We start from the raw sequence: 144,179 nt of genomic DNA on the forward strand, positions 1-144,179 counted from the left end.
TGTAACCGTGATCAAACAACTTTAAGCGAGAGTCGTTTGACGCTCTGTGAAATCTTCATAGAAAGAACAAGCTCGATTGTACCTCAAAAGTTGTGAAATTTAAACACCAAAGGTAAAGTGTGGTGAAATGGGTTTAAACGTTGCGTTCAAGATTATTGCTCTTAAACGACTATGCTTGTCGTAAGAGGCGACTAACGGGATTGGGTGGTCAGGCTCGCTGACTTGGTTGATGCATTTCATCGTATCCCATTTGCTTGGATCGATACTCCAGACTCGATTATTTACAGACCGCCGTCATATAGTTGGAATATTGCTGAGTGCGGCTTTAAACAACAAACAAACTAACAAAATATTATATCGTGCGTGCGTGCGTGCGTGCGTGCGTGCGCATAGGTCTGCTTGTATTCATCCACATATTGCATCTACATTACCAGTTACAGTTTCCCCAGGGTGTGAGTTTCAGATAGACAATGGGCAATGTTTCTTGTCTAGGATTTATTTAAAGAATAGACATCATGTTTCAAAGGTGACCTATATGCTGTTCTCTGTTCACTATAGCTTCATTGTCTGATGAAGACAAAGCATCGGTGAGGTCTTCCCTAATTTAGTAGCACTTCAAACAATAAGTAGGTTAAAGTCGGAAGTATTGAATTCGTATGACGGTTGAGACCGCACCTGATCCATTGTGCATGTTATATATTTCAGTCAATACTATGTACTTCTTTAAATTTAAAGTTTAAATTCTTTGTCCATCACCGTCACTGTTCAAGAAGTTGTACTTCAATACAGAAGTTACTGACGTATATAACAATAAAATAACTCACAAAAAGTAATTACATTGATGGCCGCTCTTTGTCATTTATGTTGATAAATAGAATACACCTCGACCTTTGTCCCATGGTGCATTCATGTTGTGAAGCTGGCCTCTTCTTGGTGTGAGGTAGACCTGTATCAGATAGGAAGCGTTTATACATAGGATGCCATGGTAAGGATTCGTATGTCTGTTCAGCCCGCATCTGATACATAGTGTGTGAGGAAGCATGTCATGTTTCAGGCAATACCATGTATTTATCAAGTCAAATTCTTTGTCCATCATGGTTACTGATATTGACTGAAGTTGCTGCTTTATTAAATAATAAAATAACTCATCAAAAGAAGTAATACATAGGTACTACAATGGTGTCCACTCTACGTTATTTGTGTGGATGTATACAATGCAGCGCAGCTCAATCTTCATCCAAATTGCATTCATGCTGTTGTCGCAGGTTAAGTTTTACTAATATGTTAATTATGTCACCAACTTGTTTCCATATCTAATATTGGCTTGAACAGGCCACCTTAACTGTGGTCTGTCAGGTACATCCTGGGCCCTGGCACATGCAGTCCCTGCAAATGATGTAGAGGCAGGTCACATGACTGTCCTCTATATAGACTGCATGTGTTAGGAACCCAGCACACACCATGCCGGACCACCAAGCCATATAGCATGTCATTTTGTTATACTTGCAGGTATGTTGAATGGGTTGTGTGAATGCTCTTTTAATCTTTTTTTTTATTGAAATAGGTTCATTCTTGTGTGAATTATATTAGTCCAGATAACTGATTAATTATTGAAATGAATATCAATAATATAGTAGATGACTGTTTAATTATTGAAATGAATATCAATAATATAGGAGATGACTGTTTAATTATTGAAATGAATATCAATAATATAGTAGTTGATAACAACTACATGGTCAGCATGTGTTAGGAACTCAAGACACGCCATGCCGGACCACCAAGCCATATAGCATGTCATTTTGTTATAATTGCAGGACTCATCATCAATAAAACATCAGCCCAGAACGAGAACTTTGTTGTTCCTGTGACACCGTGAAGCTAGACCTCAAGGTAGACCTGAGAGGCTTGCCGTCCTGCGGAAATATATCTGACGAACGTTTTTAGGAAACCTCTGATTACGTTGATATTCATAAATTCAGTCACCTATGCTATCTCACTGACAGCTTTCCTGACGGTGACACGTTTTCTTACCTGTAACATTCATACCAATTTTTGTTAGGTGGCCTTTGGAACTTCCGGTTTTTTTTGTCCCGAATGTGCCTTCACCAGACAGCAATGTCATTGTACAAGCAAATGAACCACCGAATCCCTGTCTCAAAGACTAACCATTATCCTTAACACAATCAAAGAAGGATTGTCTTTATATTCACAGAAAGTATTTAAGACAAGTGGAATTAATACCATGTGGATTCTCAAAAAGGATCTGCTTGACTTTTTGCAATCTCAGAAAAGAACTATGTTCCATTCTGTCAAATCTTTTGATTTTTCAACTTTGTACTCCACATGTCCACATGACAAACTCGTGGAAAATCTTCATTCCTTGATCCCTGGGTTTTTTGTTACCACAGATACCTGTCTAAATTTAGAGGTTCATGACAATTTGTGAAAAATAAAAGCAATTGCGGTCCCCTTCCTGCTCACCTGTTTCTTGGTGCATATGAATCGAAATTTCTAATCGTATTGGTTAAGTGAAAACAAGGTTATTTGGCCAAGAAGTTAATCTTAAGCCTTAAGTATATCGATGATCTGATATTGTTCAATAACAACCAAATAGCCAATTCCCTTCCTCTTAATTATCCACCTGAACTAGAAACAAAAGATACCGGTGAGACCGCCGCATCTGTTTAAATTTAGATCTATCCATCAAGATTCAGAGTGACGAAACACTCTCCACAAGATAAGAGGAATGAAATCAACTTTTCAATGGTCAACTTTCCCTTCACGTCGAGTAATATTCCTGCAGCTCTAACTTTTGGTGTTTACATTTCACAACTTTTGAGATGCAATCGAGCATGCACTTTCTAATAAGATTTCAAAGATCATCATGCGACCCTTGTTCAGGAGTTGGTTGATCACGGTTGCTACATTCAAGGCCTCAGTAAAGCTTTCAAAACGTTTAATGGTAGACATGTGAAGGACGTTTCCAAGTGTGACGCATTAGTGACAAACATGATGTCCGATGCAATTCCCTATTTTGACTTGTGCCATATGTTCCCGTGTTTTCTCAGGTGAACGGTTGACTTGCCATTGCATGTGTTTGTGACGTGTGCCACCGGTGGGGCAGGATACGCTCACCTTTTCGAGAACATCTGATATCATCACTATTTGATAGCAATTCATAAACACATGCTCATGATATAGTCGGAAAAGTACAATCGACTGTGCTCTATGCAGAGATGTCTTTTCGATATGGAAAGGGATTTGTCGCTTTATTTCCGTAACCAGCGGACACCTCATGATTTAACTGGACTCCTGTTTGAGTGAGTGAGTTAATATTTAAAGTAACATCGGCAATATTTCAGCCATATCGTGACTAACTCCTGTTTGAAATGGCGTTACACGAAACTCACTCACTGTTGCCAAATGTTTCAAACCTCAGTGGTTTCCTAATGAGTGATTGTTTCTGTAAACAAGCATCGCTTCAAATCTTTTGGCGTTACGTAATAGAGAAGTTCACTGTGAAGAGACGGAAAGGATAATGACCTCAGCCGTTACTAACTCTGGCAGGCGACTAGGCTTGTAAGATGCGACTAACGGGATCGGGTGGTCAGACTCACTGACTTGGTTGATGCATGTCTTCGATCCCAATAGCGTGGATCGATGCTCATGATGTCATTCACTGGATTGTCTGGTCCAGATTTGATTATTTACAGACAGACGTCATAAAGCTGGAATATTGCTGAGTGCGGCGTTAAACAATCAATCGAATTTTAGATGAGCGTCAATAAGGACATTTTTATTTATTTTTTATTCCATTTCCATGCAAATGTTAGCAAATATATAGAGTGGGCAAGTACTTTTACAATCAAGGTAGAGGACATAATTAAAAAACAGACCGCCGTCATATAGCTGGAATATTGCTGAGTGCGGCTTTAAACAACGAACAAACAAACAAACCAACTCTGGCATTGTATTCATCAGTTGTTTCTAACGTAACTTAAGTGAATGATATTCGTATTTCATGTTAATTGTTTTGGGAAAACGTTATACAAGAAAGAGATTATTACCCCCTCGCGATGCCGTATTATAAATATCATATATAGGGTATAGAAATTCAGTCTCCTTATACTTGTATATAATTGTAACGATATGGGAAACTCACACGGATAATAAACTATTAGCTGAATTATAAAGCTGATTATAAATATCATATATAGGGTATAGAAATTCAGTATCCTTATACTTGTATATAATTGTAACTATATGGGAAACTCACACGGATAATAAACTGAAAACAATGTATTGAAGTAACAAAAACTCTACAGGGACACTCTAGGATGTATCTTCTACCTAGGATATTGTGTTCTTCGTCGGGATAGGCTTATAGTTAGGTGTACAATGCGTTGGCGTGTCACCACTGACAATGTGTCCCCAGTCCTATACGATGAAACCTCACAGCTGAAAAAGGTATAACGTCGTATGGGATTACCTCAGTCGCTGCGTGGTTCAGTGTGTCTCCACACGCCACAACCATGCTGTGTACATGAGTAAGTGAGTGAGTTGAGTTTAACGCCGCTTTTAACATTATTCCAGTTATATCACGGCGTGTCAGCTTAATGTGGGAGGAAAGCACGAAGTGATACAGGTCTCAGACGTTTACCACTTCGGTGAAACCCACGAGCACGGGTATGGTGCTGACAAACCTAGAAACATGATCGGGGCGAACCCGGATTCGAACCCACAATCATAGGTTTTTGGCATGTCCAAGGGACGCAACTCTGCACAGCGAATCGCGGCGCCTTAGACGACTGGGCCACCCGTGTCCCCTGCTGCAGCTGTGAACTCATAATGACGACGTCGTGTGTGTTCCTGACTCATAAACACGAGTGCAATCCTTACTTTCCATAAGAGTTAATTTCTAGAAACAACCCTTTCGTAAAGTCACACCAAGAATAGGTCTCACGACACAATTTGTTTCAAGTGATTGGTTGCAAAGAGCTTATGAATGAAGGCCGGAAGGAATGCTGTGTTGTAGGATTATTGTGTGATGTACCTAGTAGGCCGAGGATATACATGTAGATCCCTTGTACAGTCCGGGTTACTTGGCTCATTAATAGTTCCGGTATCGTATTGGATTTTGTCTAATACATGGTTATCACTATGAACTGTATGCCATTTAGAAAGTGGTCAAACATGTCATAATTTGGGATAGTACTTTCTTAGTAAAGTACAGATACGACGTTAAATCACCTCTACCTTGATTTAAATGTACTTGCCCACTCTATATATTTGTTAACATGTGCATGGAAATGGGGAACAAAATTGAAAACATCATCTTAAATTCGAACCCATTGGTAGATGTGTCGACTAGGGCGCATGAATGCACACATGTCTTCAAACAAGGAATATAGGTTCTATTGATAAAAAAACCATTAGTGATGTAATTATTAGATTATAAGTATATAATAACGTTATTTTTCCTGTCTTTGAAAGGCATTTAGAAGTGATACACAACAGGAAGATAATATATGGATGTCACTTCTTTATTATGAGGAACACAACGTTACGGAGTATATGCTTCATGTAATGAAGGAGTAACATATACTCCTAAACGTTGTGTTCCTCATATTAAAGAAGTTGACATCCATATATTCTCTTCCTTTTGTTATTTTTCCTATTGAAACTGGGGGCACGGGTGGCCTAGTCGTCTAAGGCGCCGCGATTCACTGTGCAGAGTTGCGTCCCTTGGGCACGCCAGAAACCTATGATTGTGGGTTCGAATCCCGGTTCGCCCCGATTATGTTTCTAGGTTTGTCAGCACCATACCCGTGCTCGTGGGTTTCACCGAAGTGGTAAACGTCTGAGACCTGCATCACTTCGTGCTTTCCTCCCACATTAAGCTGACACGCCGCGATATAACTGGAATATTGTTAAAAGCGGCGTACAACTCACTCACTCACTCACTCACTCACTCCTATTGAAACTATCTTACGATCAAAACATCCTTTGAGATAAATAGTGTAACAGTTCGCCTGGTGTATCCCCAGAACGATTCAAGGGCAACAAAACTAGCATACAAACCCGTCAGTGACAACCTAAAATGAGCGAACACAAAAGAATGAACGTACTATATTTACACAGCACACTGTGATAAACGAGCGCATTGGACCATAGGACCTCGTATCGAGTGACACAAGCGATGCATTAACCTACATACACAGTTCTGGGACAAGGGCATATGCCACACTGTAACGATCCCCGTGCACTGAAGACCATTACTGCAAGTTTGACTTTATTGGACGTTGGAAAACTTATCCAACACAGTAGATATGTTATTGTATTTTATTCTACATATCAGTTGTGCAGAGTTGCGTCCCTTAGGAGTGCAGAGACCTATGCCCATAGGTTTGTCAGTTTCTAGGTTTATCCGATCTTGGGTTTCACCAAGGTGGTAAAACCTGCATCATTGTGATACTGCTCAGAGCGGCGCTAGAAACCAACCCAAGAATGTCTGTTTGATCATATATATACCATTTATATCTGGATGCAAACTAGGTGCAGAAAGATAATTCAGTTGTGATAGATGATCACAGTACAAATGCAAGATCCCTTTACGACTAGCGTACACTTTCTCCTTACTCGTGTTTGCGGCTGAGGTTAGAGTCGTGAAAACGGATAGGTGCACCCTTAAAACTCGCTGTGATTATATAGAATTTGTATAACCAAATCTTGGTAGCAGCAATACCATCCTCGGTTCCCATAACATAGAGCCTTTACGTTGACATTGATTGTACTCATTGTACTCAATTGGATTATGCCATAGATCGTGTCAGCCTATTCAAACTCAACAGTATAATTCCAAAAAAGTTATAAATGGCAAGTAATAAATGAAATACTAAACTCGCTCCCGTGTAAAACCAATTTTATGAAACTCGAGAATAGTTGTGGTATTTGACAAGCGAAAGCGAGTCAGATACCAGAACTATTCACTCGTTTCATAAAATTGGTATTACACGGGAGCTCGTTTAGTATTCTATATCTACTCGATGTGAATGGTAAAACTGTTCTCATTCAAGTACCTATATACATGTACAAGAGAATGTTTATACCACCTTTAGAGTAGTGCCTCACCTCAATTAATATTTAATAATAATATCAATACGACAAGCAAATGTGAAACGTTTTGTACCTCATTAGCATTCCGTGAAGCACACAGGTCAAATATTGCTCAGCTTAAACAGTAATGCCAAATCACGGTTTACCTCACTGACCTTATTCCCTCAGGCGCGCCTTGTGGGGTTCCCGGGTAAGCATTGGTCCCCATTGGAACCTATGCTTGTCGAAAGAGCCAACTTAATGGATCGGGTGGTCAGGGTGGGGGACTTGCCTGATTCCTTGTCATTGTACCCCGAATACGTGAGTCATTGCTCACAATATCAGTCACTGTATCTTCTGGCCCAGACCGCTGTCATACAACTTGAATATTGTTGAGTGCGGCGTTAAACAATCAACAACTTAACAGTGAGGCCCGCAACATATGTACTCATAATCTCATCCGTTCCTAATCAGGCGTCTGTCATCTGCATGTATTGTTCCCTCAGCAGGAACCACAGGATGCCATTAACTTTGTAGGATTATTCTGTCATATCAAGTAACTTACTTAACCAGTGCGGGTTATCCGCCGAGGATGATTCCATTGGGCGTGAAAGGAAACATACTGGTGTGAAATAATGTGAATGGATAACTGAAAATAGGTGTACCTGTTGACACCGGGTGTTTGCGAAAAGGGTTAGCATGTCGTATCTTGTGGCTGGTAATGTAAACATTAAGCACGTGTGAGTTGACAGAAGCAATAATTAACATATTTACTTTCAACGTTTTACAATTTTGTCATCAATACAACTTCACAACACATATTTAGATATCATCAATTTATTCGATAATAATGGCAACGACATTCAGATATCATCGAATTAAAAAGTCATTTCAATGTCATAGGGATAGGATAAATTTGCTAAATGATCAACGCTTTGGTTTCTTTAGGTTTACATGAATAGAATATTTGACTGATCCTGTCAAATAACTTGTTTGTCTCATCTGCTTTGCCAGGCCACTCGAACCAAGTACCCCTCCACATAGACTAGCTAAGGTGAGTGAGTGAGTGAGTGTGTATGGTTTTACGCCGCTTTTAGCAATATTTCCAGCAATATCACGGCAGGGGACACCAGTAATGTAGTCTAGCTATAAGGACGATATAGAGTTACATGTGGTACACAGGAAGAGATCAATGTGATTCGCGTGAAAATCAATACACGTGAAACATATGAACACAAAGGCTTCATGGCACAGAAATCTAAAATGATTGTCAGAGTGATAATGCTGAATAGCAAAGAAATCTAAAATGATTGTCAGAGTGATAACGTTGGATAGCAAAGAAATCTAAAATGACTGCCAGTGTGATAATGTTGTACAGCAAAGAAATCTAAAATGATTGCCAGTGTGATAATGTTGTACAGCAAAGAAATCTAAAATGAATGCCTGTGTGATTATGTTGTATAGCAAAGAAATCTAAAATGACTGCCAGTGTAATAATGTTGAATAGCAAAGAAATCTAAAATGACTGCCAGTGTGATAATGTTGTACAGCAAAGAAATCTAAAATGACTGCCTGTGTGATTATGTTGTACAGCAAAGAAATCTAAAATGACTGCCAGTGTAATAATGTTGTACAGCAAAGAAATCTAAAATGACAGTCAGAGTGATAATGTTGGATAGCAAAGAAATCTAAAATGATTGCCAGTGTGATAATGTTGTACAGCAAAGAAATCTAAAATGACTGCCTGTGTGATTATGTTGTATAGCAAAGAAATCTAAAATGACTGCCAGTGTAATAATGTTGAATAGCAAAGAAATCTAAAATGACTGCCAGTGTGATTATGTTGTATGGCAAAGAAATCTAAAATGACTGCCAGTGTAATAATGTTGAATAGCAAAGAAATCTAAAATGACTGCCAGTGTGATAATGTTGGATAGCAAAGAAATCTAAAATGACAGTCAGAGTGATAATGTTGGATAGCAAAGAAATATAAAATGACAGTCAGAGTGATAATGTTGGATAGCAAAGAAATCTAAAATGACTGCCAGTGTAATAATGTTGAATAGCAAAGAAATATAAAATGACAGTCAGCGTGATAATGTTGGATAGCAAAGAAATCTAAAATGACTGCCAGTGTAATAATGTTGGATAGCAAAGAAATCTAAAATGACAGTCAGAGTGATAATGTTGGATAGCAAAGAAATATAAATTGACCGCCTGTGCAGTAATGTCCGCAGCTTATATCATCCCCAAAGGTTACTTCCTCTATATAGCATATAGTTGAAGTCTTCACCTGTTGCTTCAATGAATAAGAATGATAAATCCTCAAAAAGGAGGGTTGTAACAAGGCGTTGCGGGCGATAATTAGTTTAACTATTCGAAAAACTGTCTACTTCTGCTTTGCCCAAAGCAATCTTCTCATCACCTGTCAGGAACAGTTGATTAACCTCCTCCAATCGTAGCCCTCGTGTTTCCGGCATGAATATAAAGATGAAAATTGCAGCAAGCAAAGTGCATCCCGCATACAGCCAGAAGATACCTACAAACCAGAAATGTTACCAGAAACAATTTGACAGAACCAGAGTAATGAACGATTGAAAAAACGATCGCCAGTATCATGCCTTTTAATGAATGCAAGCTTAGCTCCTGTGTATACTGACGATGATAGTGGACATTTGCAAATTACTAAAGACATAAGGTTAGAATTTAGTTCGGTATATTAAGTTAAAATAGACATTTGAGATATAGAGAATCTCACCCGAGAGTCTTTTGATATGAAATATATCAACACAAGTTGATAAAAGTGGAAAAATGCCGAGGCTTTTTGCCACTTTTATCAACGAGTGTTGATATATTTCATATCACAAAACACGAGGGTGAGATTTTATTTATCATCCAACATCATTCTTCCAACTTTTTCAGTTTGTAGACAGTAATTAGCAGTGTCTTCAGTGAAAAAGATACTGCTAACAGCTTCAGTAGCAGAGCAATTAGTGATGCCATTTGATTGTGACGTCATGGTAACCAGTGACGTCACAATGGTCTGCAAAGCATGTAATTTCATTGCAGCGATATCTACAGTTATCTACAGTTATCTGTAGATATCGCTTGATCCCATCCGAGCGATATCTCATGTGGGAGCCAGTTTTAGATGATAAACATACAAGTATACAAACACAAACTGTCGTGCAAGAGAAGAACCAGTCCAGGCTATCCGCCCAAAGAGATTCCATTTGGCGTAAAGGACAAAACAGCTGTGAAAATTATAAGAACGAACCACTGAAAATCAGTGATGATGCAAGGAGCTCGCGAAAAGGGCATGCATGGCTTGCCCTACCTATAGCACCCGTGGTATTTATGTTTGTTTTGTTTGTTGTTTAACGCCGCACTCAGAAATTCAAACTACATGACGTCGGTCTGTAAATTATCGAGTCTGGATCAGACAATCCAGTGATTGACATCATGAGCATCGATCTACGCAATTGGGATACGGCGACATGCATCACCAAGTCAGCGAGCCTGACCACCCGATCCCGTTAGTCGCCTCTTACGACGAGTATGGTTTGCAGAAGATCAACTCTAACATGGAACCTTCACGGGACGGCAATATATGTATATGTACACAATTATAACAAAATCTGTATGTATAGATACCATCGAGAAATTTCAATTGAATAATCCCAACAGAGTAAATCACAATTTTTCGTTTGAGGAGAGAGAACCACAGCGGGAATTGATAATGATCATATGATATAATACGTAGAAGAAATATTATATTCCAAAGTGGAAAACTCGATGGATGAAACTGCAGCTAAGTATATTCGTGAAACATGGTGAGATATCTGTGAAACATGGTGAGATATCTGTGAAACATGGTGAGATATCTGTTAAACATGGTGTGATATCTGTGAAACTGGTGTGATATCTGTGAAACATGGTGATATATCTGTTAAACATGGTGTGATATCTGTGAAACATGGTGAGATATCTGTGAAACATGGTGTGATATCTGTGAAACATGGTGAAATATCTGTGAAAAATGGTGTGATATATGTGAAACATGGTGAGATATCTGTGAAACATGGAGTGATATATGTGAAACATGGTGAAATATCTGTGAAACATTATGAGATATCTGTGAAACATGGTGAGATATCTTTGAAACATGGTGTGATATCTGTGAAACATGGTGAGATATCTGTGAAACATGGTGAGATATCTGTGAAATATGGTGTGATATCTGTGAAACATGATGAGATATCTGTGAAACATGGTGATATATCTGTGAAACATGGTGTGATATATGTGAAACATGGTGAGATATCTGTGAAACATGGTGAGATATATGTGAAACATGGTGTGATATCTGTGAAACATGGTGAGATATATGTGAAACATGGTGAAATATCTGGACGACTGTTTTCTTGTTTGGTACCCAACAGTGGAAAAAATAAGCAATTTTCGGAAGATTCTTGATTCGATCCATCGATTTAATTTACCATGGAATGTGAACATAATGAGAATCATATCTGAACGTGAAAGGTATAAAACAAGGAGACCAATTGAAAAAGGATATTCATTACAAGCCAACGCGCCAATACCTACAATTCAATACATGTCATCCGCGGCACACTGAAATTACTATTTCATACTCGATGGCGAGAAGACTGTGTACTATTGTTTCGGATGTGAACACACGAAACCTAAGATAGGAAGAATTAAAGACCAATATACAACTACAGGGATATCCATGGGGAGTGGATGAAGACGCTGTAAGTAAAGCAATGAAAATCCCACGTGAAAGACTAATGAAAACAAAAAAAATCCTTTGTGTGTACCTACAATCCTAATAACTGAAGGGGCGGTCGGGTAGCCTAGTGGTTAAAGCGCTCGCTCGTCACGCTGAACACCCGGGTTCGATTCCCGACATGGGTACAATGTGTGACGCCCATTTCTGGTGTCCCCGCCGTGATATTGCTGGAATATTGCTAAAAGCGGCGTAAAACCATACTCACTCACTAATAACTGTAATTATATTCCCCTTATAAAAGCCAATCTTCCAGACAGCAAATTCGAGATACAGATGAACGTTGTATAAATGTAAGCAAACACATTGATGAATGCGTGTGTGACCATTTGACAGTTTTTTTTCTGTTTTAGAGATTGTTTAACATTTACGAATGGAAAAAGGAAGATGATCATCAGAGAGAGAGGGTAGACATTTGTGACTCAACCAACACTTAGACCAAGTCATGTGTTACCTGACTGGTTTACCTTGTCCTGTCCCATCGCTAGCCCCAATCGCATATACATACGTCATGAAGACATAGTTAACCAGATCTGTATTTTATCGCTGCAGTTCCTGTGGTGTCGTTATTGCAAATGTAATATGTTGCAGGTTGAATTTGAAACTAATCTGTTTTGTATTAATCATGATTTATGTCACTTACATTTCACCATAACTCATAATCATCTAATAACGGCTTGAACAGTCCACCTTAATTTGGGTCTACCAGGTACATCCTGGGCCCTGACCTCTACAGTCCTGGCTGTAGAGGAAGACCACATGACTGTCCTCAAATAAAACGTACATGTACACACACGCACGTCTAATTTGTTATTTTCATAGGTATCTTGAGTGAGAGTTGGGTGAATGCTGAATTGTGATATAATTGCAAGTTTTAATTGTTTTATCTGAACATGCAAAAGTTTTATTTTCAAGTATGAATTATATAATAGATAATTCTATGTATTACTTCTTTTGATATTAAAAGAGCCACATGCCATAGGAAACATGTCAAAGTTAGTCTTGTGCATTTACAATTGCCTGATATGTCATTAAGTGCCATTTCCAAACTTACATGTTGAAATTGACATGTTGTTAATTACTGGTTTAAATAACTACATGGTCTGTGTGATGAGACACACCATGCCGGACCGTCTGGCTGCCACATATAACATCTAATTTGTAATATTCATAGGTCTTTGCGGTGGCACGGGTGGCCCAGTCGTCTAAGGCGCCGCGATTCGCTGTGCAGAGTTGCGTCCCTTGGGCACGCCAGAAACCTATGATCGTGGGTTCGAATCCCGGTTCGCCCCGATTATGTTTCTAGGTTTGTCAGCACCATACCCGTGCTCGTGGGTTTCACCGAAGTGGTAAACGTCCTCCCACTTTAAGCTGACACGCTGCGATTTACCTGGAATACTATTAAAAGCGGCGATAAACCCAACTCACTCACTCACGCATAGGCTTTTACAGCCCAGTGATGATAAGTTTTGTTGTTCCTGCGAACCTGACAATCCCTGACAATACCAACACCAGTATTAAATTATGCCAAGACTGTCTGCCAAGATTCTGCGACAACATTCAGTGGCCATGGACAATGGCGAAACGGTTGGTACCAGGACTGTCAGAAATTCTAGCCTTGAACTCTGTATCTCTATCTACCAAGAATTAGAAAATCGTACCAGATACCCAAAAAAGTCTTTAAAGTATTCTGGAAAAGCCTTTTGGGATCACTTACCATGGGCAGTGATGGCTTCAGCAAGTGACAAGAAAGTCATGGTCACTACTATCTGGGATATCCAGAGAACTGAAGTAGCTATTGAACTGCATGTGCCGCGTGCCCAGAGAGGAAATACTTCAGATATAAAAACAAAGATCACGCCAACACCTGAAATATAAACGAAATACATAATGTAGATATTACAGATAAAAATCTTTATTTGTAAAGTTTTGAATGAATACACACATTTAATCGATATTGAATTAATTTAAATTAGGTCCAGCTGCATTGAAACACTTTGTTGGACAATAAGTGAATGAGTGAGTGAGTATGGTTTTACGCCGCTTCTAGCAATATTCCAGCAATATCACGGCGCGGGAACCCAGAAATTGGCTTCACACATTGTATCTATGTCGGGAATCGAACCCGGGTGTTCGGCGTGACGAGCGAACGCTTTAACCACAAGGCTACCCGACTATCCCTGTTGGACAATAAGCTGATGTAGATACGTTATATGCAAAATTTCGCATCTGATGTCATTATATCCGGTTAAATGGAATTGTACACCTAAAATTACAAAAACATGTGAATGTCTTAGAAATTTATTTTTTTTTACTATCATCTGACCAATCACATGTCATTACCAAGTCACTACAAATAATATCTTGGAGGAGACACATTTTGGTAATGTAATACTGAATGTCCATTTTCTCACCGCTACTAAATACAGCCAAGTATAGGGAGGACCCAATCACTGGAATCCATTTATAGTCACTGGGACAAGCTTGCGTCACCAGGGTAAAGTCTGAACTGTTAAAAGAGCTGGCGGAAGAACATCTCCCTGTTGTAGCACTGCCGTTTACCGACACGGGTACACACGTGGCTCTTGAGAGAACGTCGTAGCAGAAGCCGCATTGTGAAGACTCGATGCATTGCTCACATGTTCTGAATTGATAAGTGATACGGAATTGTAGCTCACCTGGTTTCACGATATTGAAATTACTTCAAAAGCCACAAATACAACTAATTAATTTCCGTTATATATGCTTGAATATATATAATGATACTATGTATCCATCGTTATAATGATTAATCATCTATTAATTCGAATACATATAAACATGTACCATGACATACAGTTACATACAGTTATCATCCATTGTGAGATCTATTGTGTTCGGACCAACCAGCTCATAATAAGGAGATAAACCTGTGTTTTGATGTTGGTTTGGAACTCTTTCATATCTTAGGTGCCAGTCTGTGATGAGGCCTTTCATTCCATTCTCAAGTGGTATCACCCGTAAAGGGGTGAAGGGTAGTTAAAGTGTCACAACTAACAAACATCAGGTTCAGAAAAAACAAATAATGTTTTGTTTATTCACTTTATTCATCACGCAGGAATACCTGATAATTTCAAAGATGTCACGAAAAAGTTCAAACATCTTTGCACACCCGAATAATGGACCGATCTCATGACCTTGGCCTATTCTCGGAAGTAAGTGTTTACCGTTACATTGCACACCCGAATAATGGACCGATCTCATGACCTTGGCCTATTCTCGGAAGTAAGTGTTTACCGTTACATTGCACACGCCAATAATGGACCGATCTCATGACCTTGGCCTATTCTCGGAAGTAAGTGTTTACCGTTACATTGGACACTCGAATAATGGACCGATCTCATGACCTTGGCCTATTCTCGGAAGTAAGTGTTTACCGTTACATTGGACACTCGAATAATGGACCGATCTCAATACCTTGGCCTATTCTCGGAAAGTAAGTGTTTACCGTTACATTGGACACTCGAATAATGGACCGATCTCATGACCTTGGCCTATTCTCGGAAGTAAGTGTTTACCGTTACATTGGACACCCGAATAATGGACCGATCTCATGACCTTGGCCTATTCTCGGAAGTAAGTGTTTACCGTTACATTGCACACCCGAATAATGGACCGATCTCATGACCTTGGCCTAATCTCAGAAGTAAGTGTTTACCGTTACATTGCAACTGGAAATTTGAAAAGATGCAGCCGAAGCATGCTTGGCGGTTTGTGCAAGATTAACTTGATAGTATAACTAAAGCTGACAGTCGTGGACACCTGATTACTGTCACCTTGCATAAAGGAAGAGTAGAGGCGCTTTTGTTCTGAGGAGTCGGTGTTGTACGAATTTAGAGAATGTTGATTTTTGTGCCCTGTGGACTTTGCGATTTCACGCCTTCTACGACAGAAGGGTCACTGTGATGGCTCTTGCACAGTGATTGGTGTCAAATACGATTCTGAGGATATTGTTTTGGTCATTTGTGAAAGCGTGATGTGATCTAGTGTCTTCAAAGTGTACCAAATCGATCCGGATTCACCGTCATGTTTGCGAAGTGTTGAAAGAAAGTTGGATTAGGTTGGATGTAATTTCGAATAATATTTCTGAAATGATGCAACGGAGCATGAGGGTGTACCAGTGGTATAAATGCGTGCTTTCGCCTGATCCCGCACCTCCTCTGGGTGTAGCCTGTGGGTGTTTCATTGTAATGTTTTCCACACCGTCATCTCCTGTTTCAACGGTAAACGAAGGCAGAGATAATTATTTTTGAATTTCACAACCTCGCCGACCAAACCCTAATGTCATGTCAAACCATACTTAACGTTGAAATTGGCCTACTGAATCTACAGACCGACATTCCCTAATTTTGGACATATTCCCATGAGAAATGGTCTCATGATGGGATGTAGTGTGAAGGCCAAATTGTTTTATTTCTCTCAACATGGCGAGAAACACATTTGGGGCTTTACGGAAGACTTGCTAAATAGTTGATTTTCCTTTTAAACGTCGGCGCCCGAATGTTCCGATGTTTCGCCGCTCTCAGACCAACAAATGATCATTTAAATAGAACTGGTCATCTGCAGTACGGACTTCCGCGTAAGTGTGCCTTAGACGTGCATTCAGTTCGTCAACTGGAAGTGATTCAAAGTCTGTGGATTTTCCGTTTTCGCTCAAACATTCTGATTGGGAAGGAATTAATAAGTATCCGGTAGGAGTTGTGATAATATAGTCCTCAGGCGCCGGCCACAAAGCGATCTTAGCGCTACGACTATCGTAAGCCAGTGTTAAAGTATGGGAGTTACGATCACCTCAGCGCTACGACTATCGTAAGCCAGTGTTAAAGTATGGGAGTTACGATCACCTCAGCGCTACGACTATCGTAAGCCAGTGTTAAAGTATGGGAGTTACGATCACCTCAGCGCTAAGATGGCTTTGTGGAACGGGGCCCAGACCGTTAATTGTGCAGATGAATAATTAATTAGATCTATTCATTTGGAGCTTTATTTAGTTTAATTAATGAATTTTAATGACTTTTCTATGCCATGGAAAGGCCTAGAATTTCCTATTTATATTTACTTGTTGATATGTTATCGATATAAGTAGGTATACATTGTTATATATTTCCTTACGTTTAAAGATCGTAACACCCCAATGTGCAGTCCTGGGTGTGTTTTGGCCTCCCTTCCAAGGAAATAGAATCTAGGCTTCCCTCGTCAATTGTTGCAAAGCGGCTTGCCGTTGACGACTTAGTTAGTTGGATGATGGTATCTGTGGGAAATATGTTTCAACTAATTTTCAATCGCAAACAAATTAATGTACTCAAAAGATTACTTTAGTTCATGCAGCGCAATTAACAATGGGACCGTGACTGAATCATTTTTTTCTGAATGAAATGATATTTTTAGGAAAATATTATGTAGGTCCTAAATCGGAAATTGTAAAATAATTTTACAGCTATTATAGTTATGTTGTGCTACCGAGGATTTCAAAACATTACTTTTTTTCCTAAATGTATGGGTTTGTTTGAATTATTATTATTATTATATGTTTATGTGGACTGAGGTGTTTGATGTCGATGTAGGCCTATCATCCGTTAACAGGTCATGATCAGTAGCCATATCCTCAACGAAATCTGATAATAAATTCAATTGAATTTATTTTACAATCAATGGCTTCATCTATATTGCCATGAGATGTAATTAACGTAACAATTTAGTTCTTGCTCATTCTTTAGCAAAGCAGACGATTTTTTATATCCAGCCTTGTTCGACTGAATTTATTTTTCTCTGATTGAGGAGCAATTTGTTTCTAGAATCACCTGATTATGTGATTTGCGCAAGTGATCCGTTGAGTTCATTCATAACTAAATCCATCGTCGAAAAAAGATGTGAAATGTCCGACAACAAATGCGCCGTAATCCATCGTCGTATCGGTAGTTTGTTTGGTGTCCGCCATGTTAATGTGCAAACGTAAATAACCGCATAATACTAGTATATGTATAACAGTGCAGCCGACAATGAGAGACCTGTACAATGTGACTATATTCCTCTGATTGACTTCAGTTAGCCATTGAGAATCAAGTATTTCCTCAAGTCATGGTATAATCTTCATGATATATATATTATGCCCTCTGAACATTGTTTTTCCAACGATTGGGCTCAGAATATTTTTTATCTATGTGCAAAAAAATACTTTCAAAACTCGTGTCGTCACCTATTAATCTCTGGTTGCACTGTTCATATTTTTAATCACTTGAAACAAAAGACAAATTACCTTAAATTACACATGGAAGCTGTTGTAGCGTTATTGATGGTACTCTGAATGTCATCACTAACGACGGGGGAATGAGTCGAGGAGAGGAAGAAGCCAAGTCCGAGAATGACCAAGGAAATTAACAGACCTGTTGACAATGAAAGTCATAAACACCGAAATAGGAGACACATTATTCAAATAGGAGACACATTATTCAAATAGGAGACATATTATTCAAGGACCCGTGAAGATGCAGGGTAGACTAGGTCTTCAGCAACCCATGCTTGCCGTAAGAAGCGACTATGCTTGTCGTAAGAGGCGACTAACGGGATCGGGTGGTCAGGCTCGCTGACTTGGTTGAAGCATGTCATCGATCCCAATTGCGTGGGTCGATGCTCATAATATCAATCACTGGATTGTCTGGTCCAGGCTCGATTATTTACAGACCGCCGTCGTATAGCTGTATTATTGCTGAGTGCGGCGTAAACAATAAACCAACCAAACCAACATTATTCAAGACACATTAACTGATTCAAGATGAAACTGGATATTGCCTTTTTGGCACACAAGAATGGAAATGTAAAATCACGTATAAGTGACGTCACCGCTGTCATTTGACTTTATTTCACATGACTACTATTATATGCAATTTGGATAATGTCACCACAAAACAGATGAGACTTAAGCAGAAATAATCAACAGTCATGAAGATACCGAGAGCCAACATGGACCTACGACGAAGCTACATACATGTTCAATGGAACGTGAACATCATTTACCTATCTGTGAGGTGAGGTGAAATTGGGTTTTACGTCGCGTCCAAGATTATTGCACTTATATAGCGACGTGCATGCACGTGTGTGTGTGTGTGGCTGCTTGTACTAGTCCGGACTGATGCCGATTTATAGTGCTAGCTCACTGAGATACCATGCCGCAGTTTAACATGAAACCCACTCAGACACAGTATACTGACTCCGAGCCGACCAGTCCTTGTTTTAGCCCCTCAATGCCGAGCGCCGAGGGTAACAACAAGTACCATCTTTTAACGTCTTTTGGTATCGAACCCCGGACCTTCCGCTCTCCGGGCGGACCCTCTACCACTAGACCACGGAGGCGGTTACCTATCTGTGAGCCAAGAAACAGAAGTTTGCGTCCCATCCTCTCCACCAAGCACGTGCTGATGAAGGCTGTTGCAGCCTGCAGTGCAGTTGGTATTGCTGTCATCCATATTGCATCTGTGACTGCGAACCCCCCTCTTTTGAGTATAGTTCCCGTGTAGTACCTACAAAAATGGAATTTGCTAGCGAATCGACCTTCCCAAAGACATCTCATTCTTACTTCTTTCTTTGTAAATTCTTATATCTTATGAAAACACACGAATGGCTGCATATTTATTAAAGAAAGAGACAGTGTTTTATTCAATGCAACATTTTGGTCACTTAAATTAAAATCCAAATAGAGTATGTGAGTCCACTTACATAACGGGAGCCGCCCCTGTCACCTGTGTTATCATCGCCAAGACCATGGACAGGAACAGAGCTCTTCGGACTGGAGGCGTTGTTAGTATCCTCCCAATCAAAGAGGAACCATGTTCTGTGTGGAAGTAGTGTTAGACCAACTCAGACCATGACAAACATCAGAAAAGTTGGCGAGCGCTAACAATACACGGATCGACTGTGCTCAACCTCCAACTCATTCGTGACCAACTCGTGTTATTCCGGGACAAGCCGAATAGCGACTCGTGCCCCTCTCATGGCCATTTTTGCGACCGGGTTCCGTCTTAGCGCAAACGGGCATACCTAAAACAATTGTCAACTCGTTGCGTAATGGTTCACATATATTTCCCCATATATTATATATATTTCAGATGCAATTTAAAGCACATCGGGACATGTGGAATTATACAGTATGATTGACCACATTTAACTGTGTCTTGGGTATATTTTTAGATTTAACACATGTGCCGCAATGCCACTGTCAACCTCAGCTGACAAACCTGCCGACTCCGGCTTGTCCGGCCTTTAACCCTGCCCATATTCAAATCCGGATCTGATCCGGGAAAAACCATCAACTGTCACTAACAGCCTGATTACTGGAATACGCCAATAAAATACATATGCTTTCACTATGGAACATGTTTTGCAGGATAGAATGATATAAATAACTATATAACGATATTTCAAACCTTTATCATGTTTCAGTCGTTTCCCTTCCGCAACAGTTCTTCTTATGTCGTTGAGTTCTATTTGGATTTCATCCGGGTTATTTCTCAGTCGCTTGAGGACAGAAACAGCTTCTTCCTCTCTTCCTCTGTCCATATACCACCGAGGAGTCTCCGGGAGGAAGAGACTTCCAACAAAAAGCACAACGCCAAGAGCACAGGGACATGCAAACATCCACCTGGTAGAATAATAAATGAAGTACTGAAATATTTCAAAACAATTGATAAGAGCGACCAAACCTTGAGCATATCAATACTCACCTCCATCCTGCTTCCCCTAGTCCACTGAGAGCGCCTGCCCCGACTGATGACAGAAACACCCCAATTGAAATCAGGACCTGTGTGAGACTACCCAGACGCCCTCTGATGTCCACGGGGGCACATTCCGATATGTACATTGGCACGACGAGGGATATAGTTCCTGTAAAATACCATTAGGAAGCATGTAAGTATTTCGAACGTCACAGAAATATTCGTCGACAGCATGCAACAGAATCCACAACGCTGACTTGAGATTCTATAGATTCTTTTAGGTTGTTACAGAATCGTTCGGTTGAGATAAAATGTTTGTTTGTTGTTTATCGCTGCACTCAGAAATATTCCAGCTATATGACGGCGGTCTGTAAATAATCGAATCTGGAACAGACAATCCACTGATTGACATAATGAACATCGATCAACGCAATTGTTTGTTGTGTAATGCCGCACTCAGCAATATTCCAGCTATATGACGACGGTCTGTAAATAATCGAGTCTGGACCAGACAATCCAGTGATTGACATCATGAGCATCGATCCACGCAGTTGGGATCGATGACATGCATCAACCACGTCAGCGAGCCTGACCACCCGATACCGTTATTCGCCTCTTACGACAAGCATTGTCGGCTTTTACGGCAAGCATGGGTTGCTGAAGACCTATTCTACCCCGGATCGTCAGGGGTCAAGATAAAATGTGATTGCTAATGTGAGCTGGTGGAACTTAAAGTTGTCAAACCTGATGCGATGTGAAAGAAAAGATATATAACAAAGATTTGCACAAATAGGTCCCAGTTATTTTCATCGAATGTAAGCTTGTAAATTGAATGACAGTTAAGATCTACCAGGCAAGTCTCATCAAAACACCACCCGGAGCCGATCACATAATAGTTCCTGTACAGCATTCACATACTGTGGTGAGATGTTAAAACACTTTGCAAGTGTGCAACTGTGCAAATGACCACTATATCTGATTTCTTAGTGTAATGAGAGTGAGTTGGGTTTATCGCCGCTTTTAACAGTATTCCAGTTACATCACGGCGTGTCAGCTTAATGTGGGAGGAAAGCCCGAATTGATGCAGGTCTCAGGCGTTCACCACTTCGGTGAAACTCACAAGCGCGGGTATAGTGCTGACAAACCTAGAAACATAATCTAGGCGAACCGGGATTCGAACCCACAATCATAGGTTTCTGACGTGCCCAAGGGACGCAACTCTACACAGCGAATCGCGGCGCCTTAGACGACTGGGCCACCCATGCCGCCCACCCCCAGTAAAATGATTCAAGCACATGGTAGCATTCCCTCATCGGATTCCTTCGTTAGAAATGTGAGGTTCTCAAGGTGATGTGTCAGACATGTGCAACTAGGAACGTTTTCCACAGTCCATCCTGACTGAACAGCACACCCGGTAAGATATTAATGTTCCCCTCTGATATTTCGAATGATATATTCGCCACTTTTTCCGACATGCCTTCATGTTGTTGACGGAAGTGAGAAAGATAGTATACACATTCACGTTGATAATGCTTGCATTTAACATTCAGTAACTGGTTACCTGCTCCCATTCCAGCCAATAAACGTCCAACAAGAACCACCTCTTTCGTTGGTGCTGCTGCTGATACGATGGCGCCAATACAAGTCAACGTATTTGATCCAATGATCATCCTCTTCCTTCCCAAAAGCTGGACCAGGTAGCCAGCAGGAAGAAGTGCTAATGCACATCCTACTGTGCCGAATGTGGCCATGAGCTGCTGCCACAATGTATCGAGTTGAAACGTGTCAACAAGGAGAAGCATGGCCCCCGAGATGATACCGAGAGTATAGCCTAGAAGAAGAGCCAGAACAGATGCAAATATTGTTGAGATGTAGACCAGCCATGGATGGCCATCTGTTGACTTCTGTTTGCCCTCAATGGCCATTGTGTCTTTCCTGATGTCCTATGAAACCTAAAAGAAAGACAAGCGAGTTATGGTAAAGAAATATTGGTTTGGTACACAAATTTAACTCCAGACAATAGAGACGGTGGGAAAGCCTAGTGGTTAAAATGTTCGCTCGTCGCTTTAAAAGGCCCGGGTTCGATTCCCAACATGGGGTTAATGTGAGAAGCCCATTTCGCCCAACCTACTACAAGAATTACGATGTAACACGAACAAATATTGAAAGAAAGTAATTGAATGAATGCTATTTAATAAAAATAACAACAGTCAGGCTGTTCGCTTATTGCCGGTGATGTGTAATTTCGGGGTGGGGTGGGGTGGGCTGTAATTTCGTTTATCTGCCATTTCGTTGAATGCAGTTATAAGCATTTGTACTTTTTTACGCAACCACGTGCCCGCCGTGTGTTGACAGTGTGTCATGCCTTGCATTGCTTGTACGACGATGCAAATGCCAAACTGCTAGTAAATAAATACAATAAGAATAAAGTGTACGTGTTTCTTACCTTAAACCAAGAAGGAGAAAGATGTAGGTTCCCAGGGTCTTATTCAAGCAAGTGTGCCTGAAATTGAACACCCAGGAGTTATATACCCTCAACTCTGTTCGTATAGCATTAACAATATCTCTGATATATGGTATCCGCCATATGCTGATAATGTTGACTGCACGAAGTAGGTTGTAAGGAAATATTCTCAGTATTGCTTGACCACAGGGGCTTGTAACGCATAAATTAGCAGCTACAAGATCTATGGTCACAGCCAGTGTCAGTAGTGTAAACTCTCAAGCCAATACATTTTAGAGGTAGCTTCCGTTGTAAATGTGCTGCTCGCCTCCAGATAGAAAAATTCGTCACGAAAATCTACATTGACCAAACTTGATGTTACGTGTATCCGCCATTACTAAGCAGATGACACATACAGTAATTGGGCAATTAGTGTTTGTCAAAAATACGTTATTCTCTTGTTGTGTACATCATAATTAAAATACATTAAGCAACAAAACCATTTCCATAGCAAATAGAAATTTCTCAAGAAAGCAGAGTCGATCGTACCGTTCCGACTATATCATGAGCATGTGTTTATGAATCACTATAAAATAATGATGATACTGGGTGTTCGCTCAAAAGTGAGCGTACCTGACCCACCGGTGGCACCAGTCACAAACACATGCGAAGGCAAGTCAATTGTTCACCTGAAAAAAAGCACGGAACCATATGGCACAAGTCAAAATAGGGAATTGCATCTGACATCATTTTTGTCACTGACGCGTCAGATTTGGAAATGTCCTCTACATGTCTGCCATTAACGTTTTTGAAAGCTTTACTGAGGCCTTGAATTTTGTAACCTTGATACCTTGTAACAACTTCTGAGCAAGAGTCGTATGACGCTCTTTGACATCTTCGTAGAAAGTATTTCAAAAGTTGTGAAATGTACACACTAAAGGCTGGAATATTGCTCGACATGAAGGGAAAGTTGACGATTGGAAAGTTGAAGTGATGCCTCTTGTCATACAGTCCTCTCGAGAGTGTTTTGTTACTCTGAATCTTTATGCATAGATCAATATATGAAACAGATGAGGCGGTCTCACTGGTCTTCTTTATTTCTAGTTCAGGAGGGTAAATCAGAGGAAGGGAACTGGCTATTTGATTGTTATTGAACGACATCAGACCATCGATATACCTGAAGCTTAAGTTAAACTTCTTGGCCAAATTACCTTGTTTTGACTTTGCCAATCCGAGCCGAAATTCCGATTCATATGTATAAAGAAACAGATCCGCAAGAAGGGGAGCACAATTGGTGCCCATGGCACATAAACTTCAGATGGCATTTACTTTTTTTGATAAATTGTCCCGATCCTCTGACTATTGATACGTAACTGTATCTGTGGTCACAACATTTTTTAACAAAGGCCCTATGGATCAGGGAATGAAGTTATTCCTTGGGTTTGTCATGTGTGATGGTGATGTAAAAAAGTCAAAACATCAAATGGTTTCACAGAGTGGAGCCTTGATCTTTTTTGAGATTTCAAAATGTCAAGTAAACCGTATACGATCGAATCAGTACTTGTGACATAGAAAATATAAAAAAAACATATTAATTAACATGAGTGGTATATAAAAAATTTCATTAAAATGTTAATCTACAAAAACAGCAGTTGACAACATAATGTTCTCTAGAACATTTGTGGTGGTGTTGAAGCGAGAGTATATTGTGTACAGTTTGTTTTCAACAACCAATACAGTTCGTTAATATTAATCATTCTGTAAAAGTTAATGTTCAGTTTGCAAAAATTTTCAATGATCTTTTAACAATAATTTACACTGCCATATAACAATGATCCTCTGTTGGAGTCTTGGGGATGGGTTCATCTCACCTCTGTACCATATATCAGGAGCTTTGTCTATAGCACTCGGTTGTCTGAACCACCGTGTTGTCTATACCACTGGGTTGTCTATACCACGGGGTTGCCTATACCACTGGGTTGTCTATACTACGGGGTTGTCTATACCGCTGTGTTGTCTATACCACTGGGTTGTCTATACCACTGTGTTGTCTTTTCCACTATGTTGTCTTTTCCACTATGTTGTCTATACCGCTATGTTGTCTATACCACTGGGTTGTCTGAACCACTGTATTGTCTGTACCACTGTGTTGTCAAAACCACTATGTTGTCTTTTCCACTATGTTGCCTATACCACTGTGTCGTCTATACCACTATGCTGTCTATACCACTGTGCTGTCTGTACCAATGTGTTGTCTGTGCCACTGTGTTGTCTGTACCATTGTGTTGTCTGTACAACTGTGTTGTCTATACCACTGGGTTGTCTATACCACTGTGTTGTCTATACCACTGTGTTGTCTGTTTCCACTGTGTTGTCTATACCATTGCGTTGTCTGTACCATTGCGTTGTCTGTACCACTGTGTTGTCTGTACCACTGTGTTGTCTGTACCACTGTGTTGTCTATACCACTGTGTTGTCTGTACCACTGTGTTGTCTATACCACTGCGTTGTCTATACCACTGTGTTGTCTATACCACTGTGTACAATCAAGGTAGAGAGGTTTGTGTAGAGAGTTGTTTCTAGACTACACTGTGTACAATCAAGGTAGAGAGGTTTGTGTAGAGAGTTGTTTCTACACTACACTGTGTATAATCAAGGTAGAGAGGTTTGTGTAGAGAGTTGTTTCTACACTACACTGTGTACAATCAAGGTAGAGAGGTTTGTGTAGAGAGTTGTTTCGACACTACACTGTGTACAATCAAGGCAGAGAGGTTTGTGTAGAGAGTTGTTTCTAGACTACACTGTGTACAATCAAGGTAGAGAGGTTTGTGTAGAGTGTTGTTTCTAGACTACACTGTGTACAATCAAGGTAGAGAGGTTTGTGTAGAGAGTTGTTTCGACACTACACTGTGTACAATCAAGGCAGAGAGGTTTGTGTAGAGAGTTGTTTCTACACTACACTGTGTACAATCAAGGTAGAGAGGTTTGTGTAGAGAGTTGTTTCTAGACTACACTGTGTACAATCAAGGTAGAGAGGTTTGTGTAGAGAGTTGTTTCTAGACTACACTGTGTACAATCAAGGTAGAGAGGTTTGTGTAGAGAGTTGTTTCTACACTACACTGTGTACAATCAAGGTAGAGAGGTTTGTGTAGAGAGTTGTTTCTACACTACACTGTGTACAATCAAGGTAGAGAGGTTTGTGTAGCGAGTTGTTTCTACACTACACTGTGTACAATCAAGGTAGAGAGGTTTGTGAAGAGAGTTGTTTCTACACTACACTGTGTACAATCAAGGTAGAGAGGTTTGTGTAGAGAGTTGTTTCTAGACTACACTGTGTACAATCAAGGTAGAGAGGTTTGTGTAGAGAGTTGTTTCTAGACTACACTGTGTACAATCAAGGTAGAGAGGTTTGTGTAGAGAGTTGTTTCTAGACTACACTGTGTACAATCAAGGTAGAGAGGTTTCTGTAGAGAGTTGTTTCTACACTACACTGTGTACAATCAAGGTAGAGAGGTTTGTGTAGAGAGTTGTTTCTACACTACACTGTGTACAATCAAGGTAGAGAGGTTTGTGTAGCGAGTTGTTTCTACACTACACTGTGTACAATCAAGGTAGAGAGGTTTGTGTAGAGAGTTGTTTCTACACTACACTGTGTACAATCAAGGTAGAGAGGTTTGTGTAGAGAGTTGTTTCTAGACTACACTGTGTACAATCAAGGTAGAGAGGTTTGTGTAGAGAGTTGTTTCTAGACAACATTGTGTACAATCAAGGTAGTGGGGTTTGTGTAGAGAGTTGTTTCTAGACTACACTGTGTACAATCAAGGTAGAGAGGTTTGTGTAGAGAGTTGTTTCTAGACTACACTGTGTACAATCAAGGTAGAGAAGTTTGTGTAGAGAGTTGTTTCTAGACTACACTGTGTACAATCAAGGTAGAGAGGTTTGTGTAGAGAGTTGTTTCTAGACTACACTGTGTACAATCAAGGTAGAGAGGTTTGTGTAGCGAGTTGTTTCTACACTACACTGTGTACAATCAAGGTAGAAAGGTTTGTGTAGAGAGTTGTTTCTACACTACACTGTGTACAATCAAGGTAGAGAGGTTTGTGTAGAGAGTTTTTTCGAGACTACACTGTGTACAATCAAGGTAGAGAGGTTTGTGTAGAGAGTTGTTTCTACACTACACTGTGTACAATCAAGGTAGAAAGGTTTGTGTAGAGAGTTGTTTCTACACTACACTGTGTACAATCAAGGTAGAGAGGTTTGTGTAGAGAGTTTTTTCGAGACTACACTGTGTACAATCAAGGTAGAGGGGTTTCTGTAGAGAGTTGTTTCTACACTACACTGTGTACAATCAAGGTAGAGAGGTTGTTTTAGAGAGTTGTTTCTACACTACACTGTGTACAATCAAGGTATAGAGGTTTGTGTAGAGAGTTGTTTCTACACAACACTGTGTACAATCAAGGTAGAGAGGTTTGTGTAGAGAGTTGTTTCTACACTACACTGTGTACAATCAAGGTAGAGAGGTTTGTGTAGCGGGTTGTTTCTACACTACACTGTGTACAATCAAGGGATAGAGGTTTGTGTAGAGAGTTGTTTCTACACAACACTGTGTACAATCAAGGTAGAGAGGTTTGTGTAGAGAGTTGTTTTTAGACTAAACATTCGACTATCTATACCCTTTACTGCTTTCTGTAGAACAGAAGCTACGGAACTGACCGCTTATAAAATAGCAGCAGAGATACCATCATCATTATTCCAAATCTCAAAATTCCCAAATTCTATATAAGCAACCCCTAAAGCCCCCTCTTGGGTTGCACACACCACTTTCGCCCCTTTCGGAAACACATTAAATGGCCTGGCCGGGCCCGTGTGCGAAATACGCATCAGTCGGAAAGCGCACGTTAAATCTCCAAAGTAAGTAAGTAAGTAACCATCATCAACTTGGCTGTCATCCCTCATCGGACGTCCCCGTCTTGCCATCCATGGCAGTAGGCTAGCTTTCACTGTTTACGTCTTGTGATTTCTTCTTTTCACCACTTTCATGACTTTCACTGCTCAGATTCCGGATGTGTCTTATACTTTCACCGTATGGGAATGGATCCCGGATCTTCCATTGTACCAACGGACGTTACCTGCAAGGCCACCCGTACCCTGCTTATCGCTGTACTGTGTTCATTTTGACACTGCCACCTGTAGGTGCGTCGCTCTGCCTTTGTTTGGAAAGACAGCACACGTTTGCATTAACAGCCCAAAGTTCATTCAACATTGAGGTCGTTTCACTTGTACATCTCAGCGACATGGTCATTGGAGCGGATACAAACATACATTTAAGTGCCTACAGAGGTCTTCAGAGACAACAAGGTAGTCGAAATAGGATTCTCTATTGTTGAGAATAAGCTGTAATCATCTTTTGTCTGTCAGTCTGTCTGTCAGTCAGTCTCTCTCCATGTCTCTCCGTCTGTCTCTCTCTCTATGCCATCTCTCTCTTTCTCTATCTCTCCCTCTGTCTCCTCCCCTCTCTCCTGTCTCTCTCTGATCTCTCTCTCTCTCTCCCTCTGTCAGTCTCTCTCCGTGTCTCTATCTCACCATCTCTCTCTATCAATCTCTCTCCAATGTCTCCCCTTTCTCTCTCCCTCTGTCTGTCTCTATATACGTATCTATCTATCTCTCTATCAATCTCTCTCTCCCAATATTTGCATAAAGAATTAAACTTTAGTTCTTCAGGGACAAGGTTATCGAAATAGGATCCTGTATTGTTTAAAATAAGATGTATTCATCTTCTGTCTGTCTGTCAATCTCTCTGTCTCTGCCTATCTGTCTCTCCCCACCTCTCTCTCTCATATATCTCTCCCTCTCTCTCCCTCTCCATCGCTCTCTCCCTCCCTATCTCTCTCCCTGTCTCTTCCTCTCCCTCCCTCTCTCTCTCCCTGTCTCTCCCTCCCTCCCTCTCTCTCTCCCTGTCTCTCCCTCTCCCCTCCCTCTCTCTCACTCCCCCCTCCCTCCCCCCTCTCTCTCTCCGTGTCTCTCCCTCTCCGTGTCTCTCTCCCTCCCTCTCTCTCCCTCTCCCTCTCCCTCTCCCCCCCCCCCCCCCCCTCTCTCAGTGTCTCTCTATATATATTAGCACAAAGAATTAAACTACCTTAAACGACAAGCTAATTGAAGTAGGATCTTGTGTAGTTTACAATAAACTGTAATAAATAGCATGGTTATAAAGGACCATTTAGATAATAAACGATTATATGGAGGTGCTAACCGTATGGTTATATCCTAGTAAAAAAGTAACGATAAGAGAATTGGACGCAAATAGTATTTTTATGGATATATATGCATACATAATCGCATGAGGAGTTATCAATCATGTGCTGAGGTGAGGAGAAATGGGGTTTAACGTCGCTTCGAAGATTATTGCACTCGTATAGCGACGTGCATGCACGTGTGTGTGTGTGTGGCTGTTTGTACTTGTACTTGTACTTGTATTTGTATTTGTAGTGCTAGCCCACTATGACACCATGCTGCAGTTTAACATAAATACCCCACTCAGACACAGACACTGAGCCGACCAGTCCTTGTTTTAGCCTCAGTCCTTAGTGGCGAGCGCCAGACAGGGTAGCAACAAGTGCTATTTTTAAACGTCTTTTGGAATCACAGGCCCGGGGATCGAACCCCGAACCTTTCACTCTCCGGGCGGACGCTCTATCACCAGACCACGGAGGCGATCTGTCAATCATGTATACCCAATGGATCACAGTACATTAAATGATCAAAATCAGTACTCACTTCTCACATGAACATCCCGCCACCGTTCTGACACAATGTTAGTGCGGGCGGACTTGGGTCGGCAACCACTTCTTGTATTGTGCAGGGCAGACAAGGTCACGTGATCAATGCAACACGTCTTCTTTCAAGTTTAAGTTGCTTACTTTTTATGAGGTTAAATGTATCATGCTTTCAAATTGTGAGGGGTCGGATGAATGAACTCTCTATGTTGAAAATTACATAGGTGTACCCGTGTGTGTCCCATCTCCTGGCCTGGTTTAATAATATCCATTTATTCGCTCGCTTCATATACATCATCCCGCTATATTAAGAAATTCCTTTTTCATGAAAAAATCCCAGTAGTATTTTAAAGGAAGTATATTTTAAGAATTAAGGTATCTTTATTTCATCTTTTAAGCAACATTTGCACTATTTATATTGCAGAGTAACGATGAGTTCACAAGCATGTTTGGAAAATGTTTCATAAATTCTAATTATTTTCAACTCTTGAAGTCATTTTTTTTCATTTTTTATTTTTCACGCTCCTTCAGACGGTGAACATAGAGATGAGAGTGTGGGTACCAATGCCTTTTGTTTCTTTCTTGTTTAACGCCAAACTCAGCATTACTCAAGCTATATGACAGCAGTCTGTAAATAATCGAGTCTGGGCCAGACAATCCAGTTACTGATATCATGAGCATCGATCTACGCTATTGGGATACGATGACATGCATCAACCAAGTCAGCGAGTCTGACCACCTGATCCCGTAAGTCACCTTTTACGAGAAGGATAGTCGCCTCTTACGGCAAGCATGGGTTGCTGAAGACCTATTCTACCCTGGATCTTCACGGGGCGTGTGTGTGGCAGTGGGGTGGACAAACGTATCTCACAATACAGGTTTGAATTGGTTTGTTTCAATATCGATAAAGTGTGTCGTATCTGTGTTTTGGGGTTAACTGAACCCTACGACAGTTGTGGGGCACGGGTGGCCCAGTCGTCAAAGGCGCCGCGATTCGTTGTGCAGAGTTGCGTCCCTTAGGCACGCCAGAAACCTATGATTGTGGGTTCGAATCCCGGTTTGCCCCGATTATGTTTCTAGGTTTGTCAGCACCATACCCGTGCTCGTGGGTTTCACCAAAGTGGTAAACGTCTGGATCACTTCGGGCTTTCCTCCCACATTAAGCTGACACGCCGTGATATAACTGGAAGACTGTTAAAAGCGGCGTTAAACCCAACTCACCCACTCCGCCCCGTTGTGGGCAAGGGGAGACATGCCTCCACCACTTGCCTGGTCAGCCAACGGTCAAGGAAGTCACGGAGGAACTGGTCTATCGACTCTTGCTCCGTTCTATCGCTCTCAGCATTCATGTAATGGCCCTTGCATTCACCAGGAGTAAACACAAGACATGGGTTATACTCACATACGTTTTAATCGCTCCAGTCCACCAAAGAGAACTTCTACATAACACAGTCTAGACTCGTCACAGACTGGACAAACAGTGATATCGATCTGCCTCAGTCACTGCCAAAACTGCGCATTTCCAACTAGTGCCTAACATTTACCTTTCTTTATCACATGTAACAACGCCTCAATTTTATTACATAAATGTTAGATCAGACCATGAACGCACGTGTGCAGTAATCGAAAAAATACCGAAGCCCACGTGCCAGATTGACCATCTCTCTATAAATGTGCAACTCAACTTCCTGATTCTACAAATGAAAAGTATCTTACCTCATTCATTATTCATTAACTAATCGACGATAATGTGGAAACAATCCTACGATAAATATCAAAATGTTCGGAAACATTCTGATGATAAATGTAAAATGTCCTTTCTCTTTTAATTCCTTCATAGCTAAAAGTTCTGTCACGCACTTTAAATATACTACTCAAAAGAACTTAAGCATCACCCAATTCTTTTCTATTACTATAGTTAATCTCTCATGCCATTACAGATTAACTATAGAAATTTGAAAAAATCTGCTGGTCCTTAACGTCTTTTGATTAGTATACATAATGCAACTACATCATTGCAGTTATCAACGTTTTGATTTGTTACAATTTTGTTACCATTTTCTGACATTTTTTAGACGCATTTTAATCTTATAACAGTGGTTAAATTTATTATGCTTTCACATTGTGAGGGGTCGGATGAATGGGCGGACTTGGGTCCACTACTTGTATTGCGCAGGACAGACAAGGTCACGTGATCAATTCTTTCAAGTTTAAGTTGCTTACTTTTTATGTGGTTAAATTTATCATGCTTTCAAATTGTGAGGGGTCGAATGAATGAACTCTCTATGTTGAAAATTACATAGGTGCACCCGTGTGCGTCCAACCTCCCGCCGGCCTGGTTTAATAATATCCATTTATTCGCTCGCTTCATATACATCATTGCTATGTTAACAAATTCCTTTTTCATAAAAACTTGTTGTATATTAAAGGAAGTATATTTTAAGAAGTAGAGAAACTTTATTTAATCTTTTAAGCAACATTTGCACTACGCATATTGCAGAGTAACGATGAGTTTACAAGCATGTTTGGAAAATGTTTCATAAATTCATAATTATTTGTAAACTCTTGAAGTTATTTTTTTTTTCCTTTTTCATTTTTTCACATTCCTTCGGACGGTGAACATAGAGATGAGAGTACCAATGCCTTTTTTGTTGGTTGTTTTACGCCGTACTCAGCATTATTCCAGCTATATGATGGCGGTCTGTAAATAATCGAGGCTGGACCAGACAATCCAGTAACTGATATCATAAGCATCGATCCACGCTACTGGGATACGGTGACATGCATCAACCAAGTCAGCGAGCCTGACCACCCGATCCCGTTAGTCGCCTTTTACGACAATCATAGCCGCCTTTAACGGCAAGCATGGGTTGCTGAAGACCTATTCTACCCCGGATCTTCACGGGGCGTGTGTGTGCTCACTGCCACACGCACGCACGCACGCACGCACACACACACACATGTCGCCCATCAGCGGCACATGTTCATGAATAACGCACCTTGCCTGACAATAATGCTGATGGGGCCTACCTTGAGCATCCCCGCTTACGTATGAAGCGAATACAGTTGCGTTCTCCACAATAAATATATATCGATCTTTACCAATGTATTTGACTTATTACAACATGTATGTAACATATATAAACCATCAGAGAATAAACAGTCTCGATTATCCCACAAAACAGATTATTTTGGCAAAATAGCAGTGAAAAATATATAATATGAAACATCACACGGATATCATTCACATTAATTGCATTTAACTGTTTTAAATATTTTAACCACCTGGATGAAGAGTTCATCTACAAGAACACATCATTATGTCAATATGAAAGAGCGAGTACAAACAAACGTGTGTATTTTACATTTCCCTTAATTTCTGACGTGCAGTGACATTACCTTGTCATGGGATCAGACACCAGTGTCAGGTAGTCTAGGGCAGGTGGCTTCTAACAAACATAAATTCATTTTTACTATTTTGCCAACATCTCAGAATGGGTATTTTTGTGATGAAGCTTGCTGAGTATCCATCCCAGGTGACCGGAAGAAATGTTACAGAAAAAAAAGTTACAGAAGAAGGTTACAGAAAAAGTAGAAGGTTGGGTAGAAAAGTAACTTACAGAAGAAAAGCTACACACTCAAATTAATTAAGGCATGTTATTGGACACACTATAAGTTGTCAACCGATATAGGTGTACACAGGCTTACGCGCAGGGTACATGACACCATAGGCCCCGAGGGATCGGTTCAAAACGAATTTATCTCACCGACATTCATTCATGCAGGGGGCGGTCGGGTAGCCTGGTGGTTAAAGCGTTCGCTCGTCATGCCGAAGACCGGGTTCGATTCCCGACATGGATACAATGTGTGAAGCCCATTTCTGGTGTCCCCCGCCGTGATATTGCTGGAATATTGCTAAAAGCGGCGTAAAACCATACTCACTCACACTCACTCATTTCAGCTCGGCGATACTTATGCGTGATAAGACAATTACCTAAGGTGTGTTCCGATTGATTACTCAGCGGGCTACATGAGCGGGCTATATCAGCGGGCTTCATGGAAAATAATCGCTTAACCAATCAGAACCAAGTATTTTAATGTAAGATAAACTGGTTTACATACGTATCACAATTCACAATATTTAATTCAAAGTTCAATTTTGCTTGTTGAGACTGATATTCCATCGAACTCCTTGTGAAAACCGCGCTCTCCTCTCCTACCGTTGACGGTATTATTGAAAAGTGTTCGGGCCTGGCCTGTCTTTGTCACATGTCGTAACAGATGATTTTAATTGGTTGAGAACAATATCAGACCATGACCTCGTGTTTGTGTCGTGATCAGCAAATTACCGGAACCTACCAACCGATTAAAGGAGTACTTTGATTAATCGTCGGCAACACCACCGAATCTATCCTGTCACTGTCAACGCAACCATGATTGCCGTAAAAGGCGACTATGCTTGTCGTAAAAGGCGACTATGCTTGTCGTAAAAATCGACTCTGCTTGTCGTAAAAGGCGACTATGCTTGTCGTAAAAGGCGGCTAACGGGATCGGGTGGTCAGGCTCGCTGACTTGGTTGATGCACGGTCATCGATCCCAGTTGCGTGGATCGATGCTCATGATGTCAATCAGTGGATTGTCTGGTCCAGACTCGATTATTTACAGACCGCCATCATATAGCTGGAATATTGCTGAGTGCGGCGTTAAACAACAAACCAACAACAACAACACTGTCATCGCCCTATTGATTTCCTGCTTGTTTGCACCAACACTTCGGCTTTCTGTCTCCATCGTTTTCAAAGCTATAACCATCAATTTAAAGGTTGACTTTGTTATAATCTTCTAAGGTTTTGGGGATGCATTTTTACCTTATAACATCCTCCGCCTGTGGACAAGAGCTGTCCACAGCTCGGACTGAGTTAGCACTAGGCCAGGTCCGATATGCTAATATACAGTCACAATAAACACAATAGAAGTAATACAGGATCAATCATTCCATATCTTAAATTGGAACCAATTTCAAAATTGTATGAATAGCCGAAATACAGCTAATATGCTAACAGTCAAAATGTACTTACATGCAAAAGAATAAGAGAAATTATCCTATGTTACTTCGTATAAAAAGAAAGCATAATCATCACGATGTATTATTCAAATACAATGTGTAATTAATGAGTAGTGATTCATAAATGTCAAATGTCACTGCACATGGCAAAACTATGGCACCGTAATATTGCTTGCCGTAAAAGGCGACTATGCTTGTCGTAAAAGGCGACTAACGGGATCGGGTGGTCAGGCTCGCTGACTTGGTTGATGCATATCATCGCCCCCAATTGCGTGGATCGATGCTCAGGATGTCAATCACTGGATTGTCTGGTCCAGACTTGATTATTGACAGACCGCCGTCATATAGCTGGAATATTGCTGAGTGCGGCGTGAAACAAACAACAAACCAAGCAGATCATGGGTTGCGGGGTGCAAAACAATGACACGATTACCTTTACCTGATGGCTCAATGGGTGTTTTTGTCCATCTGGCGATAGCCACATGTAGTCAGTGGAATGATTCATCAAGGTAAATTACCTGATCGCCCTGACGCTTCTCGATGCGACCCTTGAAATTTAGTATTATTGTTTTTGGTTTCGGACTATGAAAATTGGACAGTGTTTTTCGTGTTCACCATAACATGTTTGAAAATCCCCTGTAGAAAAGTCAATAAACTGATCTTTCGCCTCCGAAACAGCAAGATAATTCGGAAAGTTCATACCTGAGTGACATGCGTACTTGATTGATTAAGTGGTAAGCCAAAAGAATTAATTCGATATACGTCAAGGAGAGTAGAATGAGTCTGGATAGGAACAATAAGCGAAATTAAAATTGAATCTGAAGTCCGAGAACAGTGAACAGTGCGTTCCCGATAATAATAACCTAGATCCGTTTGTGCAACGTAAAACAACGGGTATTCTGCATTGAGGCGTTTTTTAATCATTTGTAAAGCTTTCTTTACTTTCGAAACTGGGAGTAAAGACGGACTCAGTCGTTGGTTAACTATCTGATGAATGGCCAAATGTATTTGATCAATTTCTTGTCGAATTGTAGTTAGGAACGTAAGGCGATCTAACAAAATTGTCAACGTATTAAAAATAAATCTCTCCACATCTTGTATTTGTTCAGTGTTTTGTTTAAAATCGTTATGGTTTGTTTAAAAAATGGGGAGAGCGGATGAAATGCGTTTATTTGTTTTAGTCATAAATGACGACATCTGACGAACTTGCACTTGAAAAGCAAGTGTCGCGATATTTTGACCTATTGCCCATTCCATATAAATCAGGCAATTTATATTGAAATATAACCCATTTATTTTCAGAAATGGCGATTCGTGACATATATACAAAGACAACTCCCCATGGAAGTCGGAGTTCCGTATACACGGAATTAACCTCATTCTGGATGCTAACAAGCGCTTTGAGAATGAATAAGACCCATACTGGTCGGAGGAGGCCTCTGGATTCTAGAATTCAAAGAAATAAATACATAAACATAAAAATTAACTTGAAATAAAATACATATCATTCATGTTTCATAAGAAAGGTTTCCATGTCTTGTGAAACCTAGTAACTGTCTGACTGTATTCATCTCGAATCTTCACCTCGCTAATAGTAACCGACTGTATCTTTGAAGTATGATAACAATTGTCACAAATAAATAATGTAATCTCACACTCAAAACCGTGCGAGTAAGCAACATCCAACACTAGTGAACTTCTGTTACAGTATCAACATATATCATCACAACATTATTCATTGTCTCGTCATGGTATTTCGATTCTCATCATTCTATTTCATATCACTGCATTTGTAACCATATCGTATAACCATGCGACCCGTAGCCGTCATTTCTCGTATGTTGTAACTCATTTGTATTCTCGTATATACACACAAAGCGAACTTGCTTCATAGTGGCCTGCGAAATACATGTGCAGCCTGAACCCATGAACATGAATTGTATTCTTCAATGACAACCAACACATAACTGTAAACAATCCGAGTATTCAGAGTATTCAAAACACAACGTTTGACAATAACGACACACATTCTCAACATATATGCACGTTTGTATTTTCCTATAACCTTGTGACAATTGAATCATCTTAACACCGTAGTAAATGATCTATAGCATGTATCGATATGAGCCGGGCTCCATGCATGTCGCATCATGTAATTCTAAACCTGAAATAAGTCACATGCAAAAATCAATATTAGGCGTCCCCAGTAACAAATCTGCAGTGCGGTTAATGTTACAATTAACCTGAAACACTATTCGAAATAATAAAGTAAACTACGCTTATAACGAACTCAAAGGGACAACTAATTTTAGTTCGTTATAACCGTAGTTCGTTATAAGCATATACACAGCATAACTACAGCAAATAGTCGGGACCAAAACGTAAGTTCGTTATATCCGTCAGATCGTTATAAGCGTGATCGTTTTAACCGTAGTCTACTGTATTGAGTTTGCTAACGCTTGCGCTTCTTTTTTTAATGACTTCTGTATCATGTAATCACGAATCAATCTTTGAGGGATATTAGATTCGGGTTCCCATGTAGCCTCTTGTAAAGTGAAATTTTCCCAGTGAATCTTGTACTATTTCTCTCCATTGTCTATTTTATTGGCTAGGATTTGTTTTACTGTAAAAAAAAGGTGGTCCTCCTGTAAATCTAAAGTTGGATTCTGTGCCTGCGTTGGGGTTAATATCTATGAAGCCTGGGTTGTCATGTCCGTCCGTATCAGATTTATTAAATTGAGACGAAGTAATTTTGATTGTCCGTAGCAACAAGTACGAATATATTAATTAGCCTCTTTTGGGTTGACAAACCGTTTAAGCCAGTTAGCGTGGACAAAAAAACCAAGTACCATGTGATCATTCGAACAACAAAGTGAGACAATTCACTTGAATCGTCATATTGCCTTTATGCTATCGAATAATCTTTATGGGGTCTGGCATTACACTAAGAGGGCGACTAACTGTATTGTCCATCATACAACTCTGATGCTATATCTGGTGCAATCAAAATCGATATCTTGTTATCTTCGTCAGCTGACATGGCGAGATTATTGCCTGCAAGGGTCTTATCAGTAACAAGTTTTTGCCCGATCGATACTGAACTGTGCAGCAACTTATTGTTTTTGATTGGGGAGCAATTGTAATATTTGACAGCGAGAGAACAGGAACTTGTTCCTGCTCTGTGGTCACTGTTTGTTGACCACCAACAGATAGTAACAAAATACCATTTACCCAAATAGGAACATCTGTTGAACCAGTTTGAACAAAGTATAACATTGGAAATTCATGACAGCGCTTTGCTGTATCAGGAATTCTACGCCATAAATCTGAGACGCTACATCGGCAACGACTTGGAAACGTTGTTCTATATACATGTCGCCAATAAATGGGTGGTAAAACAGCTGACTTTTGCAAAATGATATCTTTCCACAGACCTGAGAAAACTTCTAACTCTCCCGAATCCCCAATTGTAGAAACTAATTGATCTCCCAAAATAATATGAATCCTATGCTTCTGGTAATATTTTTAAGTGACTTGCCAGTCAAAAGATTTAGTCTGCTTTTCACATGGAGAATTGGAAACCGGTTGGTCACGTGACTACAAATAACTATGGTCAAAAGTTTGCTCAGAGATTTCCTTATTTTGAAATCAAAATTGATAGAACGTGATAGGGAAAACTGGTTTCCCTACTTTGGACTTTGGAATGACACTGGCCATACTACAGGTAACAAGCTTAGAACGTTTAGATTGTTTAAAATTACACTGAATGTTTCATTTTATGTACGTCATATGCTGGATAGATCACGACGAAGCGCTTTAGCTGCTAAACTTCACTGTGGAACTTTACCCTAAGAACTAGAAAGAGGCCGTTATACCCGCCCGAAAACCCCTGTTTCTGAACGCGTCTGTAAATTAGGTAATGGCCAAACTGTTGAAGAAGAAGTTCACCTTTTGGTAACGTGTGATTGTTATCGAGATCTAAGACTTTGCATTGGCAGAAAGTATCCCTAAATTATTAAACGTTCGTTTATTACCATGTCTCCGGCAGACCAAACCGTATTCTTAATGCAGTGCGACGATCTGGTTAAACCTATTGCTGCATCAATCTTCCCAATGTTTCATAGAGGAAAATATAATATAAAAAAATAAATTGGGTAGTTGTATAAGTGTTATAATTCCTATCATTTTACTGTTTTTTTGCTGGGTGTATGGAGGTGCTGCGAGCTGTGATGAGAGACTGGCCTGTATGCTTGTTTCGTATTGTCGGGTTTAATTGTATGTATTGTTGTATTGTTTAGCATCTTCCCGAGGCAAGGGAGTAAACTGACTATAAAAGTCCAGTTTCCACCCTTGCCGAACTAGGCTGGAATTCTTTGGCTTGATCGTAGCACCACCAGTGGCTGTTACGAGTTATGTCCCTTCTATGCCTCTCCTACAGACCAATCAGATTCCAACTCTCGTGTCACTTGCATTTTCTTCAAACAAAATGGTGTGTCGAGTCAAGACGATCTGATCGACCATCAAGATCTATACTGTGATAAAACGGGTCTGACATCGCGAGGTGCATCAAATCACGTGAGCACCTTGATTAAAAACATGAAACGATTTGGAGAATATCTGTTGACAACGAGTTGGCGGTGCACATGCTTTGCAAATCCTGCAATCGACCGAACTCTGCATGACAGTTTACGAACCGGATTTTGATTTCGGTGCGCGATTTTGATTGGACTATGCATAGACTCGTTAGTCCAGCCAAAATCTCACTCCATAATACCAGCCTAGTTCGGCAAGGGTTGAAACTGGACTTTTATAGGCAGTTAACTCTCTTGCCTCGGGAAGATGATTGTTTAGTTGGGAGTGTGTATATGTGACAGTGGATGTTACTTTGTGATTGTCCTTGTACGTGGTTGATGCTTCTTTTTGTGGAAGTGGAAAAGGGTGTGGTTGTGATTGAGGGCGTGGCTGATAATGCGAGTTGGTATGGATGCGGGAATGGGTTCAGGTGAGGGTATGTTTGGGGAATAGGGTGTGGGTGAGGGTACTGTGTTGCGGCGTGGGTGAGGGTTCGGATGTGATTGAGCGCTTCTCAATGAGGGTTTGGATGTGTTTGAATGAGCTGGTGTGTTTGAGTGGTTTGAGTAAGCTGCTGAAGGACTGGATGTGGGACTGGATGTGGTTGTGTGTATATAGGATGCTTGTACGGGGGATATTATGAATGTTATTTTTATAATTATTATTAAATGCGGTGTGAAAACACATAAAATATTCTTTTAGTGTCTCGTAAGCCATTTTGGCCGGCCGCTGAGTTTTTTACATTCTTGCCTTGTCATATGTATACAGCGGGTGACACTATAATAAATTCTTCTTCGTCTTCTATAAAGTAGTTTACGCATACATGAGCGCTGATTATCCAGCACACGTTTTACTGCAATGAGCGTTCGTTTATTCTTCAATAAGGGGGAGTGGGCACTAACTAGACCGTGGCTGCGTCACACTTAAGTGAATGTGAGGGAGGGTTTTCAATGCACTGGGCGATTGCACAATAGGACTGTAGTCACATTAATGAGACACCGATTGTAGCATAGGGTTCGCGGGTCTCATATTACGTTACGGTTCAGTCACAGGGCGGTGTTCAACTGATCTTTCACAAATTCGCTGGTGGGACATCGTGCGAAACCAGTCATGCAGGTGTCCTGCTTAATCCTTGCAAAACTGTAGGTCCTTTCCTAAGCAAAGGGTTAACGATTCGGGGTCCACCAAATTTAGATGCGTTATTACCTCGCCTGCATAAGTGTACACCACAGTTTATTTTCGTTACCTTATATTACATTTTGTTTGTTTGTTTGTTGTTTAACGCCGCACTCAGCAATATTCCAGCTATGTGACGGCGGTCTGTAAATAATCGAGTCTGGACATGACAATCCAGTGATTGACATCATGAGCATCGATCCACACAATTGGGATACGATGACATGCATCAACCAAGTCAGCAAGCCTGACCACCCGATCCCGTTAGTCGCCTCTTACGACAAGCATAGTTGTCTTTTACGGCAAGCATGGGTTGCTGAAGACTTATGATCACTATCAAATAGTAACACCTGGTGTTCTCGAAAACGTAAGCGTATCCTGCCCCATCACTGGCACCCGCCAAACACATGCAAAGGCAAATCAACTGTTCACCTGCAAAACAACCACGGAAACTTATGGTACACGTCAAAATAGGGAATAGAATTTGACAAGTGTCGTGTGAAATTTTCGTAGAAAGAGCAGGCTCAGCTGTACCTGAAAAGGTGTCAAGGTGTCAAGGTGTCAATGTGTCTAGGTGTCCAGGGGTCAAGGTGTCAAGGTGTCCAGGTGTCAAGGTGTCAAGCTGCAGAGGGCACTGCTCGACATAAAGGGAAATTGATAATTCCCTCATTATTCTATGCCATGTAGCCTTGAGTGAATAATTTTCTGTTCTGACTTTTGGCGTGAGTGAGTGAGTATGTTGTTACGCCGCTTTTAGCAATATTCCAGCAATATCACGGCGGGGACACCAGAAATGGGCTTCACAAATTGTACCAATGTCGGGAATCAAACCCGGGTCTTCGGCGTGACGAGCGAACGCTTTAACCACTAGGCTACCCGACCGCCCCTCTGACTATTGGAACGTTGACGTCGCCCCGCGTCTTGTCTTGTGGAGAGTTTTTTTAGGCATGCATGGCATGCAATATGTAAGGGTTTATTCACACGTGACGAACCATTTCAAATATAATTGAAAAGACATAACTGTCAGATAGAAATCGTAATTTGAAAGTCAGAAGGTAATTCGAGCGGATTCGTTTTTCAACACTTCGTGTCTCACGCCCTGTGGTGACACCGCCATGTCTTGTAGCGACAAAGAAGAGCACGTCGAGGTTATTGTGAATTTTCCTTTTTGGAAATGTTGCACTTTTACGACTTTACACGTTCTCATGCCATTCAAGGGATTCATATCCGAAAATAACCAGACATCTTCTGAATACTAGCTGTACTTAATCGCGTAAAACCATATAAGTTGACTCTCTATATGGTTTGAACATATTTTTATTTCAAAAGAAATCTGGATCGGTAAACAAGCAAAACTTGCTTATATAAATACCTCTCCAAGTGATAACTTAACAACAGCTGGTTATTTATTAGATAGTGCAAAACATAAATATACAAAATGCACAAATGAAATACTTGGAGCCAGTACATTGAAGCAAGTGGTGTCTGTGAAATAAGATCATACAGTTTTCCATTTTACATGCATAAAATTAAGCTACTCAAATATTTTGCTTTTGACAGTGAAATCGTGAACTGATTTAAGAATAGTCATGTTTGTAGAACTGCTGACTGAACTACCGCCATGTAACATCGTTTTTAATTCATACCCATGTGTGTAGAAATGACTCTTATGTGCAGTAGTAGTAAAATTATTGAGAGTAGTAGCAGTTGTAGCAGTAGTAGTCGTAGTTCCAGACATTAACTAATAGCAGTCTTTGTAGTAGTAGTAGTAGTAGTAGTAGTAGTAGTAGTAGTAGTAGTAGTGGTAGTTTGTTTTATTTGTTTGTTTGTTGTTTAACGTCGCACTCAGTAATATTCCAGCTATAGGACGGTGGTCTGTAAATAATCGAGTCTGGACAAGACAATCCAGTGATTGACATCATGGGCATCGATCCAAGCAATTGGGATCGATGATATGCATCAACCAAGTCAGCGAGCCTGACCACCCGATCCCGTAAGTCGCCTTTTAGTAGTTGTTGTTGTTGTTGTCATTGTTGTTGATTGTTAGTTTATTGTGTAATAGATAGTGTCGTTGTTGTAGAAGTATGTTGTCGTAGTCGCTGTATTAAAGGGATTTGTTGTCGTGTTTTTGCAGAAATTTGATTCGCCGTTTGAGCTTGGTTCGTGGAGCCTGGCATCGGATCGATCGATCCTTTACTCTAGTCGGTGACCTGGGACGCCCTGAACGGGGTCAATCGTCAACAGTTTGGGTTTGTTGGTACCTGTTCCATAGTCTGCTAACCACAGACTGTGAAACTTGAACGTATTGGCCACTGCACGCTGACTTCTGCCATATTCCAGCATGCCAATAGCCCAACGTCGCTCAGCGCGTTGCAGACGCCGCATCGCTATTTTATACACACAAAAAATGAATAAAATCAAGTAAATGACAACTATATGATAAGCAGAATCAATAAGATTAACAGAAATAGTGGTCCACAAGGATTAATCGACCTTCCTTGAAAGTGTCAAAATCAGGAATGACACCCTACGCACGTGCGTGGTGCTACTGCGTGCAGCACGTGCAAACTATAGTATATACAATTTTGTGTTCTACAGACATAAACGTTCTTGCACAGGATGTTTGTAGTCAACACTTATCATTGTTCTAATACTTCGTATTAACATACATACACTCTTCAAAAAAAGAAGCGCACAGGTAGTATGCAGTTCATTGAACCTGACTACACAAAAAATCCGGCATATAAATTGAAAATATGTTATTGGAACATGTTGGTGGCCTGATATTCGACAAACGGTGCATCAAAACGCCGCTATTGTCGATTTGCAATGTCTAAAACGGCATTGTTTTCACACTTGTTCAAAAAAGTCATGGAGGAAAACAGTAAAGAAAAAAATGAACGTTTTGTTGGTACAAAAAAAGTACTAAAAATCTACCTGTGTGTTTCTTTTTTTGAAGAGTGTATTTCATGATCTCCTACTTTTTTGTAAGAGTATAGTTCAAGCCCCAGGTCGACAGGCCGTTGTTCGATACTCAAACACTACAATTATTTGTTAAATGCTATAATTATCTCAAGGACGAGACATCTTTTAGCATTTCTAACTTTACTTTAGACGATAATAAACAACGATATATATTTGCATGAAACTATATTAAAAGTATAAATACTTTTGAAGGCCTTCCATAAATATTTGACACTACTTTGTAATACTTATTTATTTTCTAAATTGTGTTTTTTTTTACATATTATGCCATATAGACTATTTAGTCATTTCACAGGGTTAAACAACAATCCAATGTCGTATGTCCATATTTACATTGCTCTTATAAACTTTCAGTCCAATAAATATATCTGTTCTTATTACAACACTCTCTTAGCTGCACGGTAACATGTCGGATAAACATTTTTAAACACGTTTTGGTGTTGGGATTGGTGGCGAGAATTAATAGCCCTAAAAATACAGCAGCTCTGAAAAAACTGAAATCTGACAACTATGCCCTTAGCCTAATAGCTGAAGTAGAAGTATTTTACGGCCTCTTTAGCTATAAGCAGAAAGACCACAAAAATTGATGACGTAGTGCACAGTGTTGATCCTTCATGGCGGGTTTACGAAAGAGCTAAATCAATGTCAGTGAGCGTTGTCGGTTTGATATTGGCCAAAACCGTTTTAAACAGCTGCTACATGTTTGTGATATCACAACCCCTCACTCTGAAATGATAAAAAGAAGATGTTTGAGATACCTGACGACGATGACAACTTTTGGGAGGTAGGTTTTTGTCACTGTGTGAGTGTCTCGGTGTCAGAGAAGTTGACCGAAAACAACTCGCAAACTGTGCAAAATAGCACCGATAATGCTATTATGATCGATATATCTTTTCAGACTTGATCTGTAGTAGCCTAAGATAAAACCATGGAATATTTTCGCATGAAATACACACGCTGCGTAAATGCTTATCGTTTATATGATAATCAGCTGATATATTTTCCCCCTACATTCAATAGGCCTAGCTTACTCTTTGCCAATAAATAGCCAAGACGTACTTATTAGTAATAATATCAGGGTATGAAACTCCCAAAATTTTCAGCCAGACCACAGGACTGGCTAGCTGAAATACTTGCCAGCCCTGACCAAAACCTGCCTGCCCACTATAATCATATGTTTATCAGGATAATCACGGACGTACATACGTCTTTGGGATAATTTAAATAACTTTAAATCGAATTCATTGAACGTGAAGTAATGCAAGAAAAGAAATAGCAAACACTTTTTAGGTCAGATTTGTATTTAATATCCAAGAATACATCATGTAAATAATGCTTATCATCGGGAAATATTTAAAATATTTTTACATATGAAATATAACCCGACCGTCGGGCAGGGGGATTTGAAAATCTGGCAGCCCAAGTTGAAATCAACCTGTAACCTGAAATCAACACTGGTAATAAGCATGCTATGATTAGTTGTGTGTCGGGACTTCGTGGCATTGAATGCAGTCCATCCTATCGACCACACCGTGTGATTACTGACATTAGTGATATACTGGAGTCAACTTAGCCGAAGCCACGTTGGACCCATCTCATCTTGTAGGGTCATGTCTTGACTGTAGCACCAAATCGCGTCTCTCGGCTAGGAGTAAGGCTGAAGGGGTCATTGTCAACACAGGTACTACAGAAATGTACCCTAGGATGAGTCCATTCCGCCACAGGGTGCAGTGCGCGTAACCGGTTCTTTAGGTATTCGTCACTTCCTGTATGCCAAAGCACGGTTAAATTCAACATGGCACTACACTTTTGACAGGAGGAACTTTTAGATTATCTTATGAAGTTGAATGCCTTTAAGGCTGTAATGTTACGCAAGGGTAGGGAACTGTTGGCAAGAGATCGTATAGAAGTAGCACCCATAAACTTGTAATCAGGCGAACCAGAACTACAACAACAACTGCTTTCGGTTTCGGGTTCGGGTTGGGAATATGGACTCATCTGCATTTCTGTATTTTAATTTTGGCAAGGGTACATTTCTGTATACAGAAACATACCTGGGGTATGTTTGTGTAGTACCTGTGTCGACGACAACCCCTTCAGCAGGAGTGAGGTATACTGTGTCTGAATGAGGTATCCATTAATGCGGTGTTAATCAGCAAACAAGCATGGTAGACAAACAGTTTTGTAATATGGTAGATCCCTAGTGTGTATCAATATTTTCAGAATCTTCCTATAGAGGACATCACAAACACAAGTTCAGCAGAGGTATGTGCTACTGTGACTAATCTTACAACAGTAACAGGCCAGGGACAGAAGCGACAGCTTGAATGCGACAAAGGTGTATTGCGTCCAGAACCTTGTTCAACTTCAAGTAAGAGACTGAGAATTAACGCTTTAACAGAAAATGACAACCATTTCATGTCAAGGTCAATTCAGGAGCAGTCACAAAGCTCAATGCGCAATGCTCAGTCCGATATTGACAATCGTGGGCTGTGTTATGGTGTCAATGGCACATACAGGACTGACTGTAACAGTAATAATACATCAAGCAAAGAACAGAGTCTGAATGTAAAGAACAAAGTGCTCAATAGAAATGCCCTGCTTGAAACAAGGTCTGGCATCATCTCACAACAAGCAGTGTCTGATCAAGGAGTAGCTGTTGTTAGGAATGACAGTTCGACAAGTTCGGCCTACCTTTCTAACCATGTATCACAGCAAGGAGATCTTCGTGTGGAACCAGTAAGACAGAAGAGGAGTGAAACTACAACACCCAAGCAGCGACACAAAAGAAAGTTCCCCGGCCCTGCTGGCTTGTTGCCGAAGCTGGTAAGTCCTCCTGTACATCTTCCTGAGACAAGGGAATTAGCTGACTGTAAAAGTCCAGTTTTCACCCTTGCCAAACTAGGCTGGAAATTCTGGGCTCGATCATAGCGCCACCGGTGGCTGTTACAAGTTATGTCCCTTCTATGTCCCTCCCATTGACCAATCACATTCCACCTCTCATATCACTTACATTTGCTTCATACAAAATGTCGGCACCCAGTGAAGATGATCTGATCGATAATCAACATGTATATTGAAATAAGATTGGTCTTACTTCGCAAAGTGCATCAAATCATGTGAGCACCTTGATTTATAACATGAAAAGATTTGGAAAATATCTGTTGACGCTAAGTTGAAGGTACACATGTTTTGCAAATCCTGCAATGGACCAGAAATCATTGGTGTTTATAATGGGCATTTGACCAGCAGTAGAAATTGGCACTAGTTCTATGGTCCTTGACAAATTGCCCAATAGTTAAGGTGTCATAAGGACTAGACCCGTTAAAATTTCCGGGGTAGAATAGGTCTTCAGCAACCCATGCTTGCTGTAAAAGGTGACTCTGCTTGTCGTAAAAGGCAACTAACGGGATCGGGTGGTCAGGCTCACTGACTTGGTTGAAGCATGTCATCGATCCGAATTGCGTGGATTGATGCTCATGATATTAATCCCTGGATTGTCTGGTCCAGACTCGATTATTTACAGACCGCCGTCATATAGCTGGAATATTGCTGAGTGCGACGTTAAACAACAAAGCAACCAACCAACCAATCATAAGGACTATTAGACATTTGCCATTTTTAAGGGTTTTGCTATGGGATATTGTTATCATTATAAGGACTAGTGGACTAACAATGTCAGTTGCAATCGCTGTTAACCATGTTGACCTGTTTCAGAGTCCAGGACAGAGTATTGCAAATGTGGTCCTCACCGGCGTCTCCAGGCAGAATCCCACAGAGTCAAGGGTAAGTTACCATAAGGAGCGGAGCATTTGGTATTCTTTTGCAAGGGGTCCTGGGTCATTTTAAAAACATAACCTGTTAAAAACAATTCAGAGAAAATACTTTTACCAAAGTTTAATAACAAAATTTGCTGGACATGCTGAATGCACTGAATCATAATCATAATCATGATAATGTGTTGCAGGTCATTCTTTCAGACTGAGATATGGTATCTGATGGCGCTCTGACTTAAAAAATTATCTGTTTCAAACAAATATCCCGGGCCACTAAGAATGATAAATGGTTGATCCCAAAGTGGAAAGGGGAAATGGGAATGGGTGCTGTTTGTCCGTCTGTCAAGTTTCCAGAGCAGAACTCAATATTCATGAGAGATATATTAAGTAATCTTGGCACATAGTTAGTTCCAGTGGTGAACTGGTGCATTTTGATAGTTTGGGATTTTTGAAAAAAAATTGAGTTTCCATTGCGATGACTTTGGCTTGAAAATGGCTGTAGTGCTCCTTTACGGAGCAGATCTTGAAAACCAGGCAATATTTCTTGCCTTGCACACAACTGGAGGTGTCATATTGGTGGGAGATATGAGTATTTCATGCTTGTTCCTGTTGCATCAAGAAATATACAGTGGTCATGTCATCAGTGTCAGTGACCAAGTGATAAAAACTCTTTTCTTAAAAGGGGACACGGGTGGCCCAGTCGTCTAAGGTGCCGCGATTCACTGTGCAGAGTTGCATCAGTTGGGCACGCCAGAAACCTATGATTGTGGGTTCGAATCCCGGTTCGCCCCAATTATGTTTCTAGGTTTGTCAGCACCATACCCGTGCTCGTGGGTTTCACCGAAGTGGTAAACGTCTGAGACCTTCATCACTTCGGGCTTTCCTCCCACATTAAGCTGACACGCCGTGATATAACTGGAATACTGTTAAAAGTGGCGTTAAACCCAACTCACTCACTCACTCACTCTTTTCTCCAAAAGTAAACTTTAAGTACGTGAAATACTCTTTCCTCCAAACTTAAGTTTTAAGTAAGTGAAATACTGTTCCGAGTGTTTAAAGCCAACTCACTCACTCACTCTGTAGATGATGTTGCAGGATGATGGAGTGATCCTGTCCTCCCAGTCTTCAGACGATGTGTTCAGTGACCAGCCCTGGAGCTCTCTGGTCGACGACCTACACCAGGAGTCTCAGGACATCCTCAACAAGTACTCCATTGCATCCAGCCTACAGAAGGTAATGACAACGATGCAGCCTGTCATGTTAACTGGTTTGATCATGTTGATCATGTAGACATCATCTTCGTATTTCAAATGTCTTACGGGGTGGCGGGGTAGCCTATGGTTAAAGCATTTGCTCATCACGCCAAAGCCCTGGGTTTGATTCCCCACATGGGTACATTGTGTGAAGCTCATTTCTGGTGTCCCCTGCCATGATATTGCTGGAATATTGCTAAAAGCGGCGTAAAAACTCACTCACTCACTCAAATGTCTTACACTGTCTGTATAAGAGTGCCTATGGCAAAATTGTAATCAAATGATTAATATAAGTTCATGATCCATGAAGGGCACCTTTGTAAATGTGTTCTTATTTAGTACCTTGATATGATGTTTACCTATAAACTGATGACATATGTAATTTCATACAACTCAAATAGACAAACACAAGGCAAATAAAACTATGAAGTTTGAACATGTTAATTTACAGTGCAACAGTGTGATACACAAACTCGACCTGGTGATTCAGAAATTTAGAAGGGGAATTATCAATAACATTGAAGAGGAAGGGGCTCAACTTATAACTGCTTGTTATCTCGCTTTAGTTGACATGACATTCACCGAGTTCGAAGACGGATCAAAAGTATTCTTGTGGCAAACTTAAATTCCAGAGGACACCCCTAAACATGTTTGCATTTTTACATTTTCAACTGGTTTGCTTAAACTCAGAGGTGTCAGTTGTGCGGAACTAAATTTGGTACTATTTCTATTAGGTATTGTGTCAAAGACATCTATGTAATCACAATTGGGATATGATGACATGCATCAACCAAGTCAGGGAATCTGACCACCCGATCCTGTTTGTCGCCTCTTTAGACAAGCATGGGTTGCTGAAGACCGAATCCACCCCGGATCTTCACAGGCATATGCAGATACTGAGAAAAGAATAGCAGCAACGAAAGAATAATCAAGAACGAATTCATTTTGTGTATGTGGGCGGTAGGGTAGCCTATAGGGCTGGGATGATACACCAACTGTGCGATCCGATACGTATCTCGATACCCTGTTGACGATCCGATACGTATCTCGATACCCTGTTGACGATCCGATACGTATCTCGATACCCTGTTGGCGATCCGATATGTATCTCGATACCCTGTTGACGATCCGATACGTATCTCGATACCCTGTTGGTGATCCGATATGTATCACGATACTTGTATGTGCTCTTATCTGTGGTGCATAAGCCATCTTTTTCATAGAAAGGATGGCCGAATACCTGGCACACTGACGACTTACAGTTGGCAGCGTCAACTATTGCACAATGGGTGAAAATATTTACTTTTTCACTACTAATGAGTGCTTGGTTTAACAGCCATTAAAGTAACATTTAAGGTTTGAATTGATATTTTTTACTTAATGTGTGAAGTCAAATATCGCGATCCACTGATGCATCGCCGTATTGTCCCACCACTAGTAGCCTAGTGGTTAAAGCATTGGCACGTCACGCTGAAGACCCAGGTTCGATTCTCCACATGGGTGCAATGTGTGAAACCTATTTTCCGGCGTGCCCTGCCCTGATATTGCTGGAATATTCCATAAAGTGGTGCAAAACCATACTCACTCACTCACTCATATTTTTCTTATGATCTAGGCTGCTAAGAAGTTGCTCCCTGAAGGCAAGGTGGCTCTCATGTTTGCAGTTCTAGAGAGTGTCGACATCCAGGGTCTGGATGCCAGCGTCACTCTCAAAGACAGGACAGGTGAGGAAGATGCCATCTGCATGCAGGTGCTGGAACCAGGTTTCCATTATGTGAAGACGCCATCTGCATGCAGGTGCTGGAACCAGGTTTCCATTATGTGAAGACGCCATCTGCATGCAGGTGCTGGAACCAGGTTTCCATTATGTGAAGACGCCATCTGCATGCAGGTGCTGGAACCAGGTTTCCATTATGTGAAGGTGCCACTGCATGCAGGTGCTGGAACCAGGTTTCCATTATGTGAAGGTGCCACTGCATGCAGGTGCTGGAACCAGGTTTCCATTATGTGAAGATGCCATTGCATGCAGGTGCTGGAACCAGGTTTCCATTATGTGAAGATGCCATTGCATGCAGGTGCTGGAACCAGGTTTCCATTATGTGAAGATGCCATTGCATGTATTGTTGGGATACTGGCTTCAAAAACGATACATGGGGGCACCGGTGCAAGACGATACACTTGCTGAAATTAATTACTAACTACTCGTTTTTGTCAGTCAGATAAAGCAAAATGTGTTGTAATTGGCATTTCAAGTTCACTGCTGAAATAACCATGTGTGTACAGCTAGCTTTTCGTTATGCACCTGCTCTGGTATATTTATAGTCAAGAAGTTTCCATCGGTTTGATGTAAAATGCGTATCACGATACGTATCGTACCGTGACCTACGTATCGTGATACATATCATATCGTGACCTTGCTGTGTCGTTTCACCCCTAGCTTGTACTACATAGTGTAGTGTTTGTATATGTTTCATGAGGCCTTAAATATTGAATTGATAATTTGGTAAATAAATACAGATGCAAGCTGTGATTCAGGTGTACACTGTCCCAGACATCTCTCCACACTGCTGGGAGTATATACAGTTGGGTTTTGAGAAAGATAAGGTCAAGTAATTTGCAAACTTTGACCATGTTGAAGAAACTGAGATGAATTGTCAGTCTATTAAATAGTATTTGTGTTGTTGTATATGAACACATTATACTGTTTTTGCTAGAACATCACTGATAAGCTTCTTGGAAACAAATATCTACAGAGGGGTACACAAAGCATGTGATCTAGGCTACCAGTTGTCAGACTTTCAATTTTGTGGAACCCTGGGTGGCTGAGTGGGTTAGATTGCTGACTTTATGTGCTGGCGATTAGGTGCCTCACTCTGGCGGTTGTGGATTCGATTACCGGACGAGAATCTGTACTTTACCAAGACAGTGTTATCCCAAATATAACATTTGTTACATTTGACCACTTTCTACATGGCATTTTGTGTTCAAATATCTACATATCTTGATGTTGATTTAACTTTACGGCTATAATGTAAGCAAGCTTCAGTTGGATAAGCTCTTTCAACATGGCCTGGTGACAGACCCAAATCGTACCATGAAATCCGAAGAGTATTTTATCATCAGCTTTAAAATGAAGTTTTCAATTTTGTGTAGGGAAGATCTCTGGAACTGTTCACCGAGAAGTTGTCAAGGAGTTTGCTGCAGATCTCCAGCCTGGCGTGGCACTGGTTCTCAGACAGGTGATGCTTGTTGATACCTTATCTGCTGTAGGTGAATAATAAAGTGAGTGTAAGACTCAATGGCTAAAACCGTTACCTGGAGCCCTGCAGAAACCCCGTTTGTTTTTTTCTATTGGATAGTTGGATCAAGCCATTTGGATTTTAGAGCACCTTTCTTAGAAAGGCTAAGACCTGTGAAGGTCTGGGGTAAAATAGGTCTTCAGCAACCCATGCTTGCCGTTCATGGCGACTATGTTTGTCGTAAGAGGCGACTAACGGGTTTGGGTGGTCAGACTCGCTGACTTTGTTGATGCATGTCATCGTATCCCAATTGCAAGGATTGATGCCCATGATGGCAATCACTGGATTGTCTGGTCCAGACTCGAATTTTTACAGACAGCTGTCATACAGCTGGAATATTGCTGAGTGCGGTGTTAAACAACAAAATTATGTCATAGAAAGGCTAAATACTCCAGTGAACTTTGATTTATTAGTAAATAACATCCAATGATGAAGATGTCATTTTGTTCGGTTTCAGATAAGTGTTGTCAGCCCCACAAGCAGGACACATTACCTGAACATTACCCCCAAAAACATCGTCCACCTGTATCCTCACCGAGTAACTAGATCAAACGAAGAGGTTTGTGAATATAGGGCATGTCTGAAGGACGTCATCCACACCGCTAACATGCAGGCGCTGCAGCAACCAAGTACCCCTAACACGTCCAGGGTATCGCCCGAACTGAACAAAACTGTTCCCAGAATGCAAAGTAGCAGCTGGTCGACACCTCAACAGTCAAGCGGATATTCCACGGAAGGGGGGACAACTCCATTCAGAACTCCTTTGCAAGCTAATCCAGTGAGACAGACCACTCCCTCTAGACAATCATATGCCTCGACTGGGAGTGTGAATTACACAGCTGATCCTGCTGTGAGAAGACAGTGTCAGGCTGCTAACAACAGCATCGATGGTTCTCCAAATAATCAGATGACTCCTACAAGGAAATTTTGTTTTAAGAATGTTAGTAGCAGTGTTGCAGGTTCACCCGTCCTTGGAGCAAGTCCACATTTAAGAGGAACAAAAGCTGCCGTTTGTGACAGTCAAAGGAATTTCTCACAAGCTGGGTCTGTAACTTCTAACTGTAAGACTGCAGGCTCCGGCAACAGGGCATCTTGTTCCGTGGTGATGTCAAGTCAGACAACAAGCAAGGCCCAGTTGCCCAGTTTTGGAGGTAGCTCTGTGCCATCTAACATTGTGACAGCTCAGAGTTCTTCTGTTGGAGGGAGGAAGAGTGGTGGTTCGAATGGAGTTAGCTCCCTTGGTGGTGTTGGAAGCCCTGGGAGTGGAGATGCTGTCGGTGGTGATGAGCTGTGGGGAGATGGTGAGTATTGTTCTGTGATTGTCAGTTGTTGGTTTGTTCTGTGCTATGTATTTTAGGTGAGGCAAGATTATCTTGATTTCTGGTTTTACAGATTGATTAGGATAAAAAAAAAAATAATAGTCTTGGTTCTCAGGCACCGCCCACATCATCATAAAGTTGCCACATGTTTTGTTATTATTTCCATTTTAAGAAAAAAAAATCCTTAAATATTCCAAGTCCAATGGTAGTCAAATACTGTATTCCAGTATTTTACTCATCAAGGAAAACATTTATGTAGGGAGGCCCTTTCCCAGGTTTATTGTACACAATTGTTATTGATTACAAAACTGTTTACTGGTTACATACTAGTTTGAACACACACACACACACACACACACACACCACTGAATCTATACAATCTAGACCATATATTTGCCATTCGAGAATGTTCTTTTGTTTAGATTTCAAATTTTTAAGCAAGAATTTGTCAAAATATGTTTCGAAGGCTGAAATGAATGCTTGAAGTCTTTCTGAAAAAAGGGGAGTGGGGAGGGGTGGGGGGAACATGAATGAACAAACAAAGAATCCATCGGGGAGTTAATCACCAATGATGACAGTGATAGGGGAGAAAATAAAAATGTTGGTAGAAGATTGTAAAAATGGCCAACCCCCAATATGAACTTGGCTTTTTTGTGATAGAGATAGAGATGGGTGCATAGTTTCTAGGGGTGGAAATTAACTAAAATCATAAGAACATGGCCTGTGAAGATCCGGGGTAGAATAGGTCTTCAGCAACCCATACTTGCCGTAAAAGGCAACTATGATTGTCGTAAGAGGCGACTAACAGGATCGGGTGATCAGGCTTGCTGACTTGATGCATGTCATCGATCCCAATTGCGTGGGTCGATGCTCATGATGTCATTCACTGTATTGTCGGGTCCAGACTCGATTATTTACAGACTGCCATCACATAGTTGGAATATTGCTGAGTGCGGCGTTTAACAACAAACAACAACAACTAAGAACATTGACTAACCCAAATAGTGATAACATATCGCAAAACCAAACAATATGTTTTAAATGGTACAAGCCCTTTGGACATGTTGGACACCTTTAATATCAACCAAACTCACCAGGGCTAATGGGCTAGTGCTAATTTCCATCCCTGGTTTCCAATACAAAAGCTTTTCAATTGAAATATAACACATGTTATATGTAACAAGCACTTAAAACATAATCATTTGTCTCTGTGCTAAACTTGCTGGTATTGCATCGGAAATGAGCAGTGTGTATAAGAAGTAAGATCCATTCCATTGTGTGCCACCGTTAATACCCTAATACAACAAGATATTTTTTTTAAGAACTTTATTGCAAAGCTTTCAACATGTTTAAGTGAAATCACTATTGCAGTTCCTTCCATGTGAAACACATTGTTTGATTGGCTTGCACTAACATCGATAACGCTCGCTACTGGCATATTTAGAATAATCAACAAAATACAAGGAAGGCAGCAATATTTCTATGAGCACCCAAATAGTCATGATAATGGCTGGATACGATTTTGAAGATCCGAGAGCCAAACATCAGTCGAAGAGTAAACCGACAATAGCTCTGCTTTCACAACTGGTCTGTCATCATCCTGGACGACCTTCGTTTCATTTTAAAAAATAAACCCAAACCACCTTCTTTGAAAGCAACCCTCGTTATCAATTGTCACTGAAGGGTCCTACATAGTCTGTCTTACAGACCCTGATACAAATATATATCAAATACAGCCCATGCAAGTCTATAATGTTTGGCAAGTCTAGATTACTCCAGTATCAGTATCTGAAAATGAAGAGAGTCACTGGGCTCCCTTTTATTATATTATTATTAAGATAACTGAACAACTGTTTTTTTCTGTACGATATGTTCATTTCATAGACTAGATGTTAGTCTAGGTCCTACATTTTCTGCAACTGAATGAACACTGGATGAGATGAGATCGACAAGGCTGAGCGTAGGGTCCGATAATGCTTATACATACCAAGGTCATGAAGAGACGTGTTTGGGACAATTATGTTTACAATTAACATGAATAATGTCAGGGTGTTACATGCATTGTAGTAACCATGGTAACACTGCAACATGTTACAAAATGAATCAATGTATCTTAGTGTACAGCAGTTTCATTGATTTGGTTTGGGTTAGTCTCATTTGATCGTAATTAAAAACAATTTCAGCTTTGTTCAATGCTTTTGTACTTTTCTTTTCTATCCCCCCGACATATAATGACGGAGGCATATAGCCATCAGTATGTCTGTCTGTCCGTCCGTCTGTCCGTCTGTAATCATTGTTTGTCCGGAGCATATTTCCTAAACCGTACAACCTAGCTTCACAAAACTTGGTACACTTACCAATCAGGCTCAGTAGTAGTGCCTTTTGCTATTTAGAGATTTTTAGAATTTTTTATTTTTGTCCTTTCCATGGAAATATGATGAACTTAGGAAATTTGAGGGTAGTGCTCTTGTCCGAACCATATCTCCCGAACCATACAACTTAGCTTCTCAAAAGTTTTTACACCTATCAAGCAGGTTATGTAGTGGTGCCTTTGCGATTAACAGATTTTTTCTTTTTTTTATCTATTTTCAATTTAAATTGAAAATTTATGAACTTAGGGTAATGTCCTCGTCTGGAGCATATCTTCTAAACCATGCGACAGAGATTCACCAAACTTTATGCACATATCAATCATGTTCACTAGTAGTGAAGTTTGTTATTTTTAGATTTTAATCTTTTTAATTTGTAGCCCCTGACATATAATTCTAAGGTGTACTATTTACCAATATCATATACTATATATGATGTGAGCTACATAACCTAGTACATTCTCTTTATGCCTTTGTGTCATGAGGCTAAGTACTACAGAGCTATTCATATGCGAATCTGCGAAATTATTGTTATTACAATTTCATGAGATCATCAGAAAGTGAGCTACATGAACCAATATTTAATAACCTTCATTATATTTCTGGTTTTGGCATCGAGGAAAAAGATTTCCTTGCCAATCTAAATACATTTGAAGGTACACACAGTTTACCGACATGCAACGTCGGGGGGATATGTCATTTTCAGATGACTCTTGTTTTGTGTTTTTGATGCGCGAGGATTTGATTTGTCTGCATATTTCAGTTTATTTAATGCATATTTTAGGCAAATACGCAGCTTGTCTTAAGCTCTGCTAGTTCAAACCTGGATGGACTGCATGTTTTCTGTAATACAACACTATGTATGTTACATAAACTACCCGTCAGAAATTACTTTGGGACAAGTTGGCTATTATTCGTCAGTGTTCAAAATTGAGCATGAATGTCAAGGTGTCTGGCCGCTTGGTCTTGGCCCTGATGTTAAAGTTAAAGATTAAGGTGTACCCTTATTTCTAAAACTATCTATATAAGAGAATACCTCTTAATGCCAAATGCTGCTTGTGATGTCAACACCTGATTTTGATTCCACCAGGCTAAAATTATGATTATTGTTTATTCATTTTGTTGTTCTCTTTCAGACTTGAGTGATGAACTTCTCTCCCAGCTGTCTGAGGAAATGTTCTGATCCTGACATAAAGGAAGCACAGCCTAGCAGATGAGGTCCTGTTGCTTTTCAGTCTGTAGACAGGGGACGTGGATATGCCAGTTCCTTGATCGGTGTTGATGCTATATACTCAATGGCAAAAAAACCTGTGATCATCATTTTTTGGAAGCAGTAAATTAATCAATATTTTGATGAACCCAGGATTTCTATTTTCAAACAGATATAATTAAACCCTGTGATTGTGTTTTGTTCTCTAAATGTTCTTGTGTAAAGTCTGTTTATTATTGTTTGTCGTGAAAGATCTACATGAGTTTGAAAGGTAACAAAATCTGAGGTGTGACTCTCTTTTTAAACCTCATTGACATTTAAGCTGCACGTGTTTAGCGGTCTGTCATGACCAGCAGTTTGTCGTGGCAAGAGGTCTGTCGTGACAAGTGTCTGTCGTGATAAGCGGTCTGTCATGACAGGTGGTCTGTTGTGACAAACTGTCATGACAAGCTGTCTGTCCTGACAAGCTGTCTGTCATGACAAGAGGTCTGTCGTGACAAGAGGTCTGTCATGACAAGCTGTCTGTCGTGACAAGCGGTCTGTCGTGGCAAGAGGTCTGTCGTGACAAGAGGTCTCTCATGACAAGCGGTCTGTCGTGGCAAGAGGTCTGTCGTGACAAGAGGTCTGTCATGACAAGCGGTCTGTCATGACAGGTGGTCTGTTGTGACAAACTGTCATGACAAGCTGTCTGTCCTGACAAGCTGTCTGTCATGACAAGCAGTCTGTCGTGGCAAGAGGTCTGTCGTGACAAGTGGTCTGTCATGACAAGCGGTCTGTCGTGGCAAGAGGTCTGTCGTGACAAGAGGTCTGTCGTGACAAGAGGTCTGTCGTGACAAGAGGTCTGTCGTGACAAGCGGTCTGTCGTGACAAGCGGTCTGTCGTGACAAGAGGTCTGTCGTGACAAGAGGTCTATCGTGACAAGAGGTCTGTCGTGACAAGAGGTCTATCGTGACAAGAGGTCTGTCATGACAAGCGGTCTGTCATGACAGGTGGTCTGTTGTGACAAACTGTCATGACAAGCTGTCTGTCCTGACAAGCGGTCTGATGTGACAAGTGGTCTGTCATGACAAGCGGTCTGTCATGACAAGCGGTCTGTCATGATAAGCGGTCTGTCGTGGCAAGAGGTCTGTCGTGGCAAGAGGTCTGTCGTGACAAGAGGTCTGTCATGACAAGCGGTCTGTCGTGGCAAGAGGTCTGTTGTGACAAGTGACGGATATAACAAACTGTTTTTTGGTCCTATCCATTTGCTGTATATATGCTTACAACGAACTACAGTTACAACAAACTAACAATAGTGGTCCCTTTGAGTTTGTTAGAACCATGGTTTACTGTATCATGTATGTATCAAATCTAAATGAAGACAACATTTGATATGTCTATCTTAATTAAAAAAGGAATATGACTGAACAATTTTATGTATTTCCAGCAAGAAACTGCTGTTATTAACACGGGCCTTTGTAAAATGTTGGAAATGTTTATGTCCCAGCTGGGAACTATCAATAACATAATTACAGTCTGTCTGTCTGAGCGTGGCTTTTACACCATCAGATCCATAAATTCTGTCTACTTTGTCATACGTCAACTTCTAAGTAATGCCTATTAAACAATACATCAGATGTTGCTCCAATAATTAGATCTTTACTTAGTTGAAGTAGTTTCTGACTACAGGTGAGGTTAGGTGAAATAGGGTTTAACGTCACTTTCAAGATTGTTGCACTTATAATGATGTGTGTGTGTGTGTGTGTGTTTGGTTGCTTGTACTAGTGCAGACTGATGCCGATTTATAGTGCTAGCCCACAAAGGCCTCATGCCGCAGTTTAACATACTGACTCCGAGCTGAACAGTCCTTGTTTTTGCCCCTTAATACAGGTGCCAGGCAGAGTAACAACAAGTACCATGTTTGGGCATCTTTTGGTATGACGAGGCCTGGGATCGAATTCATGACTTTCCGCTCTCTGGGCAAACGCTATACCCACTCGACCACAGATGCGGCCTCTGACGACAGGACTTGATGGGGCGGTTGGGTAGCCTAGTGGTTAAAGCATTCGCTCGTCACGCAGAAGACCCGGGTTCGATTCCCAACATGGGTACAATGTGTGAAGCCCATTTCTAGTGTCCCCCGCCGTGATATTGCTGGAATATTGCTAAAAGCGGCGTAAAACCATACTCACTCACTCACTCACTCACAGGACTTGACTCTAGGAACTTGATTTAACTTGCACCAGATGCATAGTGACATGAAAACCAAGGTGCACCAAACAAACCTTTATGCACCTTGGTCCCATCAATTCCGGGGTAGAATAGGTCTTCAGCAACCCATGCTTGCCGTAAAAGGTGACTATGCTTGTCATAAAAGGCGACTAATGGGATCGGGTGGTCAGGCTCGCTGACTTGGTTGATGCATGTCATCGATCCCAATTGCAGGGATTGATGCTCATGATATTAGTCACTGGATTGTCTGGTTCAGACTCGATTATTTACAGACCGCCGTCATATAGCTGGAATATTGCTGAGTGCGGCATTAAACAACAAACCAACCAACCAATCAAAGTTTACCATAGGTCATTTTGAATGTAATGTCAAATGAGGTTGAATGATTTCTGAAATAGGCACCTAAACGTGATTTTCTTTCTTCTTCTTCTCTATTCTGATACTACATGAACTGGCAATATGTTGTGATGAATACTATTTGGAGATGTAACTGTGATATTTGCCTTGTGAAAGAAAACTTAAGAGTTACTGCATGTGGCACAAGCTGTTTTTTGCCTTTATCATGGTTATGCATGTATTGTTGATATACTGTAAATCTTGAAATTAACGCGAGCGTATATTAAATGCGAAAAATGCGAGTGGTCTTGGCTCGCATTATTAAACATCGCATTTATATCAGCAATAAGACATTTTGTATAGTAGAAATACCAACTTAGACATACATTGAAAACAAACAACTATGTTTTCAACATCACTGTTTATTGAGCAGCACTTGTAACAAGTATATAAACAATATCATTCAAACACTAATTACATCCTGTGAATTGTCACTGCTGAGGTCAAGACAAGAGTTCTACACACTTATGTCATCACTGATCACACCTGCAAGTCCAGACAGTGCCATTCACCCAACACGGTGTCTTTGTTCTTTGCGACTGCGTCAAAGGCCGACACGCATGCATTGTTTTAGCGGAAGTACAGTACTCAGCGCTAATAAGCAGTTCTATTTGGTGTGTGATTGGATTAATGTAAGGATGAGGATTCTCCTGTAAACCTGTCAGAGGACATTTTCTTTAGATAACATATCCACTGATGCTTGAGAGGAGGGGGGTGTCGCATTCATATTGAGTCGCATTTTTGGCAAGGGGCCAGCGTTCGCATTCTTTTGGAGACGCATTAATTTCACGAATTACAGTATTTAGAAATAATTGGATTGCCACTTGGTTTGTTTGGTGAAGAAGGTCCATTGTTCTTGTGTCAGGTGACAGGAGATAGATTTATTGTGATACCGGTAGTTATATCATGATGGGATGATCGAATTATTAAACTTGCATATTGTTCATGAAATATGTCCATCTTGTTACCATTGCGATGGTTGGGTATGGCTGATTGTGTGATTCAAATGAGTGACAACTTTGATAAACTGATGGGACCAGTGGGCAACCTGGTTGTCTGATGCCTCGGTTTTCATGTCAGCATGCACTGGTGCAAGTTAACTCAAGTTCCTTACATCCAGCCCTGCTATAGTTTCAAGTTCCTTACATCCAGCCCTGCTATAGTTTCAAGTTCCTTACATCGAGCCCTGCTATAGTTTCAAGTTCCTTACATCCAGCCCTGCTATAGTTTCAAGTTCCTTACATCCAGCCCTGCTATAGTTTCAAGTTCCTTACATCCAGCCCTGCTATAGTTTCAAGTTCCTTACATCCAGCCCTGCTATAGTTTCAAGTTCCTTACATCCAGCCCTGCTATAGTTTCAAGTTCCTTACATCCAGCCCTGCTATAGTTTCAAGTTCCTTACATCCAGCCCTGCTATAGTTTCAAGTTCCTTACATCCAGCCCTGCTATAGTTTCAAGTTCCTTACATCGAGCCCTGCTATAGTTTCAAGTTCCTTACATCGAGCCCTGCTATAGTTTCAAGTTCCTTACATCCAGCCCTGCTATAGTTTCAAGTTCCTTACATCCAGCCCTGCTATAGTTTCAAGTTCCTTACATCCAGCCCTGCTATAGTTTCAAGTTCCTTACATCCAGCCCTGCTATAGTTTCAAGTTCCTTACATCCAGCCCTGCTATAGTTTCAAGTTCCTTACATCCAGCCCTGCTATAGTTTCAAGTTCCTTACATCGAGCCCTGCTATAGTTTCAAGTTCCTTACATCGAGCCCTGCTATAGTTTCAAGTTCCTTACATCCAGCCCTGCTATAGTTTCAAGTTCCTTACATCCAGCCCTGCTATAGTTTCAAGTTCCTTACATCCAGCCCTGCTATAGTTTCAAGTTCCTTACATCGAGCCCTGCTATAGTTTCAAGTTCCTTACATCGAGCCCTGCTATAGTTTCAAGTTCCTTACATCGAGCCCTGCTATAGTTTCAAGTTCCTTACATCCAGCCCTGCTATAGTTTCAAGTTCCTTACATCCAGCCCTGCTATAGTTTCAAGTTCCTTACATCCAGCCCTGCTATAGTTTCAAGTTCCTTACATCCAGCCCTGCTATAGTTTCAAGTTCCTTACATCCAGCCCTGCTATAGTTTCAAGTTCCTTACATCCAGCCCTGCTATAGTTTCAAGTTCCTTACATCCAGCCCTGCTATAGTTTCAAGTTCCTTACATCCAGCCCTGCTATAGTTTCAAGTTCCTTACATCCAGCCCTGCTATAGTTTCAAGTTCCTTACATCCAGCCCTGCTATAGTTTCAAGTTCCTTACATCCAGCCCTGCTATAGTTTCAAGTTCCTTACATCCAGCCCTGCTATAGTTTCAAGTTCCTTACATCCAGCCCTGCTATAGTTTCAAGTTCCTTACATCCAGCCCTGCTATAGTTTCAAGTTCCAATCAAATGTGAAGCATGATTGTTGTTACATGTAATTGAAGTCAGACAGTTTTCAGCGAGTTGGAATAGTGTTCAGCATAGCTTGTTCCAGCTGTTTCCAACTGCACTCGTCTGTAAATTTGATAAGGTAGAGTCACTTCCCATATGTATTTACCATGCTTGAATGATCTATATAATAAAACCAAATGTCAAAACAAGGAAGGTCATGTTTTGTTTTTGTTCTCATCAAGTCAGCAATGGTCATGTTGCCAAAATTATTTCCTAAATATTTTATTCTGATGGGGAAACACATCTTTTCTTTGAGGCTTTACTAACTTGAAAATGGGCACGACTGTGTGAGTGTGTTGAGTTTCATTATACATTGAACACTTTTTAAGGTAAATAAATCCCACGGTCCTGACTGACAATGTATATGTGAGTACCCCCAAAGGGTGATGTGGAGTTCAACACTGAAGGCATCAGCTGAGTGTCCTTATCACCAACAAAGAAGATGCTAATCTACTTACATCACAAGGGCTATGAAGTATGAACACAAAGCACTTACACAATGTCAACCACTGACACTCATTGAGAGCATTTCTAACCAGAATAGATTTGTTTTTGTTTGTTGTTTAACACCGCACTCAGCAATATTCCAGCTATATGACGGCGGTCTGTAAATCGATAATCGATTCGGGACAAGACAATCCAGTGTTGACATTATGAACATCGATCCCCACAATTAGGAATACCGTAGGTGAAATGGGTTTAACGTCGTGTCCAAGATTATTGCACTTATAATGCGACGTGCATGTACGTGTGTGTTTGCTTGTACTAGTCCGGACTGATGAGATACCATGCCGCAGTTTAACAAGAATACCCCACTCAGACACAGTATACTGACTCCGAGCTGACCAGTCCTTGTTTTAGCCCCAAAGTGCCGAGCGCCAGACAGGGTAACAAGTACCATCTTTTAACGTCTTTTGGTATGACGCGGCCGGGGATCGAACCCCGGACCTTCCGCTCTCCAGGCAGACACTCTACCACTAGACCACGGAGGCGGTCACATACTGGGTCCTCTCATGCTGCTGTGGAAATCCACAGTGCAACTAACGACTAAGAACTCACCATATTTTTTGGCGACCACCAAGACTTGCAGTGTAAATCATTTGTTTCAATCTCAACATGAATGCTTCATAATCCAATATTTGTGTCAGTTCAACCCTGAACATGTTAAATAAAAACTGCGAGATATGAAGTAGTTAACAAGTTTAATGTCCCAAAATAAGTTGTATTCTTTCACTTGTGCTTGTCTGACACCCTTTACATGCAGCTTAATATTTCAAGTTCTATAAACACATTTACACCAAGACAACTATACACAATTTACAAGTGCATACTCATTCAAGAACGTGGTGGACGACATGAGCTGATATTGAAGTTCAACAATGATTCCGACATTCTCAATCAAGTAGTTCTCTTTCAGACAAGGTTTATACAGCCATGAATAAATAATAACATCAAGGAAGGATAAATTCTGATAGGTATTTGGTATCATGAAAACATTTTTCTAAATGTCACGAATTCGTGTTTCCATGGTAATCAGAAGTTCAGCTTGATCAACTTGAAAATATGAAAATACAGGTCTTAAGTCAAGAAAAAGCTCAAACAAGGGTTTACTCAAAATGACATATTAATATTTAGATCACACACTCAACACATACTGTTAAACACTGAGCTGATGTGGTCAGATCATTTCTTTCTACGCTCTGAATCCAATGTTCAGTGGCAGACAGGACTTGACCTTAACTCCCAAACTTCAAAGAAACCAGAGCTCCATTGCTATGTGATCGTAACTCCCTTACTTTAACATTGGCTTATGATTGTCGTAGCGCTACGATCACATTGTGGATCGGGCCACTGAGCATGAATTCTATCGAGGCTAACCAGACTCCCATTCCACAAAGCAATCTTAGCGCTATGACTATCATAAGCCTATGTTAAAATAAGGGTGTTATGATCACCTTAGGGCTAAGATCGCTTTGTGGAACGGGACCCAAACCTTCTTGCAAACAATTGTAGCAAAGCAATAGAAAGTAGTTTCTACTGCTGTAGACATGTGGCCCAACATGGGAGAAAACTTGGGTCGTAGATTTACGCAAGTGTGGAGAAGTCCATGTATGGTGCCGACAGACCAAGGTCTGCCCACTTGGCTCCCATCTGCTTCACAGACTCCATGATGGAGAGCAATGTCTTTATACACTGCTTAGTGGGTACAACACAGTCATAGTGATGGTCCAGATCTAGGATAAAACAAATACATGAACCAGAGTGAGTGAGTGAGTGAGCTGGGTTTAACGCCATAACAGTATTCCAGTTATATCGCGGCGTGTCAGTTTAATGTGGGAGGAAAGCCCAAAGTTTACCACTTCGGTGCTGACAAACCTAGAAACATAATCGGGGCGAACCGGGATTCGAACCCACAATCATAGGTTTCTGGCGTGCCCAAGGGACGCAACTCTGCACAGCGAATCGTGGCGCCTTAGACGACTGGGCCCCCCATGAACTAGAAGTGAGCAAGTATGGTTTTACGCCGCTTTTAGCAATATTTCAGCAATATCACGGCGGGGGACACCAGAAATGGGCTTCATACGTTGTACCCATGTGGGGATTTGAACCCGGGCTTTTGGCATGACGAGTGAACGCTTTAACCACTAGGCTACCCCGACCTAACCAGAAGGAAAGGCCTACCATGAAGATTACATACATAACAATTCCCAATGATTATTTTTATGATACATTTATATAATGTACCTATCCAGATAATAGTATCTGCTCAAAGATACGGTTTATTTGTTCCCCAACCAGTGGATCTGTATGCATTCAAATTATCATTCTCACCTCCCTGGGGAGTATACAATGACGTAACATTTAAGGAAATAGGTGACAAAACAATGTGACGTCGGACTAGCGAAAGGTGTGTGCATCAATCATTCTTAAGATGCCTTAAAAAAACAGGATGATCATAATGACTTTTTATAAGAGGAGATTAAAGTATATTCTTTACAAACTTAAACTAGAAAACATGAGAAAGGTAAAAATGTTGACAGGTTTGGTTTATTGGTATTGTTGCATCACAAAGTATTGAATATATTAAATAAATATATTATGGTATCTGGGATCAGAAATGAAAGAAGAAAGCAGGTCTGGTGTAGTCTTTGCCCTTCACTGCCCTCTCGACCCTTGACAACACGTGATGCACAATGATATGTTAAGCCAATGTACGCAGATGAGGTGACAATGGTCATTGCTGGGTTGATAGAACTTCAATCGACATCACGGTTCTAACCGATTTCATAGAAATGATTTACTAATTCAGTGTTCTGCCAAGACACTGACCAACTGGGGACAGGGATCCCTTCAGCATAAATACATAGGGTCATTTTCAAAACTTGTGAGGTCAAACTCTCCAATAACATAAAACTTAAAAACCCATGGAATGCAGGTCATTAACGCCCTTAGCCAGACACGGAATTTTCACAGGACATCTTTTACAGATATTAAGATTTAAAAAATGTGTATACTCAATTCTGAATGAACCATTTATGACTTTCAACCAAATTGAGATGCATAAGGCAACTAAAATCATGACGTCTACATTCAAAATAGAAGCAGCTGTCTTGTGATATAAACTGTTTTTGAGTCAGTAAGTGACTCCTATAATTATATAAATAAACCCATCTACATGAATGCGCCCCTTGTCCCACTGAGAGTATATATCATGCGCCAATCTATAAAATATTTCGAGAATCCCGCGAGGCCACTGCCTCGACAGAACACTGCTAATTTCTAAATTGGATTTGTCAAATGAACTGCACAACATCAATGGTGTCAGTTTGTGGATGGCAAGGCTAAATCACATGGTTTTAAACCAATTCTCCAGAAAAGAATTACGGTCCAATTTGGAATTGGTCAAATGAACTAACATGGCTACACACGATGATGATGGCATGAGAAAGTTTATGTACAGTATTAACAAACGTACATGCTTCATGTCAACGATGTCATAACAAAATAACTTAGACGACGTAAGTGCATACATTTAAATAATGCAACAGCAAGTCGCATGAAACAGAAAATTCACAAGAAAAGTGTTACCATATCATACAGGGACACCATGAATAATTCTTATCAACTTTCCCGATGTCAGGATTCAAACCTGGACCTATATGCAACAAATGAACACATTTACAACAACACTACCCCAAATTAAATCACAATAAATTTTATCCAAAAAAGCCTTTTCCTGGTTTCTTGTGTATCAGAACGGTCACAAGAATGTTCAAACAGACTTTCAATTTTTGTCAATGTTATATCAGAAGAATTAGCAGTCAAGTTACCATGACACGATCAAATCCTGTTTCGTATAATAATATGCTTTCATTTTTTAGCAATAACCTAAAATATTTATGTTGTATTATTTAGATGTATGCAAATCTGTGTTATACATGTAACAGAAATGACCCTTTCATGAAAATTAAGTTCTAAAACGACAAAATGATCAAAGCTCCTCCCTCTTCTTGTGAGCCTCGGGGGCATACTTGGGCATCAGTTCTTTAATAACACGTACGAAGTCTGATTTTTCGGCACATCCTTTGCAGGCAGACGATTCACCCCACCCCTCAAGGATCTTCTTCAATTCCTTGACCTTCATTTTCTTGAAGTCAGCCTTGGAAAGGTCAATCTCCTTATCTGAGGATATAAAATGTTTTGTGTTATAATTTTAACCAATATCAACTGGCAATCATGCATAACCACTTTTGATTGTTTAATTATGAAAGATATGTCTTGGTAAAAAAATGGAGAAAATATTCAGGAACACATAAGGTACTACAGCTTTATCATTTTTATATTTTCTTTCTTTGTTTACAGCCGCAGTCATCAATATCCCAGCTATATGTAAATAATCAAATCTGGACCAGACAATACAGTGATTGACATCATGAGTATTGATCAACGCAATTGGGATACAATGACATGTATCAACCAAGTCGGAAGGGGTGCTAATTGGGATTGTTCACTAGCTAATATATTAGCAAATATCGCTGTGGGCGCTTATTACGTCATTTGTCCTTGTTTCAGCCCCTTAATGCCGAGCGCCAGACAGGCTAACAACAAGTACCATCTTTTAACATCTTTTGGTATGACACGGCCGGGATCGAACCCCGGACCTTCCCCTCTCCAGGCAGACACTCTACCACTAGACCACGGAGGCGGGGATCGAACCCCGGACCTTCCGCTCTCCAGGCAGACACTCTACCACTAGACCACGGAGGCGGGGATCGAACCCCGGACCTTCCACTCTCCAGGCAGACACTCTACCACTAGACCACGGAGGCGGGGATCGAACCCCGGACCTTCCGCTCTCCAGGCAGACGCTCTACCACTAGACCACGGAGGCGGTCATATACTGGGACCTCTCATGCTGCTGTGGAAATCCACAGTGCAATTAACGACTAAGAACTCACCATATTTCAGTTCACAGATCTGGCTATCCTTCTTCTTAAGGTCTTCACAGATCTTCTCATTGGGTTTGTAGAAGCTCACTGGTTTGGAGATGTCCTGGAGGATGGCAGTTGCCGAGGTCTCTAAACCCCCGACATAGTAGCACTGAAACATGAAGCGTGCACCATAGAAATACATACAATCTCATTCAAATCAGCTGAACAAAGATCTGAGGACACTCTACTCAAGTCACATCAGACCGACCTTTTGCAAACGACAAATGGAATGAATGACACGAAGTCGACATTTGCCAATCAGAAGGCAGTTTTCTCATGCATTACGGCCATAGTTTCAAACTGGCGACTACGCTTTGAAACATATTTTGAAAAATTCTCGATAATAATGAAACATTTGAAATCTGAAAAAGAACTTCTAGAACGGCTAATAGATGTCCCAGATTGCATGGATTCAGTCATAAAGCCTCTAACTGTTGTTGGGAATACCCCATGTTAAAATTTGAGGTTGCATGATTAGAAAACACATTACGACTGTCAGGGTTAGAAATTGGCACTAGTCCTATAGTCCTTGCCAAACTGCCCAATAGTTAAGGTATCATAAGGACTAGTAGAAACTTGCCATTTTTAAGGTTTTTGCTAAATATTATCATTATAAGGATTAGTGGACCAAAAATGTTAGTTTCTACCGCTGACTGTCCTGTCATGATCTGGTGAGGGACACTGATTGGCTGGATGAAAGGTCGTTCTGATGTGACACGTAATGGGATGTCCTCTGATCTTTGTTAGTGCTGGCAGGGCTCACTTATACCCTCGACTTCGAATCCAACATATTTCCAATATTTTCTCAGAAAATTCTCTTATCGAAATCAAACATTGCACTGCACCTTTCCAATTGGTATAGAAACTGTACCCCCAATTTGAAAAAAATCCATGAAGTAGTTTTTAAGTTACAGCTTGCATGAAAGTTGAAGTAACACAATTTCCTACGTTCCAAAGATGAAAAAATCATATTTTTTTCGGAAAATGCAGATCAGAATTAAACATTGCACTTCAACTCTTAAATTTGTGTGGAAACTGTTCCCCCAGTTTGAAAAGAATCCATGCAGTGGCTTTCCAGCTATAGGAAAAAAATGTGTATGTAAAAAGAATTCTAATGCATTGTTTTTTTTAAAAAGCTGTACTTTTAGTCCAAATATTAAAATGAAACCTTACACTGAACCTCTCCTATAGGTATAAAAAGTGGTCATCAAGTTTGAAAAGAATCTGTGTCGTAGTTTTGAAGTTATATGTCACACAAGAAAATGTCCTAAACAGGACAGACGGACGGAAATCATTGGTATAACTATATCACTGTATATACCCCTGCCCCTATAGGTCATGGGTATAATCATGATAATAATGCAAACAATTACTTGAGAAACTACGAAAAACTGAATATGTAAGTAGTCATAACATTGTCTGCCAGACACGTTGGGCAAGTGGAAGAAAATTTCATGAAGCCTGACAGAAAAGTTACCAGCTGCAGGCAAGGTTGGAAACTGGAACTTTATATATAAACATGCAGTTGACTCCCTTGCCTCAGGAAGATGGGCAGAACCATCCCCTCGTTGAGGTTTTGTTTGTTTGTTGTTTAATGCCGCACTCAGCAATATTCCAGCTATATGATGGCAGTCTGTAAATAATCGAGTCTGGACCAGACAACCCAGTGATTGACAGCATGAACATCAATCCTTGCAATTGGGATCGATGACATGTATCAACCAAGTCAGCGAGCCTGACCACCCGATTCCGTTAGTCGCCTTTTACGACAAGCATATAGTCGCCTTTCACGACAAGTATGGGTTGCTGAAGACATGTTCTACCACGGAATCTTCCCGTTATTGAGGGAGAGCATGAGGAGTACCCATGCTAACCCCATGCCCTTCTGCATGTTCTGCTTAGGAGATGCACAAAGTGTCTTACGTTCTATACACAAAAGCATGATTAAAAGATTCTTACAAATCTCTCTTCTTTCAAACGAAGGTTCTTGCAGAATTTCTTGAACTTTGTTTCAATTAAATCTGTAGATTTTCTATCTGCATCCGCTAATTGATCTGTGAACTTGTTCAGAGTCTTGATGCAAACTGAAAAAAAAGAAATAATGCTCAGTTGGAAATGTATGAAACATTAATACATGTATCTTTATGATGAAATCTAACTTTCACAGGAACAAATATATATTTTTATTGACCAAAACTGAAAGTGTGCAATCAGGCTAATGGTCTCTGTTCCATTTCAAATATATGCGAAAACTTAGCAATTGCTAGCAATAATCTGTTCACAAATTTTCCATTTCCTTAAGTTTTAAACATCAATTTGCTTTCTCAGAGAGATAAAGATCCATTTCAAGCTTCTCTCAGAAAATGAACATGCATGTGTTGCCTCATGCCTTTTTCTTGAAACAAATTATCAATATTGCAATAATCTATCTTTAGTACTATTATTATCACATTCTGTGAATCAAAACAAATCATAGATCTATATATAATAATGCAACTCTCTTAATATTTCATATTGGTTCAATATTTCATCAGTTATGTCATCGTTATCACCTGAATCGGATCTAAAAGTATTTTGGTTATGAACAAACTCCATTATCTGTTCTGTTCTACCAAGTCTACAAAACATCTATACTGAATCCTATTGATATGTTGTTTACAAACTATCATAACTCATAATTCACTCACATCCATTTCTGTAGTACCTAATCAAGATAAGAACTATTGTCATTATTGAATCCACTACCATAACAGTATAAAGAATTTCATAAATAGCCTAATTGAAAAACACTTTAAATTCAAATATAAATTAATGAGATCAAATTCATTTTGGCCTTAATCGAACCAAGATTTAGTGACCCCTAAGATTCTGAATTTTCGGTATGAATTTTATGAAGTAGAACGTATCAAGTTAATTATTCAAACTTCAATAAATACCTTACCTTCACAGTCTCCTTCTTTCAAAGCTGCCCAAGCTGTTGTTGCGACACTGTAAATCACAAACAGCGAAAAAGCTTGGACAACCCCAACTTTCAATGTAGGAAGCATGTCTGTATGTTTTTTTCAGACAATCACACTCCCTCAAATTTCTAAATGTCAATTCAGTGACAGATCTATACAAAACTGTTCGCTTTGTCTTAAATTCGTCCTGTCGCTTCGGTCTATGAAATCAGACTTCTTATGATACACCTGGAGCACGTCCTCTAACACGTTTGAGAAAATTCAACACAATTTACACACGTACACGTCAGTGAATTTCAACAAGCACGCGTGTACCCGGCAATTCTAGTCAACTCGCGTGTAGTCGACGTGTTTCCCTCACCCATAGTCCAGTTGGCGAAATTTGATTGGTTGTTTCAGATCTAAATATAGATACTCGCGCGTAGCGGAAATTATGTCCCCCCTCCTTACCCCACCGGAAGTATTACAAAACTGTCATGGCGGCTTTTGGTGTTCATTTTGGCACGTGTTCTGCGTGCCTTGCTGTTTACAAGGTTGAACAAGATATATTCAGTTATATATTTCAGTGTCGTTAATATTTTGTAGTTCAGTCTATTGGTACATATATAAATCACAGAGAATTCCTTTGAAATTATTGTAGAAATGTCCTTCACAACACTGTGTTATCGCCGGCGACATGATTCATCGTTCGATTTGTTGCCCTTGCCTACATCCGAAATTGAGTATTAATCAAGCCTCGTCTCAGTGCGGACATAAATTTGGCCATGGAAACGGAACCAACCTTAAGCCAACTGTTGCGACTTGAATCAAGGCAATCCAGTCAAATGCCCTTCTTGCATGAACCAGTTAACTTTTTTGCTCTGTCTCAGAAATACTCCATCACTGCCATGTTTATATACAGTCTTAGAAATATTCTTAGGTCAATCTAATGTCTAATGTCTCTATGGGAATTCCCCCGTCAGCCCGAAAATTACTTTCAGTATAATATCACAGTATTATGAAGTGATGAAAATCTATAGGATTTCACTTGATGCATGTCATCGATCCCAATTGCGTGAATCAATGCTCATGATATCAATCACTGGATTGTCTGGTCCAGACTCAATTATTTACAGACTGCCGTCGTATAGCTGGAATATTGCTGAGTGCGACGTTAAACAATAAACATACAAACTATAGGGTTTCATGTTTGGTCAAATCTTATTGTTAAAATTATTAGGGGATCCTTAGACATGTTAGATGGGTGATTACGATACCATAGCTGTGAAATCATAGCTATGTACTGCTCTATCTTTACTATCTGACTTCATAATGAGTCTGATGCTAATTTGTGCACAGGCCTTCACATGCTCCATCAGTGTGCATGGCTTACCTTTAGAATGCAGTATAACAGACTTTTCAAACACGTCACAATACCCTATGATTTAATTTGAAGTATTTTGTTGCCAGTCACACTGGCAAAACAATGCAGTGTAACGTCAGGGGTCAGCGAGTGTGCATAAGCTCCTCTCAGTGATCTCCACGTGCAATGTTGTGAATAAGCCCAGCAATGCTGAGAGTTTTAAATATTTGTTTACTAAATATAGACCTGCGGCAGCGCATTTTATAGACAGCGCTAGTTGGTGAAAGCACTTTTATTTAAAAAATATGTTTTATTTGTTTCACTGTGTGGGCACAGCTCAGTCAGTTAGCTGTTGTGCTAACAATCCGAAGGTTGCAAGTTCGCGTTCGACAAAATTTTAACAAAAACTGTCTGCATGTCTTTGAGATACATGACCTACGGCAGAGATCGTCCACACGAGAAGTTGTGGTACTGTATTCCAAAGGTGCTCCGATTGCACATTAAAAAATATCATGGAATCTTTTACACATGCTTGTTGCCAAGGAACCTTGAAACTACACCATTCATGATACTCATAAGACATTAAACATGTTTAAATAGTGATACATGGTTCTGATTACCCTATCATTGTATCCACCCAATATTAGCTGCTGACCCTATGGGTTACTGTTAGTGTCTACTTTTGCCATACAGGGCCCTATTCCACAAAGCTATCTTAGCGCTACGACAGTCGTAAGTCTATGTTAATGTTTAGGAGTTACAATCGTCTTAGTGCTACAATCGCCTTATGGAACAGGGCCTAGTACCACAAACTTTTCTAACAGGTCACAAAACCCTATGACATAATTTGTGAAATTGTGTTGCCAGACACACCGGTGAAACAATGCCCTGTGATGTCAGGAGTCATCAAATGTGAATAACCTCCTCTCAGTGATCTATCATCTCTACAAGTGATGTCATTGAATAAGCCCAGTGATGTTGATAGTTTTCAATATATGTTTATTAAGTCTAGCCTGCAGCCATGCATTTTATGCAAGGCGTCAGTTTATGAAAACATTTTTATCATCAAAATATTTTGGGGTGGGTGTGTTGTCGCATCCAAGATTATTGCACTTACATAGCGACGTGCATGCCAAATGTGTGTGTGGCTGCTTGTACTTGTCCAGACTGATGCCGATTTATAGTGCTAGCTCACTGAGATACCATGCCGCAGTTTAACATGAATACCCCACTCAGACACAGTATACTGACTCCGAGCTGACCAGTCCTTGTTTTAGCCTCTTAATGCCGAGCGCCAGACATGGTAACAACAAGTACCATCTTTTAACGTCTTTTGGTTTGATGTGACCAGGGATCGAACCCCGGACCTTCCGCTCTCTGGGTGGATGCACTACCATTAGACAACGGAGGTGGTCGCTCTACAATGGCATAGCATTAGTTATGACTATATAAATACATTTAGAGAGTGTTATTTCCAATTTGTGAATTTTTATTGACATTTCCTGCAGACTTGATATTTGAGAAGATCCAGATAGGCTCCTATTGTAATACAATGTTTGATGGAGTACAATTTTGTTTTATCCCATGTAATGTATTGCAATAATTCAACACCTGACTATTATGACTATAGCGTTAAATTTCTAATACTCCACACTGTGTTTCAGGATGGGAAGGCGGATGTTGTTGCTAACGATCTCGGAGACAGAGTTACGCCCTGTGTTGTTGCATTCACCGACCATGATCAGGTATACACCAGGTTATGATTCTAAAATATGTATTCCCAGTGGAACCGTGGAGATCTGTGTCAAGAATAGGCTTCCAGCAACCCATGCTTGTCGTAAGAGGCGACTAACGGGATCGGGTGGTCAGGCTCAAAGACTTGGTTGATGCATGTAATTGTATCCTAATTGCGTAGATCGATGCTCATGATGTCAATCACTCGATTGTCTGGTTTAGAATGTATTATTTACAAACCACCGTCATATAGCTGGAATGTTGCTGAGTGTAGCAGTAAACAAAAAACAACCAACCAATAGCGTGGATCAATGCTTATGATGTCAATCACTGGATTGTCTGGTCCAGACTGGATTATTTACAGACCGCCATCATGTAGTTGGAATATTGCTGAGTGCGGCGTTAATCAACCAACATGCATGCACAAAGCCGTGTGAGTGCAAGTATCACGAGCGCAACACTAAACCCAATAACCCCTACCCCAGTTCTTTTCCCACCAACCAAACCAATTAAGATTATTTTTTCACATTTTGAGTGATTGCTATCGTGGACCAGGCTTATGTCAGTGTCACGGCATGTACCATATTCGACGTAATAAGTGCCCACGGCGATATTCGCTAATAAATTGGCCAGTGAACAATCCTAATTAGCTACCCTTCAGATCGATCAATGTACGCAAGACTTATATATTCGCTTAAAATTCGCACTCATCTGTTATATGCACACTTAATTATGGGCAATTAAATTCTGGAAAAATATATCTGTCGTACATAAACATTTCAGGCTGTCAGCATAAACCACGAAATTTACCTTTTAACTCTGTTTTTTATCACTAAAATAATATTCTAATAAGAGCCCCCTATTTCTAATTTTGAGAGCGCCCTGGGCGCTTATTACGTCGAATACGGTATATTTGATCATGCCGTCAAGTCATGTTCAAAACACCGAGATACAGTTGACAGAGCTAACTGTGGGTTGATACAATATTCACTCCTCCTTCCAGTCGGTCGGGGCGGCAGCCAAGCAGGGCATTATCAGGAATGCAGCCAACACCATCAGTAATGTTAAACAAATTCTGGGGCGGAAGATGGAGGACCCAGTGGTTGAGAACTTCAGCGCCAAGTCTACAGCCAAGGTAAGTCATTATGACAATCTCATTAGAACCGGATCTTTGTGTTTTGTGTTCTGTGGAAACATCTTGACAAGAGGCTTTTATTCCTATTGCATCTCCACAGGTGGTGGAGAAGAATGGGATCCCTCAGTTTGAAGTGAACCACAAGGGGAAGACGAGTCAGTACTCCGCCAGTCAGGTCGCGGAGATTATCTACAGGAAGATGCTAGGTAGGAGATGTAGAGATTGCTATACGTGAAGATCCGGGGTCGAATAGGTCTTCAGCAACCCATGTTTTCCGTAAAAGGCGACTATGCTTGTATTAAGAGGCGACTAACAGGATCGGTGGTCAGACTTGCTGACTTGGTTGATGCATGTCATCGTATCCCGATAGCTTTGATCGATGCTCATGATGTCAATCACTGGATTGTCTTGTCCAGGCTGGACTATTTAGAGACCGCTGTCGTATAGCTGGAATATTGCTGAGTGCGCGTTAAACAACGAACAAGAACAAGAACTATACGAGTAGCCAATGTTTCAAATAATATGTATTCCCAGGCTGCCATCAGGACCCACAGACTTTAGAACTTACCTAATCTTTTCAGGCCATCATTAACTAGACCGCAGCTAATTGTGACAAATAGACTGACAGGTAAATTTACTGCTGGCCATAAGGGACAAATCAAATTTGAAACTACTGGCCCGACACAAGATCTTCCAACCCTGGGCTTATGGGCAGGTGTTTATTTGGAACACAACAAGTAGCTCTCACCTACCATTTGTCTTACATATCTGAGACCTGCATCACTTGGGGCTTTCCTTCCATATTAAGTTGACACACCATGCTGTAAGTTGAATATTGTTAAAAAGCACACTCACTCACTCACTCACTCACTCACTCACTCACTCACTCACTCACTCACTCACTCACTCACTCACTCACTCACTCACTCACTCACTCACTCACTCACTCACTCACTCACTCACTCACTCACTCACTCACTCACTCACTCACTCACTCACTCACTCACTCACTCACTCACTCACTCACTCACTCACTCACTCACTCACTCACTCACTCACTCACTCACTCACTCACTCACTCACTCACTCACTCACTCACTCACTCACTCACTCACTCACTCACTCACTCACTCACTCACTCACTCACTCACTCACTCACTCACTCACTCACTCACTCACTCACTCACTCACTCACTCACTCACTCACTCACTCACTCACTCACTCACTCACTCACTCACTCACTCACTCACTCACTCACTCACTCACTCACTCACTCACTCACTCACTCACTCACTCACTCACTCACTCACTCACTCACTCACTCACTCACTCACTCACTCACTCACTCACTCACTCACTCACTCACTCACTCACTCACTCACTCACTCACTCACTCACTCACTCACTCACTCACTCACTCACTCACTCACTCACTCACTCACTCACTCACTCACTCACTCACTCACTCACTCACTCACTCACTCACTCACTCACTCACTCACTCACTCACTCACTCACTCACTCACTCACTCACTCACTCACTCACTCACTCACTCACTCACTCACTCACTCACTGGAGTAGCCAATCATGGACCTGGAATTCAATCTCATACACGTTTATTCCAGTTACTTCACATGGGTTTCTCACACCAGCTGTTGAGAAAAATTGTACAGTTCTGGTTCAACATCCCATTTCAGGAATTCTGCATGCTTGGCGTGGGACGTGACTTAGTTATAATGGTGGTCAGGCCTGGTGACTTGGATGAGTGTCACCATACCCCAGTGGTGCTGGATGTTGCTGATAATAATACCATACAGGGCACTTGCAGACATGTTTAGATGTGCATTTGGAATTGTCTCTGGCAACAAGAACACTCCTAGTCCACCTGCCCACCCAGTGAATGTCATGTCAACTTGAGCTGGGAAATAAGCTGTTGTAATCTAAAAATTTGCCTCCCTTCTTTTTCATTGAGACTAATAACATCCTATGCAATTTCTGAATCACCAGATTATTTTATTAATCCTACGATGCATTCAATCTGATTTAAATCAGATCTTTGTTCTCGCTACCATGAAACAAAGATCTGAGGAAATACCATAACGGGTCAGGTCAGACCAACCTCTCATCCGACCAATCAGAGTGTCGCTTACCAGATCATGAAAGAGACCGTCGGAATGTGTTTTCTAATCATGCAACCTCGAAAATTTAACACGGGGTATTCTGAAAGACAGTTACCATGGTTACAGGCTTTATGACTGAATCCATACAATCTGGGACACTTGTTTGCCATTCCAGAATGTTCCTTTGTTCATTTTTCAAATATTTAATCGAGAATTTGTCAAAACATGTTTCGAAGCAAAGCCACCTGTGCTGTTAAAAATGAGAAAGCTGCCGTCTGCTTGGCAAAGTCGACTTCCTGTCAGTCATTCCATGGGTCGGTCAAAGTTCGGGAAAGGTCAGTCTGACGTGACCTGTAATGGGATGTCCTCAGATCTTTGTTTAGTGGTAACGAGAACTTAGATCTCATTTCAATGAGATTGACTGTGCATTAAACATAAGCTTGTTTGTATATTCATCTTACATACTGCAGGGATTATCCAGATGAAGTACCTTTGGCAGACAAATTTGGAATTTTTTTGCTGAAAACTGGGATTTTCTTAAAAGTCCTTATTTTCTGAAATTCAGCGTATGTTGATAATGTTAAAATGTAAGCCTACATGTCTACGTTTGCTCCACCAGAAACTGCCCAGAGTCACGGAGGAAGTGGCATTCAGGATGCTGTACTCACTGTGCCATTTGGCTTTGGGCCTGAACACAAAAACACCTTCAGGTGAGGATGAGTGTACCATAACACTGTCACTGGAATTGTCTTCATGGGATGTATCCAGGGGTTGTCGACTTTTGAGTGTGAATGAGTATATAACTATTACTAATGGATACGACCCGTGAAGATGCGGGGTAGAATAGGTCTTCAGCAACCCATGATCAGGTGGTCAGGCCCGCTGACTTGGTTGATGCATGTCATCGTATCCCAATTGCGTAGATCGATGCTCATGATGTCAATCACGGGTTTGTCTGGTCCAGACTGGATCATTTACATACCGCTGTCATATAGCTGGAGTATTGCTGAGTGCGGCTTTAAACAACAAACCAACCAACCAACCAAGATTGTGGATTTGAATCCTAGTTCGCTCTGATTATGTTTCCAGGTTTGTCAGCACCGTACTTGTGCTCATGGGTTTCATCAAAGTGAAAGCTGTGTTAAACTCAACTCACTTACTCTCTGAGTATGACTTGGCTGTTTAAACACTGCCCCCCTTGATAAAGGTGGAATTTGATGATTGTGGTTCACAATTATATTCATTCACCCTTTGTTAACTTTCTGACCGCCTCCGTGGTCTAGTGGTAGAGCGTCCGCCCGGAGAGCGGAAGGTCCGGGGTTCGATCCCAGGCCACATCATACTAAAAGACGTTAAAAGATGGTACTAAGGGGCTAAAACAAGGACTGGTCGGCTCAGAGTCAGTATACTGTGTCTGAGTGGGATATTCTTGTTAAACTGCGGCATGGTATCTCAGTGAGCTAGCACTATAAATCGGCATCAGTCCGGACTAGTACAAGCAGCCACACACACATGTGCATGCACGTCGCTATATAAGTGCAATAATCTTGGACGCGACGTTAAACCCAATTTCACCTCACCTCACTTATTAACTTTCTAAATCATTGACATTTAAGTTTGAATAGCATTCAGAAGGATGCAAGTGATATGGAAATGGAGACCTTTTACCATGTAGTCAAACATTCTATGTATCTTTTGACAGTGAGGCTGCCACCAAAGCCGGCTTCAACATCCTCAGGTTAATCAACGAAGCATCAGCTGCAGCCTTGGCGTATGACCTTGGGCAGATGGACCATTCAGAGAGCAGGTAACTTCATCCATGAGGATGACTCAAAGGGGAGGCGGGATGAGGACATGTATTGGCCCATGATCTGCATAAGTGGAAAATGTGCAAGTTAGCAGATCTGTTCACACGAGTGAGAGCAGGACTTTTCAATCCAACATTTGCTTGGTTTGAAGTAGCAGCAAGACAATGTGTGAATGTTGCCCATGTTATGACCATACTTGCCTGCCTAATCAATAGATTTTTAAGTTATCCTGCTTTATCCTACATTATCCTGCATTATCCTGCTTTATCCTACATTATTCTGCTTTATCCTACATTATCCTGCTTTATCCTACATAATCCTACATTATCCTGCTTTATCCTACATTATCCTGCTTTATCATACATTATTCTGCATTATCCTACATTATCCTGCAGCTTGGGTCACGTGATGGCTGTAGTTCGGCCTGTTTCGGTGATTCGTTTATGGAAACGTCTCTCTCTGGGTGAGATATCGCCTTTGAGATTAGATTACGTTTCGGTTCAAGAGCAAGAGATTGTATTAGATGTAATGCAGGATAAGTATTAAATATCCAAAAATTAGATACCGTATTCGACGTAATAAGCGCCGTGGGCACTCTCAAAATTAGAAATGGGGGCTCTTAATAGAATGTTATTTTGGTGAAAAAAACCAGCCTTGAAAGATAAATTTCGTGGTTTATGCTGACAGCTTGAAATGTTTATATACGACAGATATTTTTTTTAAGAATTTAATTGTGTATTATACGCGAATAAATAAGTCTTTTGTACATTGACCAATCGGAAGGGGTGCTAATTGGGATTGTTCACCAGCAAATATATTAGTAAATATCGCCGTGGGCGCTTATTAGAGCAGGGCGCTTATTACGTCGAATACAGTATTAATATTTATCAGTCCTACGACATGAAACTTCTACCTTTCGTGATCGTGCTTCCAGCTATGCCCTGGTGTACCGGCTTGGAGGCACGTCAAGCGATGCCACAGTGCTGAAGATAGAGAACGGCATGTACAGAGTCTGTTCATCCACAGCAGACACTCAGTTCGGAGGCAACCAGTTCACAGAAGTCCTGCTCAAGTATCTTGCTACTGAGTTTAAGAGGTAGGTGCAGAGTGCAGTTTGTCAAATCTTCAAATCAGTCAGGTGGTCAGTAGAGCAGAGTATCGCCTGGTATCTTGCGATATGATTCGTATCACGATATGGACTGACGATACTACTGGTATAACGATACACCACATCAATAGTAAGAAATGATGAAATCACTGAAATACAGCTCAAAAACCTTTATACATTTATGTATTGACATCTAAAAAACTTTAAGAAAGAAAACCACAAGAACAAAACAGGTTTAAATGAAGGGATGGTTATTTAATGTAACAGTTAGTCCTCGTCCTCAGCTACCACTCCTTGTGTTCTGCCATGCTTGTCTCCCATAATGGGAGGTAACTCTATTACTTCTTGTTCTATTTATAGCATATCACGATCTGACAAACAGATGATTCAAGTATCGGGTGAACCAAAGTATCGATTATATCGTGGACCGTATCAGTGAATCGTTACAGCCCTAGTGGTCACTGCTTGCTAACTTGGTTGATGTATTCTCAGTGTACCCGGGGCAGTGGGGTAGCTTAGTGGTAAAGCGTTCGCTTGTCAGGCTGAAGACCCGGGTTCGATACCTGACATGGGTTCAGTGCGTGAAGCCCATTTCTGGTGTCCCCCACCGTGATATTGCTGGAATATTACTAAAAGCGGGGTAAAACCATGCTCACTCACTCACTCTCAGTGTACCCCGACGACATGGATCGTTGCTCATAATATCTGACTCTAGATTATTTACAAGCCTGTAGCATGAATATTGCTGAGTGCATCTTTAAGCAACAAACACACACACACCTCCAAATTAAGGCATATAAGTTCTTCTCCTCTTGCCTTATTATGCAAGAAATATATATATATTCAAACAATATGTCTATGTGATGAGTTAGGTGTTTGCATAAAATGAATTCCAATTTTGAGATATTGGTATCGTCATAATTTAGGAATATCAGCCATTCAAATGTGCCTCAACAATGATGACCTTGAAGTATATGGTGATCCATTTGACCTTTTGTTAGGCTTAACAAAATAAAAGAATTGGTTCTCAGGCAATGGTTTTTGAAAATTTAGTGCGGGCGGGTTTTTCCTTTTTTTGTGGGGGTAGTTCAAACGAGTATGTAACCAAATAAACAGTTGTGAAACCAAATAAATGAGAAAGAGCCTTCCTACCTAAATGTATTCCTTGATGAGTAAAATACTAGAATACTGTATTTGGCTACTGTTGGACTTGGAATATTTAAGGAATGGAAATATAAACGAAACATGCGGCGAACTTTATGATGATGTAGGCAGTGCCTGAGGACCAAGCCCATTATTTTTTTATTATATGGGTAACGCTATCATTTGCAGAAGCCTGAGGTCTTCCATTAACTGCCCGACGAAGGAGGCAGTTGAAAAGACAGAGGGCTTCTGGAATTGATAATGCCCTGAAAAATAGCGTTACCGTTATTATAGCTAAAATGGATGGAATTTGTTATCAAATAAAAAGAAACAACAATATCGATTTTGAAACATTTACTGCAATCAACACAAATGTCAGGGACCCACTTTTACAAATATGGAAACGTCATAGAACAAACCAGATGATGTCACTATTGAACGTGACGCCACCTATCCCTATCCTATGACGTCACCTAACAACGGGCGTGATAATGGCCCGTCGTCAAGTAATATGAGGGCATTATCAAGTTACAGTGGCCCCCTCATTTCTGCTAACATACGGGCGTTTTAATGATAATTCTATCCATTTTGGCTATAAATGATGCTAATGCATTGCAGACAGTACAAGGCTGATGTGACTGAAAACAAGCGCTCGGTTACCAAGCTACGCTTCGCTGCTGAAACCTGCAAGCATGCTCTGTCCACGCTGGGTAATGCCAAGTGTGCCGTCGACTCTCTCTACGATGGCATGGACTTCCATCACGGGGTGTCAAGGTGAGAGGCTTGGAAACACATGACAGACAGCTAGTTCATTGTAGTTCCTTTTAACCTTTGGTGGATCTCACAATATCGGGGATTCTGGATTAGAATAGGTCCCTAGCAGGTGGATTAGGTTGTCAGGCTGGGTGACGTTATGGTTTCCCTTAACGTCACAGGATTGTCGGATCCAGTTGATTATTTTTGTGGGCGCTGCCTGTGTATATCTGGGGTAGAATAGGTCTTCAGCAACCCTTGCTTGCCATAAAAGGCGACTGTTTGCTGTAAGAGACGACAAACAGGATCAGGTAGTTAGGCTCGCTGTCTTGGTTGGCGCATGTCATCGCATCCCAGTTGCGAAGATCGATGCTCATGATATCAATCACTGGATTGTCTGGTCCAGACTCGATTATTTACAGACCGCTGTCATATAGCTGGAATATTGCTGAATGCAGTGTTTAACAACAAACAAAATTAAATTGGGCGCTGTCATGTTCCTGGAATATTGGTGAATGCAGCGTTAAACAACAAACCAACACAATACCAGTTATTTTTTAACTTATCCTGCATTACTCCGTATTGCATTTACTGCTGTCTTTGACAGAGAGACGAACTGTGTGAGATCCAGCTGCTGAAGAAAGTTGTTTCCATCTGTCCAGGAAGCAGCGCCCCCTCCCACACAGTCGGCACGTGACCCGGAAGACATGACGTCATGTCAAAACTCATAACTGCTTTGTCAACCACATGGATCGGACGTGAACTGTATCCCTCAGTGGAATTATTAAAGAGAGTTTACTTGGTCCTGACTTTCTTTCGTTTTCTACGACAAAAGTCTGCTGTATTACCTTTGCCTTCATTATATTGTTAATTGGTAATGTTTCTCGCTCGGGTTCTGACTCTCGTCACGGTTTTTCCGAGCGTATTGTTGTTTCCCGCCATTTTGGTTTACCGCCATTTTTTCCCGCCCTGTTGCGATTCACTACATGTCCACGTACTTTCGTGTTTTGTGTCTTGAATTCGCTCTATGGTTGGAGTTTTACATTAAGTTTAATGATTGTTTTCGGCGTGTTTGAAGCGTAATTGTTTGCTCTTATTAACTTTGTAACAAGAATAAGTTATGTTGAGTTACATTATGTTTCACGTTGTGTGTTTACACATCGTTATGTTTTTTGCTTCAATTCCAGTATGTCTCGCTGCTCTCGCTGCCGCGGGAATAAATCTGGACGGGACCCCCACCCCTGCTGCCTGGACTGTACAACCCCGTGTACCCTCACAGAGCGTTGCAGTTATTGTAGTCCCCTGTCGCCAGTCGCCTTCACCGCCTACCTCAGAGTGTCTCGGAAACGATTCACCCAGCGTGTGCGTCGACTCGCTAACATGTCATCCAACGTAGAGTCTGCCTCCCATGGCACGACATCCGACCGTACACGGTCTCCTACACCACCCTTACCGTCATCTGCTTCGACATCATCGTCTGCAGCATCGCCCGTTTCGGGTTTCCTGTCACCTCTACCATCTACGACGACAACTCCGGCGCCTCTTGGTCCGGCGCCTCCGATGTACCCGGCGCCTCCGGCGCCTCCGATGTACCCGGCGCCTCCGGCGCCTCCGATCTACCCGGCGCCTCCGGCGCCTCCGATCTACCCGGCGCCTCTTGGTCCGGCGCCTCCGGCGCCTCCGATCTACCCGGCGCCTCTTGGTCCGGCGCCTCCGATCTACCCGGCGCTTCCGGCGCCTCTTCGTCCGGCGCCTCCGATCTACCCGGCGCCTCCGGCGCCTCTTGGTCCGGCGCCTCCGATGTATCCGGCGCCTCTTGGTCCGGCGCCTCTGATGTCTTCGATGTATACGGCGCCTCTGACTACTTCGGCGCCTTTGACTTGTGCTGCGCCTCCTACTTATGGACATGCCCTTCCGTCATCGTTCATGGATCCATCTTGGATGCAAGCTTGGATGCAGTCATTGTTTGCGCAAGCTCAACCCACCTCAGCGACGCCGACGGTGCCTCCTGCGACGCCGGCGACGCTGACGGCCCCGACTACTGCTACTGCGATTCCTGAGGCCCCCTCCACATCGGGTGCTTCTCGGTCTCGAACATTGTACACCTCGTCGCCTCCGACTGTCTCTCGGCACTCGTCCAAGTCTGCTCGTTCCCGTCGTCGCTCTCGTAGTCGCTCTCGTAGTCACTCACCCGTACATAGACGACGACGTCGTTCCTCCTCCTCGGAAGGATCATTTCGCCCCAACTATGACCCTCCATCTCCCGAGATTGATACACACTTGGGCCTTTCACAGGTTGCTGATTGGTTGGCGGACCGTCTGGCCTCCGTCGCTCCCTCCCCGGGCTCCGATGTGGATAAAAAGTTGACGATCTGGTCTAATCCGACTTCTCTACCACCCGACCCAATGCTCACTGACCTGGTTACGGCGTTGGACGAGGACTTCGCTAAGTTGTCCCTCACGCCGTCGTTCAAGGCTCCGCGTTTCCGGCGGGAAGATTTCCCCGTCCACTCCTTCGACGTGGCCGACGGTGCACATATCCTGGACGAGGACTTACATCGAATGACCGGGTCTTCTCAGTCCGTCACCATACGTATGCCGGACTCCCGACTCGCTTTCGTGGAAACGGAACTGCGCCGTACTTTGAAGCCACTATCTACACTTGCTTCATCTGCCAGAGCCATTGACCAGGATCTCGCTGAATCCAATCCTAACAGGATCGACCACTTGCGCACGGTTATGACGTTCCAACTTCGCCAGATCGATCACATGCGCAATCACCTGAGAGCTGCGCTTGCGGAGATCACCACTACTCGACGGTTGGGTTACTTGACTTCCACGGACTGGGATTCCGAATTCAAGCGTTCCTTACTACGACAACCTTGGTCGGGTCCTACCCTTTTTAATGGTGCTATCTCCGCTACCCACACCCGCGTCTCCAGTTTCGCCAGGGATGAAACTGCTCTCAGAGCCTTGGAGCATGTAACACACCAATCAGCGGCCAAGTCCTCCAAAGGCAATTATAAACCACGCCGTTCCTCCCTCAAGGTCGTCTCCAAACATACCTCGCCCTTTCGTGGGACAGGGCGTGGTCGTGGTAGAGCCCGTGGCACTTACCAACCCCGAAGGGATCGTCGCCCCGGCAAGGGGGCCGATTCCACCTCAAAGCGTTGACCGGCGGCACCTCAACGACTGGGACCTCCCACCCCCAGTCGTTCCGGTCACCGACACACCTGTGGGTGGGAGACTAGGCCGGTTTTGGAGAAACTGGTACATACTGGAGGACCCGTTCGTCACCGACATCCTCCGTCAGGGGTACCGGCTCCCATTGTCTGCGCTGCCTCCTCTGACGTCTACTCCGTCAACGGCCGCTTATTCACCCCACCAGCTTCGGCCCCTTCACGACAGCATCCTTTCCCTACTGCAGAAGGAGGCCATAGAGATCGTACACGACCCGGCTCGACACCCAGGATTTTACTCTCCGGTGTTTCTGGTGCCCAAGAAGGGGACCACCAGCTGGCGCATGATACACAATCTCTCCACTTTCAACCGGCTCTACCTGGAACGTCCTCCCTACTTCCGAATGACGACGTTGCGACTGCTCAGGACGAGAATCTCAGCTGGCGATTCCCTGATCAGCCTCGACATCCAGGACGCCTATCATCATGTCCCCATCCACCCCAACGACCGGCGCTTCCTCAGGTTCCTTTTCAATGGTACCCATTACCAGTGGGCGGTCCTACCATTTGGAATTTCTACGGCCCCGTGGCTTTTCACACGGATCACCCGCCCGGTCGCCGCCTACCTACACCTGAGGAACATCAACTTCGATCCATACATCGACGATTGTCTCCTCAACAATCGGGACTCGGCGTTGCTACTGCGTCACAGGGATTTTACCCTGCGGCTCTTCAATCAGTTGGGTTGGATCGTCAATCAGACCAAGTCGGAGCTGATCCCATCGTTCCGTCTGCAGTTTATCGGGGGCCTGTTTCTCACGGATCTGGACCTCCTTCAAGTCCCCAGAGACAGGTGGTTGAAAATCCTCGCTCATCTCTTCCCTGCCCTTCAACAGGCTCGAACTCTCCGCCAATGGCAGGTTCTATTGGGTCTCCTCACGTCGGCTCAAGACCTGACTGCCAGAGGTCGCCTCCAGCTCCGTCCAATTCAACGGTTTCTCGCACCCTTTATCCGGCAGCAGGATCCGGAGTCCCTCATCGTCCTCCCGGTCCACCTCCACCCCTTCCTCCGATGGTGGACGGTGGAATCGAACGTCTGCGGCGGCGTCTCCTTGACCGCGCTACAGCCCTCCCTCCACCTGTTCGTCGACGCATCCAAACAGGGTTGGGGGGCTCATCTGGGGACTCAAACAGTTGCAGGGCTGTGGTCAGGAGATCGGCTCTTCTGGCACAGCAACAACCTCGAACTCGAAGCTCTCATACTGGCCGTCTCCCACTGGCAGAGCATTCTCCGGCACGGCCAGTTGGCCATCTCCACGGACAACATCACCATGGTGTGGTGTCTGAGGAATCAGGGTACTCTCCACTCTCAGTCCCTGCTCAACCAGACCTTCCGATTTTTCGACCTGGTGGACCGTTTAGACTTGCAATTCCTTGTTCAGCACATTCCAGGTTGCCGGAATGTTCTGGCAGACGCTCTGTCAAGGCCGGACAAGGTGGCTCCCACCGAATGGCGACTCCACCCAGAGATCTTCACAGTCCTTTGTCAAACGATCGCCTCTCCAAACATCGATCTGTTCGCCACGTCTCAGAACTGCCATCTGCCGACTTACATCTCGCCGGTCCCGGATCCGGCCGCTGTAGCAGTCGACGCCTTCAGTGTTCCCTGGGAGGGATTAAGCGCGTACGCTTTTCCGCCTCCGGTTCTCCTTCCCAGGGTTCTTCAAAAGATCCAGGCCACTCGACACTTGACACTGATTTTGGTCGCGCCTTGGTGGCCGGCCAGAAGTTGGTTTGTCGACCTCCGAAACGTCGCCAGAGACAACCCTCTAGAACTGCCAGCGTGGTCCAACCTTCTGCTTCACCCACACAGTCGGTTGCCCCACCCAAGTCCCGCTCGGTTTCATCTGCACGCCTGGCACATCTGCAAAAAGCCCTAGGAGCCAAGGGCTATTCGACTAGAGCAGCCAAGGCTATTGCTTTCGCCCATCGTCCATCTACACGGGGACTATATGATGATAAATGGTCCTCGTTCCAGGCGTTCTGCTCTGACAAGCATCAGGATCCGATGACGGCATCCCCGCAGTTCCTGGCTGAGTTTCTTCTGTACTTGCGCAGCACGCGTCGATTAAAAGGCTCTACCATCTCCACGTACCTGGTCGCCATTAACTCCGTCCTTGCCATTCCGGACGACCGGAGAATGACGAAAATTCCCGAACTCCAGGCTATGCTGCGCTCGTTTCGTCTCGACGACCAGAAAGCCAAGTTCAGACCGCCTGCGTGGGATCTGAATGTGGTCTTAAAGGCTCTTCGGGAGGCTCCCTTCGAACCACTCCACACGTCTTCCTTTTACGACTTAACGAAGAAGACTGTGTTTCTACTGGCCTTGGCTACTGCCGCCCGGGTTAGTGAGCTCCACGCCCTCGACGTCTCTCGGGTCAGGTTCGAACGCGGGACTCATGGAGCAGTTCATCTTGGGCTGTGCTGGGACTTCATCGCAAAGAATCAACTCCCCGGACAGCCTGATAGATCCTTCACCATCCCTCCACTTTCGTCGATTGTGGGTGCCGACGACGTGGAGGAGCTCTTATTATGCCCAGTTAGGGCCCTGAAGGTTTTCCTGCGACGGTCTAAAGCCTGCCGTAAGTCTAGGAAACGCCTTTTCCTACCGGTCTCCCCTTCGTCGCTGTCGGAGGTCAGCCGGAATACTATCTCCCTGTGGCTCCGGGCGGTCATCCTCCAATCTTATAAAGTCGCCGGATTGGACCCCCCCAAGGCTAACAACCCCCACGAGATTCGGGCGGTCGCGTCTACCATGGCTCTGCACAGTAACTGTTCCCTCAAATCTATCATGGAAGGCTGTTTTTGGCGTTCCGACACCGTTTTCGCCAACCACTACCTCCGTGATGTAGCCTTGGAAGATGTCGCTGGCGTTCATAGCTTTGGTCCCCTGGTGGTAGCTCAACAGGTCACCAACCCCCGACGCCACTGATTCTCCGTTACCCTGAGCGGGGCCCGTCGACCTCTCTGGTGTTTATCACCACAGATTAGAGGGCTCTACTGCGTTCCGCATTCGCTCTTAGGTCAGTGCTAGTTTTGGCATTCCCGCCTCATACTATTTCTGTCACCTATTTCGGGTTCCCTCTTTTGCATCGACTCTCGTTTCCTTTCACAGGAATGGTCGCTGGTGTTCCGGTCATCGCTTGTCCATGCGGTGCGATTTCATCGGACCTTTGTCGAGGGTTTTCTTCTGGCTCACATCTGAAGGTATGCCCACCGGCCGTGCCGTCTGATAAAGATGCAATACGGAGTAATGCAGGATAAGTTAAAAAATTTAGTAAAATCTAAATATTTTTTACATTTGTGTACTTATCCTGCATTACGAAGTCTAAGTGCCCCCCCTGCGCTCCGCTTCCTCCCCACGAAGTTTCCGATGTTATGTTAAAGCAGTTATGAGTTTTGACATGACGTCATGTCTTCCGGGTCACGTGCCGACTGTGTGGGAGGGGGCGCTGCTTCCTGGACAGATGGAAACAACTTTCTTCAGCAGCTGGATCTCACACAGTTCGTCTCTCTGTCAAAGACAGCAGTAAATGCAATACGGAGTAATGCAGGATAAGTATACAAATGTAAAAAATATTTAGATTTTACTAAGATTGTTTTGAAATAAGGAACCAGATATACACAAGGGCTGTGTGGTGGTCGGGAGTTCCTTCCCCGGCCGCATCATACCAAAAGACTTCAAAAGATGGTACTTGTTGTTACCCTGCCTGGTGCTTGGCAATGAGGGGCTAAAACTAGGACTGGACAGCACGGAGTCAGTATACTGTCTGAGTGGGCTATTCATGTTAAACTGCGGCATGGTATCTCAGTAGACTAGCACTATTGAATCGGAATCAGACCGGACTAGTACAAGCAGACACACACACACACGTGCATGCACGTCGCTTGTAACTGCAATAATCTTGGACGCGACATTTAACCCTATTTTATCTCACCTGCTGCCTTAAACAATGGTCACTCTGTAAGATTTAAACATTTGTTTTGCCTGTGTTGCCCTCATGTTATACTTGTGTTCCAGGGCCCGGTTTGAGAGTCTGTGCACCAGTCTCTTGCAGCAGGGCAGTGGCCTCATAGAGAAGTGCCTCGCTGAGGCAGGGCTCAACAAGACAGACATCAGTAAAGTACGTCCATTTGCAACACTGACATGGTCAGTTTACTCCATCATGCTTGGAGAACTTGTTAACCCGTTGTAGTTATCTCCCCGTGTCCAGTTGCCATGTCTGATGTGGTCACTCCCTTTGTCCAGTTGCCTTGTCTGATGTAGTTATATCCCCTTATCCAGTTGCCATGTCTGATGTAGTTATCTCCCCTTGTCCAGTTGCCTTGTCTGATGTAGTTATCTCCCCTTGTCCAGTTGCCTTGTCTGATGTAGTTATCTCCCCTTGTCCAGTTGCCTTGTCTGATGTAGTTATCTCCTCTTGTCCAGTTGCCTAGTCTGATGTAGTTATCTCCCCTTATCCAGTTGCCATGTCTGATGTGGTTATCTCCCCTTGTCCAGTTGCCATCAAGCTCCTCACACGGATAGTACGTTCCCGGAGCTCTCTATACTATCGCTGCCACCAGTCAAAACTCCCCACTGTGAATAGGTGGCCACAACCATGCTTGGAGTTGAACTAGCAACCGAATGACCGTAATGTTTACAAACAAGTGACGCCGCTTAATTACTTTCTTCGTTTGTCAATTTGAATTTCTGTTTCATTAAAACTATTGTGTTATTGATATAGTAAGAATGTAAGGGAGAAGTTGGTTGATTTTCAATTAGTCTGCAATCTCGAACCAATCTGATTATTAAAACAACAAAGTAAATTCATCTGGAAAACATGGTCAGTCGCAAACCTTTTCAAATTGAAATATGATGGCATTCCCAAAGACAGAAACAAAAGTATAAACGTTACTATATTTGGGGTTAGAGGGCAAATTTCAAGATTCAAGGTGTCACGCGCTGGGAATGAGCTTGAGTTGCCATGTCTGATGTAGTTATCTCCCCTTGTCGACTTGCCATCAAGCTCCTTCCCAGCGTGTGACACCTTCGTTACACTCTCGGTAACATCGCTGCCACCAGTGTGGGTGGGGCCATTACAAGAATCTTGAAATTTGCCCACTAACCGCAAATGTAGTAACGTTTATACTTTTTTTTTATGTCTTTGGGAATGCCATTATATTTCATTTTGAAAAAGTTTGACCATGTTTTCCAGATGAATTTACTTGCAATCTCGAACCAATCTGATTATACAAACAGAAAATCAACCAATGTCTCCCTTACATTCTAACTATATCAATTACATGATAGTTTTAAGGAAATAGAAATCCAAATTGACAAGCAAAGAACAGTAATTTAGCAGGGGTTAGTGTATTCGGCGTCGCAACAGCCGTCACTTGTTTGTAAACATAACGGTCCATCTGTTGCTAGTGGGGAGTTTTGACTGGTGACAGCGATAGTATAGAGAGCTCTGCGAATGGGCTATCACTGCGAGGAGCTTGACTTGCCATGTCTGATGCAGTTATCTCCCCTTATCCAGTTCCCATGTCTGATGTCGTAATCTCCCCTTGTCCACTTGCCACGTCTGATTGGGTAAGCATTTCTTCTAAGAACAGGTGATCACACCTGAATTTGTGTTCAAATCCGATTTGTTTAATAAGTAGTGGGACTAAATATGTGTTTTGTTGTTTTTTTGTGCAATATTATAAATTTTGACCTTGATTTCACCTCTTTGCATTTCGACCATAGTGAAAGCAGAAACCTTTTAATGCCGTTTTGTTTCAAAAATGCAATGAAATTTGGTATTTATATAGTTTCTTGTGAGATTAAGCACTTTTGTTTCAGTTTTTGAAATTTTGATCTTTTTTTTACCATGCTCTTAATTTCTCTCAATATGCATTTTTGGCTCTGTTATATGAAGCTGCCAGACAAATGGAGCTGTGCTCTGGCACTTATGTTTCTTCATATGATGACTTCATATACTACTCAGCATTTGCTTAGAACCAAAATAGTTATCTCCATGTGTGTGGTCCTTAGCAAATGGGGGGCACGGTTGGCCCAGTCGTCTAAGGCGCCGCAATTCGCTGTGCAGAGTTGCGTCCCTTGGGCACGCCAGAAACCTATGATTGTGGGTTCGAATCCCAGTTCGCCCCGATTTAGTTTCTAGGTTTGTCAGCACCATACCCGTGCTCGTGGGTTTCACCGAAGTGGTAAAGGTCTGAGACCTACATCACTTCGGGCTTTCCTCCCATGTTAAGCTGACACGCCGTGATATAACTGGAATACTGTTAAAAGCGGCGTTAAACCCAACTCACTCACTCACTCACTCACTCCTAAGCCAATGTTGAAAAGTATATTTTCTTAAAATTTAAAAAATAATTTAGTGTCAGTTTTTCTTCATTATTTATGCAGGAAATATTTGAATATGAACACTTGGAGTAGTTTAGCTTTTGTTATGTGGCTGTCTTCGTTGACATATTTTAATAGAGCCTTAGAAATCAAAGTTATGTTGTTGCCAATGTGACGTGAGACCAGTCAGCTATTAGGTAGATATGTTACCACGGCAACTGACCTCTCCTTCCAGGTGATTCTGTGTGGGGGCGGGGCCAAGGTGCCGATTGTGCAGAAGTCCGTGGCTGACACTGTCAAAGGAGCAGAGATTCTGACCTCCATATCTCCAGATGAGGTCATTGCCATGGGAGCAGCTAAAGAGGTCAGATTTATCTACAACCTACTGGGATATTTCAAAGTAGATTGAGCCATGCTATTAGTGATTGTGTGTTTCCATCAACATAGTTGCGTTTATTTCCAGGTGGTATTGACAGTGTTATCAATTGGGTGTTACTACATGTTTTAGAATTTTCTTTATCAATTTGTGAAAAAATGGTCAATGTTGTTTCAATATGTGGTCAAATATCTAAGAAAGTTTAATACTATTAATTATACTTTTTTCCCTAGACATTGCTATGTGGTAAATTGTGAACTATGCACATTGAAAATGTACACACTAACACCTTTTATAAATAGATATTTAGTGATTTCAAGTTCTCTATATTGTTTATTCTATATTTTTGTATTGCAGGCAGCATTCCTTGTTGGGAAGGAGATCGAAGATTTGAAAGATCATGAAGAGCACACCCAGGCCAGGTGCCTCTCCAGCTGTGTCTGTGTGAAGGTGTGTTGGGTGTGTCTGTGTGAAGGTGTGTCTGTGTGAAGGTGTGTTGGGTGTCTGTGTGAAGGTGTGTCTGTGTGAAGGTGTGTCTGTGTGAAGGTGTGTCTGTGTGAAGGTGTGTTGGGTGTCTGTGTGAAGGTGTGTCTGCGTGAAGGTGTGTCTGTGTGAAGGTGTGTTGGGTGTCTGTGTGAAGGTGTGTCTGTGTGAAGGTGTGTTGTGTGTCTGTGTGAAGGTGTGTCTGTGTGAAGGTGTGTTGGGTGTCTGTGTGAAGGTGTGTTGGGTGTCTGTGTGAAGGTGTGTCTGTGTGAAGGTGTGTCTGTGTGAAGGTGTGTCTGTGTGAAGGTGTGTTGGGTGTCTGTGTGAAGGTGTGTCTGTGTGAAGGTGTGTCTGTGTGAAGGTGTGTTGGGTGTCTGTGTGAAGGTCTGTGTGTGAAGGTGTGTTGTGTGTCTGTGTGAAGGTGTGTCTGTGTGAAGGTGTGTTGGGTGTCTGTGTGAAGGTGTGTTGGGTGTCTGTGTGAAGGTGTGTTGGGTGTCTGTGTGAAGGTGTGTCTGGGTGAAGGTGTGTTGGGTGTCTGTGTGAAGGTGTGTTGGGTGTCTGTGTGAAGGTGTGTCTGTGTGAAGGTGTGTTGGGGTGTCTGTGTGTTGGGTGTCTGTGTGAAGGTGTGTCTGTGTGAAGGTGTGTTGGGTGTCTGTGTGAAGGTGTGTCTGGGTGAAGGTGTGTTGGGTGAAGGTGTGTTGGGTGTCTGTGTGAAGGTGTGTTGGGTGTCTGTGTGAAGGTGTGTCTGGGTGAAGGTGTGTTGGGTGAAGGTGTGTTGGGTGTCTGTGTGAAGGTGTGTCTGTGTGAAGGTGTGACTGTGTGAAGGTGTGTTGGGTTTCTGTGTGAAGGTGTGTTGGGTGTCTGTGTGAAGGTGTGTTGGGTGTCTGTGTGAAGGTGTGTTGGATGTCTGTGTGAAGGTGTGTTGGGTGTCTGTGTGAAGGTGTGTTGGGGTGTCTGTGTGAAGGTGTGTTGGATGTCTGTGTGAAGGTGTGTTGGGTGTCTGTGTGAAGGTGTGACTGTGTGAAGGTGTGTTGGGTGTCTGTGTGAAGGTGTGTTGTGGTGTCTGTGTGAAGGTGTGTTGTGGTGTCTGTGTGAAGGTGTGTTGGGTGTCTGTGTGAAGGTGTGACTGTGTGAAGGTGTGTTGGGTGTCTGTGTGAAGGTGTGACTGTGTGAAGGTGTGTTGGGTGTCTGTGTGAAGGTGTGTTGTGGTGTCTGTGTGAAGGTGTGTTGGGTGTCTGTGTGAAGGTGTGTTGGGTGTCTGTGTGAAGGTGTGTTGGGTGTCTGTGTGAAGATGTGTCTGTGTGAAGGTGTGTTGGGTGTCTCTGTGAAGGTGTGTCTGTGTGAAGGTGTGTTGGGTGTCTGTGTGAAGGTGTGTTGAGGGTTTCTGTGAAGGTGTGTTGGGGGTTTCTGTGAAGGTGTGTTGGGGGTCTCTGTGTGAAGGTGTGTTGGGATGTCTGTGTGAAGGTGTGTTCGGGGTTTCTGTGAAGGTGTGTTGGGGTGTCAATGTGAAGGTGTATTGGAGGGTCTGTGTGAAGGTGTGTTGCTGGTGTCTGTGTGAAGGTGTGTTGCATGCCTGTGTGAAGGTGTGTTGGGTGTGTCTGTGTGAAGGTGTGTTTTGTGTCTGTGTGAAGGTGTGTTGGGGTGTCTGTGTGAAGGTGTGTTGGGGTGGCTCTGTGAAGGTGTGTTGGGGTGTCTGTGTGAAGGTGTGTTGGGTGTCTGTGTGAAGGTGTGTTGGGTGTCTGTGTGAAGGTGTGTCTGTGTGAAGGTGTGTCTGTGTGAAGGTGTGTTGGGTGTCTCTGTGAAGGTGTGTCTGTGTGAAGGTGTGTTGGGTGTCTGTGTGAAGGTGTGTTGAGGGTTTCTGTGAAGGTGTGTTGGGGGTTTCTGTGAAGGTGTGTTGGTGGTTTCTGTGAAGGTGTGTTGGGGGTCTCTGTGTGAAGGTGTGTTGGGATGTCTGTGTGAAGGTGTGTTGGGGGTTTCTGTGAAGGTGTGTTGGGGTGTCTGTATGAAGGTGTATTGGAGGGTCTGTGTGAAGGTGTGTTGCTGGTGTCTGTGTGAAGGTGTGTTGCGTGCCTGTGTGAAGGTGTGTTGGGTGTGTCTGTGTGAAGGTGTGTTTTGTGTCTGTGTGAAGGTGTGTTGGGGTGTCTGTGTGAAGGTGTGTTGGGGTGTCTCTGTGAAGGTGTGTTGGGGTGTCTCTGTGAAAGTGTGTTAGGGTGTCTGTGTGAAAGTGTGTTTGGGTGTCTGTGTGAAGGTGTGTTGGGGTGTCTTTGTGAAGGTGTGTTGGGGTGTCTGTGTGAAGGTGTGTTGGGGTGTCTCTCTGAAAGTGTGTTGGGTGTCTGTGTGAAGGTGTGTTGGGTGTCTGTGTGAAAGTGTGCTGGGGTGTCTGTGTGAAAGTGTGCTGGGGTGTCTGTGTGAAGGTGTGTTGTTAGTGTCTGTGTGAAAGTGTGTTTGGGTGTCTCTGTGAAATTGTGTTGGGGTGTCTATGTGAAAGTGTGTGAAGGTGTGTTGGGGTGTCTGTGTGAAGGTGTGTTGGGTGTCTGTGTGAAGGTGTGTTGGGGTGTCTGTGTGAAGGTGTGTTGGGGTGTCTCTGTGAAGGTGTGTTGGGGTGTCTGTGTGAAGGTGTGTTGGGGTGTCTGTGTGAAGGTGTGTTGGGGTGTCTGTGTGAAGGTGTGTTGGGGTGTCTCTGTGAAGGTGTGTTGGGTGTCTGTGTGAAGGTGTGACTGTGTGAAGGTGTGTTGGGTGTCTGTGTGAAGATGTGTCTGTGTGAAGGTGTGTTGGGGTGTCTCTGTGAAGGTGTGTTTTGTGTCTGTGTGAAGGTGTGTGTTAGGGTGTCTGTGTGAAGGTGTGTTGGGGTGTCTCTGTGAAGGTGTGTTGGGGTGTCTGTGTGAAGGTGTGTTGGGGTGTCTCTGTGAAGGTGTGTTGGGGTGTCTGTGTGAAGGTGTGTTGGGGTGTCTCTGTGAAGGTGTGTTGGGGTGTCTCTGTGAAGGTGTGTTGGGGTGTCTGTTTGAAGGTGTGTTGGGGTGTCTGTGTGAAGGTGTGTTGTGGTGTCTGTGTGAAGGTGTGTTGAGGTGTCTGTGTGAAGGTGTGTTGGGGTGTCTCTTTGAAGGTGTGTTGGGGTGTCTGTGTGAAGGTGTGTTGGGGTGTCTGTGTGAAGGTGTGTTGGGGTGTCTCTGTAAAGGTGTGTTGGGGTGTCTCTGTGAAGGTGTGTTGGGGTGTCTCTGTGAAGGTGTGTTGGGGTGTCTCTGTGAAGGTGTGTTGGGGTGTCTCTGTGAAGGTGTGTTGTGGTGTCTGTGTGAAGGTGTGTTGGGGTGTCTGTGTGAAGGTGTGTTGTGGTGTCTCTGTGAAGGTGTGTTGTGGTGTCTGTGTGAAGGTGTGTTGGGGTGTCTGTGTGAAGGTGTGTTGGGGTGTCTCTGTGAAGGTGTGTTGGGGTGTCTGTGTGAAGGTGTGTTGGGGTGTCTGTGTGAAGGTGTGTTGGGGTGTCTCTGTGAAGGTGTGTTGTGGTGTCTGTGTGAAGGTGTGTTGTGGTGTCTGTGTGAAGGTGTGTTGGGTGTGTCTGTGTGAAGGTGTGTTGGGGTGTCTGTGTGAAGGTGTGTTGTGGTGTCTGTGTGAAGGTGTGTTGGGTGTGTCTGTGTGAAGGTGTGTTGTGGTGTCTGTGTGAAGGTGTGTTGGGGTGTCTGTGTGAAGGTGTGTTGTGGTGTCTGTGTGAAGGTGTGTTGTGGTGTCTGTGTGAAGGTGTGTTGTGGTGTCTGTGTGAAGGTGTGTTGGGTGTGTCTCTGTGAAGGTGTGTTGGGTGTCTGTGTGAAGGTGTGACTGTGTGAAGGTGTGTTGGGTGTCTGTGTGAAGATGTGTCTGTGTGAAGGTGTGTTGGGGTGTCTCTGTGAAGGTGTGTTTTGTGTCTGTGTGAAGGTGTGTTGGGGTGTCTGTGTGAAGGTGTGTTGGGGTGTCTCTGTGAAGGTGTGTTGGGGTGTCTGTGTGAAGGTGTGTTGGGGTGTCTGTGTGAAGGTGTGTTGGGGTGTCTCTGTTAAGGTGTGTTGGGGTGTCTGTGTGAAGGTGTGTTGGGGTGTCTCTGTGAAGGTGTGTTGGGGTGTCTCTGTGAAGTTGTGTTGGGGTGTCTGTTTGAAGGTGTGTTGGGGTGTCTGTGTGAAGGTGTGTTGGGGTGTCTGTGTGAAGGTGTGTTGGGGTGTCTGTGTGAAGGTGTGTTGGGGTGTCTGTGTGAAGCTGTGTTAGAGTGTCTCTGTAAAGGTGTGTTGGGGTGTCTCTGTGAAGGTGTGTTGGGGTGTCTCTGTGAAGGTGTGTTGGGGTGTCTGTGTGAAGGTGTGTTGGGGTGTCTGTGTGAAGGTGTGTTGGGGTGTCTCTGTGAAGGTGTGTTTGGGTGTCTGTGTGAAGGTGTGTTGTGGTGTCTGTGTGAAGGTGTGTTGGGGTGTCTGTGTGAAGGTGTGTTGTGGTGTCTCTGTTAAGGTGTGTTGGGGTGTCTCTGTGAAGGTGTGTTGTGGTGTCTGTGTGAAGGTGTGTTGGCTGTGTCTGTGAACGTGTGTTAGTGTCTCTGTGTGAAGGTGTGTCTTTGTGAAGGTGTGTTTGGTGCCTGTGTGAAGGGATGTCATTTGTTGTTTGTTGATGCTGCAGGTATCCGATGATCCCGAGACGGACAACCTGATCACAGCGCTGCCGAAGCTTAGCCTCATCCCTTCCAGGAAGCAGCACACTTTCACACTTGCTGACGCCCAGGACAACTTCAGCATGGAGGTCTACGAGGCCAGTGACCCGCCCACACTACAAAACTCGTCCCTACTAGCCAGGGTGAGTTATTCAAGGCTTAAAAAATAAAAGAATTGGTTCTCAGGCAAAAACTTTTGAAAACATAGAAACATTGTTCGAACTAGTATGTAACCAAATAAACAGCCTCCCTACATAAACAAGCATACAAATTCCTAGGTGGTCATTTCCAGTCATTGAGGTGATTGATTGAATTTGGGGTATGTTTCATGATGTCTGATTATTTCACTCACAGATAGTGATGCGAGACCTTCCTACGCCAAGCAGTATACAGGCAAACTTCCATCTAAGAAGGTAGGCTCTAATTCCTGTGAACATTGTTTTGTTTAGCTCTAAGTCAAACTTTGCGAGTGATCATTCTGATGTGACCCGTAATGGATGCCCTCAGATCTTTGTTCAGCGGTATGGGTGGCCCAGTCGTCTGAGGCGCCGCGATTCGCTGTGCAGGGTTGCGTCCCTTGGACGCGCCAGAAAATCAGAAAATCAGAACCTATGATTGTGGGTTCAAATCCCGGTTCTAGGTTTGTCGGTTTGTTGGTAAACGTCTGAGACCTGCATCACTTCGGGCTTTCCTCCCACATTAAGCTGACATGCCACGATATAACTGGAATACTGTTAAAAGCGGTGTTAAACCCAACTCACTCACTCACTCACTGAGACCTGCATCACTTCGGGCTTTTCTCCAAAATTAAGCGGACCCGCCATGATATAACTGGAATACCATTAAAAGCGGCGTTATACCCAACTCACTCACTCACTCACTCAGCGGTAACATGAACTAATATTTGATTTTAATGAGATTGAGTCAGTTCATATCCCCTACTTCTACGTTCAATCTGTCATTTCAGAGAGGGTACCCTCCATGTGACCTGCCAAGAGCTGACTTCAAACAGGGAAGAAAGTGTCACGATTGGCATCAGCTGATGATGGGGCAGTCTACAAGCGTTATGTGACAAACTTTCCTGTGCCAGTAAAATCAAATATGAAAATGTGGTCAGTCATTGGATATGTTGTTCACCATTGTTGTGTATCATGAAAGCATCCTGACTTCATATGTAGATTAACATATTTTCTGTTAATATGAACATTGTAAATATGTTTTTGCAAGACAACGGTTTGTTCTGTCTTTGTAGCATAATGTGGTAAGTTGTCTCCCTTTAGCTGATTGTGGAGGCTGTGCATGTGTTGTTGGCTCCACACAATATCATTAAAGTCAGATTTGTACTCCAGTGGGATTCCACTCTGCATTGATGAGTGAGTGAGTGTGTTTTTATGATGCTTTTAGCAGTATTCCAGCGATATCACAGCAGGGGACACCAGAAATGGGCTTCACACATTGTACCCATGTGGGAAATTGAACCCAGGTCTTTGGCATGATGTGCCAAAGCTTTAACCACTCAGCTACCCCACCGCCCCGCATAAAGATCTGAAAACACCCCGATGGGAGGTTGCATCAGGTGAACTTTCCTACCAGGGTGAAGGCTTCTAAATTATCATTATGAGTGACCAAAGCATTCAGACAACCATACCTGATGTCTGTATCACAAAAACAAATATAATTGGGTAGCTCCAAATGCAAAAAGGTAAAGCTATGCTGTTATATTGTTGGGGATATTTTATGCACCTTGTAGTTATAGAGCACCATGGCATCTACACCCATCTACTATCGAGGGTGGCATTGTTTTGAGACTTTTCTTTTCCTCAGATGGAACATGCTGATTTAAGGCATTACAGAAACGAAACTGAATCGTTTTAGAAAACTGACAAAACATGGCTGAGGAACCCACACTTCCTTCTAGACTGGATGGTCAATGTTCACTCTGGGCTCAGCCATCTTCCCGAGGCAAGGGAGTTAACTGACTTTAAAAGTCCAGTTTCCACCCTTGCCGAACTAGGCTGGAATTAATGGGCTTGATCGTAGCGCCACCAGTGGCTATTACCAGTTATATATGTCTCTTCTAAGCCTCTCCTATGGACCAATCAGATTCCAACTCTCGTATCACTTGCATTTGCTTCACACAAAATGGTGGCGCCCAGTCAAGACGATCTGATCGATAATCAAGATCTATATTGTGATAAAACGGGTCTTACATCGCGAAATGCATCAAATCACGTGAGCACCTTGATTAAAAACATGAAAAGATTTGGAATAATATTTGTTGACAACGAGTTAGCAGTGCACATGCTTTGCAAATAGTGCAGTCGATCGAAATCTGCACGACAGTTTACGAACCGGATTTGGATTTCGGTGCGCGATTTTGATTGGACTATACATAGACTCGTTAGTCCAGCCAAAATGTAACTCCATAATACCAGCCTAGTTCGGCAAGGGTGGAAACTGGACTTTTATAGTCAGTTAACTCTCTTGCCTCGGGAAGATGGGTTCAGCTGACCTATGGATATGTCCTCTGATGAGCATGCCAAGTCCCAGTTCGTCCCGATTATGCTCCTAGGTTGGTCAGCACCATACCCATGCTTGTGGGTTTCACCGAGGTGTAAACATCTGAGACCTCACTTTGGGGTATCCACATTAAGCTGACATGCCATGATATAACTTGAATTCTGTTAAAAGCGGCGTTAAACACAGGTCAGTCACCCACACTCTCACTCAGATCTGCAATCAGAGAGGTATCACATCAGAGAAAGAGATCTGATTTTAATGAGATTTATCTCCCCATGGACCCGTGGCAGTGTACTTCCTCCATGAAAAACCTTTGTTACCTTTGACAAGCAATCACATCAGAAATTGTTAAATCATTTTGTTTAAGAAACTTTTGCAAAGCTAAATACATTTCACAGTGTTTGCTACTTTAAATGGTTGCTATTTTTTGTACAGCAGATAGAATGTTTTGATTAAGACAGAATTTGACATTTTTAATGCATGATACATGAATGTGCATCCAGTACATACAGATGCAGGTTTGGAGGCAGATAATGACCAGATTGCATCCAAGGGATGCTTAAAAGGATCTATCCTTTTACATGAATTGTATTGTTTAGCAAAGATAAATCTTCTTATCTTTGTGTGTCGCCGTGATATTGCTTGAAGATTGCTAAAAGCGGCGTAAAACCATACTCATCTTCATCATCATCATATCATAGAACAAACTACTGAGCTTATGAAGAGGATGATCAATCAATGGGGAAATTCATAAGCTATCCTTTTATCATCTGAGACGACACCATCCGCTGTGGAGAGTTACCTCCCTTAGATGTGCCAGAATCCTATGATCATATGTTTAAATTCCAGATTTGCCGATTGTGATGCTTGATTTGTTCCTACCATGACCGTGGTTTTCAACACAGTGTCAATGTATTAAAACCTGTATCACTTTAGGCTTTCCTCCCACGTAAAGCTAACATGGCATAATTGGAATACTTTTCAAAATGGTTTTAGCTCCTTCTGATTTGTTTGATAGTGAAGCTGAGGCATGTTTGAGTGTTGTTCAACATTTTCTCTGAAGCCCCTAGAACCTGTGTTTTATGTATGCAAGGTTTACTATGAAGATCATATGGGTGGTGTGTTCAACCTGAAGGATGTTTTGCATGTTGTAAGAATGCTGAATATATTGTGTATATTTGAGTAAACAAACTTTGTCCAATTTATGTCTTGTCCCGTTTGTAAACTTTCCTGACTATTTAACAGGAGAACAACTTAACAGATTAGGTATACGAGAAGCTGGGTGTCCCAGTCATAGGCATTTTGTACTAGACAAATTCTATGTGCAGAGCTGCATCCCTTAGGCATCTTCTATTACTGTGATCAAAGGTTTGGATCCCTGATTCTCCTTGACTGTAGACCGCCTCCGTGGTCTAGTGGTAGAGCGTCCTCCCGGAGAGCGAAAGGTCTGGGTTTCGATCCCCGGCCGCGTCATACCAAAAGACGTTAAAAGATGGTACTTGTTGTTACCCTGTCTGGCGCTCGGCATTAAGGGGCTAAAACAAGGACTGGTCGGCTCGGAGTCAGTATACTGTGTCTGAGTGGGGTATTCATGTTAAACTGCGGCATGATATCTCAGTGAGCTAGCACTATAAATCGGCATCAGTCCGCACTAGTACAAGCAGCCACACAAACACACAAACGTACATGCACGTCGCTATATAAGTGCAATAATCTTGGACGCGACGTTAAACCCAATTTCACCTCACCTCACCTTGACTGTAATTCAGGCTTTGTCAGCACTCTTGCTCGACCATGAAGATCCGGGGTTAGGTCTTCAGTAACCCTTGCTTGCCGTAAAAGGCTGTCAGGAAAGTCGACTAACGGATCGGATGGTCAGGCTCTCTGACTTGTTTGATGCATGTCATCGTATCCCAATTGTGTTGATCAAGCTTATGATGTCAATCACTGGATTGTCTGGTGTAGACTTGGTTATGTACAGACCGCTGTCATATTGCTGGATTATTGCTGGAGTGCAGCGTTAAATAAACAAAGCATGTGCTGGTGGACAAATATATGACAGTGAATCATCCAGAATTAGACAATACACTGGGTGGTCGAGAATGCTGGGTGCTGGCTCTGGTCGAAATTGTAGCTTTGTACTTCCCTGCTGAAAGTATCGGACACCCACTGGTCGCTGCAATACATTGCTACGATTCACGCCTTAATATTATTAAGTTCTCCGTAAGTCTGGGGGCACGGGTGGCCCAGTCGTCTAAGGCGCTGCGATTCACTGTGCAGAATTGCGTCCCTTGGGCACGCCAGAAACCTATGATTGTGGGTTCGAATCCCGGTTCGCCCCAATTATGTTTCTAGGTTTGTCAGCACCATACCCGTGCTCGTGGGTTTTACCGAAGTGGTAAACGTCTGAGACCTGCATCACTTCGGCGTTCCTCCCATATTAAGCTGACATGCCGTGATATAACTGGAATACTGTTTAAAGAGGCGTTAAACCCAACTCACTCACTCTCCGTAAGTCTCCCTGATTTTACGCAGGCCTTCACAAGACCCGTCGCCACTGATGGGGTGATCCTAACTTGCATCACACACGTGTCACAGCCATTGGAATTCGTTCAACAAGTCACTCGGGAACTTTCTCGTTCTTGACTTCGTTTTAGCTTTGCCATACGTCGAACTCTTCTCATTGGACATTTTGTCATCACTAATTGTGTCTTTACCATCAACATCTTCGTTTTCCTTTTCTCCTTTTGATTTCCACCTTAAATTAAAAAGAGTCGTCTGCTTTCCCTCCACCCTAGCCTAAAACCAAAGCGATAGTTACGGTTCACGTTTTGGCTACGAGGCTATCCGGTGAATCATATCAACCAACGGTTACGCTTGGCTAAATATAGACTTGATCACATGATAATTTAGCATGTCAGCATGTCAGAAGAGAGGTATCACTGAGGCAGACTGAAAGTAGTTTCAGCGTAATTTACAGCTATGGTACTCTATTTTAACTGTAGGTTATCTGCCACGAACTGACAGTTTACTGACCCACTTCTAGTGGTAGAACGTCTGCCTGGAGAACGGAAGGTCGGGAGTTCGATCCCCGGCCACTTCATATCAAAAGACGTTAAAATATGTTAATTGTTGTTACCCTTTCTGACACTGGTGCTAAAACAAGGACTGATCGGCTTGGAGTCAGCATACTGTGTTTGAGTGGTGTATCTCATCTTTCCGAGGCAAGTGAGTTAACTGACTATAAAAGTCCAGTTTCCACCCTTGCTGAACTAGGCTGGTATTATGGAGTTACATTTTGCCTGGACTAACGAGTCTATGCATAGTCCAATCAAAATCGCGCACCGAAATCGAAATCCGGTTCGTTAAGTGTCATGCAGATTTCGGTCGACTGCAGCATTTGCAAAACATGTGCACCGCTAACTCGTTGTCAACAGATATTTTCTAAATCTTTTCATGTTTTTAATCAAGGTGCTCACGTGATTTGATGCACTTAGCGATGTAAGACTCGTTTTATCACAATATCTTGATTATCGATCAGATCGTCTTGACTGGTCGCCACCGTTTTGTTTGAAGTAAATGCAAGTGATACGAGAGGTTGAATCTGATTGGTCAGTAGGAGAGGCATAGAAAGGACATAACTCGCAATAGCCACTGGTGGCGCTACGATCGAGCCCAGGAATTCCAGCCTAGTTCGGCAAGGGTGGAAACTTGACTTTTAAAGTCAGTTAACGCTCTTGCCTCGGGAAGATGGGTGTATCTATGTTAAACTGCAACATGGTATCTCAGTGGGCTAGCACTATAGAATCGGCATTAGTCCGGACTATTACAAGCAGCCACACCCGTGAAGATCCGGGGTAGAATAGGTCTTCAGCAACCCATGCTTGTCGTAAAAGGCGACTAACGGGATCGGGTGGTCAGGCTCGCTGACTTGGTTGATGCATGTCCTTGTATCCCAATAGTTGATCGATGCTCATGATGTCAATCACTGGACTCTCTGGTCCAGACTCGATTATTTACAGACCGCCGTCATATAGCTGGAATATTGCTGAGTGTGGTGTTAAACAATAAACAAACAAACAAACAAACATGACAATGTTACCTTAAATTCAGTATTGCATCGTGGGGCTTCTCTCACTAGATGTTAGATGCGGTAACCGTACCTCCATATTGTAGCGACAAGACAAAATATTATAGCATTGTGCTATGACGTCACAATGACGTTTGACGTCAACTTACTGCAGTGAAGATTGATATGTGTCATGTCTTGTTTCATCTTTCCGAGGCAAGGGCGTTTACTGACTTTATAGCTGGATAGAATTATCATTAAACCGCCCGCATGTTATCAGAAATCGGCGGGCCACTGTAACTTGATAATACCCTCATATTGCTTGACGACGGGCCATTATCACGCCCGGTGTTAGGTGACGTCATATGGTAGGGATATTGACGTCACGTTTAATAGTTGTTTATTTTTATTTGATAACAAATTCCATCCGTTTTAGCTATAGTAACGGTAACGCTATTTTTCAGGGCATTATCATTTGCAGAAGCCCTCGGTCTTTTCAACTGCCCTCCTTTATCGGGCAGTAAATGGAAGACCTCGGGCTTCTGCAAATGGTAAGGCCCTGAAAAAGAGCGTTACCCTATAATAACCGCCCAGTAGACTTTTATAGTCAGGTGACGCCCTTGTCTCGGAAAGATGGTCTTGTTTCTCTGTAATACATAATGAATTGAAGCTTGTGAATTCAATTTTTGTGTTACGAAGATGCTGTAGTTTTAAAACATGAAAAGTCAAAATGGGATGTTTCACCCATAATGACCTTTAGTCTCATGGTTGGGCACTAAGCAGGTTTGTTTTGTCCTGGCCGGAGGGGCGGTTGGGTAGCCTTGTGGTTAAAGCGTTCGCTCGTCACGCCGAAGACCCGGGTTCGAGTCCCGACATTGGTACAATGTGTGAAGCCCATTTCTGGTGTCCCCCGCCCTGATATTAGTGGAATATGACTAAAAGCGGGGTAAAACCATACTCACTCACTCATTCTCTCGTCCTGGTCGGTTCAGCCACCTAGGCCCCGTTCGACAAAGCGTTCTTAGCGCTAAGGTGATCGTAACTCCCATGTTTTAACACTGGCTTACGGTCATCGTGGCGCTGAGACCACTCTGTGGAACAGGGCTTTGTTATAAATGACTCTAGTCGCCATATGGCTGAAATAATACCGATGCGACGTTAAGTTTAACCCACTCACTGTAAATGACTCCTCCTAGACACCGGTCACGTGATGCTAAAGCTGTCAATATACAATTTGTGTGAACATTAACTCAATCGCGAGCAGACGTCACCAGCGGATAGTTATTCTCGACTACAATCACTTGCAGAGAGAGTAAGCCGAAAATAAGGTACAGTTGTTTTATTTCATTCTTTGACACTCGGTCTCGATTGTGTGACATGTTTAACTCTCGTGTTTGTCTGTTGACACTCCATATCCACACACCTGTGATTCCTGTGGAGCGTATGGCCGCCATTGACGCGCTGATGTAATTGAGGAAGTTATATTAAACTATTTTAATACAGCAGCCTCCTACTCAATTTCTTTCGTAATCAGTAATGTTTATGTATATTGTTTTAGACAATGAATAATCATTAATCTCATAGTGTATCATTATAATGGGGTTTTGACTATTCAAACGACTTCTCGCATTCAGTCTTTTTTCATCGCTGACGTAAATGTATTCATACGGGTATATTATAAATATAGAATACTGAACTCGCTCCCGTGGAATACCAATCTTATGAAACGAGTGAACAGTTCTGGTATCTAAATACCTCGTCAGATACCAGAACTATTCACGAAGTTCAAAACACTTTTTTTTACTTGGGTACGAGTTTAGTATTTTATTTATTACTTGCAGTTTAAAACTTTTTAAACCTCATTTAATCGAACTGTTGGAATTCCCGTCAGAAACTAGGTCAATCTTATGAATACAATATTTCACTGTCGTGTGTAAATAAGCAGACATCGACGCGATCCACAGCATAATCAAGTTGAGTTTAACAGTATACAACTTCAAACACATTAAAAGTTTACACATATATATGTAATAACATACAACGGAATAACTTAATTTGTAAAATGTTGTTTCAGTTTACACGGCAAAACCTTGTCCTGTGACGTCAGCCTAGCAACAAGGTTACTGGTGTCATCGAGTATGCATAAGCTCCTCTCAACGATGGCGATCTATTACCTCTTAACGCAATGTCATTGAATAAGCCCAGCGATGTTGAGAGATATATTCAATAGTTGTTAGTGAAACTAGTTCTGCCAGTACATAAGCATGCGCTTCGGTAATAAACAATGTTTAAATACAGCTGTATATTTATTAAACGGTTGGTTTCTTCACGGTCGAGTAGAGTAATACCAGTTTTTACTGATACACCTTAAGCAGCTACACGGCCATAACTCGCAGTATAAATGTTATATATGTGTGCGTGCGTGCGTGCGTGCGTGAATGTGTATACCGATTGCATGTCATCTGTCATATGTCACAATTAAGGATCAACCTTTGAAATTGTTAACTTATAATCGTTATATCTGGGCGTGTTGCTAGCGATCTGTCAACAATAACTAAGTTGTAAAGTTAGTTGGTTTGTTTGTTGTTTAACGCCGCACTCAGCAATATGACGGCGGTCTGTAAATAATCGAATCTGGACCAGAAAATCCAGTGATTAATATCATAACATCGATCCACGCAATTGGGATCGATGACATGCATCAATCAAGTCAGCGAGCCTGACCACCCGATCCCGTTAGTCGCCTCTTACGACAACCATAGCCGCCTTTTATGGCAAGCATGGGTTGCTGAAGACCTATTTTTAAGTTGTAAAGAATACATGCCGACTGTCTTATATCATGAAAGAACCCCCGGGGATTCCGGGCTACAATAGGTCCCAGGGACCTATGTAATTCGTAAAAAGTGACCCAATGGAACGGTAGGTCAGACTTGGTGACTTAGTTGATTTGGAGCCATTGCATCGTACCCCGACGGCTTGGAGCGTTGCTCTCAGTATCAATCAATTGTCTGGTCCAGAATTGATAACCTACAGAATACCGTCATATGGCTGGAATAGTGCTGAGTGCGACGTTAAACAATAAACAAAACAACCTATTAATTCATAAAAGAATCAAGCCTTCATTCTGTCCTCGTATCCCAATTGCGTAGATCGATACTCATGATGTTGTAAGAGGCGACTATCGGGATCGGGTGGTCAGGCTCGCTGACTTGGTTGATGCATGTCCTCGTATCCCAATTGCGTAGATCGATACTCATGATGTCGTAAGAGGCGACTAACAGGATCGGGTGGTCAGACTCGCTGACTTGGTTGATGCATGTCATTGTGTCACAATTGCGTAGATCGATACTCATGATATCAATCACTGGACTGTCTGGTCCAGATTCAGTTATTACAGATCGCCGTCATATAGCTGGAATGTTGCAGAGTGCGGCGTTAAACAATAAACTAACAATACAACGAGTAGTCCACTATGTAATAAGCCAAAATACATGACGAGGTGCTGTTAATTTCGTTGTTACACAACCGTGTTTTGCCCATAGAAACAAATAGTATCGGCTGCTTTTGGAGAGAGTCATTCGACGATGAGAACATCGTCTTTAAACTATGGAAGATGCCCCTTATGTGCAGTTAAATCTGTAGTGTCGATGAAAGAAAATATTCATAAACTTTGTTGCACAACATTTGCATGTATTTTTGTAAATGTAAACATGTGTTAGGGCATCGAAACATATTCTTGATCTCCTTTTGACAGATGCGGCTACCGAACATGCTCCGACCTCCTGAACGGACGTATATCTTGTTGGCCGCCCTTTCCTTCCTGACTGGCAGCTGTGTCTTAACGCTAGACCCGAAGCAGACCCACACCAAACCAAACAGCTCATGTACGAAAATCAAATCAAAGAGGCGTTGTATAGATATTGTTTGTTTGTTTGTTTGTTCTTTAACGCCGCACTCAGCAATATGCCAGCAATATGACGGCGGTCTGTAAATAATCGAATCTGGACCAGACAACCCAGTGATTGACATCATGAGCATCGATCCACGCAATTGGGATACGATGACATGCATCAACCAAGTCAGCAAGCCTGACCACCCGATCCCGTTAGTCGCCTCTTACGACAAGCATGATACCTCGTACGGCAAGAATGGGTTGCTGAAGACCTATTCTACCCGGGATCTTCACGGGTCAGTTGTATAGGTATCGAGTGGTGTAAGGGGTAGACTTGCCTCGTCACGCAGATGATCCGGGTTCAGTTCCTCAAATGGCCCAAGGGGGAACGGGTGACCCAGTCGTCTAAGGCGCCGCAATTCGTCTTGCAGTTGAAACCTATGATTGTGGGTTCGAATCCCGGTTCGCCCCGATTATGTTTCTAGGTTTGTCAGCACCATACCCGTGCTCGTGGGTTTCACCGAAGTGGTAAACGTCTGAGACCTGCATCACTTCAAGCTTTCCTTCCACATTAAGCTGACACGCTGTGATATAACTGGAATACTGTTCAAAGCAGCGTTACACCTAAACCGAACTTAATCACTCAAATGGGGTAAATGTGTGAGCCTGTTCTTGGTGTCCCCGCCCTGATATGAATGGAATATGAATAGCCTGCATTATTTGATCTTACACTTGTTTGGTGCGCATTGCCTGGCCAATCAGAAGAAACCTATACTTTGTAAAATCAGATCAGATGTGTTAGATAGGTAGACTTTGAAACCAAGTTTTACATCTTATTCAAACCCTTTACATGGTGAATAACTGTGTAGTTAGGGTGTAATGTCAGGCCGGGGTGCGACCGTGTGTAACCTGGCTGATTGTGTTTTATTATTCCCCAATGGAGTGGAGACCGCCTCCGTGGTCTAGTGGTAGAGCGTCCGCCCGGAGAGCGGAGGTTCGGGGTTCGGTCCCCGGCCGCGTCATACCAAAAGACGTTAAAAGATGGTACTTGTTGTTACCCTGTCTGGCGCTCGGCATTATGGGGCTAAAACAAGGACTGGTCGGCTCGGAGTCAGTATACTGTGTCTGAGTGGGGTATTCATGTTAAACTGCGGCATGGTATCTCAGTGGGCTAGCTCTATAAATCGGCATCAGTCCGGACTAGTACAAGCAGCCACACACACACACACACACATACACGTACATGCACGTCGCTATATAAGTGCAATAATCTTGGACGCGACGTTAAGCCCGATTTCACCCATCACCAACGGAGTGGACCATTGCTACTTCAGTCCTCTTCTGGCTGCTAAAGCAGAGGCATCGTGATGTAGTTGGAATATTGCTGATGTTGGAGGGGCGGTGGGATAGCCTAGTGGTTAAAGCGTTCGCTCGACACGCCGAAGACCCGGGTTCGATTCCCCGCATGGGTACAATGTGTGAAGCTCATTTCTGGTGTCCTGCGCCGCGATATTGCTTGAATATTGCTAAAGGTGGCGTAAAACCATACTCACACGCTCACTAACGTTGGACGGTTTTTTAGTGTTTTGTTTGTTTGTAGTTTAACGCCGCACTGGTCTGTAAATAATCGAGTCTAGACAAGACAATCCAGTGATTGACACCACGAGCATCGATCCACACAATTGGGATCGATGACGTGCATCAATCAAGTCAGCGATCCTGACCACCTGATCACCTCTTACAAGAACTATAGTCGCCTTTTACGACAAGCATGTTTTTTAGTGAGTCTGAAATAATGTCATGTATGCGTGTATTCATGTAGATCTATATGTACAACTGTACAGGTGCTGTTAAAGACTATGGACAACTCTTCCCCAGCGTGAAGTCGGTGGAAACATGGGTCAAATCTACGTTCTCGACTACCTGGCCTTGGACAATACATAATGGCGAACACGGTGAGACATGCTTTACTTGTTGCCTCTGTGTGGCTTAAAGTGAGTTTGACTAACGCCGCTTTTAACAGTATTCCAGTTATATCGCGGCGTGTCAGCTTAATGTGGGAGGAAAGCCCTAAGTGATGCAGGTCTCAGGCGTTTACCACTTCGGTGAAACCCATGTGCACGGGTATGGTGCTGACAAACCTAGAAACATAATCGGGGTGAACCGGGATTCGAACACATAATCATAGGTGTCTGGCGTGTCCAAGGGACGCAACTCTGGACAGCGAATCGCTGCGCCTAAGACGACTAGGCCCCCCGTGCCCCCTAAGTGGCTTAAAGGCACAGATGGCTCAGTTGTCGCAGGCCCTTCATTTCGCCGTGCAGAGTTGCGTCCCTTTTTCACGCAAGAGTGAATAAGTAAGGTTTTACGCCGCTTTTAGCAAGATTACAGCAATATCACAGCGGGGGACAACAGAAATGGGCTTCACATATTGTACCCATGTCGGGAATCGAACCCGGGTCTTCGGCGTGACGAGCGAACGCTTTAACCACCAGGCTACCCGACCGCCCTTTTTCACGCAAGAAACTTATGATCGTGGATTCGAATTCCGGTTCGCCCCTGTTATATTTCTTGGGTCAAATTTCTAGGTCTGTCAGCACCATTCCCGTGCTCGTGGGTTTCACCAAAGTAGTAAACGTCTGAGACCTGCATCACGTTTGGTTATCACAATCACCCGGTAACGTACAGGTATTTACTTCGATGTTATTTATTTGGTAATCGATGCGTTTACTGCATTGAAGCGCTGCCTAAATGGGGGTTAAAATAAAACTCACCGACTTCTGTCGCAGCGCTGGTTTAGTGTGAGAAGGCTTTGAGGCTGATAGGTCCTATACAGTATTGTCGGTGTCGGTGTGCTGTCTCTCTGTGTCGGATGTTAACACTTAACATTTAATCTCACAGTCGTCTCGCACTCAGAGAAACAAGTCAACACAAGCTTTATTCTCATTAAAATCAGGCCTTAATTCACGCTAAAGTAGCGAACACTAAGGTCTGATTTAAATGAGACTGCATATCCTTGATACTCACATTCGAGTCTTATAAAAATCAGATCTTAGTTCTCGCTACCGCTAATTACAAGTTTGTTTGGCGGAAGCGACAACTAAGATCTGATTTTAATGATATTGCTCACATCCTTTATAAACGTCAGATCCTTCATGGACGTCACATCCTTTATAGACGCCACACCCTTTATAAACGTCACATCCTTTATAGACGTCAGATCCTTTATAGACGTCAGATCCTTTATAGACGCCACACCCTTTATAGACGTCACATCCTTTATAGACGTCACATCCTTTATAGACGTCAGATCCTTTATAGACGCCACACCCTTTATAGTCGTCACGTCCTTTATAGACGCCACATCCTTTATAGACGCCACATCCATTATAGACGCCACATCCTTTAAAGACGTCACATCCTTTATAGCTTTATAGGGGCGGTCGGGTAGCCTAGTGGTTTAAGCGTTCGCTCGTCACGCCGAAGACCTGGGTTCGATTCCCGACATGGGCACAATGTGTGAAGCCCATTTCTGGTGTCCCCCGCCGTGATATTGCTGGAATATTGCTAAAAGCGGCGTATAACCTCACTCACTCACTCACTCACTCACTCACTCACTCACTCTCACTCACTCACTCACTCACTCACTCACTCTCACTCACTCACTCACTCACTCACTCACTCACTCACTCACTCACTCACTCTAGCTTTATAGACGCCACATCCTTTATAGACGTCAGATCCTCAACATTTCGACCACACTCTGTTCTCTGTTCCAACGCGTCGTTCCGTATCTTACCACGGTTCTTATGTTGTGTACTTTACCAGGTTCAACCAAACGTTCGCTGACTCAAACATTCCTTGGCTATTACGTGTCCATAATCTCAAGACTTGAGATCACAGTCAGTGCTATTGGGTTATTTCTGGAACTGACTGCCGAAAACACGGAAATTGCAGCGATAAACCACACAGACCCCAATCCTCCAACGAACCCCCGAAGATCCGGGTTAGAATAGGTCTTCAGCAATCCATGTTTGCTGTAAGAGGCACCTATAACGGGATCGGATGGTCTTGGTTGATGCATGCCATCGTATCTCAGTTGCGTGGATCGATGCTGATAATGTCATTCACTGGATTGTCTGTTATAAACGTCTGAGACCTGCATCACTTCGGGCATTTCACAAACATTAAGCTGACACGCCGTGATATAACTGGAACACTGTTAAAGGCGGCGTTAATCCCAACTCACTCACTAGCGATTAACACTGCTTTATTATGTCCTCAGGCATGGCGGTCTCAGGAGAAGGACGCCGCCAGTGGACATCCAAACAGCTTCTTCTCCACGAGCTGCTCATTGCGTCCATCCTGCCATGGTCACTGGTCAAGTTTGGGGACGCTGTGTTCCTCAGGCGGCGGTGGTTGTGTGGATGTTTTGAGGATGAACCAAGACGTGGTGCCCCCGAGGTAGACCCGAGTGCCTCTGCGGTTACAGCAACCAGTCTCTCCCGGGAACAGACCCTCACCAGTTCCATATGAGGAGAGGCCGGTCTTACCTTTGTCCTTGCAAAGAGGAATTGCTTTTTAAAGTTTTACACAGTGCCAGATTTGCTTAAATAGTCCGTTAAAAACATCTTGTGCTATGCTTTGCTTGTTTTTTGCCATGTGATAAACAATATCTGTTAGTAATAAAATCATTCACTCACGATGCACGGTAATAATTCAGTTTTTTTTTGTATGAACAACATGAGTATAATGTAAGCAAATCGGGATGCTTCATTAATAGATAATTATTATAATTAAAGTAATAATCAGAATTTGACCTCCGACGCTGTGTTTTTTGAAACAATGCAGAGAAAGCTTATCAAGGGAAATACGCTTCGTGGCACCAGGAATGCTTGTAACATTTATGCCACCGGCCACAATCATCCTCGTATCCCTATGCGTGGGTCGATGCTCATGATGTCAATCACTGGATTGTCTGGTCCAGAATCGATTGTTCTCAGACCGCCGTCAAATAACTGAAAGATGGCTGAGTGTGGCGTAAAACAACAAACCAAAATCAAACCAAGACCACCCTCATTGTTAAAACCGGGAAATATGGTTTGCTTACCTGTAGAGCGTTTGTTGCATGTAAGTGAAACTTGGTGGTGAAAATGGAATGATCATTCGTGCATATATGTTCATATGTGAACATCCCCCATTCCTCCCTCCCGAGATCGAGAACGAATGAAGTCAGGATGTCTGGTAAAGGTAGGTGGTCAGTTTTGTTTGTTTGTTGTTTAACGCCACACTCAACAATATTTCAGCTATATGACGGCGGTCTGTAAATAATCGAATCTGGACCAGACAATCCAGTGATTGATATCATGAGCATCGATCCACGCAATTGGGATCGATGACATGCATCAATCAAGTCAGCGAGCCTGACCACCCGATCCCGTTAGTCGCCTCTTACAACAAGCATGGGTTGCTGAAGACCTATTCTACCCCGGTTTAGGATCTCGCAGGGTTTATCTCAGGAAAGGGGCCTAGTGGTTAAAGCGGACGCTCGTCACGCCGAAGACCCGGGTTCGAGTCCGACATTGGTACAAGTTGTGAAGCCCATTTCTGGTGTCCCCCGCCGTGATAATGCTGGAATATTGCTAAAAGCGGCGTAAAACCAAACTCACTCACTCACTCACCTATCTCAGTTTATATTAAAACCAGCTCATGCCTTGTAGTATATGGTATATCGAGAAGAATACTTTTATCATGAAGTGCTTCGTAAAAATGTTGTGTTGTTAGAGTCATTTCAACACCACCACCACATTTATTTTGTTAATCTTTGCAACCAATGATATTTGCTTTGATCAAGTTGGCAACAGTAACATCAGTGTTTTCGTTCAGTTATAAATCCTTGGGTTCACTGACCCCACAGCACTTAAAAATACCGGTACGGTCAACATACTGCCGTCCTATTATTTAACCTGGCGATAACAGTCTCATGGTGTCTGTCACTGAATGCCATGGTGATCTATTGTTGCTGGTTAATGCATGTTTCTATATGATTCGTTAAACGATTTAATTTTCCTGCAGCCTCACAACTTCTACAGAACAAAATGACCCTGATTCCCAACTTGCATTCTCACACACGTGTCGCAGCCATTGGAATTCGGTCAACAAGTCATTCTGAAACTTTCTCGTTCTTGACTAAGTTTTAGCCTTGCCTGACGCGGAACTTTTCTCAATAGACATTTTGCCACCCTAATTCTTTACCATCAATCTCTTTTGACTCTCGTTTCCCTTTTCTCCTTTTGTTTCCCCCTTAAATTAAAAAGAGTCGTCTGCTTCCCTCCACCTTAGCCTAGAAACAAAGCCGTAGCCACGGTTCACGTTTTGGCTATACGAGACTATCGTGTGAATCACATCAACCAACGCATTCTTCACCACTCGACCCTTTCCGTAACCTGCAAGAAGCATTCGTCACCACTCGCCACTTTCCGTAACCTGCAAGAAGATATCTTGTCCCGGAATAACACGAGTTGGTCACGAATGCAATCAACGGTCACGCTTGGCTAAACATAGACTAGGTCAGGAGGTGATATAAACATTTCATTTCAGTGTCGCTTAGGTATGCTGAAAGTAGTTTCAGTGTAAAGTACAGCTCTGACGTCGCTCTATTGTTTTAACTTAGGTTATCTGCAACGAATTCACCGTTTACTGGCCAAAACTGTCAGCAAATGAATTACTTTTAAGCAGGTGCATTTAAAGGCTACAACGATCAAATCGCACTAAATGCACGTGCAGTACGAATATATCGACTAATTATGCATCGGAGATATCGAAGCACGAAGCTCAAGATGCTCATTGATTATGAACCTACTGCACGAAATTTCCTTGCAGCATATTTGCGTTTTATTTACTTTAATTTTTTTACTAATATATTATAATGTTAAGGTTTATTTATAATCTGAGCATACAGTAAGTTGTTAGTTGGTGCAGTACTTTAAGGTAGATAAAGCACTCGTAGCTGGGCACTCGTTACAAATAATGATACTTATCTTCCTAGAATATTAAGGAATGAGCGTTATCCTTAACATGGAGTATTATTTCACTCGAGTGAAATAAAATGTCACTGGCGTCGACAGGCTGTGTTCTACAAAAAAAGTCCGTTTGACTCAAAATGAGAACGATGAATTGCAAAATAACTCGAAATCCAGAAAAGTGTATGAAACATCAATACGGTACTTGACCATGAATACCCTGTACCCAACAAAATCTGAATTTTGTTTATTTTAAGACCCATGACGGATGAAGTTCTTTAAGAAACTATCATGTAATTTTGTATAGAAATGTGTACATGACACGTAGGGGGACAAACCGTGGAAGGCACAGCGCAAGCACGCATGCACTGCACGTTCTGGGGTAGGGGAAATGACAGAGCGTTAGAGGGGCCGTATCATGCAGAGATCGGTCGATTGCAGGATTTGCAAATCATGTGCACCACCAACTCGTTGTCAACAGATTTGTTTCAAATCTTTACAAGTTTTTAATCAAGGTGCTCACATGATTTGATGCGCTTCGCGATGTAAGGCCCGTTTTATCACAATTTAGATCTTTATTGTCGATCAGATCAGGGGGAGGGGCAAATATTTGTACAAGTATCACTTGTCCCCAACTTAATTGTGCTACCCTCCCTAAAGCAACATGTCCCTGACCTGGTGTACATGTACCAACGCCAGACCCCATGTGACGCGACTGGTGCCTCACTCTGGCTGGCTGGTATGGGTTCGAATCCTATTATTTTCTCTTGCAGGACAAATCGTGCCCATAGGGAACAAGATATCGGCCCCTCCTCCACGACCACCCCCACAGCAACCACCACCACGACAACCACCGGGTATGTTAATGTTTGTCCCCTTCAATAATACATATCGGTAATAAAGTATCATGATGTTTCCTCACGGAAGATATCTGATATCAATAGGTGTTATGAAAATCACTTTTTTCTATTTTTCAGCTCCACGTTTGGTGCCTGCTTCGCTGAGACCAAGCGGAGCCGGCTTTCCGTAGTCTTAGCAATGTAAATGTCAAACTTAAAAACACCATACAGACATTTACGACCTCGTTATGTCGGACTAAACATTAACTGTTGATATAAATAAATCAAAATTTGAATGTTTGTTTTTATCCGTGTGCCTTAATACAGTCGGTATTCAGTCAGCTTGGTTCAACGGCCATTTGAGTAGGTTTCAGTTCAAGACTTTTACCACTTTGGTGAAACACGAGCATGTTGTATTTATGATAATTGAATCGAATATGGGATTCAGCCAGTCAGGCCATGGTTCGGGTATAATGACACACCAGGACAGCCAGGCCACGGTTCGGGTTTGATACTACACCAGGACAGCCAGGCCATGGTTGGGGCATAATGACACACCAGGACAGCCAGGCCATGGTTCGGGTATAATGATACACCAGAACAGCCAGGTCATGGTTCGGGTACAATGACACACCAGGACAGCCAGGCCATGGTTCGGGTATAATGACACACCAGGACAGCCAGGCCATGGTTCGGGTATAATGACACACCAGGACAGCCAGGTCATGGTTCGGGTATAATGACACACCAGGACAGCCAGGCCATGGTTCGGGTAGGGTGCTACACCAGGACAGCCAGGCCATGGTTCGGGTATAATGTTACACTAGAACAGCCAGGAAATGATTCGGGTATAATGACACACCAGAACAGCCAGGCCATGATTTGGGTATGGTGCTGCACCAGGACAGCCAGGCCATGGTTTTGAAATGTTGAATACGGCTCCTGCTAATTTCTGAATTTCGACATGCAATATGCATGTGATGTGTATCCCTAATCTGAATCCAAAGTCTCCGACAATACATTAGCTCTGTACGAATATGTGCACATTGATACAAATGACAAATATTGTCCTTTAGATTTTTAAGTCTACCCTTAAGGTGTGAGTGGATAATCCTACAGCCTACATTGTCTGGGGCTAGCTGTATCTATACCTAACAACAAAAGTTCCTGTGACACTAATATATTTTTCAAACAAGTAAAGTTTGGTTTTCAATATTGTAGTACATGTATGGAATCAAGTCACAAAAACGCAACTGCTACAGAAAAGCATGCATTCCACGCACAAGTTGACTTTTATGCAAGCCCACTGCATTTCACTACCCAAGAATACGTATAAAAAACATGTGCGTTGACGGGATTCCATATGCATTGCTTAGCATCGTGCTGACAACAACCATTCTGAAAAACAACAAATTTACGCAATTATTCAACATTACGAAATGCCACGCCCGTCCGAAAATGAGCGTCTGCGAGCCATTGGTATGCTTGAAGCAGCATCGAGTCAACGTGATGTTGCAAGACAATTTAATGTCCACAGAAATACCATTTGGTGTTTATGGCAACGTTTGCAACAGACGAATGCAGTCAGAGACCATCCTCGGAGTGGCAGGCCACGCGTAACAAATAATCGAAAAGACAACTGGATTCGAACAACACACCTACGAAATCGATTCCAGCCAGCAACAGTGACTGCAAGAAGCATCCCTGGCCTTCGACGAATATCTTCACAAACCGTACGTCGTCGCCTTAGATGTGCAGGGATTGTCGCCAGAAGACCCTCCAGACGTCCCATTTTGACAGGAAACCACCGTCAAGCAGTCAAGCACGTCTACAGTGGTGCAGACAGCATCTACGCTGGACGGCCATGCAGTGGGGACAAGTTCTATTCACTGACGAGTCTCGTTTTCACCTCAGCCACAGCGGTGGACGGATTCGAGTGTACAGACGTCGAGTGAACGTTACGTCAATCATTGTGTCATGGAAGAGGATCGGTTCGGGGGCGGCAGCGTTATGGTATGGGGTGGGATTGCAGCAACACAGAGGGCCCGTTTGATTGTGGTAGAGGGAAATCTCAATGGACAGCGCTACCGACGAGATCTTTGGCCCTGTTCTACCGTTTTTGCGTCGTCATGGCACAGGCATTACCTTTCAACATGACAACGCCCGGCCTCATATTGCTCGACTTGTTCAGGATTCTCTTCAACAAAACAACGTGAATGTCATTACCTGGCCGGCTCGCTCCCCTGATCTCTCACCAATCGAGCACATGTGGGATGAGATGGATCGGCGCCTTCGACGTCAACCACGTGTTCCACAGACACTCCAGGAACTTCGAAACATGCTCCAGCAGATATGGACAGATATCCCACAGGACTTTGTGCGACGCCTGGTCCATTCCATGAGACGAAGATATGTTGCTTGCATCGCAACCAGAGGTGGACACACACACTATTGATTTGTAAATTGACATTTTGGCATGTTCATGTTTTTGTTTTTTTATGAAATCACGCATTTTCTGAAGCCAGTATGGCAAATTAAACCATTTGAACACTTACAGGAGTCTTTTATCTGTTGCAAACCGAAATTGTTTCAGATTTGGTAAAAAACATTACTTTGCATTAAATCTTATTCAATGTCACAGGAACTTTTGTTGTTCAGTATATATGCCTGGCCTGCTCTGGAGGAGACATTTAAAATATTCCCTACTCAATTAACTTCAAAGATATCGCGTGACCAAAGATGTAATTGTCAGTACTAAGTATATTGCGCACATACAGAAACGAGTTTTTAAAAGACATAATCATGCAATAATTATAATGGCTTTGATCGAAGATACCTGGCCAGACTTATCAACAGTAACTCATGTATCCTGGATTGTTTATTTGTTTGAAGCCGCATTCAGCAAAATTCCAGCCTTATGACGGCGGTGTGTAAATAATCAACTCTGGACCAGACAATACAGTGATTGATATCATGAGCATCGATCCACACACTCGGGACATGCATCAACCAAGTCAGCGAGCCTGACCACCCTACCCCGTTAGTCGCCTCTTACGACAAGCATAGTCGCCTTTTTACGGCAAGCATGGGTTGCTGAAGACCTATTCTACCCCGGACCTTCACGAGTACTATTCTGGATTGAGTCCAAGAACGAATCAGTCCCGCTGAACTATCTCTAGTGCACAACGTTGGGGGTGCCTGTGGGGTTGTTTCTATATAGGTGCAGGGTCGGCATATATGATGGCTGGGGTCGTCTCTCTGTGGGATAGACGAGTGTACTTGCAAGGCCCTGCGTAGGAGCTATATTTGAAGGGGGTAGTCTGATCAATGTACTGTTGAAATGTATATGAAATTTTATGAATCTGACAGATAGTAATTTTCTCTATATAGACATGCGGGGGCACGGGTGGCCCAGTCGTCTAAGGCGCCGCGATTCGTTGTGCAGAGTTGCGTCCCTTGGGCACGCCAGAAACCTATGATTGTGGGTTCGAATCCCGGTTCGCCCCGATTATGTTTCTAAGTTTGTCAGCACCATACCCGTGCTCGTGGGTTTCACCGAAGTGGTAAACGCCTGAGACCTGCATCACTTCGGGCTTTCCTCCCACATTAAGCTGACACGCCGTGATATAACTGGAATACTGTTAAAAGCGGCGTTAAACCCAACTCACTCACTCACTCACTATATAGACAGGTAATAGGTAATCCCCCTATTGTTACCCACTTAACCACGGCTGACTACACCTGTACCCTATAACAGTAGGTGAGGGCACAGTGAGGTGTTCCCAAACAGACGGACATCTACTGCTCGCGTGACTGGAAACCCAATCAGAAAAACCAGGATATTCCAAGAAGGCTAAAATTAGTTCCACGCCATAGCTGACGCTATCTACCCAGAGACTGGCTTTCATTCGGCCCTTATCCACGAGACTGAGCTGAACGTCAAGATGTATGGTAGGTGGTCAGTTTATCATCTAGGGCCCATCTCAATAATTGAAGCCCCTATCTCCGTCCTTGTACTAAGTTCTATACACCCAGAAAAGTATTTGAGTACGTGGAAGCTTCTTATAAATATTGGGTTGTGTCAATCCATTTCAGCACCACCATCTCATGCATCTAGCATATCTTTGCAACCAATCATATTTACTTTAATCTTATTCATGACAGCAGTAAAACAGTCAAATACGGAAGCCTTTTAGGGCCATTTTTAAAAAAAAATTTTTGATACTATCTTGAAATTTCAAGATACTAAGTGGAGTATTTTCAAGATAATAAGTTTTTAACATCCTTAGATGTAAAATTACGTTTGAAGTTAATAATCTTGAAATATCAACTTAGTATCTTGAAATTTCAACTTAGTATCTTGAAATTTCAAGATAGTGTCTTGAAATTTCAACTTAGTATCTTGAAATTTCAAGATAGTGTCTTGAAATTTCAACTTAGTATCTTGAAATTTCATTTTCTCTATCTTGAAATTTCAACTTAGTATCTTGAAATTTCAACTTCTCTATCTTGAAATTTCAACTTAGTATTTTGAAATTTCAAGATAGTACCTTGAAATTTTCAACTTAATATCTTGAAATTTCAAGATAGTGTCTTGAAATTTCAACTTAGTATCTTGAAATTTCAAGATAGTATCTTGAAATTTCATTTTCTCTATCTTGAAATTTCAACTTAGTATCTTGAAATTTCAACTTCTCTATCTTGAAATTTCAACTTAGTATTTTGAAATTTCAAGATACTAAGTTGAAATTTCAAGGTACTATCTTGAAATTTCAAAATACTAAGTATCGATAAAATTTAAAAAAACAAATGGCCCTAAAAGGCTTCCGTAGTAAAACCAGACACAGTTGATGGATAACACATTCTTTATTACACTGTAAAAGCTGTATAAATACTTAATCGGTTCTCAAGCAGGGCTGCATAATGAGGTGAGGTGAGGTGAATTGGGGTTTAACGTCGCGTCCAAGATTATTGCACATATATCGCGACGTGCATGCACGTGTGCGTGTTTGTGTGGCTGCTTGTACTAGTCCGGATTGATGCCGATTTATAGTGCTAGCTCACTGAGAAACCATGCCGCAGTTTAACATGAATACCCCACTCAGACACAGTATACTGACTCTTTGCCGACCAGTCCTTGTTTTAGCCCCTTAATGCCGAGCGCCAGACAGGGTAACAACAAGTACCATCTTTTAACGTCTTTTGGTATGACGCGGCCGGGGGTCGAACCCAGGACCTTCCGCTCTCCGGGCGGAGGCTCTACCACTAGACCACGGAAGCGGTCATGAATAATGAAATGGTACACACTTGTGTATCGTAGCATTAACAGGGAAAACAATTTTCATATTTGAGAGAGATTGACATGAGTCGGAACAACATAAGGATACTATTGTCACGACATGATGAACAGAACACATGGTGATGAAGCGGTGGCTATGGTTACGTGGATACCGTACTTGTATTGTCAATTTATTCCAAGTATGCATTGTAAATGGAATTAGCGTGTATTATACATAGAGGATATTTGTGTCTTCCTGGTAAAGAACCCTTTTCGTGGAATGACATCACAAAGTTGATATTTTCATCAGTGGGCACGGGATGGGATAAAGATGTAATTGGACAAGAAAAGACAATTATTTTCATATATTTTAAACAATATAGGTTTCCATTACTTCTGTTACATAATGATCGTGCATGCATATCGTCATTTTATATAAAGAAATAAGATAATAATTTTGTGTCATTTATAATAATAAAGGCATAAATGATGCTGAAAGCTCTGATCGAAAACAGGACAATCCGCGACGGTTGTCCAGAAACACGATAACAATGATTTCTACCGAAGACTATTGTTTTAAAAAACACACGATTTTCCGCGTTTCCGCGAGATTTCACATCTCTGAATCTGACCTGTTTTTTCCACGTGCTCTGCGTCTCGCCCTTTGAAGCTACGGGGACCACGCAAAAACGTGAATCTGAGGCAAAAACGAAATTAAAAGATTTCTTCAATAGTGGACGAGAGCAAATAAAGAATGTTTGTGAAATGCTATAGAAATATAAAACTGGGTATAGTAATTACATGGAACCAAAGCCAGACATTGCTTAAGGTAGCGGTATATATACCCAGCGTCATTATTAAGGGGTCGGGCAGATAATGAGAGATAAAGTATTTTAAAAACTCGCATTTTAACTTCCGAGAGAACAGTTCATTTACATCTGGACCCATTTTATACCCACATTATCCAAAATAAATTTCTCAATACACAATGCATCATATATTCTTCACAAATATAGTGGATCATGAAATATAAATGTTATGATCGGTAGTCGGGAAGAAGATCAGCTTTGAAAAATGACTGGCAGGCATAGAACGGTTTCGGTACCTAAACCTAACAGTGGAAAGTGCAATTCCTCCGCGTAACTGGGCAAGGGGTGTTGTTAGCTTTTAACACTTTAGTGAAAGGTCGTCAAATCGCTCTGAGCATAACCATTGTTGATTTTCATTATCCACAGTAACAGGTAAACTCTACTCCTGCTTTAATGCAAATGGCATGCTTCAAATTGGTAGAACTCGGCTAGAGGTAGCAAATAAGTTCACCAATGTGTCTTAGTCTGTGATTTGCAGACTTTGGAACTGGTTGGAAAACAATGTTAATGATCGGCCCCGCACAGGACGTCCCAGGTCAATATCATAAATCCAGGATCGATTAATCAGAAATCGGGCTGTACGAAATCAAGCCAATCAAATCGCTGGACTTCTGATTACTGACCAGACGACTTTGAAATCGTCTGCATGCTTGGCGATCACTCACGTGCTGTACCACCGTTAGCACATCGAGACATTGTAGCCAGATGCCAATGGTGTTAAGAGCGTAGAAACTGGGGGAATCGGCGAATGTTTCGTGCAGTGTTTTCAGATAAGGCTTGGACATGTCTGGAGGCGTCCTACCGAACGTCAACTTGAGGCAACACGACAGATTTGGGGGCGGGTCTGAAATGGTATGGGGCGGGATCACCATGACCGCCAGAACGCCACTACGTATTGCCCATGGAGGTTCCCTACTGCGACAACGTACCGGCGCGAACATTTTCGCCGTTTGCGTGCCATACTGGTCCACGTTTTGTCTTTCCAGTCAATAACGCTCGAAACCATGGTAAGACATTGGGCCTGTGTTTTTCTCCATCGGACATGATCGGGGGTCGTTGGTACCCGCTGCATTAGCCGAACTGGGTCAGGCGCTGCTTGAAGAGTGGCCAAAACTGCCTCAAATTGCTCATGCCCCCTCAATCGTGAGGGCATGACCCATTATCGATCAACTTACTCAAACGTTCTGTAGTTTAAGGACGTCTTTCTTCGTTGTTTGCACCCTTACAACAAACCCTTTCACCACCAGTTCTCTTGATTGGTATGTTGCATATTGTCTTACCTTTTTCCTATCCATCCTTTGCCATCACTCGATGCTTTATAGCATTTCTGTAATCATCTGTCACAGTCGAATATCCGAGTATAGATTAGGCACATGTTGAAAATAAGCGAACATGTGTGTAATAGTGCTTTCGCGTGTTCTGTAATTTTGTTTTGCTTTAAAAAATATAATAATACAAAATAATACGACTACTCACATTAATGTTTCAGAAACCAAAGGAAACAAGCAATCGGCCCCTCCTCCGCGACCACGCCCACAAGGTCCACGGCAACCACCACGTATATGAATACTTCCCCATTAATAATAAATATCAATCCTACATGTCATGATTTTTCCTCACGGGAGATATCTAAATCTATAATTTTTCATCTTCCAGCTCCACGTTTGAAAATTGCTGCACCAAGCGGAGGCAGGGGAGGCATTCCGAAGACCTCGTCTTAGCAATGTGAATGTCAAAACTGAAGGCTCCATGCAGACACATACGACTCGTTATGTAGGCCTAAAATTAAGTGTTGATATATTAACGTTGTCATCGGACAATTTGAAAGTCCAGACAATATTCAGCGTGTCAGAGTTTACTCTGCCTAAAGCATTAAATGAATCAAAATTGAATTTGTTTGTCATATGCTCGTTGTATGTGGAAACTAACCCGAAGATATTATGTTAATACAGTCGGTATTCGGTGAGTAAGGTTGGTAACATGCCCCTTTGAAGATGTTACGGGTTCACGTCAAAAGTTTTAAGCATGAGCATGTTAGGATCTATTATATATGGCGAAAGGTCATTTCAACATGCTGGCCCAATGCTATGAAACAATCAGCCTCGAGAAATCCGAGAAACAGAACCAGAAAAAACCTCGAAACATATCTCTTAAAGAGAGCCTTTGATCGTCAAAGCGCATCTGAACAGTTGTTAATTGGAAAATGCGCTATACAAACTCTTAATTTAATTAAGTAAAAAATGTGTTTGTTGTTTAACGCCGAACTCAGCAATATTTTAACTATATGACGGCGGTGTGTGAATAATCGAGTCTGGACAAGACAACCCAGTGATTGACATCATAAGCATCGATACATGCAGTTGGGATACGATGGCATGCATCAATCAAGTCAGCGATCCTGACCACCCGTTAGTCGCCTTTTACGAAAAGCATAGTCGCCTTCTGTGGCAGAAAATCTACGGACTGCAATCGACTGAGAGTGTATTTTACACCCTTACTCTGGCGTCAATATTTCCGTGTATTGGTTGACCCGATATCTATGGTGAGGGTATGATGCTACAACGGGGCAGCCAGGTCGTGTTTAGGGTATGATGCCACGCCAGGTCATGACATTTGAGTATATTGCTACACCAGGACAGCCAGGCCGTGATTCAGATTTGCTACACCAGGACAGACAGGCCGTGATTCAGGTTTGCTACACCAGGACAGACAGGCCGTGATTCAGATTTGCTACACCAGGACAGCCAGGCCGTGATTCAGGTTTGCTACACCAGGACAGCCAGGTTGTGATTCGGGTTTGCTACACCAGGACAGACAGGCCGTGATTCAGGTTTGCTACACCAGGACAGACAGGCCGTGATTCAGGTTTGCTACACCAGGAACGACAGGTCGTGATTCAGGTTTGCTACACCAGGACAGACAGGCCGTGATTCAGGTTTGCTACACCAGGACAGCCAGGTCGTGATTCAGGTTTGCTACACCAGGACAGCAAGGCCGTGATTCAGGTTTGCTACACCAGGACAGCCAGGTTGTGATTCAGGTTTGCTACACCAGGACAGCCAGGTCGTGATTCAGGTTTGCTACACCAGGACAGCCAGGTCGTGATTCAGGTTTGCTACACCAGGACAGCAAGGCCGTGATTCAGGTTTGCTACACCAGGACAGACAGGCCGTGATTCAGGTTTGCTACACCAGGACAGACAGGTCGTGATTCAGGTTTGCTACACCAGGACAGCAAGGCCGTGATTCAGGTTTGCTACACCAGGACAGACAGGTCGTGATTCAGGTTTGCTACACCAGGACAGCAAGGCCGTGATTCAGGTTTGCTACACCAGGACAGCCAGGTTGTGATTCAGGTTTGCTACACCAGGACAGCCAGGTCGTGATTCAGGTTTGCTACACCAGGACAGCAAGGCCGTGATTCAGGTTTGCTACACCAGGACAGCCAGGTTGTGATTCAGGTTTGCTACACCAGGACAGCCAGGTCGTGATTCAGGTTTGCTACACCAGGACAGCAAGGCCGTGATTCAGGTTTGCTACACCAGGACAGACAGGCCGTGATTCAGGTTTGCTACACCAGGACAGCCAGGTCGTGATTCAGGTTTGCTACACCAGGACAGCCAGGTCGTGATTCAGGTTTGCTACACCAGGACAGACAGGTCGTGATTCAGGTTTGCTACACCAGGACAGCCAGGTCGTGATTCAGGTTTGCTACACCAGGACAGCCAGGTCGTGATTCAGGTTTGCTACACCAGGACAGCAAGGTCGTGATTCAGGTTTGCTACACCAGGACAGCCAGGTTGTGATTCAGGTTTGCTACACCAGGACAGACAGGTCGTGATTCAGGTTTGCTACACCAGGACAGCCAGGTCGTGATTCAGGTTTCCTACACCAGGACAGACAGGTCGTGATTCAGGTTTGCTACACCAGGACAGCCAGGTCGTGATTCAGGTTTGCTACACCAGGACAGCCAGGTCGTGATTCAGGTTTGCTACACCAGGACAGCCAGGTCGTGATTCAGGTTTGCTACACCAGGACAGACAGGTCGTGATTCAGGTTTGCTACACCAGGACAGCCAGGTCGTGATTCAGGTTTGCTACACCAGGACAGACAGGCCGTGATTCAGGTTTGCTACACCAGGACAGCCAGGTCTTGATTCAGGTTTGCTACACCAGGACAGCCAGGTCGTGATTCAGGTTTGCTACACCAGGACAGCCAGGTCGTGATTCAGGTTTGCTACACCAGGACAGCCAGGTTGTGATTCAGGTTTGCTACACCAGGACAGCCAGGTTGTGATTCAGGTTTGCTACACCAGGACAGCCAGGTCGTGATTCAGGTTTGCTACACCAGGACAGCCAGGCCGTGATTCAGGTTTGCTACACCAGGACAGCCAGGTTGTGATTCAGGTTTGCTACACCAGGACAGCCAGGTCGTGATTCAGGTTTGCTACTCCAGGACAGACAGGCCGTGATTCAGGTTTGCTACACCAGGACAGCAAGGCCGTGATTCGGGTTTGCTACACCAGGACAGCCAGGTTGTGATTCAGGTTTGCTACACCAGGACAGACAGGCCGTGATTCAGGTTTGCTAAACCAGGACAGCAAGGCCGTGATTCAGGTTTGCTACACCAGGACAGCAAGGCCGTGATTCAGGTTTGCTACACCAGGACAGCCAGGTCGTGATTCAGGTTTGCTACACCAGAACAGACAGGCCGTGATTCGGGTTTGCTACACCAGGACAGCGAGGTTGTGATTCGGGTTTGCTACAAGCAGGTCGTGATTCGGGCATAATGCTACACCAGGACAGCAAGGCCGTGATTCAGGTTTGCTACACCAGGACAGCCAGGTCGTGATTCAGGTTTGCTACACCAGGACAGCCAGGCCGTGATTCAGGTTTGCTACACCAGGACAGCAAGGCCGTGATTCAGGTTTGCTACACCAGGACAGCCAGGCCGTGATTCAGGTTTGCTACACCAGGACAGCCAGGTCGTGATTCAGGTTTGCTACACCAGGACAGACAGGCCGTGATTCAGGTTTGCTACACCAGGACAGCAAGGCCGTGATTCAGGTTTGCTACACCAGGACAGCCAGGTCGTGATTCAGGTTTGCTACACCAGGACAGCCAGGTCGTGATTCAGGTTTGCTACACCAGGACAGCAAGGCCGTGATTCAGGTTTGCTACACCAGGACAGCCAGGTTGTGATTCAGGTTTGCTACACCAGGACAGCCAGGTCGTGATTCAGGTTTGCTACACCAGGACAGACAGGCCGTGATTCAGGTTTGCTACACCAGGACAGACAGGCCGTGATTCAGGTTTGCTACACCAGGACAGACAGGTCGTGATTCAGGTTTGCTACACCAGGACAGCAAGGCCGTGATTCAGGTTTGCTACACCAGGACAGCCAGGTCGTGATTCAGGTTTGCTACACCAGGACAGCAAGGCCGTGATTCAGGTTTGCTACACCAGGACAGCCAGGTTGTGATTCAGGTTTGCTACACCAGGACAGCCAGGTCGTGATTCAGGTTTGCTACACCAGGACAGCAAGGCTGTGATTCAGGTTTGCTACACCAGGACAGCCAGGTTGTGATTCAGGTTTGCTACACCAGGACAGCCAGGTCGTGATTCAGGTTTGCTACACCAGGACAGCCAGGTTGTGATTCAGGTTTGCTACACCAGGACAGACAGGCCGTGATTCAGGTTTGCTACACCAGGACAGCCAGGTCGTGATTCAGGTTATCTACACCAGGACAGCCAGGTCGTGATTCAGGTTTGCTACACCAGGACAGACAGGTCGTGATTCAGGTTTGCTACACCAGGACAGCCAGGTCGTGATTCAGGTTTGCTACACCAGGACAGCCAGGTCGTGATTCAGGTTTGCTACACCAGGACAGCCAGGTCGTGATTCAGGTTTGCTACACCAGGACAGCCAGGTCGTGATTCAGGTTTGCTACACCAGGACAGCCAGCTTGTGATTCGGGTTTGCTACAAGCAGGTCGTGATTCGGGCATAATGCTACACCAGGACAGCAAGGCCGTGATTCAGGTTTGCTACACCAGGACAGCAAGGCCGTGATTCAGGTTTGCTACACCAGAACAGAGAGGCCGTGATTCAGTTTTGCTACACCAGGACAGCCAGGTCGTGATTCAGGTTTGCTACACCAAGACAGCCAGGTTGTGATTCAGGTTTGCTACACCAGAACAGACAGGCCGTGATTCAGGTTTGCTACACCAGGACAGCCAGGTCGTGATTCAGGTTTGCTACACCAGAACAGACAGGCCGTGATTCAGGTTTGCTACACCAGGACAGCCAGGTCGTGATTCAGGTTTGCTACACCAGGACAGCCAGGCCGTGATTCAGGTTTGCTACACCAGGACAGCCAGCTTGTGATTCGGGTTTGCTACACCAGGACAGCAAGGCCGTGATTCAGGTTTGCTACACCAGGACAGCTAGCTTGTGATTCGGGTTTGCTACACCAGGACAGCAAGGCCGTGATTCAGGTTTGCTACACCAGGACAGCCAGGTCGTGATTCAGGTTTGCTACACCAGGACAGCCAGGTTGTGATTCAGGTTTGCTACACCAGGACAGACAGGTCGTGATTCAGGTTTGCTACACCAGGACAGCCAGGTCGTGATTCAGGTTTGCTACACCAGGACAGACAGGTCGTGATTCAGGTTTGCTACACCAGGACAGCCAGGTCGTGATTCAGGTTTGCTACACCAGGACAGCCAGGTCGTGATTCAGGTTTGCTACACCAGGACAGCCAGGTTGTGATTCAGGTTTGCTACACCAGGACAGACAGGTCGTGATTCAGGTTTGCTACACCAGGACAGCCAGGTCGTGATTCAGGTTTGCTACACCAGGACAGACAGGCCGTGATTCAGGTTTGCTACACCAGGACAGCCAGGTCGTGATTCAGGTTTGCTACACCAGGACAGCCAGGTTGTGATTCAGGTTTGCTACACCAGGACAGACAGGTCGTGATTCGGGTTTGCTACACCAGGACAGACAGGTCGTGATTCGGGTTTGCTACACCAGGACAGACAGGCCGTGATTCGGGTTTGCTACACCAGGACAGACAGGTCGTGATTCGGGTTTGCTACACCAGGACAGACAGGCCGTGATTTCAGGTTTGCTACACCAGGACAGACAGGTCGTGATTCGGGTTTGCTACACCAGGACAGACAGGTCGTGATTCGGGTTTGCTACACCAGGACAGACAGGTCGTGATTCGTGTTTGCTACACCAGGACAGAGAGGTTGTTATTCAGGTTTGCTACACCAGAACAGACAGGCCGTGATTCAGGTTTGCTACACCAGGACAGCCAGCTTGTGATTCGGGTTTGCTACACCAGGACAGCAAGGTCGTGATTCAGGTTTGCTACACCAGGACAGACAGGCCGTGATTCAGGTTTGCTACACCAGGACAGACAGGTCGTGATTCAGGTTTGCTACACCAGGACAGCCAGGTTGTGATTCAGGTTTGCTACACCAGGACAGACAGGTCGTGATTCAGGTTTGCTACACCAGGACAGCCAGGTCGTGATTCAGGTTTGCTACACCAGGACAGCCAGGTCGTGATTCAGGTTTGCTACACCAGGACAGCCAGGTTGTGATTCAGGTTTGCTACACCAGGACAGCCAGGTCGTGATTCAGGTTTGCTACACCAGGACAGCCAGGTTGTGATTCAGGTTTGCTACACCAGGACAGCCAGGTCGTGATTCAGGTTTGCTACACCAGGACAGCCAGGCCGTGATTCAGGTTTGCTACACCAGGACAGCCAGGTTGTGATTCAGGTTTGCTACACCAGGACAGCCAGGTCGTGATTCAGGTTTGCTACACCAGGACAGACAGGCCGTGATTCAGGTTTGCTACACCAGGACAGCAAGGCCGTGATTCAGGTTTGCTACACCAGGACAGCCAGGTTGTGATTCAGGTTTGCTACACCAGGACAGCCAGGCCGTGATTCAGGTTTGCTAAACCAGGACAGCAAGGCCGTGATTCAGGTTTGCTACACCAGGACAGACAGGCCGTGATTCAGGTTTGCTACACCAGGACAGCCAGGTCGTGATTCAGGTTTGCTACACCAGAACAGACAGGTCGTGATCGGGTTTGCTACACCAGGACAGCCAGGTTGTGATTCGGGTTTGCTACAAGCAGGTCGTGATTCGGGCATAATGCTACACCAGGACAGCAAGGCCGTGATTCAGGTTTGCTACACCAGGACAGCCAGGCCGTGATTCAGGTTTGCTACACCAGGACAGCCAGGCCGTGATTCAGGTTTGCTACACCAGAACAGACAGGCCGTGATTCAGGTTTGCTACACCAGGACAGCCAGGTCGTGATTTAGGTTTGCTACACCAGGACAGCCAGGTCGTGAATCAGGTTTGCTACACCAGAACAGACAGGCCGTGATTCAGGTTTGCTACACCAGGACAGCCAGGTCGTGATTCAGGTTTGCTACACCAGAACAGACAGGCCGTGATTCAGGTTTGCTACACCAGGACAGCCAGGTCGTGATTCAGGTTTGCTACACCAGGACAGCAAGGCCGTGATTCAGGTTTGCTACACCAGGACAGCCAGCTTGTGATTCGGGTTTGCTACACCAGGACAGCCAGCCTGTGATTCGGGTTTGCTACACCAGGACAGCCAGGCCGCGATTCAGGTTTGCTACACCAGGACAGCCAGCTTGTGATTCGGGTTTGCTACACCAGGACAGCCAGGCCGTGATTCAGGTTTGCTACACAAGGACAGCCAGGTCGTGATTCAGGTTTGCTACACCAGAACAGACAGGCCGTGATTTAGGTTTGCTACACCAGGACAGCCAGGTCGTGATTCAGGTTTGCTACACCAGGACAGCAAGGCCGTGATTCAGGTTTGCTACACCAGGACAGCCAGCTTGTGATTCGGGTTTGCTACACCAGGACAGCCAGCCTGTGATTCGGGTTTGCTACACCAGGACAGCCAGGCCGCGATTCAGGTTTGCTACACCAGGACAGCCAGCTTGTGATTCGGGTTTGCTACACCAGGACAGCCAGGCCGTGATTCAGGTTTGCTACACCAGGACAGCAAGGTCGTGATTCGGGTTTGCTACACCAGGACAGACAGGCCGTGATTCAGGTTTGCTACACCAGGACAGCAAGGCCGTGATTCAGGTTTGCTACACCAGGACAGCCAGGTTGTGATTCAGGTTTGCTACACCAGGACAGCCAGGCCGTGATTCAGGTTTGCTAAACCAGGACAGCAAGGCCGTGATTCAGGTTTGCTACACCAGGACAGACAGGCCGTGATTCAGGTTTGCTACACCAGGACAGCCAGGTTGTGATTCAGGTTTGCTACACCAGAACAGACAGGCCGTGATTCGGGTTTGCTACACCAGGACAGCCAGGTTGTGATTCGGGTTTGCTACAAGCAGGTCGTGATTCGGGCATAATGCTACACCAGGACAGCAAGGCCGTGATTCAGGTTTGCTACACCAGGACAGCCAGGCCGTGATTCAGGTTTGCTACACCAGGACAGCCAGGCCGTGATTCAGGTTTGCTACACCAGAACAGACAGGCCGTGATTCAGGTTTGCTACACCAGGACAGCCAGGTCGTGATTTAGGTTTGCTACACCAGGACAGCCAGGTCGTGATTCAGGTTTACTACACCAGAACAGACAGGCCGTGATTCAGGTTTGCTACACCAGGACAGCCAGGTCGTGATTCAGGTTTGCTACACCAGAACAGACAGGCCGTGATTCAGGTTTGCTACACCAGGACAGCCAGCTTGTGATTCGGGTTTGCTACACCAGGACAGCCAGCCTGTGATTTGGGTTTGCTACACCAGGACAGCCATGCCGCGATTCAGGTTTGCTACACCAGGACAGCCAGCTTGTGATTCGGGTTTGCTACACCAGGACAGCCAGGCCGTGATTCAGGTTTGCTACACCAGGACAGCCAGGTCGTGATTCGGGTTTGCTACACCAGGACAGACAGGCCGTGATTCGGGTTTGCTACACCAGGACAGACAGGCCGTGATTCGGGTTTGCTACACCAGGACAGACAGGCCGTGATTCGGGTTTGCTACACCAGGACAGACAGGCCGTGATTCAGGTTTGCTACACCAGGACAGCAAGGCCGTGATTCAGGTTTGCTACACCAGGACAGCCAGCTTGTGATTCGGGTTTGCTACACCAGAACAGACAGGCCGTGATTCAGATTTGCTACACCAGGACAGCCAGGTCGTGATTCAGGTTTGCTACACCAGGACAGCCAGGCCGTGATTCAGGTTTGCTACACCAGGACAGCCAGCTTGTGATTCGGGTTTGCTACACCAGGACAGCAAGGCCGTGATTCAGGTTTGCTACACCAGGACAGACAGGCCGTGATTCGGGTTTGCTACACCAGGACAGACAGGCCGTGATTCAGGTTTGCTACACCAGGACAGCAAGGCCGTGATTCAGGTTTGCTACACCAGGACAGCCAGCTTGTGATTCGGGTTTGCTACACCAGAACAGACAGGCCGTGATTCAGATTTGCTACACCAGGACAGACAGGCCGTGATTCGGGTTTGCTACACCAGGACAGACAGGTCGTGATTCGGGTTTGCTACACCAGGACAGACAGGCCGTGATTCAGGTTTGCTACACCAGGACAGCCAGCTTGTGATTCGGGTTTGCTACACCAGGACAGCAAGGCCGTGATTCAGGTTTGCTACACCAGGACAGCTAGCTTGTGATTCGGGTTTGCTACACCAGGACAGCAAGGCCGTGATTCAGGTTTGCTACACCAGGACAGCCAGGTCGTGATTCAGGTTTGCTACACCAGGACAGCCAGGTTGTGATTCAGGTTTGCTACACCAGGACAGACAGGTCGTGATTCAGGTTTGCTACACCAGGACAGCCAGGTCGTGATTCAGGTTTGCTACACCAGGACAGACAGGTCGTGATTCAGGTTTGCTACACCAGGACAGCCAGGTCGTGATTCAGGTTTGCTACACCAGGACAGCCAGGTCGTGATTCAGGTTTGCTACACCAGGACAGCCAGGTTGTGATTCAGGTTTGCTACACCAGGACAGACAGGTCGTGATTCAGGTTTGCTACACCAGGACAGCCAGGTCGTGATTCAGGTTTGCTACACCAGGACAGACAGGCCGTGATTCAGGTTTGCTACACCAGGACAGCCAGGTCGTGATTCAGGTTTGCTACACCAGGACAGCCAGGTTGTGATTCAGGTTTGCTACACCAGGACAGACAGGTCGTGATTCGGGTTTGCTACACCAGGACAGACAGGTCGTGATTCGGGTTTGCTACACCAGGACAGACAGGCCGTGATTCGGGTTTGCTACACCAGGACAGACAGGTCGTGATTCGGGTTTGCTACACCAGGACAGACAGGCCGTGATTTCAGGTTTGCTACACCAGGACAGACAGGTCGTGATTCGGGTTTGCTACACCAGGACAGACAGGTCGTGATTCGGGTTTGCTACACCAGGACAGACAGGTCGTGATTCGTGTTTGCTACACCAGGACAGAGAGGTTGTTATTCAGGTTTGCTACACCAGAACAGACAGGCCGTGATTCAGGTTTGCTACACCAGGACAGCCAGCTTGTGATTCGGGTTTGCTACACCAGGACAGCAAGGTCGTGATTCAGGTTTGCTACACCAGGACAGACAGGCCGTGATTCAGGTTTGCTACACCAGGACAGACAGGTCGTGATTCAGGTTTGCTACACCAGGACAGCCAGGTTGTGATTCAGGTTTGCTACACCAGGACAGACAGGTCGTGATTCAGGTTTGCTACACCAGGACAGCCAGGTCGTGATTCAGGTTTGCTACACCAGGACAGCCAGGTCGTGATTCAGGTTTGCTACACCAGGACAGCCAGGTTGTGATTCAGGTTTGCTACACCAGGACAGCCAGGTCGTGATTCAGGTTTGCTACACCAGGACAGCCAGGTTGTGATTCAGGTTTGCTACACCAGGACAGCCAGGTCGTGATTCAGGTTTGCTACACCAGGACAGCCAGGCCGTGATTCAGGTTTGCTACACCAGGACAGCCAGGTTGTGATTCAGGTTTGCTACACCAGGACAGCCAGGTCGTGATTCAGGTTTGCTACACCAGGACAGACAGGCCGTGATTCAGGTTTGCTACACCAGGACAGCAAGGCCGTGATTCAGGTTTGCTACACCAGGACAGCCAGGTTGTGATTCAGGTTTGCTACACCAGGACAGCCAGGCCGTGATTCAGGTTTGCTAAACCAGGACAGCAAGGCCGTGATTCAGGTTTGCTACACCAGGACAGACAGGCCGTGATTCAGGTTTGCTACACCAGGACAGCCAGGTCGTGATTCAGGTTTGCTACACCAGAACAGACAGGTCGTGATCGGGTTTGCTACACCAGGACAGCCAGGTTGTGATTCGGGTTTGCTACAAGCAGGTCGTGATTCGGGCATAATGCTACACCAGGACAGCAAGGCCGTGATTCAGGTTTGCTACACCAGGACAGCCAGGCCGTGATTCAGGTTTGCTACACCAGGACAGCCAGGCCGTGATTCAGGTTTGCTACACCAGAACAGACAGGCCGTGATTCAGGTTTGCTACACCAGGACAGCCAGGTCGTGATTTAGGTTTGCTACACCAGGACAGCCAGGTCGTGAATCAGGTTTGCTACACCAGAACAGACAGGCCGTGATTCAGGTTTGCTACACCAGGACAGCCAGGTCGTGATTCAGGTTTGCTACACCAGAACAGACAGGCCGTGATTCAGGTTTGCTACACCAGGACAGCCAGGTCGTGATTCAGGTTTGCTACACCAGGACAGCAAGGCCGTGATTCAGGTTTGCTACACCAGGACAGCCAGCTTGTGATTCGGGTTTGCTACACCAGGACAGCCAGCCTGTGATTCGGGTTTGCTACACCAGGACAGCCAGGCCGCGATTCAGGTTTGCTACACCAGGACAGCCAGCTTGTGATTCGGGTTTGCTACACCAGGACAGCCAGGCCGTGATTCAGGTTTGCTACACAAGGACAGCCAGGTCGTGATTCAGGTTTGCTACACCAGAACAGACAGGCCGTGATTCAGGTTTGCTACACCAGGACAGCCAGGTCGTGATTCAGGTTTGCTACACCAGGACAGCAAGGCCGTGATTCAGGTTTGCTACACCAGGACAGCCAGCTTGTGATTCGGGTTTGCTACACCAGGACAGCCAGCCTGTGATTCGGGTTTGCTACACCAGGACAGCCAGGCCGCGATTCAGGTTTGCTACACCAGGACAGCCAGCTTGTGATTCGGGTTTGCTACACCAGGACAGCCAGGCCGTGATTCAGGTTTGCTACACCAGGACAGCAAGGTCGTGATTCGGGTTTGCTACACCAGGACAGACAGGCCGTGATTCAGGTTTGCTACACCAGGACAGCAAGGCCGTGATTCAGGTTTGCTACACCAGGACAGCCAGGTTGTGATTCAGGTTTGCTACACCAGGACAGCCAGGCCGTGATTCAGGTTTGCTAAACCAGGACAGCAAGGCCGTGATTCAGGTTTGCTACACCAGGACAGACAGGCCGTGATTCAGGTTTGCTACACCAGGACAGCCAGGTTGTGATTCAGGTTTGCTACACCAGAACAGACAGGCCGTGATTCGGGTTTGCTACACCAGGACAGCCAGGTTGTGATTCGGGTTTGCTACAAGCAGGTCGTGATTCGGGCATAATGCTACACCAGGACAGCAAGGCCGTGATTCAGGTTTGCTACACCAGGACAGCCAGGCCGTGATTCAGGTTTGCTACACCAGGACAGCCAGGCCGTGATTCAGGTTTGCTACACCAGAACAGACAGGCCGTGATTCAGGTTTGCTACACCAGGACAGCCAGGTCGTGATTTAGGTTTGCTACACCAGGACAGCCAGGTCGTGATTCAGGTTTACTACACCAGAACAGACAGGCCGTGATTCAGGTTTGCTACACCAGGACAGCCAGGTCGTGATTCAGGTTTGCTACACCAGAACAGACAGGCCGTGATTCAGGTTTGCTACACCAGGACAGACAGGTCGTGATTCAGGTTTGCTACACCAGGACAGCAAGGCCGTGATTCAGGTTTGCTACACCAGGACAGCCAGCTTGTGATTCGGGTTTGCTACACCAGGACAGCCAGCCTGTGATTTGGGTTTGCTACACCAGGACAGCCATGCCGCGATTCAGGTTTGCTACACCAGGACAGCCAGCTTGTGATTCGGGTTTGCTACACCAGGACAGCCAGGCCGTGATTCAGGTTTGCTACACCAGGACAGCCAGGTCGTGATTCGGGTTTGCTACACCAGGACAGACAGGCCGTGATTCGGGTTTGCTACACCAGGACAGACAGGCCGTGATTCGGGTTTGCTACACCAGGACAGACAGGCCGTGATTCGGGTTTGCTACACCAGGACAGACAGGCCGTGATTCAGGTTTGCTACACCAGGACAGCAAGGCCGTGATTCAGGTTTGCTACACCAGGACAGCCAGCTTGTGATTCGGGTTTGCTACACCAGAACAGACAGGCCGTGATTCAGATTTGCTACACCAGGACAGCCAGGTCGTGATTCAGGTTTGCTACACCAGGACAGCCAGGCCGTGATTCAGGTTTGCTACACCAGGACAGCCAGCTTGTGATTCGGGTTTGCTACACCAGGACAGCAAGGCCGTGATTCAGGTTTGCTACACCAGGACAGACAGGCCGTGATTCGGGTTTGCTACACCAGGACAGACAGGCCGTGATTCAGGTTTGCTACACCAGGACAGCAAGGCCGTGATTCAGGTTTGCTACACCAGGACAGCCAGCTTGTGATTCGGGTTTGCTACACCAGAACAGACAGGCCGTGATTCAGATTTGCTACACCAGGACAGACAGGCCGTGATTCGGGTTTGCTACACCAGGACAGACAGGTCGTGATTCGGGTTTGCTACACCAGGACAGACAGGCCGTGATTCAGGTTTGCTACACCAGGACAGACAGGTCGTGATTCGGGTTTGCTACACCAGGACAGACAGGCCGTGATTCGGGTTTGCTACACCAGGACAGACAGGTCGTGATTCGGGTTTGCTACACCAGGACAGACAGGCCGTGATTTCAGGTTTGCTACACCAGGACAGACAGGTCGTGATTCGGGTTTGCTACACCAGGACAGACAGGTCGTGATTCGGGTTTGCTACACCAGGACAGACAGGTCGTGATTCGGGTTTGCTACACCAGGACAGAGAGGTTGTTATTCAGGTTTGCTACACCAGAACAGACAGGCCGTGATTCAGGTTTGCTACACCAGGACAGCCAGCTTGTGATTCGGGTTTGCTACAAGCAGGTCGTGATTCGGGCATAATGCTACACCAGGACAGCAAGGCCGTGATTCAGGTTTGCTACACGAGGACAGCCAGGCCGTGATTCAGGTTTGCTACACCAGGACAGCCAGGCCGTGATTCAGGTTTGCTACACCAGAACAGACAGGCCGTGATTCAGGTTTGCTACACCAGGACAGCCAGGTCGTGATTTAGGTTTGCTACACCAGGACAGCCAGGTCGTGATTCAGGTTTGCTACACCAGAACAGACAGGCCGTGATTCAGGTTTGCTACACCAGGACAGCCAGGTCGTGATTCAGGTTTGCTACACCAGAACAGACAGGCCGTGATTCAGGTTTGCTACACCAGGACAGACAGGTCGTGATTCAGGTTTGCTACACCAGGACAGCCAGGCCGTGATTCAGGTTTGCTACACCAGGACAGCCAGCTTGTGATTCGGGTTTGCTACACCAGGACAGCCAGCCTGTGATTCGGGTTTGCTACACCAGGACAGCCATGCCGCGATTCAGGTTTGCTACACCAGGACAGCCAGCTTGTGATTCGGGTTTGCTACACCAGGACAGCCAGGCCGTGATTCAGGTTTGCTACACCAGGACAGCCAGGTCGTGATTCGGGTTTGCTACACCAGGACAGACAGGCCGTGATTCGGGTTTGCTACACCAGGACAGACAGGCCGTGATTCGGGTTTGCTACACCAGGACAGACAGGCCGTGATTCGGGTTTGCTACACCAGGACAGACAGGCCGTGATTCAGGTTTGCTACACCAGGACAGCAAGGCCGTGATTCAGGTTTGCTACACCAGGACAGCCAGCTTGTGATTCGGGTTTGCTACACCAGAACAGACAGGCCGTGATTCAGATTTGCTACACCAGGACAGACAGGCCGTGATTCGGGTTTGCTACACCAGGACAGACAGGTCGTGATTCGGGTTTGCTACACCAGGACAGACAGGCCGTGATTCAGGTTTGCTACACCAGGACAGACAGGTCGTGATTCGGGTTTGCTACACCAGGACAGACAGGCCGTGATTCGGGTTTGCTACACCAGGACAGACAGGTCGTGATTCAGGTTTGCTACACCAGGACAGACAGGCCGTGATTTCAGGTTTGCTACACCAGGACAGACAGGTCGTGATTCGGGTTTGCTACACCAGGACAGACAGGTCGTGATTCGGGTTTGCTACACCAGGACAGACAGGTCGTGATTCGGGTTTGCTACACCAGGACAGAGAGGTTGTTATTCAGGTTTGCTACACCAGAACAGACAGGCCGTGATTCAGGTTTGCTACACCAGGACAGCCAGCTTGTGATTCGGGTTTGCTACACCAGGACAGCAAGGTCGTGATTCAGGTTTGCTACACCAGGACAGACAGGTCGTGATTCGGGTTTGCTACACCAGGACAGACAGGTTGTTATTCAGGTTTGCTACACCAGGACAGCCAGGTCGTGATTCAGGTTTGCTACACCAGAACAGACAGGCCGTGATTCAGGTTTGCTACACCAGGACAGCCAGGTTGTGATTCGGGTTTGCTACAAGCAGGTCGTGATTCGGGCATAATGCTACACCAGGACAGACAGGTCGTGATTCGGGTTTGCTACACCAGGACAGACAGGCCGTGATTCGGGTTTGCTACACCAGGACAGACAGGTCGTGATTCGGGTTTGCTACACCAGGACAGACAGGCCGTGATTCGGGTTTGCTACACCAGGACAGCCAGGCCGTGATTCAGGTTTGCTACACCAGAACAGACAGGCCGTGATTCAGATTTGCTACACCAGGACAGACAGGTCGTGATTCGGGTTTGCTACACCAGGACAGACAGGTCATGATTCGGGTTTGCTACACCAGAACAGACAGGTCGTGATTCACGTTTGCTACACCAGGACAGACAGGTCGTGATTCGGGTTTGCTACACCAGAACAGACAGGCCGTGATTCGGGTTTGCTACACCAGAACAGACAGGTCGTGATTCGGGTTTGCTACACCAGAACAGACAGGCCGTGATTCAGGTTTGCTACACCAGGACAGACAGGCCGTGATTCAGGTTTGCTACACCAGGACAGCCAGCTTGTGATTCGGGTTTGCTACACCAGGACAGACAGGTCGTGATTCAGGTTTGCTACACCAGGACAGCCAGCTTGTGATTCAGGATTGCTACACCAGGACAGACAGGTCGTGATTCAGGTTTGCTACACCAGGACAGACAGGCCGTGATTCGGGTTTGCTACACCAGGACAGACAGGCCGTGATTCAGGTTTGCTACACCAGGACAGCCAGCTTGTGATTCAGGTTTGCTACACCAGGACAGACAGGTCGTGATTCAGGTTTGCTACACCAGGACAGACAGGCCGTGATTCGGGTTTGCTACACCAGAACAGACAGGCCGTGATTCAGGTTTGCTACACCAGGACAGCCAGCTTGTGATTCAGGTTTGCTACACCAGAACAGACAGGTCGTGATTCAGGTTTGCTACACCAGAACAGACAGGTCGTGATTCAGGTTTGCTACACCAGAACAGACAGGTCGTGATTCAGGTTTGCTACACCAGGACAGCCAGGCCGTGATTCAGGTTTGCTACACCAGGACAGCCAGGTTGTTATTTGGTTTGCTACACCAGAACAGACAGGTCGTGATTCAGGTTTGCTACACCAGGACAGCAAGGCCGTGATTCAGGTTTGCTACACCAGGACAGCCAGCTTGTGATTCGGGTTTGCTACACCAGGACAGCCAGCCTGTGATTCGGGTTTGCTACACCAGGACAGCCAGGCCGCGATTCAGGTTTGCTACACCAGGACAGCCAGCTTGTGATTCGGGTTTGCTACACCAGGACAGCCAGGCCGTGATTCAGGTTTGCTACACCAGGACAGCAAGGTCGTGATTCGGGTTTGCTACACCAGGACAGACAGGCCGTGATTCAGGTTTGCTACACCAGGACAGCAAGGCCGTGATTCAGGTTTGCTACACCAGGACAGCCAGGTTGTGATTCAGGTTTGCTACACCAGGACAGCCAGGCCGTGATTCAGGTTTGCTAAACCAGGACAGCAAGGCCGTGATTCAGGTTTGCTACACCAGGACAGACAGGTCGTGATTCGGGTTTGCTACACCAGGACAGACAGGTCGTGATTCGGGTTTGCTACACCAGGACAGAGAGGTTGTTATTCAGGTTTGCTACACCAGAACAGACAGGCCGTGATTCAGGTTTGCTACACCAGGACAGCCAGCTTGTGATTCGGGTTTGCTACACCAGGACAGCAAGGTCGTGATTCAGGTTTGCTACACCAGGACAGCCAGGTCGTGATTCAGGTTTGCTACACCAGAACAGACAGGCCGTGATTCGGGTTTGCTACACCAGGACAGCCAGGTTGTGATTCGGGTTTGCTACAAGCAGGTCGTGATTCGGGCATAATGCTACACCAGGACAGACAGGTCGTGATTCGGGTTTGCTACACCAGGACAGACAGGCCGTGATTCGGGTTTGCTACACCAGGACAGACAGGTCGTGATTCGGGTTTGCTACACCAGGACAGACAGGCCGTGATTCGGGTTTGCTACACCAGGACAGACAGGCCGTGATTCAGGTTTGCTACACCAGAACAGACAGGCCGTGATTCAGATTTGCTACACCAGGACAGACAGGTCGTGATTCGGGTTTGCTACACCAGGACAGACAGGTCATGATTCGGGTTTGCTACACCAGAACAGACAGGTCGTGATTCACGTTTGCTACACCAGGACAGACAGGTCGTGATTCGGGTTTGCTACACCAGAACAGACAGGCCGTGATTCGGGTTTGCTACACCAGAACAGACAGGTCGTGATTCGGGTTTGCTACACCAGAACAGACAGGCCGTGATTCAGGTTTGCTACACCAGGACAGACAGGCCGTGATTCAGGTTTGCTACACCAGGACAGCCAGCTTGTGATTCGGGTTTGCTACACCAGGACAGACAGGTCGTGATTCAGGTTTGCTACACCAGGACAGCCAGCTTGTGATTCAGGATTGCTACACCAGGACAGACAGGTCGTGATTCAGGTTTGCTACACCAGGACAGACAGGCCGTGATTCGGGTTTGCTACACCAGGACAGACAGGCCGTGATTCAGGTTTGCTACACCAGGACAGCCAGCTTGTGATTCAGGTTTGCTACACCAGGACAGACAGGTCGTGATTCAGGTTTGCTACACCAGGACAGACAGGCCGTGATTCGGGTTTGCTACACCAGAACAGACAGGCCGTGATTCAGGTTTGCTACACCAGGACAGCCAGCTTGTGATTCAGGTTTGCTACACCAGAACAGACAGGTCGTGATTCAGGTTTGCTACACCAGAACAGACAGGTCGTGATTCAGGTTTGCTACACCAGAACAGACAGGTCGTGATTCAGGTTTGCTACACCAGGACAGCCAGGCCGTGATTCAGGTTTGCTACACCAGGACAGCCAGGTTGTTATTTGGTTTGCTACACCAGAACAGACAGGTCGTGATTCAGGTTTGCTACACCAGGACAGCAAGGCCGTGATTCAGGTTTGCTACACCAGGACAGCCAGCTTGTGATTCGGGTTTGCTACACCAGGACAGCCAGCCTGTGATTCGGGTTTGCTACACCAGGACAGCCAGGCCGCGATTCAGGTTTGCTACACCAGGACAGCCAGCTTGTGATTCGGGTTTGCTACACCAGGACAGCCAGGCCGTGATTCAGGTTTGCTACACCAGGACAGCAAGGTCGTGATTCGGGTTTGCTACACCAGGACAGACAGGCCGTGATTCAGGTTTGCTACACCAGGACAGCAAGGCCGTGATTCAGGTTTGCTACACCAGGACAGCCAGGTTGTGATTCAGGTTTGCTACACCAGGACAGCCAGGCCGTGATTCAGGTTTGCTAAACCAGGACAGCAAGGCCGTGATTCAGGTTTGCTACACCAGGACAGACAGGCCGTGATTCAGGTTTGCTACACCAGGACAGCCAGGTTGTGATTCAGGTTTGCTACACCAGAACAGACAGGCCGTGATTCGGGTTTGCTACACCAGGACAGCCAGGTTGTGATTCGGGTTTGCTACAAGCAGGTCGTGATTCGGGCATAATGCTACACCAGGACAGCAAGGCCGTGATTCAGGTTTGCTACACCAGGACAGCCAGGCCGTGATTCAGGTTTGCTACACCAGGACAGCCAGGCCGTGATTCAGGTTTGCTACACCAGAACAGACAGGCCGTGATTCAGGTTTGCTACACCAGGACAGCCAGGTCGTGATTTAGGTTTGCTACACCAGGACAGCCAGGTCGTGATTCAGGTTTACTACACCAGAACAGACAGGCCGTGATTCAGGTTTGCTACACCAGGACAGCCAGGTCGTGATTCAGGTTTGCTACACCAGAACAGACAGGCCGTGATTCAGGTTTGCTACACCAGGACAGACAGGTCGTGATTCAGGTTTGCTACACCAGGACAGCAAGGCCGTGATTCAGGTTTGCTACACCAGGACAGCCAGCTTGTGATTCGGGTTTGCTACACCAGGACAGCCAGCCTGTGATTCGGGTTTGCTACACCAGGACAGCCATGCCGCGATTCAGGTTTGCTACACCAGGACAGCCAGCTTGTGATTCGGGTTTGCTACACCAGGACAGCCAGGCCGTGATTCAGGTTTGCTACACCAGGACAGCCAGGTCGTGATTCGGGTTTGCTACACCAGGACAGACAGGCCGTGATTCGGGTTTGCTACACCAGGACAGACAGGCCGTGATTCGGGTTTGCTACACCAGGACAGACAGGCCGTGATTCGGGTTTGCTACACCAGGACAGACAGGCCGTGATTCAGGTTTGCTACACCAGGACAGCAAGGCCGTGATTCAGGTTTGCTACACCAGGACAGCCAGCTTGTGATTCGGGTTTGCTACACCAGAACAGACAGGCCGTGATTCAGATTTGCTACACCAGGACAGCCAGGTCGTGATTCAGGTTTGCTACACCAGGACAGCCAGGCCGTGATTCAGGTTTGCTACACCAGGACAGCCAGCTTGTGATTCGGGTTTGCTACACCAGGACAGCAAGGCCGTGATTCAGGTTTGCTACACCAGGACAGACAGGCCGTGATTCGGGTTTGCTACACCAGGACAGACAGGCCGTGATTCAGGTTTGCTACACCAGGACAGCAAGGCCGTGATTCAGGTTTGCTACACCAGGACAGCCAGCTTGTGATTCGGGTTTGCTACACCAGAACAGACAGGCCGTGATTCAGATTTGCTACACCAGGACAGACAGGCCGTGATTCGGGTTTGCTACACCAGGACAGACAGGTCGTGATTCGGGTTTGCTACACCAGGACAGACAGGCCGTGATTCAGGTTTGCTACACCAGGACAGACAGGTCGTGATTCGGGTTTGCTACACCAGGACAGACAGGCCGTGATTCGGGTTTGCTACACCAGGACAGACAGGTCGTGATTCGGGTTTGCTACACCAGGACAGACAGGCCGTGATTTCAGGTTTGCTACACCAGGACAGACAGGTCGTGATTCGGGTTTGCTACACCAGGACAGACAGGTCGTGATTCGGGTTTGCTACACCAGGACAGACAGGTCGTGATTCGGGTTTGCTACACCAGGACAGAGAGGTTGTTATTCAGGTTTGCTACACCAGAACAGACAGGCCGTGATTCAGGTTTGCTACACCAGGACAGCCAGCTTGTGATTCGGGTTTGCTACAAGCAGGTCGTGATTCGGGCATAATGCTACACCAGGACAGCAAGGCCGTGATTCAGGTTTGCTACACCAGGACAGCCAGGCCGTGATTCAGGTTTGCTACACCAGGACAGCCAGGCCGTGATTCAGGTTTGCTACACCAGAACAGACAGGCCGTGATTCAGGTTTGCTACACCAGGACAGCCAGGTCGTGATTTAGGTTTGCTACACCAGGACAGCCAGGTCGTGATTCAGGTTTGCTACACCAGAACAGACAGGCCGTGATTCAGGTTTGCTACACCAGGACAGCCAGGTCGTGATTCAGGTTTGCTACACCAGAACAGACAGGCCGTGATTCAGGTTTGCTACACCAGGACAGACAGGTCGTGATTCAGGTTTGCTACACCAGGACAGCCAGGCCGTGATTCAGGTTTGCTACACCAGGACAGCCAGCTTGTGATTCGGGTTTGCTACACCAGGACAGCCAGCCTGTGATTCGGGTTTGCTACACCAGGACAGCCAGGCCGCGATTCAGGTTTGCTACACCAGGACAGCCAGCTTGTGATTCGGGTTTGCTACACCAGGACAGCCAGGCCGTGATTCAGGTTTGCTACACCAGGACAGCCAGGTCGTGATTCGGGTTTGCTACACCAGGACAGACAGGCCGTGATTCGGGTTTGCTACACCAGGACAGACAGGCCGTGATTCGGGTTTGCTACACCAGGACAGACAGGCCGTGATTCGGGTTTGCTACACCAGGACAGACAGGCCGTGATTCAGGTTTGCTACACCAGGACAGCAAGGCCGTGATTCAGGTTTGCTACACCAGGACAGCCAGCTTGTGATTCGGGTTTGCTACACCAGAACAGACAGGCCGTGATTCAGATTTGCTACACCAGGACAGACAGGCCGTGATTCGGGTTTGCTACACCAGGACAGACAGGTCGTGATTCGGGTTTGCTACACCAGGACAGACAGGCCGTGATTCAGGTTTGCTACACCAGGACAGACAGGTCGTGATTCGGGTTTGCTACACCAGGACAGACAGGCCGTGATTCGGGTT

General features: G+C 44.0%; 5 protein-coding genes and 1 long non-coding RNA gene across 8 annotated transcripts; 4 read left to right on the plus strand and 2 right to left on the minus strand.

Moving 5' to 3' along the window:
- Positions 1–8,774: 8,774 nt before the first annotated feature.
- Positions 8,775–30,459, minus strand: LOC124117704 (proton myo-inositol cotransporter-like). Of its 3 annotated transcripts, XM_046479689.2 has the most exons (11): positions 29,870–30,459; positions 23,099–23,155; positions 22,214–22,604; positions 20,662–20,821; positions 20,365–20,579; positions 19,658–19,772; positions 19,301–19,461; positions 18,201–18,327; positions 14,320–14,549; positions 13,623–13,772; positions 8,775–9,637 (listed from the first exon to the last, which is right to left on the minus strand). In XM_046479689.2, the coding sequence occupies exons 3-11, from the start codon at positions 22,575–22,577 to the stop codon at positions 9,468–9,470; spliced, it is 1,692 nt and encodes a 563-aa protein (XP_046335645.2). In that variant the 5' UTR covers positions 22,578–22,604; positions 23,099–23,155; positions 29,870–30,459; the 3' UTR covers positions 8,775–9,467. The 3 variants fall into 3 exon arrangements, 2 of the variants coding, with proteins under 2 accessions (XP_046335645.2, XP_048253014.1); XM_048397057.1 differs by lacking the exon at positions 23,099–23,155; XR_007221633.1 differs by lacking the exons at positions 8,775–9,637; positions 13,623–13,772 and adding an exon at positions 17,057–17,195 and having other exon boundaries at positions 14,447–14,549.
- A 13,828-nt stretch (positions 30,460–44,287) lies between these two features.
- LOC124117711 lies at positions 44,288–58,679 on the plus strand. Its single transcript, XM_046479697.2, has 8 exons — positions 44,288–44,450; positions 45,890–46,492; positions 47,384–47,452; positions 48,538–48,675; positions 50,311–50,419; positions 51,849–51,934; positions 52,452–53,295; positions 56,819–58,679. The coding sequence occupies exons 1-8, from the start codon at positions 44,412–44,414 to the stop codon at positions 56,863–56,865; spliced, it is 1,935 nt and encodes a 644-aa protein (XP_046335653.2). The 5' UTR covers positions 44,288–44,411; the 3' UTR covers positions 56,866–58,679.
- Positions 58,680–63,154: 4,475 nt separating this feature from the next.
- On the minus strand, positions 63,155–70,787 carry LOC124117686 (mesencephalic astrocyte-derived neurotrophic factor homolog). The gene is made up of 4 exons (XM_046479671.2): positions 70,403–70,787; positions 69,421–69,545; positions 67,429–67,570; positions 63,155–66,652 (listed from the first exon to the last, which is right to left on the minus strand). Exons 1-4 carry the CDS (start codon positions 70,506–70,508, stop codon positions 66,462–66,464), a joined length of 564 nt encoding a protein of 187 aa, XP_046335627.2. The 5' UTR covers positions 70,509–70,787; the 3' UTR covers positions 63,155–66,461.
- An 84-nt stretch (positions 70,788–70,871) lies between these two features.
- Positions 70,872–98,716, plus strand: LOC124117697 (heat shock 70 kDa protein 14-like). The gene is made up of 14 exons (XM_048397058.1): positions 70,872–70,954; positions 73,428–73,508; positions 74,501–74,632; positions 74,733–74,838; positions 77,374–77,464; positions 78,457–78,561; positions 79,497–79,658; positions 81,432–81,587; positions 88,827–88,929; positions 91,372–91,500; positions 91,870–91,962; positions 96,616–96,789; positions 97,001–97,059; positions 97,614–98,716. The coding sequence occupies exons 1-14, from the start codon at positions 70,898–70,900 to the stop codon at positions 97,687–97,689; spliced, it is 1,524 nt and encodes a 507-aa protein (XP_048253015.1). The 5' UTR covers positions 70,872–70,897; the 3' UTR covers positions 97,690–98,716.
- A 5,693-nt stretch (positions 98,717–104,409) lies between these two features.
- LOC124117685 lies at positions 104,410–111,832 on the plus strand. Its single transcript, XM_046479670.2, has 4 exons — positions 104,410–104,563; positions 106,990–107,119; positions 108,972–109,082; positions 111,413–111,832. The coding sequence occupies exons 2-4, from the start codon at positions 106,990–106,992 to the stop codon at positions 111,661–111,663; spliced, it is 492 nt and encodes a 163-aa protein (XP_046335626.2). The 5' UTR covers positions 104,410–104,563; the 3' UTR covers positions 111,664–111,832.
- A 7,036-nt stretch (positions 111,833–118,868) lies between these two features.
- LOC124117720 lies at positions 118,869–123,035 on the plus strand. Its single transcript, XR_006858333.2, has 3 exons — positions 118,869–118,939; positions 122,625–122,693; positions 122,792–123,035. It is a non-coding gene; the product is annotated as an uncharacterized LOC124117720 (long non-coding RNA).
- The last annotated feature ends 21,144 nt before the right edge of the window (positions 123,036–144,179 follow it).

This window comes from Haliotis rufescens, unplaced genomic scaffold (assembly GCF_023055435.1).
Source record: "Haliotis rufescens isolate VD_foot unplaced genomic scaffold, xgHalRufe1.0.p SCAF_16, whole genome shotgun sequence".
Taxonomy (NCBI): domain Eukaryota; kingdom Metazoa; phylum Mollusca; class Gastropoda; order Lepetellida; family Haliotidae; genus Haliotis; species Haliotis rufescens.

Bases quoted from the DNA above. Each gene is read 5' to 3' on its own strand.
- LOC124117704 (XM_048397057.1), bottom strand. From the start codon at position 22,577: ATGGCCATTGAGGGCAAACAGAAGTCAACAGATGGCCATCCATGGCTG. The intron at 19,773-20,364 runs GTTTGAAATATC...ACTTCCACACAG, and splicing joins ACGACTGAAACATGATAAAG to AACATGGTTCCTCTTTGATT. The intron at 14,550-18,200 runs GTAATTTGTCTT...TTATCAATTCAG, and splicing joins GCTTCCATGTGTAATTTAAG to AACATGTGAGCAATGCATCG.
- LOC124117711 (XM_046479697.2), top strand. From the start codon at position 44,412: ATGTTTGAGATACCTGACGACGATGACAACTTTTGGGAG. The intron at 44,451-45,889 runs GTAGGTTTTTGT...CAATATTTTCAG, and splicing joins ACGATGACAACTTTTGGGAG to AATCTTCCTATAGAGGACAT. The intron at 50,420-51,848 runs GTGAGGAAGATG...AATTTTGTGTAG, and splicing joins CACTCTCAAAGACAGGACAG to GGAAGATCTCTGGAACTGTT.
- LOC124117686 (XM_046479671.2), bottom strand. From the start codon at position 70,508: ATGCTTCCTACATTGAAAGTTGGGGTTGTCCAAGCTTTTTCGCTGTTT. The intron at 69,546-70,402 runs GTAAGGTATTTA...CTTTTTTTTCAG, and splicing joins GAAAGAAGGAGACTGTGAAG to TTTGCATCAAGACTCTGAAC. The intron at 67,571-69,420 runs GTAAGAATCTTT...TTCATGTTTCAG, and splicing joins GTTTGAAAGAAGAGAGATTT to TGCTACTATGTCGGGGGTTT.
- LOC124117697 (XM_048397058.1), top strand. From the start codon at position 70,898: ATGGCGGCTTTTGGTGTTCATTTTGGCACGTGTTCTGCGTGCCTTGCT. The intron at 70,955-73,427 runs GTTGAACAAGAT...ACTGTGTTTCAG, and splicing joins CGTGCCTTGCTGTTTACAAG to GATGGGAAGGCGGATGTTGT. The intron at 79,659-81,431 runs GTAGGTGCAGAG...AATGCATTGCAG, and splicing joins CTTGCTACTGAGTTTAAGAG to ACAGTACAAGGCTGATGTGA.
- LOC124117685 (XM_046479670.2), top strand. From the start codon at position 106,990: ATGCGGCTACCGAACATGCTCCGACCTCCTGAACGGACGTATATCTTG. The intron at 107,120-108,971 runs GTACGAAAATCA...ACAACTGTACAG, and splicing joins CACCAAACCAAACAGCTCAT to GTGCTGTTAAAGACTATGGA. The intron at 109,083-111,412 runs GTGAGACATGCT...TTATGTCCTCAG, and splicing joins AATACATAATGGCGAACACG to GCATGGCGGTCTCAGGAGAA.